Source organism: Brachyhypopomus gauderio, unplaced genomic scaffold (assembly GCF_052324685.1).
Source record: "Brachyhypopomus gauderio isolate BG-103 unplaced genomic scaffold, BGAUD_0.2 sc110, whole genome shotgun sequence".
NCBI lineage: Eukaryota > Metazoa > Chordata > Actinopteri > Gymnotiformes > Hypopomidae > Brachyhypopomus > Brachyhypopomus gauderio.
The window spans coordinates 90,657-234,835 of NW_027506931.1; the positions used below are offsets into that span (position 1 = coordinate 90,657).

General features: G+C 41.8%; 4 protein-coding genes across 22 annotated transcripts in view; all 4 read left to right on the forward strand.

Moving 5' to 3' along the window:
- Positions 1–5,549: 5,549 nt before the first annotated feature.
- Positions 5,550–8,387, forward strand: fxyd2 (FXYD domain containing ion transport regulator 2). The gene is made up of 6 exons (XM_076993350.1): positions 5,550–5,668; positions 6,726–6,761; positions 6,907–6,981; positions 7,418–7,454; positions 7,736–7,792; positions 8,272–8,387. Exons 1-5 carry the CDS (start codon positions 5,659–5,661, stop codon positions 7,758–7,760), a joined length of 183 nt encoding a protein of 60 aa, XP_076849465.1. The 5' UTR covers positions 5,550–5,658; the 3' UTR covers positions 7,761–7,792; positions 8,272–8,387.
- Positions 8,388–9,324: 937 nt separating this feature from the next.
- LOC143497396 (rho GTPase-activating protein 35-like) lies at positions 9,325–25,114 on the forward strand. Of its 2 annotated transcripts, none has more exons than XM_076993299.1 (7): positions 9,325–10,027; positions 13,001–16,951; positions 17,069–17,210; positions 18,184–18,261; positions 18,740–18,871; positions 21,127–21,232; positions 21,400–25,114. In XM_076993299.1, the coding sequence occupies exons 2-7, from the start codon at positions 13,223–13,225 to the stop codon at positions 21,764–21,766; spliced, it is 4,554 nt and encodes a 1,517-aa protein (XP_076849414.1). In that variant the 5' UTR covers positions 9,325–10,027; positions 13,001–13,222; the 3' UTR covers positions 21,767–25,114. The 2 variants fall into 2 exon arrangements, with proteins under 2 accessions (XP_076849414.1, XP_076849415.1); XM_076993300.1 differs by having other exon boundaries at positions 9,325–9,772.
- A 2,570-nt stretch (positions 25,115–27,684) lies between these two features.
- On the forward strand, positions 27,685–86,078 carry LOC143497405 (GTPase IMAP family member 8-like). 10 transcript variants are annotated; one of them, XM_076993325.1, is made up of 12 exons: positions 27,685–27,756; positions 40,274–40,855; positions 55,710–56,402; positions 56,489–57,145; positions 64,289–64,363; positions 67,354–67,428; positions 71,625–71,699; positions 71,885–71,923; positions 72,419–72,493; positions 73,075–73,149; positions 84,766–85,019; positions 85,544–86,078. In XM_076993325.1, the coding sequence occupies exons 1-11, from the start codon at positions 27,753–27,755 to the stop codon at positions 84,999–85,001; spliced, it is 2,586 nt and encodes an 861-aa protein (XP_076849440.1). In that variant the 5' UTR covers positions 27,685–27,752; the 3' UTR covers positions 85,002–85,019; positions 85,544–86,078. The 10 variants fall into 10 exon arrangements, with proteins under 10 accessions (XP_076849440.1, XP_076849443.1, XP_076849438.1 ...); XM_076993328.1 differs by lacking the exon at positions 85,544–86,078 and adding an exon at positions 83,159–83,217 and having other exon boundaries at positions 84,766–84,806; XM_076993323.1 differs by having other exon boundaries at positions 84,766–86,078.
- Positions 86,079–104,833: 18,755 nt separating this feature from the next.
- The window catches only part of LOC143497401 (uncharacterized), a 46,136-nt gene continuing 6,790 nt past the window's right edge, over positions 104,834–144,179 (forward strand). For 2 of the 9 annotated variants that reach the window (XM_076993320.1, XM_076993311.1), the window contains exons 1-17: positions 104,834–104,848; positions 107,009–107,092; positions 122,864–122,926; positions 123,154–123,861; positions 123,945–124,658; positions 124,750–125,454; positions 126,230–126,934; positions 128,546–129,250; positions 131,644–132,261; positions 132,507–132,588; positions 137,915–138,031; positions 140,031–140,111; positions 140,489–140,602; positions 140,864–140,980; positions 142,566–142,646; positions 143,024–143,137; positions 143,399–143,515. In XM_076993320.1, the coding sequence (XP_076849435.1) occupies positions 122,896–122,926; positions 123,154–123,861; positions 123,945–124,658; positions 124,750–125,454; positions 126,230–126,934; positions 128,546–129,250; positions 131,644–132,261; positions 132,507–132,588; positions 137,915–138,031; positions 140,031–140,111; positions 140,489–140,602; positions 140,864–140,980; positions 142,566–142,646; positions 143,024–143,137; positions 143,399–143,515 (5,009 nt within the window). In that variant the 5' untranslated portion in view covers positions 104,834–104,848; positions 107,009–107,092; positions 122,864–122,895. Of the gene's footprint in view, positions 104,849–106,789; positions 106,942–107,008; positions 107,093–107,365; positions 107,461–120,758; positions 121,240–122,863; positions 122,927–123,153; positions 123,862–123,944; positions 124,659–124,749; positions 125,455–126,229; positions 126,935–128,545; positions 129,251–131,643; positions 132,262–132,506; positions 132,589–137,914; positions 138,032–140,030; positions 140,112–140,488; positions 140,603–140,863; positions 140,981–142,565; positions 142,647–143,023; positions 143,138–143,398; positions 143,516–144,179 lie in introns of those variants that run through there. The other 7 variants (XM_076993318.1, XM_076993315.1, XM_076993313.1 and 4 more) reach the window with 7 other exon arrangements.

Here is a 144,179-nt window from a genome sequence, read left to right on the forward strand (position 1 = left end):
ATTTGAGTGTTCCCTTTATTTTTTTGAGCAGTATATATATATATATATATATATATATAATGTATGTGGAAAAAACACTCAGATCACCACAACAACTACCCTCAGCATTGTTGTCCATCTTTCAGTTTTGGTCTTGTCCGGTTGGGCACGCGTATGTCCAGGTACACAGCAGCTGCTGCACACTGCTCTGCTCTCTTGTGTTCACACATTGCCAGTGGGCTGCTACTGTGTTGTCCTGCAAGCATTCAGAACTTCTGGTTCTGTGACTCCCCTTTCGGCTATAATAACACACTGGAGCCTTTCAATGCAAGCGTTTCAACATCAGCCATTACACAAAACATCAGCGGGGGTAATGGGGCAGTACAGGTGTGTGCTGACGCTGAGATATCTGCACAGGCCGAGTGGCGGCGGTACAGCCTGGAGGTTGAGTTCTCCAGAGTGGTCACGGGTTTAGGCCCACTTAATGATGTCTAGATATTGCCTTTATGTCCTTGAGGGACGCAAAGGAGCTTAACCTAATTGTCCAGGTGGACTGTAGAGCTGTAATTAGTGTCTGTAAATCATTCAAAGATAAAGCTTTGGTAAAGTTACATTTTAGTGTGTGCGCGTGTGTGTGATTGTGTGATTATGTAGGTGATTCTGTATTTCAACGGTCACCAACCACCGGGCCGCGGACCGTACCGGTACTGGTCCAAGGGTCATTTGGTACCGGGTATATACACGGTACCATCAAATGACCCTCAGACCATGTAACCGGTCCGTGGCGCAAAAAGGTTGGGGACCGCTGCTGTATTTGAGAGGGACAGTTATATTGAGATGTCAGTAACAAATTCGTGTTACTGACACTCTAATTCACAGAAGCAATGTTATATGTGTGATTAACAACCACTGTAATCTTCAAATTAAAACACTCACCAAAGCAAGTCACTTTCAGGTGCTGCCTCTTGATATAGGGACATGTTCACAGTTGAGGAGGGGTGAGTTTCCCAAAACGTTCTTAGCGCTAAGTACTTCTTCTTAACCTCGTACGTAAGAACGAGGTTACGAAGTACTTAGCGTTTGTTAGTGTTCAGTGTTAGTACAGAGTTTGTTAGTGTTCTTCCTGCCATTCACCAACATCACCAGTAGAGGGCAGCACTTCTTTGTCCCGCTCAGAACAGCTTGGGTGAGGTCAAGTTTTCCCCTCCTGAGGCTTTGAGCAGTTTGCCTGAACATCTTTGGAGCGATCCAAACGTCCTTCTGCATGACCTCTCCAAACTCTTCCTGAGCTTGACAGGTGACAGATGACCCAGATGAAAAATTACCTTTCTCAGAGTCAGGCAGACAACAACGAATAATTAATTTCCCTGTCACTTAAAACCATATGGGATGGGAAAAGTCTAAATACAGATTTGAATTCACCATAAAAATAAAATATAATTACCTATCTTATTTTGGGACGTTTTTAAAATGTATTTTTATATATTGTACATGGTGTTTATTCCTTGAGTTTTTCACTGCACTTTCATATTCTTTTACTGCTGTAAAACACTGAGGATTATCTTGAAATAAACAACAAAAATAGTTTACATTTTTAATAACACTACTTCATACACACACATGTCTTCTTTACACATAACATCTTCAAAATGTCTTAATGGCCGATAGCCACTATTCGTGCTAGCTGGCAGGTTTGATAGACAGTAGAGGAGTCAACAGCAGGTGAGGAGAAACTAAGAGTTTAGACACAGGGACACACTTCCAGTGCTACACAGGCACGTACGGAGGAAGAGAGTGAGAGATGGAGGGAGAGAGAAGGAGGGGGAAAGAGCAGTAAAGTGAGAGAAATTGTACCTGGAATAGTCATGCCAATAAAGAGAAAAGAGAGAGGGAGAGAGAGAGAGAGAGAGAGAGAGAGAGAGAGAGAGAGAGAGAGAGAGCACTGGCTGGAGTGAGAAGTGACATTTGGTGAGATTCCTCCCAATGGTTAGCTGTGTTAAGAATCCCTCACCACAGTACAGTATGTAACTTATTGACTGGCTCATTTATGATCTACCAGTCTGGAGTTTGAGGCTGACCTTGTCTCTGGGGGCTTTGGTAGTCTCTTGGCTGTCTCTCTATTTCCCCAAATAAACAGACCCACTTGGACCACAGTTCTAGAACCTCAGCGTGCTCCCTGGCAGGTTCTAGAATGCACAGGGCAGCTAATATCACAAACGAGCAGGTTTCAGTCTTATTGTGACACGTGCAGTCCATTGTGACACGTGCAGTCCATTGTTCTTGATTTTGTGATGCAGTTTCACTTGTGAGCCGTAAAGCCCCCCGCACACAGCGAGCAACTAGCTGAGCAAACGGTCACGCGTGCCCGTTTGCTCAGCTAGTTGCTCGCCGTGTGCGGACGCTTGAGACAGAATTCTCTGCCTCTTGAGCCTGTGAGACATTTATCTAACGTGTTTGATATTTTCTGGCACGCGTGCCCGAAATCTCACCGTGTGCGCTCGGCTGAGCAATTTGGCTCAGCAACTTTTCGTCACCAGCCAATTGGAAGCTCGCTTGGCGTCACATGACACTTCGGCGTTTACGCCGTTAACGGCCATCACTAAAGCCTGGTTCACACTACACGACTTTTCAGTCGTCAGGTTTTTGTGCCGTTCGCACTACACGACTGGTCGTGCTGTAATCGCGAGTCTTTCAGTTGTTGTGGCGTTCACACTACGACTGATCGGCGACGCGGGCTCACGAATTACACGACTGGGGAATCGCCGACTCATCTGGCTGCCGTCCAAAAACACGAGAACACGAAAACGAAACTCTCCCAGAACCAGCAACACCACGTAGAAGAAAAAAACAATGTACATGTACTCCACATTTTCGTTATTGTTATTTATTTTTTTTTACCGTTTATACACTCCATAGTCCCAAGTTGCCAGAATTATTTCATCTCTCCGTTGCAGTGAACATATAATCAATCGCACTATTTCTCCAGTGCTGTCACAATAACTTAAACACAGTGTTGTAGTAAAGTTGTAAGAAAGGTGATGATTTTGTGTGTTTGCTGGGTTACTGTTTTGAAAGCATTCTTGAAAGTTTTTTACATTCTTCAGAGATATCTTCAGCGGTGCCGCGGTTCTCTCTCCGCGTTCCCATTGGCTGTAGCTAGACGCTGCTGCCGACTCGCAGTGGCCGACTGCTAAGATATCTGCCAGTCGTCTGCGACCAGTCGGCGACGGCTCGGCGAGCGTCTTTCAGCAGTTCACACTACACGACTGAGCGAGCGACGAGTGATCGCCGATTCGCCTCCGACCACAGTTTTTGTCGGCGATCAGTCGGCGACTGAAAAACCAGCCTAAAATCGTGTAGTGTGAACCAGGCTTAATCAAAAGTAAAGAAAGAAGTTGAACAAATAATAACAACCATGAAATTTAAGATAACATGGCTTATTACATCGAATTTGGCGATAGAACAAGAAAATAATCATTTAATCAATTCGGTGTCGTGAAACATGTCTTTATGAAACATAGCAGCATTTTTATTTGGTTGAGACGCCATATACTGACGACACCGAATTAGGGTTGCCTGTCTGACAAAAAACAAGGACACTGTCATACTGACACAGTGGGGGGTGGTGGGTGGCGAGTGTAAATTGTTGACGGAGGGGGGGGGGGGGGGGGGGGTGGCGTAAAATGTTACCGGGGGTGTCAAATGGACACAGCGAGAAAAAAAGACAGATTTAAAGTGTGCAGAAACAGTCTAAATAGTCGTTTGAACTAACCTAGTGAAAACCAGGACATTAAATTAATTTGTTTTTGCCGGGACCGAATATTAAAAAGAAGGAAAACCGGGACAGTCACGTGAAAACCGGGACAGGTGGCAAACCTACACCGAATTGATTAAAGTATTATTATTTTATTCTATCGCCGAATTCGATGCAATAAGCCATGTTAACTATCTTATATCTCATGGTTGTTGTCTCCTCTTGTATCTCATTTATTATCTGTTCAACTTCTTTCTTTACTTTTGATTACTACTTTTGATGTATATTTGATATATATATTTTTGCATGTAGCTGTATTCTATCCAGTTAACTACTTACCAGGGGCTATGCTCTTCTTCAACTCGACTTGGATTTAGCAAAAAACAACACAGAAATTGTATAAATGTATTTATTAGAAAAAAAGTAATAGAAAAAAATGTATTTTACAGTTTTCATAATGAACAAGTTACGGCAGCTCCGCAACTTGTTCTTCTTTTGGTCTACGCTACCGTTAGTACCACGTGACACTGAAGTGTCATGTGACTCCAAGCGAGCTTCCAATTGGCTGGTGACGAAAAGTTGCTGAGCCAAATTGCTCAGCCGAGCGCACACGGTGAGATTTCGGGCACGCGTGCCAGAAAATATCAAACACGTTAGATAAATGTCTCACAGGCTCAAGAGGCAGAGAATTCTGTCTCAAGCATCCGCACACGGCGAGCAACTAGCTGAGCAAACGGGCACGCGTGACCGTTTGCTCAGCTAGTTGCTCGCTGTGTGCGGGGGGCTTTACGTGTGTTTATGTCCTGCCCGAGGGAAGACCATAAAGGTCAAATCAGATTTTTTTTTTTGCTAGAATCCCCATTTTGATCTGACTATATGGTTGCTGCATGGTACGTGATCACTGGCTAGGACTGAAAAAAGGCACTGTGCAGTTTTTTGCTCTTTAGACTTTAGAAATCTGATGTGTCAGACTTGAAAAAAGACCTTTTGTATAAGTTTTCTTAGAGCTGAAGGCTTACCTTGTGAGTGAAGGCAGGATGCACCATTCTGTTAGTTCAGCTACGTCTCTCATTTGTCCTTTTGTATATGTCAGATTAAACCTTAACCACTCACTGACATAGAACGTACCTTTCCTTTCATTTAAAGTCTCTGGTTCATGTTGTGATAAGAATGGGGAAAAAAACATTTAGAGAAGCACAACACTGTCATGTGCTGAATGTCATGTAAACGTTGATCTTATTGTCTGTACAGAGATGGCATTTATTAAAGAACAATGGATGTCAAAGCTTGTGGAATATGTTTTTGTGACAAGTATATTTCTCTGATGTACTGCTCTTTTATTGCTTCAGTGGATGACCTCGTCGACCCAAAGACAAAACACACAGCTCACACTGGTTGGAAGTCACGCTAAAATGTTGTTCCAGTGTCTGTGTTTAGGCTTGCATGGCTGCACTGCTGGTGTGAAGACACTGCGAAGACATTCCAGCTCAGCGGAACCTTTTGGACGAGAGTTTCGATCCGCTCCTAGAATAACGTCTCCAGATCTCCAGAGCTGCTTTAGAAACGAGCCCAGTGCTCCTGCTGCATCATGACGTATGTGACTATTGAACATACTAATGACAGCAATGGGATACTTGCTATGGATTAGCCACCATGTTCTTCACATCATGGGTCAATAAAGACAACAGAACACCCCTACTCAGTCTCCCTCTCTCTCTCTAACTCTCTCTCCTCCCCTCCCTCCCTCTCCCCCCCCCCCCCCCCCCCCTCTCTCTCCTCCCTCTTGGGTACACTCACATGACACTGGCTGTCTCAGTGGCACTCGACCCTTATAACTGTACTGACTGGCATCCTGTTTTGAGTGTGCAATCAAACCCAGTCAGCACGACCAGCTCTAACAGGACCTGAGTTAGACCCCCACAACAATGAGCCAAGGTAGGTCAGAGTGCACTGTGTGTCTTTAATGCATATTCAACAGGCACCTACAAACGAGCATTTGGGTGTAGTTTAAAAATGTTGGAATTGTATATTTCAGTGGTTCTCTTTAGTTCATTTCAAATATACTTCATGGGCTCAGTTGTTACATCCTGTTACTAAGAAATGGCTGACCCAGGGATAATCAGGGCATCATGAACAGATCTTTCACAATCGTCTTATTTGTCTTGATTTGTTTGTGAACCTCTTGATGGGTTAAATGCTGATGATTCTCAGCTGTTAAAGACGTTCGTTCTGAAGCACATACAGCACTATTTAACTTGTAGACAGAAGGGAGAACTCTGACTCAGGTAATCACCAGAGGGGGGTTGGCACACCCCCGCAGTGACCCAGTATAAGAAGGAGAGGGACCATGAGCTCTTTTGTGGAGTTGGAGAACTCTAAAACAAAAAGCACGAGTTCGTCCCAACACAAATGACCCCTGTCAGACAAACAAGGCATCAGTTCCGCTACAGTACATTTGAGTTAATGAGTGATTTCTAATGGCTTCACCCCTGAGCCTTCTGCTGCCCTGTCCTTCTGTTGTGTGATTTGACTGCTTTTGTGATGTGCAGGTGTCCCATGGATATTTGGGTGTATTTTGAAAGTTACATGGTATGCCAATAGAGGGCATTTAAATTGACCGCAGAATTTGAGACGTTGCTAAGTTGGATGACCAATTTTACATTCGGATATTAGTCGTAATCAATGGAATGTTTCTGAAATCATTACGATAGGCTATTTCATGATCAGATATGTAATGTTAAGAAAGGGACCTTAAGCATCATTACTGGACAGATATCTTCCTAATGAAGTTGAATATGCTGAATCAGAAAAGTTCTCTAATTAACACTTATGATGCATCTAATGCAAGTCTTCAAAACGTGTGTTTAATTAGCTGAAACTCTGCAGAAAGGTCCAGATTGGCTGGAGATCTCTGTGAAATAATATACACCTTTCATCGTTAATATTATATTTAGGAAAAACTGGTTTTTGTCTGTTTCATTTGTTTTCGTAGAAACCCCTGCGTACCCTGATGATGACTTCACGTATGGTAAAGCCAGTGACATTACTTTGACTTCCAAACCAAGTCCTGTAAAGCTGGCGGCGGCAATAGACAGCAACACAATTGAATGTCGAAATGATTGTGCTGCCACCTTGTGGCAATTTGTATACGCATAAACTTCTTCTTTATTGAGATTATGAGGTTATCAGAAGAGGAGGACTGATCTTCGCCGCTGTTCTGTTTTGTTTGGGCATTGCAATCATATTCAGTGAGTATAACAAACATTGAATTAAACGTTAGTTTAGATTCAGATCTTTTTAATGGCACGCTATTTTTTCAGATGTCAGTTCACATAGTACGTGCCTTGGGATTACAGCAACAATGACACGTTGCATTAATAGGATAGTTTTGGATAGTTACAGACAGTAGTAAAAGTTAGAAACATACATATTTGTTATTAATTGAGTAGTTATTGAATATTTATTAGTTGACTCATTAGCTGAATCAATGTTTTCTTCATATGAAATCACATAGCATCTTTATAATCCATGTTTCTCTGTCACATTTCTCAAAATAACACAGCCAGCAAGCATTCCCAACATGACTTTATAACACCAGTATTGTATAGGTACTAATGTACAGTAATGTATATTTTACGAGCATTTCCAACAACACACACATACATTTTTTTTTTACTTTCAAAGGTAAAAGGCTTACCTGTGGGAGTAAACGGACAGCAAAGTGAGTGTAAATACACACACACACACACACACACACACACACACTATATATATATATATATATATATATATATATATATATATATATATATATATATATATATATATATATATATATATATATATATATATATATATATTGTATTTGTAGGAAATAGATTTTATTGGATTTGAATTTGTGAAATTGGATGTCTGAATTTTGTGTGAACATAGCATAGCAGAAGAAAGCACACACGTGGACACCCAAAAAAATAACCTGCATTGGTTCTTTATCACACGCAGGCCTGTGAACATAGACGAACTTTAAACTGTGTGGCTGGACAGAGCCACTTAAAACAGGTAATCAGTCTCTGGGGCGGGTGTTTCCGGTTCCTCTCACCTGCTGTCTACAAGCCCAAGAAGGAATTCATCATGTTTTCTCTGAACCCATCAGATGCAAAAGAATATTTGAATACTTTTAATCCTAGAGGTTTTTTCCAACCTCTGAGGTTTTCACATAAATGAATGAAGTGGATAATGTTTATTAGACATAATATATCTGCATTGTCCCCTTGGGATTAAAAAGGTTTTATGTACCTGTCTGTTTGTCTGTCATTCAAGCCAACTTTAACATACCAATCCAAGTCAGAATAAAAAAGAAAAATGTGAGAATGCAAATTTGAACAGTTCAATACTATTATTGTACTATTTCAATACCTTTCTGCTGGATTGACAGAAACATTGACTCATCTGTGACGTACCCGGTGACGCTCAAGACCAGAAACTGACTTTGTGATGTCACTGGCCCAGAACCTAACCATCTGTTTTGCTCTCCATAGGTAACCCGATATGTATCAATCAATCCAATCACCAATAAGGACCGGACCTGTGCCAACTGAAAATGACACCCACCCAGCAATAGTGCTATTAAAATAAACATTGACCAGTAAACGTCCATCGTCTGATTTCATTTAGTCTGCGTGTGTTTGATAGCTGGTATAGGTGATAACAGAACACAGTTCCTATTATAAAATAAATGACTGTCTCAATTCTTTAAAAAAAGAGTACCAGCTTTTTGTAACGATTGGTTGTAACATTACACAAAAAAACAACGCGCTTTGCCACGTAATCAAACACACTGCATAATCGCAGAAAATATTCAGATCAAGACCAAACAGAACACATCGAGTTGAACTAAGTCTCTAGGTGCGTGAATGTCTGTAAAATATTAGGTAACTTTCAATAAAGTCTAGTCTGTCGTAGTCTATTTGCGAAAAATCGTAGACTTCTACATTGGTACACATTTATTTACAAATCTATTCTGCGTCTGGTACCATCATATTTGTCATGTTATTTCTTACGTAAACAGCAACATCATAGCCTTCGCTCCCAAGATTTTATTACATTCAGTGTTCCGTCAATTCGTTCTGAACTTGGGAAAAGGCATTCTCTTTCTCTGGTCCCTCCATCTGGAACATGCTTCAGCGGAATCAGAAGCTGTCCAGTTTGGTTACACTTGGCGAGTTTAAAGTTATACTGAAAGATCTGGAAAATACATTTATAGGCACTTGCACTTGTTTTAAATGAAAGTTTATTTTTTGGCGATACTGCATGTAAATTGTAATGATTTGTATGTATTATTTTTTGTATAACTTTTTTATATTGTTGTTTTTTTAAAACAGGTCTCTCTTGTAAATGAGTCTGTAAGCCTCAAGAGATTATCCTGTCTAAATAAAGGAATAATAATAAAAAAGAACGTCACGGCCACATACTAACAAAATCCCTTTTAAGTTATAATTTTGTCGTAGTCCTTGAAGGTCCATAGTGGAGTATATACGAGTGTGCACGTTAGTAGGTGTGCGTGTTGGTCCATATGCTCGGTGCTGTAGTGCCGTGCACGCGCCGCTGGGCGAGTCTGGGCTGTCTGTGCGACTCCGTTTACTCCACGAATAAAGGGAGAGAGGGGGGAGCTGGGTTCGGGCGGCCGGGCCGCCATTATTGGGAAGCTAGCAAGAAAAAACACGTTCACCCACAAGCAGGACTGCAGTGTAGCACACGTTTGGTAGCGCGTGTTCGTTCCGTTTTTATGGTTGGGTTATTAAGCGGGATATTGAGGCGTGTTGGGCAGTGAAGGCGACACACGCTGGGCACGGTGAGATCGGGCTGGTATATTAGTCCACAACAAAGGACGTTATAACTGGCCAAAGCAACGTGGTAAGGCCGGAGGAAAACTAGAGGATTTTTTCTTCCTTGCGAAAACCATCGTGATAAAATAATCAACGGGCGATTCTTTGTTGGACGTCGGTTCTGAAGGATTTTGCAAGCCGCTGTTTCATCTGGGTACGTTACTCGAAAGCGCGAGCGGCCCGGTTAAACCGAGATTACGCACAGAAACCCGTGGAGCTGCTCTAGAAAACACATCAAGCCATCTCAAGAACCATTAAAAAAGTCATATGTGAAATAGCCGACTTTGTAATTCTTTGGGATCCTATTCTGCGTCCCGTTTGCTTCACTGCGGTACCGAACCGGCTGAAGAGCTTCACGCCGGCCTGGACTGGGAGGAGGTCTGAAGAAGAACGGACAGACGCTAAAATGGTGCGCGACATGTGTATCCTGTCACGTTTCTTTTTATTACGAACGAGTAACAACAACCCGGGGCGTCTAACTTTTAATAGTCGTTATACGGAAGCACATTTAGTTAGTAAGAGGGAGCGGGTTGCTTCCCACTGTAGAAAGATGTACATTGTAGCCAGGCGGCTCGCTGTGGTCTCCGGGCTAACGGCACCGTGGCCGTTACGGAGAGGCTGTGTGTGTGTGTGTGTGTGTGTGTGTGTGTGTGTGTGGCCCGTGGTGACAGGGTGATGTTTTCTCTCCAACACTCTTACACGTCGGTCTCCTTGGACGAAGTTGTAGTCACCGCTTTAGTCTTGTAGTCTTGGGTGATATGTTAACACCGTCCTCTAATGTGAGCACCACTAACTGACTGTTAACCCACCGTCGTTATTGTTCACTTGTCTTATCAGGCAGGATTTCAGTCCTTGGTTATTAGGTTTATAGCGATAAAGTCATTTGTTTCGCCTTTCGTTGATCTTCGTCTCCTTAAACACCTCAAGGCGACAGAAAATCGTTTGTCAATAGCGTTTTATTTAGCGTTTGCCTTTTGCACATTTTTGTGATCAAATGCATCATACATTACCATACATTTATGCTTGTAGCCAATGAACTTTGTGCCTGTCAGTTGAAATGTGTTCCCACAAACAGATGGCTGGCATGTCTCTGTAAAAATAAAAACACCAGTGGTGTTGGGTCACTAGCCTTTGTTACTACTGTGCTTGACCAAGCAAAGCTCACACTGACCGTGTGTACTGTGGTGCAACGGGCGTTTTCATATTGGACATTTATTTCACTGACTGCATGTTTTCATGGGGATCTGTGTATATCTCAGAGACACCAGGATATGGAAAACGTTGCTTTTAAATTTGCCCTTTTCTTATTAGGAAGTGACTTCACTGACAGGTGCGTTAGTAATGAATACAAAGGTAGTCATTCGTGGTTTGTGTAAATTTCATTATATGTGAACATGTAGTTAAGATCACCAACTGACCAGATGCCATAACGAATACTGATGGAATACCTGGATTAAGATAATACATTTGCTCTACACCATGGGCTGGGATTAACTACAGTGTTTTGATTATTCACAAAATGTTCAGTAGCTTACATACTCTGTGTTAGAGTGTGTGTTCTGGTCGTGTTCCAGGAGCACCATGGCATAGCACTGGCCCGGCATTGGTCCCTCTGACGGTGAACTGAACGCGGCCTGTCTGAGCACAGTGGCTCTTACCTGTGAGCTGCCGTCCGGCCGCTACGAGCGTGCGAGGAACCCGGCTCCACTCGCTCTTCTTCCAGTGATGCACTGACGTATAATGTCGACGGTGGAGGAGTGAAATTTGTTAATCTTGCAAAACCTTCCCTTCCAAATTTAACAGCTTCTTTCTGGCATGATTGTCAGCTCAGTCCATGTGCAATCTGCCTGTTCTGTTGCAGTGAGATTCAGGGTTATTTCATAGGTCCTCGTACTACTGTTTATTATTAGTAATAGCAGTCTTTTTATATTACAATTTTGACTGCAGCATCTTGAAGTATACATAATGGATAGCTTTTACTCTGCAGGGACGGTATTCACAATACTTTGGGTGGATATTACCCACATCCATAATAACAAATACACACACCTTGTTTTTATGTTTCATGAAGGCTTCTTTCTGTAATGAAATTTGATTCATTTGCTTCCTACATGGCTTCTGATTGTCTGACCATGTAGTTGGCTAACAGGAAACACTCACTGCATGTCCAAGCTATTTGATATGTCTTCATCCCTCATGTTCAGTTATTGGTCCAGAGAGGACATGTGACGTAAGAGGATTAGGTTGTCCTCACCATCTGTCAAGAGTGCAGTGGATGAGATGATGGAATATAGTAGTTTTAGTTTCATTATGTTAACGTTTCCAGCAGAGAGAGTGAGAGAATGTGTGTGTGTGTGTGTGTGTGTGTGTAAGAGGGGGGGGGTGTGCAACGAGAGACAGAATGAGAAAGTCAAATTCATAGGTATGAAATTCATAGGTATCAAGGCTTAGAATAAAGACAACTATTAAAATTAAATTCTTAATTTCTCCACAGTTATAGTTAAGCTAAATAAAAGGTTAACTAAGGCCAGTTGACAATTTACAGCGTGTCTTTTTAGTATGTTAACAAACCTCATGTTATGCAAAATGGATTTATTCATATTCACATTGGAGACGCTAGGAGAAATCCCTGCAGCTCGTTAAATTGATCAACATTCTGGTGTGTGGACATTTAGTTGGTCAGAGCTACATAAGGTGAGCTGGCCGTGCAGAAATGCAGGCAGAATAGAAAAGTGCAGTATGTTTTGCACTTGGTACTAATGGACATAGCAGTAATTTGGTCTCATATGTCGGAGTAATATTGATTGATGGATATTCAGAAATGGATAGGAGAAAAGGGCCCATAAAGAGTTTGATATTGTCTCATTACTTATTGCTTGTATTTCTGCAGCAGATCTTGCTTGTAGTGTGTGAATCATGAAGCGTTTGTATTTTCTGACTACCCTGATGATTTAATGCTTGTGACTGCTGCTCATATTAACATAGTAAGTGAGCAAGCAAGCTCCCAGTGGGACTATTATTCTTACATCATTGTATTGACTGGAATGATACTGAATCTGCACATCCATCAGTTTTATTATTAATTAGTATAATGCTAAATGGGTAATGTGATCATTGGTTTGTGCAAACATAACCCTTATCAGAGATGCAAAGTGGTTTATTATCTGGAGTGTTTTGCATATAGTGAATATATATCATTTGTTTTAAAGATGTTTAGTGACGAGTAGCAGCTACACATATGAGACATAGTCAGCTTGTGTATTGTTAAACCAAAATTAACTTTTATTCTCTTTCATCTTGTATTAAAGCTTTAAAGTAATTACTTTAAAGTATTAACATAATTCTCTCGCTTGTTCTCTCTCTGTCTCTCTGCCCTTTTCAGGATGGTCATCACTAAAGGCCCCTCAATCCACACTCTGATGCTTTTCTCTCACCTTTACATTCTTCTGCACCGGTTTCTCTATAATATGGGCAAGAAACACACAAGCAAAACTGATCATATGGCGTCACATCAAAAACAAATGTGATCAAACAAAACATAACTGTTCGTAACAAAGAGCCAGTGTGAAGCTTTGTGGCAAGGCAACATGAGTGCCCGCATACGATGATGGCAAAGAAGCAAGATTCACGGGCGACCACCTACAACCTGGTTGTTGTAGGTCTTTCGGGTACTGAAAAGGAGAAAGGCCAGTGTGGCGTTGGCAAGTCTTGCCTTTGTAATCGCTTTGTCCGTCCTAGCGCAGACGACTTTCATCTTGATCACACATCAGTGTTGAGCACCAGCGATTTTGGTGGGCGAGTTGTCAACAATGACCACTTCCTGTTTTGGGGAGAAGTGGAGCGTGTTTTGGAAGATGGCACAGAGAGCAGGATGCATGTGGTCGAGCAGACCGAGTTTATTGATGACCAGACATTCCAGCCACATCGTAGCACAGCTTTGCAGCCTTATATCAAAAGGGCAGCCTCCACAAAACTGGCTTCTGCAGAAAAGCTCATGTATTTTTGTACAGACCAGTTGGGCCTGGAACAGGATTTTGAGCAAAAGCAAATGCCCGAGGGGAAGCTACAGGTAGACGGGTTTCTACTCTGTGTTGATGTCAGTCGAGGGATGAATCGCAACTTTGATGACCAAATGAAGTTTGTCACCAACCTTTATAATCACCTAGGAAAGACAAAAAAACCTGTTGTTCTGGTCCTCACTAAGTGCGATGAAGGTGTTGAGCGTTACATCAAGGACTCTCATACATTTGCAATCACTAAGAAGAACTTGCAGGTTGTTGAAACATCAGCCCGATCTAATGTGAACGTGGACTTAGCTTTCCTTACCTTGCTTCAACTCATTGATAAGGGAAGAGGCAAAGCCAAGATAATACCTTACTTTGAGGCACTGAAGCATCAAAGTCAACTAATTGCTTCTGCGAAGGACCGCTATGAATGGCTGGTGAACCACATAGTAAAGAATCACAATGAGACCTGGCCCAATACCAGCCGGCGCATGCAGACATCACCAGAATACAAGGAATATGTCTTTCTAGAGGGTACAGCCAAGGCCAAAAAGCTTTTCCAGCAGCATATCCATCGTCTGAAGCAGGAACACATCGAAAGACGCCGTAAAGGATACTTAAGTACTCTTCCACTGGCATTGAATTCCTTAGTATCTGAATTGGATGAAATTGAGCATTTGAGCTGGTCTGGGGTGCAGAAGGTGCTTGAATCCAAAAAGGACTTTGACCATTGGTTTGTGGTACTGGAGGATGCACCATGGGAGGACACCCCACATCTCGACAATATGGAAGATGAACGAATACCCTTCGATGTGCTGGACACGACTGCAGCGGAAATCATCTTTGATGCACACCTTGAACATTTGCGTAACGAGAGCAGGCGTGCTGAGATGCGTCATGAGTTCAAGATGAAACTGGCATCATCACCCTTCGTGACCCCTGGTAAGCCATGGGAAGAAGCACGCAGTTTCATTATGAATGAAGACTTCTACCAGTGGCTGGAGGAAACCGAGTACTTGGACATATACAACAGACACCAGAAGGTGATCATTGACAGGGCAAAGGAGGATTTCCAGGAACTTCTGTTGGAGTATTCTGAGCTTTTTTATGAACTTGAAGTGGATGCCAAGCCAAGTAAAGAAAAGATGGGAGCAATTCAGGAAGTACTGGGGGATGAACAGCGTTTTAAGGCATTACAGAAGCTACAGGCAGAGAGAGACGCTTTAGTTCTAAAGCACATCCATTTTGTCTACCACCCAACCAAGGATACTTGTCCTAGCTGCCCACACTGTGTTGACAACAAGATTGAACAAATATTAGCCTTGTGCTTCCCCACACGCTACCCTTCCTTTGGAAAGTCCCACATAAATGAAAGCAAAGCAGACAGGATAAACCTAGTGATCTTGGGTAAAGATGGTTTAGCAAGAGAGTTAGCTAACGAGATTCGGTCGTTGTGTACCAATGATGACCGCTATGTACTTGATGGCAAAATGTATGAGCTAGTACTTCGGCCCATTGAGGGCAACGTGAGGCTTCCTGTCAACTCCTTCCACACAGCCACTTTCGCACCTCATGGGTGCCTGTGTTTGTACAATTCCAAGGAATCTTTGTCTTATGTAATGGAGAGTATTGAGAAGTTGCGAGAGTCCACACTTGGAAGAAGGGAAAACCATATAGCCCAACTTCCTCTGTCTCTGTTGTTGATCACAAAAAGAGGAGTGGGAGCACTGGGAGACATTGGTGGGGAGACTGCTCAAATGCTAATCTCCCAGGGCCAACAGGTAGCTGTAAGACTTCAGTGTCATTTTTTGGAACCTGCCTCCCCTGGCTCAGGCTATGGGCGAAATGTGAATGAAAGACAGATAAACCAGGTCTTAAGGGGTCTGTTGGACTCTAGGAGAAATGTGTTCCATAGCAGTTCCCCACCACCACCCCCTCTGCCTCCAAGCATCAAAGATCTGCAGCAAGATCAGAGTCCAGAGGCAGACTTGCGTGTTGTCATGTGTCTAATGTGTGGAGATTCCTACGACGTGGACCAACTTCTTGCACCGTTCTTGCTGCCTCAGCACTGCAGGCCGACATCTCCCCATTGCAGCGGTACGTCGGTGCTGCTGGAACAGATGGTCAGTGGCCACAGACAGACAATAGAACTGTCTCTGCTGTCCTATCATGCTTCTTTCACCATGCGCAAGAGTCGGCTGGTACATGGGTATATAGGCGTTTACTCTGCTCGTCGTAAGGCCTCATTGGAAACCTTGTGTGCCTTTCTCTGTGAAGTTCCAGACATCGTTCCAGTCCAGCTGCTAGCTGTAGGAGAAACCCAGGCAGAGCTCACGGACTCTGATTATGCACGAGAACTGCTGGTCCAGGGTGAGGAACTGGCCCATGAAATTGAGGGGCGTTTTACCAGTGTAGTCTGTGGACCGGGTGGAGTTGTTGGAGGACATCACAGAATAGACCTTCTACAACCCTTCTTAATGGAAGTGTTGGAGAAGAGGACACTTGTTGAGGCCACTCACCTGTATGATAATAATGCAGAGGCTAGTAGCACAAATGAGAATGTGTATTCACCCCATTGTGGCTCCCCAAGTCCTGTCACGATGCTCTTAGACTCTGAAGAGGACATGGAAGCATCTCCTCCTTACCATGATGGTACTCTCACCTCTCACAGTGGATTTAGACTGCCTGACCTGGATTCAGCTGACACGTTCTCTGTCATCTCTGAACTTAGCACCTTTGAAAATAAGCTGAACCACAAAGCCCCTCTCCAAGTGAGGCCCAGACCAAGTGTCACCTTTGACCTCAGAAAGCACAACTTTAACCCCTATATGGATCCAGTCAGTCATCGGCGTTCTCTTACTTCTAATGTGACCTGGCCTCCTAGTGGGGATGGTGTCTACGATCCTTCGGATTATGCTGAGCCTATGGATGCTGTTACTAAGCCAAGACCCAGCCATGAAGAGAACATCTACTCAGTGCCACACGATAGCACACAGGGTAAGATCATCACAATCCGCAACTCCAACAGGATGCACTCTAATGGAGGCGGCAACGGCTCCGACAGTGAAGGAGATGCCAGCTCTTTGGAGCGTCGGCGTAAGTTCTCTGCGGCAGGAGTGAAACCTCGGCTGTACCGGGATCGCTCAAAGCGTCTGGGCAAGTTCAGCAGTTTCCGAACTAGCTTCTCCATTGGCAGTGACGATGAGATTGGCGTCCTTCCAAAGACAAAGGATGATGAAGTAACAACACTGAAGGGAGAAACACTTATCGAGGAAGTTGATGATCCAAAGAAGAGGAACATTCTGAGGAGCCTTCGTCGACCAGGAAAAGTAAGTTAATTACATGCTATTTTCTTCTTTCTTGTACTGTAACAGGCTTCCACCTTGCGAATATTTTAAGGTTCAGATGTACTAAATCCAAATGTCTGTCTCTACTCTTTGTTGTAGAAAACCAGGCTGAAGCCCCGACACTCCATCTCCAAGCCTCTGGAGGGTTCTTACTTCGGGGTGCCGTTGGTTAGCGTGGTGTCACCTGACCGACCCATCCCACTCTTCATTGACAAATGCATCCGCTACATTGAGGCCACAGGTAATTTTATAGATTATTTCATGCTTTTCCTTCAGGTGAAAAGGAGTCTTCAGTATAAGACATTGGACATGCAAATACACTCTGACTCACATACCTAGATGCCGTGGTAGAGCTCTACGTTTTCAGATCAAGTTTCGCACAAGGCACCTGCTTCCTCACCTGTACATAGAATGACCTCTGACCAAATTAGATCGGCTATAGGACAGTCTATAACTCTGTTATGTGCAGTGTTCAGTGAAAGTATTATGGAGCCAGTATTCTGGACTCTGCAGAGCCTTAATAGGTTTTGTCATTAGTTGGATGGGTTGAATGCTTTAGTTCAGGCAAAACATGAAATTGCACCGAGTTCTTTGTACCCAGGATAAAGGCTGAGGAGCAGAAAATTATTTATCTGGAAATGCCTTTTTTTGTCACATGCTATTTTGTCAAATATGGATCTGAAAGTTTCTGACCTTGACTCACCCATCTCACTGTGTATGGGTGTATTTGAGGTTTTGTCAGGTGCATCACATTTCATAGAAAGCAGAACTTGTCACAGCTTTTAATTTAATTTATTTATTTTATTTTATTTTATTTCTCAGTAGTTTACTCAAAACACTTGATGTCTGGATTTATGATGTTCTTGGGAAGATAAAAGATGTGTTCTTTTCTCATACCAATTACCCAAACATGTACATTTGTTTCACAATAATTTTGTGTAAAGTACACAAGTTGTGTGTTATTAGGTGTTCTGTAAGTACTGAATCACTGTTCATTTGCCCCCCCCACCCCCATCCTCCACATCTTGCAAAATATTGGAACTGCACAAAATTCCTGATTTTGCGTGCAAACGGAAAAAAACAGGGAAGTGAGATTATCAAGAAAAACTACTTAGTGTTTTTTTTGTGGTGTTTAATAGGAACATGTATAACATTCAGACTTTTCTCTTGCCCGTGTAATTGAAGGTTAACCCTCCTCTCTCTGTCTTCCCCAGGTTTGACTACAGAGGGTATATACAGGGTGAGTGGAAACAAGGCGGAGATGGAGAGCATGCAGAGGCAGTTTGAGCAGGGTGAGTTCAGGTTGTCTCTGATGTTTCCACAAGGTGGGATAGTTTGAAATGTTTGAAACTTCAGGAAAATTGTCTCTAATGACTTGTGGCAATTAAAAGAATGCCAGGTTTGTACAGAGCATGCTTTATTTGAACTAAATTATCATTTATCTGACACCTCAGAATGTCTTTTGCTAAACACCCATCCTGTTGTTCCTTCATAAATATGCCTTCTAGAAGTTGAAAAATAATAATGTAGTTTATTAGATTGAAGTTCAGGAGTCTGAAGGGGAATAATTTTAGGAATGAATCTGTAAGTGAGGTACTTGTAGAAAGATGAATTTGATGGAGAAGAACTTTGGATTTCACTTCCTTGATTTCTGAGTGCCTCTCCTCCTTCCCTATCCATTTCCTCTTTTCTTCATCTCTCTCTCTCTCTCTCTCTCTCTCTCTCTCTCTCTCTCTGTTGGTTTGGTCTCTCCATCTTTCTTCTACAAAGACCATGGTCTGGACCTGGTCGAGAAGGATTTCACAGTGAACACAGTAGCAGGAGCTCTGAAGAGCTTTTTCTCCGAGCTGCCGGAGCCCCTGGTTCCCTACAGCGCACAGGTGGAGCTGGTGGAGGCCTTCAGTAAGAGCTTTTGGTTTACATTTAGTACACCAACACACCCCACCCACCCAGACTGCACCTACACACTACACTCAAGGATTGACTCTCTCGCCACACATTGTACGGCAGAGAACTTTAACACAGACAGATAGATATAAGCAGCTTAATAAATTAAATTTTAATCCTGCAGAAGTAAGGTGAAAAGATGTCAAATTCCTTTTATTACCATGTCTACATGCATTGGTAAGTGTGCTTAAGGTGACAGTGTGATTCACTGCAATCCTACAGCTTTGAAATCTTTCTTTCAAGAAGTCTGTTTGCTATGTTGTAATAGATCAGGTTAAGGATCTAGAAACACTGCTTCTGGATCTGTTCAGATCCACTACGGCTCCATATGCAGGTTCTCATTGTTTTGTTATTCCAAGAGCTTTAAGGATTCAGCCCTAACAGTATTCGCTTTTGTACATTTTCTTACTTTTTAATCCAGAAAATGAAACATTTATTTATTGATTCCAGTGTCGTTGTCCAGACTGTGAATCTGAAGGAAATCTGTGGAAAAAAAGACCAGAGGACATTAGAGATAAAATTATAGACATGTACAAGAAAGGAAAAGGCTTCAGAATAATATCCAAGTGTTTGGTTATCCCCGTGAATCAGTTCTGATGAAACAGAAACTTCATCACACCAACCAGGTGCTGTCTAGACAGAGCCGTCCCTCAAAACTCCACATAAGAATGGGGAGTTGGGCAGGGAAGCACAGAGAAGTTACCAGTCACTTTAAACAAGCTGCATTTCTGTGGTGGACGAGTGGAAGTGCACAGGTGAACAGTATCAAGAGCTCTGCATACAGCTCGGGGTTGGCTAGAAAGTGGTCGTCACTCAATGAAAAACACATCAAAGCATATCTGGAGTTTACCAGGAACAAAGTTTCAAAAAGCCAAATTTCTTTGTGTGGTGCAAACCTAACACCATCAAAACAATTCGATTCCCAGACCTGAGGCCATGACTGAGGTGCCCTTGAGCAAGGCACCCAACCCCAACTGCTCCCCAGGCGCCGGGCTAGGGCTGCCCACTGCTCTGGGCACGTGTGCACCACAGCCCCCTAGTAATCGTGTGTGTGTGTGTGTGTGTGTGTGTGTGTGTGTGTGTGTGTGTGTGTGTGTGTGTGTGTTCTAACTGCACAGATGGGTTAAAAGCGGAGGACAAATTTTGATTGCGGTGTAAAAAAAATCACAATTGACAAAAAATATGGCACAACAAACACCACCCCAGTGGTGAAGTATGGGGGTGGAAGGTAGTGGGGGTGGTTTTCCTGAATGGGGACTGGGTATCGTCTTAAAAAAAGACTGAGAGTGCAAATTGCAGAGCTAGACAGTAATACAGCCTTATAGAAAAGTCTAGAAAACTAAAACATTTGGGAGAAACTAAGACTTCATAAAGGTGAATATTTGTCACCATTTGTCACTAATAGTGAATATTTGTAACTATTTCATAATCCAGCCAACCTCAACATCCTGAAGTAGCTCGACAGACTTAAAGCTACGTACAAGAACATTTACTTCAAGAGCATATAGTTGTTGCTTTGAAGCTGGCCATAGCATTCTGTTATTTGTATTCCATGAAAATCTGATGAGGGTTGAGTTCTTGGGACACTTGTATGATTAAGCACTTTTCCAGACACCTTTGGCTTTATCGTACAGTTTTCCATGACCGTGAAACATGCTAACTCAGCATTTATAAACAGGTTTATAATATTTTTTATATTTTTTAGTATGAGCTCGTATTCAGGATCCTCTCTGGCAGCTTTGAGTTTTCATTCACTGCTGGCCAATTGGACACCGAGGTTGATTATTGACATCCTGTTCTTTTAAGTCTAAAAATGCACATAGTACTTTCATTGTAGATTTTCTATCTGCAGGATAATTTGGTGTAGGGAGTAGTGAATGTGTCTGGAAGGCCTCTTGACAGTTTCCTAGAGATGTAATGCCTGTATCTGGGAGAGTTCCAGCTAGCGTTTTCTCTTGACATGCCTGATGTGAGTCATGACGGGCTTTCTGGAGATAGTTCCTGCACTGAATCCGTTGTGTTCACACACAGCTGATAATGCATTGTGAAAGCCTGTCTAGGTCTTCATGGTGAAGCAGCATCACAATGGCAGACCCAGAAATAGCACTAGCAGGAAGTTTACTACCAGGAAACATGGCAAATGAGGGGGCTCAATATCGATGACGATATTTCTCTTTAGTAATCTGGTTCTGCTTGTTCTGGCTCTCCAGTGATCGCCGAGCGGGAGCAGAGGCTGCATACCATGAAGGACATCCTGAGAAGGTTCCCCCGCGAGAACTATGAGGTCTTCAAGCACGTCATGAGCCACTTGAACAAGTACGTGACCCACTGCCTCAGTCCTCCACTCTCCTTATACTGCTATATAACTTTGGTACCAGCTACAAACCCTCTGGGACCACATGGACTTCCACTATCTGCTTCACTTTGAGTACAACAACGCCTCATCTTTCTTTCTTTCTTTTACCCTATCTTTTGTTCCCCAGGGTTAGCCAATGGAACCGAGTGAACCTGATGACCAGCGAGAACCTGTCTATCTGTTTCTGGCCGACTCTGATGCGACCCGACTTCACCACTATGGACGCGCTGACCGCCACGAGAACCTACCAGACAATCATCGAGATGTTCATCCATCAGTGCGCCTTCTTCTTCTACAACCAGGCGCCCGCAGAGTCGCCAACTGGGCCCTTTGGCCTGCCCGGACCCCTGGTGCCATCAGGGCTGCCTCCGTCTCCCACAGCTGCCCCCTCGTGTATGGCCCCGTCCCCGCACTTCAGCCCCCTGCTGCAGTCACCCCCACGTTCGCCTCCCTCAAGCCCCCACACTGTCCCAGCCGAACCACAGACACTGTGACCCAGGGAGGTGTAGGTGTATGCACACACATCCACACTCACTTATACACACATACGAAAAAATACATGTAATACATGTGAATACATGTAAACCTTTACATTTGCATCTTATTGCCGAATGCCTGCACGCGCATTCCCTGTACTTGCGATCATGCTTAATTCTCATATCCCTTACACACACTCGCGTGCGATTATTATAGACACTTAAAAAGCTCTGTCCCTCCCTCCTTTATTCCTGCAAACGCAGTTACACACAAACACGTACGGCTAATGAGGACCGTGTTGCTTGGGGTATTTTGGTACCTTTGTTCAACACTGTAGGAGAGTTGGTGGATTTCAGTCTTACGCACACTTAAAATCGTAGCATGCTATTGAGTAGCTTGAGCACCATAGACCTTTTCGAGTCGTCCTAGCTTTGCGTGTACCTTTTCAAACATTCTCTTTCCCACACACACACGCGCATACACACACACACACACATGCGCACACACACACACACACACACACACACACACACACACACACACACTCTATCTCTCTCCACATCCACTCTGTCCTCTATCTCTGTCGAAGCCGTCCTTCAGCGTGGAGCTGTCACTGTGCAGGAGTGTCTGAACGGAAAGGTTTGCCATCCATCGGTTGTTCCTCTTCTGTCTCGTCTCCGCGGCTTCTCTGGCTCCCTCGCTCCAGTTCTTCTTTGATGGTTTCCTGGTCTACAACTGGTGCTGCTTTTTTGCTCTTTGGACCAGAACAGAATGAAGGAGATGGAGATTCTGGGAGGTGCACTAGGAATTGAAGTCCATCCAAGCACTTAGTTCTTCTGTGAACGTGCCGTCCGATGAAGAACAGCTACTTTGGGAGAGTGTATTTTTCTTTTTTTTGTTTGTTTGTTTAGGTGAATGGAATCACTGTAGCTGCCTCCTCATTTGCAACGTTGTGTGACCCTAATGAACACCGTCCTGCCAGTGTTGGTTTTAATCCACCTAAGCCTTTATTAAAAACATGAAGGATTTTAAAAGATGAAGAAGTCACAGATTAAACGAACACGGTGGTTGGGTTTTGTTCTCGTTATGTACTAAGCGTGAAGTTCATCTTGACAAATGAGGGTGTGACGTTTGTGAAGATATGCTTCCACTGGTCAGTGTGGATGTACGTCCTGAAATCCAGCCACTGGGAGTGCACCTGTTCTTTTTGGGTTTTGTGTTTTTTATTTTTATTTTTCCTTCTTAAGTCTGACACTTCCTAGAACACTGGGATTAATGGGATTAAATTGGTAGAACTTTTCACATCAGATTATGAGGGGATGCACTTTAATGTTTGACTGAAGAAGTGCACTGGCGCTTTTGACTTTTGACATTTAACCTCTGAACTTTTAACCAAGGGCGAACCGAAAACCCTCACACCTTAATGTAGGACATGATTTCTAAAACTCCTGTTAATAGGCCTTTTAGTGGACGCTCTCCATAACTGTTTAAACACACAAGCAGAAATCCATGAAAGTCCCACGCACCATTTCCACTTACTAATCTAAAGCACTTTGATTTTCCTTAATTTTATTTCTTTTGCTCAGATCTGTTTTGTGAAACGTAACACTGAATTCCACATAAACGATGGCCCATGTTGGGGACAGTTTGTGATCTTCGCAGGGCATTAGTGTGTCTTTTGTCCTGGAGTATTCCTCCATGTGCGAGATTACAGCTGAACCCAGTCTGCCTTTAACCTGTGTGATGGTTGTTTCTGTCTTTGTTACACAGACATCATTCCTGCTCCTGAGTCTCGTACACCAGCTCAATTCAGCAGAGTTTCAGCCCATGACATGAAACCATATGTTGTATAAAGATACAGTGACTCATTGTGTGCAGATTGTAAATGACGACTTCATTATTCTCGTAAAACACTTTCTGGAGCAGAGATTTGTATTGTACACATTTTGCTTCTAATGCATCCTCCATCATCCCCCTCACGCCAGCCAAGGTACAGTAGCTGAAGCACCAAAGTAGCACTCAGTGGCCACCTGACCAGAGTCGAACATGAATGTGGACGGCTGAGAAACGTTCCCACGGCTCCCAATACTTGAGACATTGCTCGAACATGCCTTTCTGAACAGAACATCCACTTCCTGGATGAACTATTGAAATGGTTTTGGTTGCGTTCGCTCCTGCAGCTCCCACAGCCAGTCTGAACCGGTTGAGAGCTGCTCTCCAGCTCTAGAACTGCAACGAGCTTCTAGAACCGGCCGAGAATTCTGTGTGCAGTCTGTGTTCATGTTTGTTCCTTCTGTTTTGTGCAGCAGACGCTCTGGTGTTGGGGTCCAGTTCTGAACCCTCATTCCTGTCATGCTGCACTCCAGAAGGGTATTGTGGATGCTACTCCGTTGCCCCCTGTCGACATTCATGAAGCATTTCAATGCAGGAGTGCTTTTCTCTTGTTTTTAATCTTTTTTTAATTATTATTCTTTTTTTAATTATTATAAATAGCATCACTGCTGACCACCTGACCCATGATATGTAAGATCAGGATGTGTTGGGAGTTTTCTTTTTTGTGAACACCGACCCTGAATTCCAGAAGCACTGTAACACAAACATTTGGTGTAATATATTCAGCTGTTTACTGCTGTTGAATTGGTTGAGGTAAAATCTTAATGCTGCAGAGCTTTTTTGAAAACCAGGCCTAGATGTGACTTTTTCTGCTGTAGGTAGAGCGGTCATCTGTTGCCCCCTGGTGGTGATGGCTTGAAGTGCAGATATGAGTCAGGTCTTTCAATTATAAAAAATTACTAATTTTTATCATGGTTACTATTGAAGTCATAAAATATAGTATTTTGGGGTTGTTTAGATAATTTTATTGAGTTTTATTTTGAATTGTTTAGTTGTGTTACTGAATTTTTCTTCTGGTTTTTGTAGCCTCTTTAGAACCGTTTGCCTTTGATTTACTGGGAGAATAGCGCCCCCTGCTGTTAACAGTGAGTTTCAGTTGTGTGACCTTATGTGGAAGGAGAATACTGTGATGTGGGAGGTGTAGACGTTTAGGGTGTGAGCGCTGGCTGTTTGTGTGACTGCATCCGTTTTTCAGCTTCTAGACCCGTTGAGGCCGAATTGAGACGTTATTTTCTAGTGAATTAGAGGAAGTGTTATGGTGGGTGTTCATTTTTCGTCTGAGGGATGTCCTCTTTTGTTTTTTTAAAGTGTGAACTCGGTAACATGCATGACTGAAGACCCTCACAGGGAGAACGCTCTGCCATTTTCAGTATTTCAAAACTCACGAAATTATGAAATACGTGTATAAAAAAAAAAGAAAAAAGTAAATAATGTTAAAGAAGTATGAGCAGGTGTGTCTTGCGCAGAGATGGCAGGGCTCTGCGTGGGCTGGCCTTCCACAATAAATCAGTTCTGTTTAATGAATGGGAAAGTGGTTCCTCTCTTTGTTCTGCATGCTTTGCCTGAGATGTTCAACGCGTCATCGCCGTGTGTGCACCACCGGATTCAGCTGTATAGTGCTACTGTAACACTGCCTTTTGCTCAGTGTCCCAGAAGCCTGGGTTAGAGGTCAGGAACACGCAGGGTTGGGAGGGGAACTGTACAAATGTATTCCCTTACATATTACTGATTACCTGTTAATAAATGTATCTGTAACACAATCCAAATGATTACTAAATTAAAGTAATTAATCTGAGTACTATGTAACTTTTGGATTACTTTTCAAAGCTTAATGTCCAAATAAAGACAAGAAAAAAATGTATTAAGAAGACTTTGGCAAAAAGGATTGATAATTTAAAGTATTTCTTAACATAAATAGTCTTAAACAATATACAATGACTTGAAATGAGTTTAATGATTGTGTGTTCACATGCCAAGACCTTTTTTTATAGAGTACTATTCTTGTAACGATCCAACATCTGAGGGATCAGGAAAAAGACACGACTGCGAGGAAGATGAGACCGGAGAACGCTCAGGGACCTCAGAGAGAGGAGATAAAGACATTGTGCCTAAACACAGACTCGAGACTCGTTTACGAGAACGACGAGGCATGCTGATCAAAACCTCCTTTATTCAGACATTAACAGGACACAAGACTCAAGAATAATGACGCTCACGCCACAAAACAAGAAACAAGATTAACAAAACTAGATCACTGAAACGAAAACAACGAATATACATGGACAAAACTTTACATCACGACAATGACTTGAACAACTAATCCAGATAAACATTTTAGGTAAGAAGAAACTATCACCATGTAGAACACAAGACGTACATAATATGAACTCTTACTTCAACACATCACTACTCGACAGACAAACAAACAAGCACGTTATCAATACATGATCCTATCAAACATCCAGACGTACGACACGATGAAACAAAACTAAGAAACGTCAACGATCATACACACCATCACTGAACACATACATAAAATACTCAAATCACATAAACCAGACAAGACGTTCACAACTATATCAGGAGACAACTCGCTACTTGCATCAGACATACCACGGAGCAGGATTACGGTTTTACCAGGAAGTTATCATACACACCATCAATCACTGAACCTAATACATAAAATACTCAACTCACATAAACCAGACAAGACGTTCACAATTATATCAGGAGACAACTCGCTACTTGCATCAGACATACCACGGAGCAGGATTACGGTTTTACCAGGAAGTTACAAACACACAGAAACTTCTAATGATCAAACCTCTAACGCAATAACCTAAGAAACTAGCACATAAGGACGCAACAAGAATAACCCACAACTACTGAATGAAAGACTGCGTTTAAATACATACCAAAGAAATTGAAACAAGACACAGGTGAAATCAATTACAACCAAAGGGCAGAACAGGGCGTAGAATTAAACATAAAACAAAACAAAGAGACACAGAAAACATGGAAAGGAATGCAAACTGATCAATCAATGAAGGACATGGTATAACCGTGACAATTCTAGAAATATTGAACGAACAGAAGCGATGGGTAATCTCAACACCTGGGGAGTACTTCAGAAAGCAGATTTAGCAGCTAACACTGATCTGTTTGCAGCTCACACAAACTGGTTTCACCAAAGAAACTGAGCACAGATTAATTTCTATGTCAACATTCAGTGTGCACTAATCCTGCTCTGAAGAAAGTTTACTGGATGTAGAGTTAATTGTCTGAACACAAACCAACCTGCAGTGAGAACATTTCTAAAACTGAGATGCTCAAGCGGATGTTACAGTTACTACTATAATGAGTTACTAAATTTGTCTTGGCGTAGACATTTTGACTCTGTTAGCCCTTTGCTGCCTGAATCTGAATGTTAATTTCATATGACAGCGTCACACGAATTTAGATTCACCCTCAGTTCAACTACAAATGCTCTGCATTAGCATTATTTTATGACAGATGTTGATCAGTACATCACTTTAGCACCGTATGTTGGTCTGTTCTGTATAGAAGACTATTTTGATTACTAAACACTTACACACAGCACATTTTAGTTTAGTTCCTTATCTATACATTTATTGACGAAAACCAGATCTCCAAATATTTAAAACAATTTTAACCACACTTAAAAAATATAGGCTATGTGGCTTAAAAGATTTAAACTTGAGACTTGGCAGCTTATGTATTTTTGAATTACTAAGTGACTCATGCATGTGCCATGCATGGTTTCTGTTTTCTCTGACTTCAATAAGGCACTGTGTAATGCTTTCACAACGCCATTCTCTTACATAGTCACTACTGATTATTACTATTATACTATTACTAATGCATATTACTTCTGACAGTACTGTGAGTAGCCTACTACTACTACTTGTCCAGTAAAGCCGATTATGAAAATACATCTTCTTTCATTACTACAACGAAGTTTGTATACGAGGATCTGGCAACCCACTTCCCGATGACGCACTTTTAGTGTCAAACATGTTAACTTTCTTGTCCGACGGGGTCTGTCAAAGTTTCGTTTTGTTTGGTTAATACTATGTTCGCGCTCAAATAATGGGTAAGTTGTTTCTTTATTAACATTTACGGAGTGTAGGCGAGGTCAGTGTTTTCCTATTCTTATCTTTTTTTCTTGTTTACTAATATTAATGCATGCAATTTGTATTTGAACTGAGACGACGCTGAAGTTGGTCACTTATTCGCAGTTTCAGATTCGTTTGGTTACTTATTCGCAGCTCCTTATTCGGCGGCTGAAGTTGGAGTTTAAAAGAGATATATTAAACAAACGAGCATAGGAGCATACATTTAAGAGGTTATTGTTTCCCATACTGATTTTGTGAATGTATAAAAAATATTAAAATACAATGAAAGCATTCCTTTTGTAAAATGGTTTCTATTTCAAGTCGTTCCGATTGTATGCGATTTGTACATGATGATTGAATTCGTCAGCATTTCTAACGTAAGGAAACATATTCTTCGATTTGAAAACTAAAAACACACGTGGTGCCCCCTAATTAATAAATGCCAGACTACGCCACCCCTTAGTGTTTTTACTTAGAGTAAGGGGAACTCTAAAGAAAGTAGATGCACGTCGGTGTGATGCAAAAATACCGTCTTTATTAAAGATAATAGACTGTCAGTTTAGTTTAAATAAAACAAGAAACAATTTCAGAAGTGTTGAAACTACCTGTTTGTGGTTTGGAGACTGAGTGAAGACAGCCAATTGACAATACCACTCGTGAATAATCTCAAAAATTCAGCTAATCCGCAACCCACTGCAAATGTTTCCAAATCACACTCTAAAGTGAGCACAGCACCTGATATGGCTGCCTATATCTCAGTCTCAACATAGCCACATCTGAATAGTACCGTATCAAAATAATCAAGAGACTCAAGTTAAAACAAGGGTACCTCGACCAATAACTAAATGTACAGGTAGTCACACAAGAGTAAGGGTTTTTAAAACAACGGGTCACTTAAATACCCCTGCGCAGCATATCATTAAAAGACCGCTTTAGGATTTGCTATGGTAAGATCTTTTAAATAAAAAAAGAAACACAAAATAAAGAAAACAAAATAGAAAGCAGTAGCAAACAGAGATAACAAAAACCGGTAGAAAACAGCAACTGGCAACCCCTAAAGCTGTGGCCCTTCATATACACAAAACAGAAATAAACATTACGTTCATTCAATAAAACATAAACTGCGTTCAACATTATGAATATGAAAGAAAAAGAAACATACCACATTCATCAGGATTGACCAACTTCACTCATAGACAGGATAGCAGCTTGTCACAGTACACTGGATATACAGAGTGTAATTAAAAAACCATATGAAACCTCTGGTTTAGGGCATACTAAAACACACATTCTCAGGTGTTTATAAAGCTTTAGAGAATGCACAGTGGCTAATTATACCTGGTAGCCCATCATTCGTAGATCAGGAAGAGAAAGAATGGATGTGGCGTGTCACCAACAAACTAAAATAAACAAAGGAGCTTTACTCCGTATGTCTGAGAGGATGCGACTAAAACTCGAACATAATTACAAAACTCAGCATACCTCGTATTCTGTACACACGCCGGCTGTTGCTACATTAATGACCTGCGGCCACTCCGCCTAAACACTCCTATACTCGCGTCCCCACACTAATTAAAACCAAACCATGTTTAGTTGCTTCATCAGTCATCTTGTGCAAAGTCAACTTAATCCTACCTTCGGACTCGCTGTTACAGACACGCTTCCTCTAGACGCCGCCACCTGCATGCGCTTTAGCCACCACGCTCTCCTCTAGGACCCCACAGGTGTCCCTATATGTGCCTACCTGTAAATGGCTCACCCAATGCAGGTGCTACTCTACTCATGACGTCATCCTTCATGTGCGCACCAAAACAAAGAAAGCGTCGCCTTGGCTACGCTGGCTACAATCACCCCCTCCAAATGCATCGGCGACCCGACGATGGCACTCCAAAACGTTAACCCATCATTCTTCTTGTTCAGGCAGCTCTTCATACCTTTCAGTTATAGCTGCCCGAGGGAGTCGGTGGGGGTTAGAGTGTTGGCCGGCGTTCAGTCTTGTCGAACGGCGTAGGGGCATTGGCTCTTGTGAGGCTCCCTCTTCTTCAGGGGTAACGGGGTCATGTGGTCCAGGTCTCTCCTGGAATTCTTCCACTAACAGCATAACATCCCCCTCTTCATTTTCCTCCAGAACTGGGGAGTTGGGCACACCTTCCTCACCTGTCATGAGGACAGTATCTTCTGTATCTTCTGTGCCCCGTTCTTCATTCAGTGCAGCTCGTAGCTCAGACCGGTGCACCTGTCGGATTGGCCCCTCTTCATCAACCGGAGCCACAGAGTAAACCACCCCCGTCCCCACTGGACTTCTAACCACTCTGTACACACAGGGGTTCCAGTGATCTTGGATCTTATTTTGTCCTGCTGGGTGATTCCTCAAATAAACCAGCTGCCCTTCCTTAAACCCAGAGTCATTTATTTGGTCGTTATGGTTTCGATTACGCCTGAGGGCCTGTTCCTCTGTCCTCTGCCTTACATGTTCATGGACAAGCCGTAGACTCTGCTGATGTATCTGAATCCATTCATCCAGCGTCCCCAAGCGGCCCATGATCATTGTGGACACTATGTAAGACCTCTTCTTGTAGACACTGAGGAACAAGCAGCTGGAAATATTCTGGTCCCCCACCTGGGGGGTGGACTGTTCGATATAGTACGCCCTCTCGCTCCACCAGTCGCTCTCGCTGGCGAACGAGGGCTCTACTGGCACTGGACAAAGTTCCACGTTCTATTGCTGTTGGAGATCGTCTTTCATCATAGAACCTCCACACCGGTTCAATAACTGGGTCAGCCTTCTGCAGTAAGCCCAGATCTTGAAATGAGCGTCCAGGGAATGCAACAACTTCACTACACAGGGCCCCAGAACCACTGGGCTGCTCATTCCAGGAGGCTAGCACCAATTGTGGAGGCATGCTTGTTCCAACTGCAAAGCGCTCCACATACTGTCGGGACAAAGCATCGGCATTTTGATTGCTCTTCCCTGGACGATACCTGATAGTAAAATTAAATGATGCCAATTGGGAAGCCCAGCGCTGCTCCACGGCCCCCAACTTAGCAGTCTGCAAGTGACTCAAAGGATTATTGTCAGTAAAAATGGTGAAGTGATTGCCCAGCAGGTACTCTCTAAACTTCTCTGTCACAGCCCACTTGATGGCCAGCAATTCCAGCTTCATAGAACTGTAGTTATTCATGTTTCTCTCAGTGGGCCTCAGCCCTCTACTAGCAAAGGCAATTGGACGCACCTTCCCGTTCTGTTCCTGTGAGAGCACCGCCCCAAGGCCTCCATGGCTAGCATCCACTTCCAGAACGAATGGTTTATTAAAATCAGCATATGCCAGAACTGGGGCAGAAGTAAGTGTCTCTTTTACTAACTGGAAGGCCTGTTCGCAGTCTTCACCCCAAGCTGTAGCTAGAGAGATTTTGGGAGTCTTTCCTTTTCGTCTGGGTCCACTAAGCTCCCTGACAAGATGGTGCAAAGGGGCTGCAAGTTTAGAAAAGCCTTCTACAAAACGTCTGTAATAACGGGCGAAGCCCAGGAAGGAACGAAGTTCAGCAAGATGTAGTGGCCGTTTCCATTCTTTGACCACCTCAAGTTTAGCAGGGTCGGTCGCCACCCCCTCAGCAGAGACCACATGGCCCAAGTACTTCACCTGATGTTGGAAAAAGTTACACTTTGACAGTTTCACTTTCAATTTCTGTTTCTGTAGCCGAGCGAACACTTCTTCCAGCCTTTCCAAATGTTGTTCCACTGTAGCAGAGAAGACCACGACGTCATCAAGATAAAGGAGCACAGACTGATATCGACAGTCCCCAAACATGCGTTCCATGAGACGTTGGAATGTGCCAGGGGCATTACATAACCCAAAAGGCATTCGAATAAATTCAAATAAACCAAAGGGAGTGCAGAAAGCCGTCTTGAATTTATCCTTTTCAGCTACTGTGACTTGGTTATACCCACTGGCCAAATCGAGCGTAGAGAACCATTTTGCTCCTGAAGGAAGAGGAGCAGATCGACAATAGCGAGCGATGTGACCTGGCTCGCCACACCTAAGGCAAATCGGTTGGCCATCTGATGTACGTCTAAAACGACCATTCCTAAAGGAAGGACCTGAGGCATTACCATTAGGCTGACAGAAGCGTTTCGCTAACATATCAAGCTGAGCTTGCTGTCTCAAAACCATCTCCTTTAACTCTGCCAATTCGGGGGTTTGAGCAATAGTAGCCTCACATTGTGGCACAAAACGCACTTCGTGACTACGTGGCAGAGCACGCTGACCCTGATCACGACCTGGCTGACCCTCCTCCAACCACCTAATAGCCTCCCGCCTTACATCTAAAATAGACAGATCCTCATCGTCCCGTACCAATCTTTTGAGCTCTCTACGTAAAGTGTGATCTCTAACGTTCTCACAAAACTGATCCCTTAACACATCCCCGGAATTAAAAATAGCATCACCCTTACTCTGCTTCACTCTGTCCATGAGTTCCATTAGAGCATGAGAAAATTCGAACAATGACTCATTCTCCCTTTGTTTGCGATCAAAGAAACGCTGTTGCCAATGCACATAAGATTTCGTACACCCATACATTTCCTTTAAAATGCGAATAATTTCATCGGGGTTTTCTCGGCTTGCTACCGGTCGATACTTTATTTCGTTACGGGCCTCGCCCTCTAAATGATCATATAAAAACATAGCTTTATCTAAAACAGACATATGCCTGGATCTAATACAACTTCGTGCCTCCTCAGCCCACTCCTCTACCGAAAGGGCTCCTGCAGCTGTCGAACCAGAGAACTTTGGGCACTTTCTTTCTTTAGGCAAATAAAAAGCATGTTCCCGCCGTACGGGTGGGATTTCGTCTCCAACATTTTCCCCAGTACCTCCATTCTGCGCCCCAGAAAGTCTCTCATTTGCAGTTTGGAGCTGTTCCACTTGCTCCCGCAGTCTCTGCAGCTCCCCCTCCATGTCGACTCCTTGCTGACAGCGTCCTCCTATTGGAATGCCAGCTGCTGTTTTCTACCACAACAAATCACTAATACTGCTCAAATCTACTTACTCTTTATTAAATTAAACTGACAGGTCAAAAGCGCTAACTGATGTTAAATCCTGCCGACTACGCCAGATTGTAGCGCCCCCTAATTAATAAATGCCAGACTACGCCACCCCTTAGTGTTTTTACTTAGAGTAAGGGGAACTCTAAAGAAAGTAGATGCACGCCGGTGTGATGCAAAAATACCGTCTTTATTAAAGATATTAAAGAAACAATTTCAGAAGTGTTGAAACTACCTGTTTGTGGTTTGGAGACTGAGTGAAGACAGCCAACTGACAATACCACTCGTGAATAATCTCAAAAATTCAGCCAATCCGCAACCCACTGCAAATGTTTCCAAATCACACTCTAAAGTGAGCACAGCACCCGATATGGCTGCCTATATCTCAGTCTCAACATAGCCACATCTGAATAGTACCGAATCAAAATAATCAAGAGACTCAAGTTAAAACAAGGGTACCTCGACCAATAACTAAATGTACAGGTAGTCACACAAGAGTAAGGGTTTTTAAAACAACGGGTCACTTAAATACCCCTGCGCAGCATATCATTAAAAGACCGCTTTAGGATTTGCTATGGTAAGATCTTTTAAATAAAAAAAGAAACACAAAATAAAGAAAACAAAATAGAAAGCAGTAGCAAACAGAGATAACAAAAACCAGTAGAAAACAGCAACTGGCAACCCCTAAAGCCGTGTCCCTTCATATACACAAAACAGAAATAAACATTACGTTCATTCAATAAAACATTAACTGCGTTCAACATTATGAATATGAAAGAAAAAGAAACATACCACATTCATCAGGATTGACCAACTTCACTCATAGACAGGATAGCAGCTTGTCACAGGACACTGGATATACAGAGTGTAATTAAAAAACCATATGAAACCTCTGGTTTAGGGCATACTAAAACACACATTCTCAGGTGTTTATAAAGCTTTAGAGAATGCACAGTGGCTAATTATACCTGGTAGCCCATCATTCGTAGATCAGGAGGAGAAAGAATGGATGTGGCGTGTCACCAACAGACTAAAATAAACAAAGGAGCTTTACTCCGTATGTCTGAGAGGATGCGACTAAAACTCGAACATAATTACAAAACTCAGCATACCTCGTATTCTGTACACACGCCGGCTGTTGCTACATTAATGACCTGCGGCCACTCCGCCTAAACACTCCTATACTCGCGTCCCCACACTAATTAAAACCAAACCATGTTTAGTTGCTTCATCAGTTATCTTGTGCAAAGTATAACTTAATCCTACCTTCGGACTCGCTGTTACAGACACGCTTCCTCTAGACGCCGCCACCTGCATGCGCTTTAGCCACCACGCTCTCCTCTAGGACCCCACAGGTGTCCCTATATGTGCCTACCTGTAAATGGCTCACCCAATGCAGGTGCTACTCTACTCATGACGTCATCCTTCATGTGCGCACCAAAACAAAGAATGCGTCACCTTGGCTACGCTGGCTACACACAGAAATGCTGATCTAGAACACAAATAATCAGAAGAAGAAATACCAGCACACAACGGCATATTGAGCAGTGGGCATATAGGTGAACGGATTTAAAGGGGCAGTTTCAGAGGCTATTTGAAGGCCTTATTGATGGTGGGCCAGAGAAATAACAAATGCATCATGAAGAACAGGAGAGAGGAACCTGATTTTAGCCTACTTCCCACTTTCCGATGACGCACTTTCAGTGATGAACACGTAAACTTTATTTTCCGTCGGCGTGTCTGTCAGTTTCGTTTTGTTGAGGGATTACTATGTTCGTGCTCAAATAATGGGTAAGTTGTTTATTTATTACATTTACCACATTAACAATGTTTTTTTCGTAGGCTATATTAGAAATAATACAATGATTGAACGAAAGTTTCTTCGCCCACTTAACAAAGTACAAGATCAGTTTTCACATTCGCAGATTGTAGTAAGAGAAGCTCTTGTTTATTATCATCAGAGGGGAGGTGTGAGAAAGAAGGAAATGGGTCCGTGAAACGTCTAATAGTTCGATTTTCAAACTTGTCGAAGCAAAATTGAACAATGAGAAACTGGATGTAAGACCTAATTATTTAATTTTCATTTGGTACAAAAAGTGGCCATCATCATGGGCCAAAAATCTTAATTGTCACGTAAAACGCGCTCTCGGAGAATTCGGCCATTATCAATATCTTCCAGTAATGCCAACGCTGCATCTCCCAATAACTCCAGCGCAACATTTACCGGTAATGCATGTTTATACAGTATAATCCAGGCTAAGTGGAAACACGTTATAATAATAATAATACATTTTATTTAGTATAGCGCTTTTCAGGACACTCAAAGACGCTTTACAGTACAAAATTACAAGCAGCATAATGACTGTACAATACATTACAATATAGAACAACATTATAAGAAACAAAGAGAATTAGTATTAGATAAAACAAATAAGAAAAAGATAAATGTATAGCATCATAAATTAAAAGCGTATCTGAAGAGATGAGTTTTTAAAAGAGAATTAAAAGTGGAAAGATCAAAAGAATCACGGATGTGTTTGGGGAGAGAGTTCCATAGAGTGGGTGCAGACACTGTAAAGGACGAGGCTGAAGTTGGTTAGCCTACTTATTCGCAGTTTGAGATTCGTTTAGTTACTTATTCGCAGCTCCGTATTCGGCGGCTGAAGTTGGTTACTTATTCAAAAAGGGTGTGTTCACGATGCGTGTTTGCTGCGCACTTTGTTTAAAAGAGCTAGATTAAACGTTACATTAAATGAGCGCAGGAGCAAACATTTAAGAGGTTATTGTTTCCCATACTGATTTTGTGAATGTAAAAAATAAAAATATAATGAAAGCATTTCATTTGTAAAATTGTTTCTATTTCAAGTCGTTTCAATTGTATGCAATTTGTACATGATGATTGAATTCGTCAACATGTTGTAACGTGGCTCGCGCCACGGAGCGAGGAGACGGACACAAACGCTGAGGAGAGCGAGATTTATTAAAGGAAATTCCAAAGGCAGGGTTGTAGTCACGGGCATGGGTCATAACGGGAGGGCAGTCCATACCCGAAATGTACAAAGGCATCACACGAACAGGAAAAACAACAAGGCAGGCAAACCAGGGGAGAACAGGCAAAACACACGGAGGACGGGAAACACAAAAGATCGAACTCACGTAGGCAACAAACAGGCATAAACAAAAAGACTGATACGGACATGGGAGACACAGGGACTTTTATACACAGAACTAAACTAGGGACAGGTGATGACAATGACACAGGGGCGTGGTAACAAAGAAGGAATCCATCAAAACCAACGAGCAGGGCGGGACAAACAGGCAGGGAACACGGACATGAGGGAACCCAGAGTGACAGCTACGAGAGGGGGCATTGCCCTACGTGACACATGTCTAACGTAAGGAAACATATTCTTAGATTTGAAAACTAAAAACACAGAAATGCTGTTCTAGAACACAAATAATAGGAAGAAGAAATACCAGCACACAACATGGCATATTGAGCAGTGGACAGATAGGTGAACACATTTAAAGGGGCAGTTTCAGAGGCTTATTGAAGGTCTTATTGATGGTGGACCAGAGAAATAACAAATGCATCATGAAGACAGGTCACTCCCTAAGAGAGGAACCTGATTTTAGCCTGATCCAACATCATTTTATACCTCAAATCTAACTGGAAAGACGGCATATTGAGTAGTTAAGCGCAAAGAGTGCACTGAAATGGTTCAGAGGGGCAATTTCAGAGATCTGCTGTATGCCTATAAGGCGTCGGGCCAGACAAATAACACATACATCATACATAACTAGTTCCTATATGTATGAGCAACTTGATTTTGGCCTGACCCAGAATCATTTTATGCCTCAAATCTAACTGGAAACATGGCATATTGAGTAAAGTGCACAGGTGAAATGGATCAGAGGGCCAAGTTTAGAGGCCTGCTGTATGCCTGTAATGTCTTGGGCCAGGCAAAACTCAATTGCATCATACATAACTAGTTCCTATATGTATGAGGAACCTGTTTTTGACCTGGCCCAGAATCATTTTATGCCTCAAATCTAACTGGAAACACGGCATATTGAGTAAAGCGCACAGGTGAAATGGGTCAGAGGGCCAAGTTCAGAGGCCTGCTGTATGCCTGTAATGTCTTGGGCCAGGCAAACCTCAATTGTATCATACATAATCAGGTCCTATATGTATGAGGAACCTGATTTTGGCCTGGCCCAGAATCATTTTAGCCCTCAAATCTAACTGGACACACGGCATATTGAGTAAATCGCATAGGTGAAATGGTTCACATGTTCAAGTTCAGAGGCCTGCTGTATGCCTGTAATGTCTTGGGCCAGGCAAAACTCAATTGCATCATACATAACTAGTTCCTATATGTATGAGAAACCTGTTTTTAGCCTGGCCCAGAATCATTTTATGCCTCAAATCTAACTGGAAACACGACATATTGAGTAAAGCGCACAGGTGAAATGGGTCAGAGGGCCAAGATCAGAGGCCTGCTGTATGCCTGTAATGTCTTGGGCCAGGCAAAACTCAATTGTATCATACATAACTAGTTCCTTTATGTATGATGAACCTGATTTTGGCCTGGGCCAGAATCATTTTAGCCCTCAAATCTAACTGGCAAAATGGCATATTGACTATTTAAGCACACAGGTGAAATGGTTCATGAGGTGGATTTCAGAGGCTTGCTGTATGCATGTAAGGCATTGGGCCAGGCAAATAACATATGCATCATACATAACACTTTACTATATGTATGAGGAACCTGATTTTGGCCTGGCCCAGAATCATTTTAGCCCTCAAATCTAACTGGAAACACGGCAGGAGGATGGAAAATATATAGAGGTTATGATTAGGTTGGGATCAGGCTGACAATATTCTGGCTACATCACTCTCCTATGACACATGGGTCTCTGAGAAGTGGAGTGCCAGAGCAAATTAACTTTTCATATATTCTATTAATAAAAATAACAACTTGTAGCAAAATGTACCATAGAAATTAAGCTGAGAAGTGATTAACATAATGTGCACAGGAGCAGATCTCAAATTGTACCTGTCCTGGTTAGTTCTGGATGTAGAAACTTAACCTGTACTATATGTAAAGCAGTGGGACCTTTTTACTCTGGGTGTGTTGCCTGTTTCCATTGTTTTCATTGCTGTACTATATGTATTTGATATATTTTTTAATTTTCTTATTTCACCAGTGTGGTATGGGTAGCTGTTGCACTGTGTTCCATGGGGTTAGAGAGAAAACTTTTTAGTGTGTTTCTGTGTACACGCAGTCAGCATTTTCAGCCGGTTGTACCGTTTTGGTCACTAATAAGGAGAATAATCTTTCTCTTTTGTATGTATCAGCATGCACATGACAAGTTTCTGTCGGTGGTACTATCATGGACCTGGGTGTATAGGGGAATCTGAGAGCAGCTGTCAGGAATGTCAATCACACTCGTTACAGCAGCCTGCAGTGGTTTGAAAGTAGCCAGGACAGGGTTTTGGTGTCATTTTCTGTTACTCTGTTATACTCTGGTAGAAGATATTGTTTGATTTGTGTGGTATGTACTTCTGAGGTGAATTATTTTTTTTCTATTGGGTTTATTATTTATTTATTTTCTTAATTAATTCTCCATTTAAAATCCCTCATGGGATGTCGTTGATCTCGTCTGTTGTTGGTGAGTTTTTCCTCTTTGGCGACTTTGGTACCAGGAGTGGGGTATACTCTGATACTCTGTTATTTTGTAATATATGTGGAGCACAGTGTGGTGGTGCTGAAGAGAGGTAGTGCGAGGAATACAGCGGACCAGGACGCAGACCTGAGTCTGAGGGCTTGAGAGGGAACAGACATTCAACTGCAGATTCACAAAGACTGGTGTGGACTGCTTTAAAAGAGAACTTTATCCTTGCTAAGCATTCACAGTGTCATAATGTCTGAATGTCCAGATGATGAGGTACAGTGTGGTATGAATGTAATGGAGGATACAGCAAGGGATATTCATGAACAAATAAGGTAACTGGATAGGAAGCATGATTAAACGATGGAAACTATTGACTCTCTGAATAGAGCACAAGAGCAGTCATATGTTTATGTGCCTAAGGAAAGGCACTTTGCCCCTTTCACTGGGGATTTTGCTAAAGTTGGGTCGTCGGTAGTTGACTTCATAGAGGAAGTGGAGTGGGTGCTACATTCAAGAAATTAGTCTGCAAATGATCAATATGATTTTGCCCTGTCTCTGCTAAGAAACAGGGTTGCCAACTCTCACGCATTGAGCGTGAGACACACGCATTTGACCGTCTTCACACGCTCTCATGCCACACTTCCGATTTCACACGCCGAAAAAAATCTAGTTTATTTACCTCTGATCTACATCTATGATTCAATGAGTTACTAGTTCGCTCTGGCGCCAACCATCAGCGATCGATACATCGCAATATAATACTTAATTTGTGTCCATTTTACGTCCTATGAAATAAAATTGTCATAAGATGGTTGCCCTATTAGCTTGCAGTTAACTACATAGCACAGGACACATAGCTAGAAATTATCCACAAAGGCAGAATACAACCAGCCATGACACCTTGGGAGTACGGGGAAACGAGATGCCCCAGTTACTGTGAGTCGGGCAATTCGGTGGCATAGTGTAGACTCACATAAACTCAGCCCTGGTCAGGGGCAGATATTGGAAGAAGCGGTTGGGGTTTGTCCAGTAATATATACAGATCCGTCATGTTTCAGCCCCTTGTTTGGTAGATACCGGCAATCAAGTAAGCACCATTACATAAGAGTTCCTCCATAGACATTTAGGTGGCAAAGAGGAGAACATGCTAGCAACTTCTGGTTGGCTCAAATTAACTGCCACAAATGGATTAGACATTCCTTATCTGGGCTAGCTAGATTTGGAGGTTGAGACAATGGTATGAAAATCCTAGACAGCGGATTTTTAGTAGTGAAGAACCCCCAGAATTCTCAGACATCAGTGCCTGGCATCATTGGTATGAACATCATCAATCATTGTCATCAGTTAGTTCAAGCTGAGTTTGACAACACATTGGACATGAAAATAGATTCAGACTGGAGGGGTGAATTTGAACAAATGCACACATGTACAGAGAAAAAGGTGGCTAGAATAGCTGGCAAAGACCCTGTACTTATCCCAGCAGCCTCAGCAGCCTCAGGGTTTTGCTGAGAGTTCAGGAACGGAAGGCCAGTGGTTTTTAGGCCAGTGTCTGTCATGTATTTTTCCTCTCCAGTGACTACATTTATAAAAATGTAAAGAACTGTTTGCTTTAAATTTCATGAATGATAAATAGTGCAATATTCTGTCCCATAAACATTTTGAATGAAAATGTATTCATTAAACCTAGTTTCATATTCCTCATTTAATATTATCACAAAAACAGACAATGAACACAAAATATTTAGAGTATCTTCTTGTTTCTTATTTTGCAGGTGACTCACACCATCTCTCAGATCTGAGGACTGTTCTGCTGGGGTACAGAGATGCTGGGAAGAGTTCAGCAGGAAACACCATCCTGGGCAGAGAGGAGTTTGAGTTAAAGACAACTGCTCAGTGTGTGAAGAGACAGGGAGAAGTAGCAGGGAGGAAGATCACTGTGGTTGAAGCTCCAGGATGGTGGAAGAATGAACATATAGAAGATATCTCTAGGATACTGAAATGGGAGATTGTGCTCAGCGTTTGTCTGTGTTTTCTAGTACCTCACTGTCTGTTATTGGTCATGTTATTGGTTTTAAATCACATAAAGCAGTACATTGAGAGTGAAGAAAGTGCTTTCCAGTGGATGGTTGAGAAATGTGGGAACAACCATCATGTTCTCAACAATAATGAAATAAATAATAATTATGGGATCAAAGACCTGCTGAGGAAGTTAAGACTGATGATGAAAAATAAAAACTTAAAACATAAAATGCATAGAAGGAAATGGCAGCAGTTGGAAATGAAAGAGCATTTCAAATCAGAAGAAGGGAATGGACAAGGGTTCGACGATGTACCACATAGCACCACAGACAAAGGTAAGATACTTACAGGTACATCGTTTTTATGTAAATAGTACAAATCACATGTGTGCCTTTCTATATAGGCTTTATAAGAACACCCAACCGAAAATGTTGTTTTGGGTTTTTTTATTCTGGCAGAAACGTAAATACAAAAAAAAGTTTGCAGGTGTTAGGACCTAACTCCCAGCAAGGAGTAAAAAAAAATAAAAAGCACATTAAACCACAACCTATGGCAAAATAAATCTCCATACAAATACTAGCCTAAAATAATATGGTAGCAGCTACTATATGAAACAATTGACAGAAAGAAAAATAAGAATAGCCATTTTGATCCATATCTAAGGAATCTCCCCATGATAAAAAAGATTGCAATTAATTAGCACCTGCTCACATGGTCCACAGGTCGGCAATCTGTACCACAGATGGGTATTTCCTCACAAACAAAAATCTCCCTACACAGTTTACAACACACTTTTAGTGATAAAACAAATACATCAAAGTGATCCAACGGTTTCACACGTGTATCGGATATACTGATTAATAATTATTAATTATGAAACGGGGCACCATCCTGATTGCTCAGGATCCAAGGTTTTGATAACAGGAACAGGTGGAATATTGTTGAATCAGTCTTATTACTGAAGGGTGAATGCTGAATCTGCACAGTGACCTAATACCACAGACCAAAATATGTTTTACTACCACAACCAAATTAATGAATATATGTTAAAATTTATTGAATGGTTAATATAATAATTATAAGCATTACATGTAGGATAATTTGGTTCAGAAGAGTAGCTAATCCTAATAATAAGTAGTATCAAAAGAAAAGCCATAAAACAATTGATTATTATATAACAGTAATGGGTGCGAGGGAGTCAAGGATACGAAGACGAGGTGCATTCAAATAGGCTACGTTTATTTGTATTATCACAGAACTGTAACGTCAGGAAGAGACAGAGAGGGATCCTTATGCAAAAGCACAGTGCTCTTTATTTGGCAGATAGATACAACCAGAGAATGCGAGATGTTAATGCATAAACGGAGTTGATCTAATGCCGTTTGTTGAGAGTGGTCTATCCGGTCCGGGGTCGTAACGGGAAGGCAGAGTCCGTACGGTACCTGAGGGCTAGGCAGAAGACGGGGTCGAGGGAACAGGCAGAGGTCGGTACACAGGAGAAACAGCAGGGTATGATAACGCTCGGTATGCAACATGGTTGGCAATACTTCGCGACGAGGTGTTGTGATGACGGTGTATATGAATGCCTGGAATGTGGGCGTGGTGATGAGGAACAGCTGAGTCCTTAATGGCTATCAGGTGACATTCCTGACAAGAACGCTCATAGCGTGTGGAAACCACATCTAACAAATGCTTAACAGTCAACAGACTTCACATCAACGATGAGCACTGGACGATACAAACACACACACTATATACACTTAGCCTAACAAGCACCGCGTGAAACACATTAGACCCCCCATACTCAAATAGCGGCCCATGGCATTTCTGGCTTGTTTGAAAAGTTTTTTTTTATGATTTTATTTTCAATTGCGCTATCCGCTCTTATTTTAAAATCGATCGCAAGACGAAGCTGGAGATTGCCTCTATGGCAACAATAAAAAGATAGCAGATGCACAAATACGTTCGTGCTGCCTTTATTATTACAGGACATGTTCACAATATCCAAGTCACAAGACATATGTATGTTCATATGTATATGGAACAATAACGTGTTTTCCAGTAAGTCAGGCCGTTCCAAGGTCATATCGGGAGAGCAAAGTCCAGGAGGTACAGGAGGGCTAGACAGGAGGCGAAGTCTGGGGAGGTCTGCATGAGTCAGCATGAGTCAGCAATACTTCGCAACCAGCAAGTGCAGAAAGGGGTGTATATATAGTAGGCAGAAGGGAGGGGCAACAGGAGACAGGTGAGGCTGGTTAGTGAAACGGAGGTATCAGGTGCTATTTCTCACAGTAGCAATCTTTTGGCATCAATCCAACTCTCGATTCCTTCACGAGAAACGCAATTTAACTAACTTTTAGGGGCGTAATCGTAGTACAACTATTTCTGACTATTGGAACTTTACTTAATTAATCTACCAGAATCTGAGGCAATAGTAATTAAACTCAAGTCCTACCTTAACCAATCACAGGATGTTCCAAGACTAGATACACAAAGCACACACAAAGCAAATCTGCTATGTTCAGCTACAAGTAGTAAATTTGTAAAGTAGTTAGTTTGAGGTGTATATGCTGTGGTTCTTGAAGGTGGACCGCGGCCAGATATGTTTTTTTTTTTGGCCGGAGGGGGGTTTGGGCATGAGATTTCTGGTGTGGAGGTTGGGGGGGCCCCGGTTGGTGTCTTTGCTTGGGGCCCCCAAATACCTTGAATCGGCACTGATGACAAGTTGACTAAGCATAAACAGTAACACATGTTTCTCTGAGACAAAGAAAATCCCCAACTCCTAAATAAATTGACACTATCACTTAGCCTAATTTGCCTAGTTTGGTTCCTTGTCAATCTAAACACTGAGCCGTCCTTCATTTATACATTTACATAATAAATGGAACCTAATGCATAGACAGACATGAATCTGAAGTAACACACTGAAGTACATGGGTATAAAAAAAACGTTTGAAATAACAGCACACATTAATTTCTGGGTATACCTAAATCTAAGACAACATATCAAACATTAATATATGATAATATATAATATAAATCTAAATAATATAGATTTAGATAATATATAAATCTAAAAACACAGTACACACTAATACCTGGTCATGCATATGTCTACAATAGCACAGCACATGCATATGAGCACATGATCCACAATAATGCATAGGAGATATAAATTATTATACACTGATCTGTACTTCGACTGGACCCATTAATAAGTAACATTAATTGTAGCAACCCTTGGATCACAAAGAGAGTGTCGACAGGCGCTTAAGCTTCCTTTATTTTTTGCTCATGACAGCATAAACTTCATTCATTTATTTCATCTCATAGCGCCGTGAAAACTGAATAAAATACAAACAATGCATCAACAGTCACTCCATGCAAATCTCAAACACACTAACCATATACAAAGCCATACAAACCAAGACATACCTCGCTGCGCTGACCAAGGACTGCAAGCACGGATTCCCTTACTCCGTCGATAGACACAGGCGTCAATATTTTTTTTTGAAAAAATGCAAACCCACAATACACACTGCATCTAAGCTCAAATAGCTACGTCTCATTACAGCCACCTGTGACTTCTCTACCTTTACAGGTTCTCTGCCCTGTGCAATCCACGGCATTCTCAGCAGGACACATTTAATTATACAAATCCACAACACACACACACACAAACATCCACAGAATATAAATACATCAACACACAAAATCCAAATTAATTAATCCATTGGATTTAAACTCAGTGATTCTATCTAGGTCAGGGTATTGGCTTGGCTGTTATTTTTAAGGACCTTTATAAATGCCTCGCTGTTTCTGTGGCAGCTTTTTCAAGTTTTGAAGTTCTGTCATGTATAGTACATGGAGAAAACCCACTAAGTGCTGAGGTTTATCACCCTCCAAAGTCTCAAGGCTGTTTTATGTTTTTTTTTTCTTCAATAGTTTTGGACTATAATAAAGTATTTGATCTTGGTGATTTCAATATTCATATAGACAATGCTTCTGACAGATATGCAACAGATTTCCTGAACACCATGGATTATTTTAGCTTTGTTCAGCATGTTGGAGGCCTGACTCATAATCGGGATCACACATTGGATTTGGTGTTCACGCTGGGATTGTTTCCTCATTCCTTTTCTATGGAGGACTTATTTGTATCCGAACCACAAGTGTATTATTTTTAGGGTCCCCCTGATTGTGACTGCTGCATGCTCTAAACACCTATGTACGGTCTTGCTTTTTAAATGTTCAGTGTCTGCTTTTTCAGATATGTTTATTGGTTTTATCAGTTGTCTATGTGTACTAATGTAAATGATTTTAAAAGTTTGCTCTTTAAACAAATCATGTTTAACTTTTAGATGAGGTTGCACCAGTGAAAACGGCTAAAATCTGTTGTAAATTCGACTCCATGTGTGATGGGCAGGGTGAGCGAAATAAAATGGAAGCGATCATGCTAAGTCTCAGGGAAAATGGATGGTTTAATAGAAAAGTGCGCAAACCAAAAACCTGTGATGTTGATCCAAGTAAAGGATATAATGACCAGCGGTCGGTCACCTGGTACAAAGACAAGACATATATAGACAAACAAACGACCCTCAGGTGAGACGGATCGCGGGCCCCGCCCACCTGAGGGACGTACACAACAACCACAACTTAGTCAACATTTTATTTGTTTTGAGACTTCATATATGAACATAAAGATAGCCGAACCACTTCCATATCACAGAATTAGTCTTTCCCCTTTTATCAAGTATTTTGTCTGCTTTATTAGCTCATGTCATAGCTCATTCAGTCACATTTGTATTGCGGTCAGTGGTGCTTAGTTATTCTGCAGCTAGTACATGCTATGTTAGAGACAAACTAAAACTAGCACTGGCTGCTGTTGCTGAGCACTGGCTGCGAACAGCTTTTTCAGCTCAGCTTGAATGCAATGAAGTAATGGCAACGCCCTGTTATGAACATCGTAATATTGTAATAGTGTTTATTGAAATATTGAAAATGTGTTTAAAAATCATATCACATAGGATGATATGTGGTGCGGGTCTTTTCCACTCCATGGAGTCTGCACAGCAATCACCTTGCTCTCGAAGTGTCTCCCTTGGTCAGAGTGTAGTCTCTCTGGAGCTCCACATTTCATGAACAACTCTTTTAGCAACATCTTAGCAGTCGTATCCGCTTTCTGGTCACATGTGGGGAAGGTTTGGATAAATTTTGTAAACAAATCTGTTACTACTAATACATTTTCACACCCATCTGACGCTGGCTCTAGGATATTAAAACCCACTGCCACCACCTCTAAGGGTCTTGAAGGCATGAAGGCTATCCTGGGTGGTTGAAACCTGGGCTGTGGCATCTTGATCAGAATACTTTGGTGGCACTTTTTCACCCAATTCTCCACATCCTCTCTGCCTCAACAAACTTAAGTTGTGCTCAATGCCCTGATGACCCATGTCATCATGGACGCTGCGTAGCACTTTCCTTAAACTAGAAGGGAGGAGGAGTTGATAACATTCACCTTGCTTAGCATCGTCCATTACACAATTTAGCACTCCTTAATGTTCTCGAATCTGATCCCAATGTTTTAAGAGAGAAACTAGACCATTCTGCTCTGTTGAGGTTCTTATTGGCCCTCCAGAACTTGCTGAACACACCCACAATGGGATCTTGGCTCTGGAATCACATAGCTTACTTTTAGTGTAACCAGTCAGGATCTCTGTGTTACCATGCATCCTGACATCAAGAAACACTCCAGCTACCCTTGCCCTGACCTTTCTGATCCTACAACATTTAACACCTGCTTCTACCAGGTCCGGCCCTTGGTCAATACCTCTATCCACAATGCTGCAGATGGTCATGCAGTCATGTAAGTCTTCATTGTCGAGGTCAACACCCGGCTCGTCAGCAGCAGTATTATGCTGGCCATGCCAATAAATGATCTAAAAATTTAACACCGCAAGCCCTTGATGAAGCACCTATAATAAGTACAAAGGCCTAAACAGGACCTCAACCTTTTTACAGACTTAGGAACTTCCCACTGCCGAACCGCTGCAACCTTACTTGGGTCTGTCCCTATGCCCTGTGCTTATGCCCACACAACCGGACTTCTTGTTGCAAGAAGCTACACTTCTCTAGTTTGACTTTTAACCCTGTCTCCTGCAGTTGTTGCAGTACAGTCTTCAGCCTTGTCAAATGCTCCTCAAAAGTCTCTGAAAATATCAAAATGTCATCTAAACTAACATAATGAGGAACATCAGGTCACTCATGGTAGCCTGCATTAGCCGCTGAAAGGTTGCTGGCCCATTACAGACACCAAAAGGCATCCTGGAGTTCTCAAACAATCCAAAAGGGGTAGTAAAGGCCGTCTTATGAGTGTCTCTCTCATGCACTGCTACCTGATGGTATCTGCTGGCTAAATGAATTTTGGAGAAGAATTTGGCCCATGCAATGCATCAGAGCTTAAGGGGAAGGTATCACGCTTGGTCTTAGAGTTCAACCGTCTGTAGTCTACACACATACTGTACGTAGACTGCTATCAGGCTTCCTAACCTGCACCACTGGAGAAGCATAAGCACTAGCATTTTCCTGTATTATCCCTTTTTATTAGGATTTGACTGATATGCTCCCTCACTGCGATATAGTGATTAGGTTGACTCGCGGCGTGTGAGGGTGCAAGACCCCGCGCTGTGGAGGAGAACGTACGGGAGAAGGAGATTTTCACCTAGAGAAATTTGAAATATAATCTATCAAGGTGATAAAAGGATACAAGAAACACCAGAGCATCTTCCAATAACAAAACCGAGAGTTTATTTTTAACTGCATCCGAAACTGAGCGGAACTTCAGCAGCGCACCGGTAAGGCAGAGCAACGGCTCTGCGTTTCTAACGGCAACAGAGTAGCAGCGACCGGACAGTTGTTAGCAAGCGCTAACACAACAAAACAACAAAATAACGGTGCCGATACATACAATTGACAACAGACAGACAGACAGTTAAGGACAACATCACCCAAAAATGAAAAAAAAAATGGTTTCCAACGGCCATTCGCTAAGTAGAACTTGCTTCCTCCCTACCTACCAAACCATTGAGACTGTGTCTGTTATCCGTGGCAGGTATAGGAATAACAGGGCCATATGTTTTAAAAATCTAATTAAAATTAAATTAAATAATCAACATGAAATGAGCAGCAATATTAAGCTAAGGCTAGGACTTCTAAACATTAGATCGCTTGCATAAAAAGCTGTGATAGTAAACGAAATAATCTCAGATAACAGACTAAATGCACTCTGTTTAACAGAGACATGGGCTAGAGTAAACGAATATGTGAGTTTTAATGAAGCAGCTCCTCCTGGATACAGTTATGTTCATCAGCCCCGTATCACAGGGCGTGGAGGTGGAGTAGCCACAATATATGACACAGATATAGGTCTTACTGTAAAACTAACCACCTCTATTAACTCATTCGAAGCTTTGATAGGTGAAATAGGCAATAATCTCATAGGCAATAAAACAAAGCTTAAACTAGTGACCATCTATCGACCACCGGGTCCTTACTCAATTTCTTAAGGTGAGTTTCTTAAGAAACTTCTTAATTTGCTGAGTTTCTTTCGGAATTAGTCCTAACAATTGAAAGATTTGTAATTGTGGGTGATTTCAACATTCATTATGAAAATAAATCAGACCCACTGAAAACCGCGTTCGATTCCATCCTAGACTCAGTAGGTATAGCCCAAAATGTGACAGGACCTACTCACCGCTGTAAACACACCTTAGACTTAATACTTACTTACGGATTTAACATAGAACATTTGGCAATCATCCCCCAAAATGATGCCATTTCAGATCATTCCCTACTAATATATGAAATAGCTTTATACGATGTACATCAGATGCGCCATACAAAAACCACGCGCACTATCACTTCCGACACCGCAGCAACATTTATAAACATACTACCAGAGCTACCGAGCACTATGCCACTGCAGCCCAATGAATTAGAACAGGCAACACAACAGTTTTATTCCACACTCAGCAATACCTTAGACCACATATGTCAAAGTCAAGGCCCTGTGGAATTGATTATCTATGGCCCCCTGGATGATATTTAATTACTATTAGAACCGGCCCGCAGGCCACAGCCGCCCGCTGGTGTTTTGCACGCACAAACACTGCATTCCCCACAATGCAACGGTAGCCCGCGAAAATGATGTAATCGCAGTGGCTCCGCCCGTGCGCGAGGACCTCGTGCACTGTCGATTCGTGAGGTTGTGCGCCTCTCCCATAGTTGCCAGGTTCGCGGTTTTCACCGCCTCCAATTTTGTAACTTTGCGCGCGCGCGCCTCAGCGCAATGAACAAAGTCATGTTTGCAGGGTTCATACACATAAACAAGGTGGAATTCAAGCACTTGTACGTCACTTTCAAGGTCCATATTTCCCAGCACGTTAAATTTAATTTAGTTAAATATTTATACATATATTCGAAATGATTCGAAATAATTAGCTTTTATCACATTATTTAATGGTTGTTTATTTTCAAAACGCCCGATCTTAGTCTTCACGTTCTCTCATGTTTCGTCCTGGAATCACAAGAGGCTCGTATTTGTTAACGTAATACAAGAGAACTGTTCAGTCAGACAGCTATTTGTTGTGAAACGAAGTAGTTACAATTTCAAGCATTTTCAAGTACTTTAGCCTAAATTCCAGCACGTTTCAAACCTTTATTACTTTATTCTTTTTATGTACAGGACATGTTTTCTTTGAAGGAAGTTTGTTTTGATCTGTTTGCTTGTTGAAAAATGTTTTCACTTGAAATTACTGACAGATCCATAAGAAAATATTGCTTTATTCATTTAAGCATTAAATATTATACATTGTGTTAGGTCTTGGTTCAATAGGCTATGTGCAATCATTTCAATATGTTTTAATAAACATTGAACCAGTCCGGCCCTTGGCTTGTAGCAAATTTTGTTTTTTGGCCCTCAGTGTATTTGACTTTGACATCCCTGCCTTAGACAGTGTAGCTCCAGTTAAAACAAAATTAATTAGGGAGAAAAAGCTTGCACCATGGTATGATGACCACACTTGTCTTCTAAAACAGGCAGCTCGAGCAGCGGAGCGCAAGTGGAGATCCACCTCACTAGAAGTGTTTAAAATCGCATGGAAAGACGCCGTAGTCAAATATAAACATGCCCTAATAAAAGCTAGAGCCTCATATTATTCGACACTAATAGAAAACAACAAAAATAACCCTAGATTTCTCTTCGTGACTGTATCAAAACTAACAAGAAATATCAATGACACTAGTTCTAATACGGCACTTACACACACTAGTGATGAATTTTTTAAACTTTTTTAGTAATAAAATAGATATTATCCGACTGCAGAGTCATAATAAAACACAGCCTAACCTCCAATCCAACCCCAGTAGTATAGGTATTAGTAACTACGCATCCGAAAATATTACTGAGCTAAATGGCTTCGATCCTATATCGCAAAAAGAGCTCACAACACTAATTCATTCGTCTAAGCCTACATCATGTATATTCGACCCAGTTCCAACCCGTCTATTCAAAGACCTACTCCCAACTATTGCAGGGCCCTTACTTAATATGATTAACAGTTCCCTTAACCTAGGATATGTGCCCAAACAATTAAAATGCGCTGTAATTAGACCCTTGATTAAAAAACAGAATCTCGATCCGCAGATTCTAGCCAACTATAGACCAATGTCTAATCTCTCATTTATCTCTAAAATTCTAGAAAAAGCCGTTTACAATCAGTTAAACCATTATCTCCAATCAAATAGTATCCATGAAAAGTTCCAATCAGGATTTAGACCGAACCACAGCACTGAAACAGCTTTACTCAGGGTAGTGAATGATTTACTGATATCGTCAGATAATTGTCTCATCTCGTTCCTTATACTGTTAGATCTTAGCGCAGCTTTTGATACTGTAGACCAGAACATATTGCTGGATCGACTAGAAAACACAGTAAAGGAGTTGCACTCTCCTGGTTTAGATCATATCTGACCGACCGCTTCCAATGTGTAAGTGTTAATAATAAAACATCTAAATCTGTTCAGGTTAAATATGGTGTCCCACAAGGGACAGTCCCAGGACCACTTCTATTTACACTTTACATGTTACCCTTAGGCGAGATTATGCATAAGCACGACATCAGTTTCCACTCCTATGCAGACGACACCCAACTATATTTATCGGCTAAACCCAAAGATTTAGGTGTAAACAGTAAAATCGAGAAGTGTGTAGAAGAGATAAAACATTGGATGGCGTGTAACTTTCTAGTAGAGGTGGGCGATACTGGGAATTGTGGTATCGATCCGATACCAAGTAAATACAGGGCCAGTATCGCAGATATCGATACCGATACCGATACATTTTAATAGATCATAGATCCAAAAGATCTAGGATACAATTTCACCAAACATTGTATGTGACAACAAAATACTTTATTATCACAATCAATATTTTTGTTTTGTAACAAAACAAAGTTTGCCTTAACATTAGGAAAATAAATCTTTTTTTGAATCAATGAACGATCAATTTATATAGCGCCTTTCAAGATAGCCAAGGTCGCTTTACAATTTTAACACAGGTACAAGTCTTACACCACCAATCACACACCGGCTGGAAGTGGCAGCCAACTGCACACAGCGTACTCTCTACTCGACGCCACAGCCCCCTTGAGGACTGAATGGGGTGCAGAAAGTGAAGAGAGGACAGACCCTAGTGACAGAGCACCATCCACCACTGGGCATACAAGCACACACCCATTCATGCACAGACACCTGCTTTTCTAGTGAACAGAGACACACAGTTACACATTCAGGGAGAATTAGTCAGGGAATGCCAAATTACCTAACTTCCATGTTTTTGGACTGTGGGAGGAAACCAGAGACACCTGAGGAAACCCACGCAGACACGGGGAGAAAATGGAAATTCCACTCAGATAGGGACTTGAACCCAAGACCCCAGTGCTAACCACCAAGCCACCGTGTTGCCCAAACAAGTAGAATACACAAAAAATACAAAAATGAATAAAAATGATCTCCTCTCTAGGAATTTTCTTCCTTTCATTGCAATAGTTTTTTCTACAAGAGTTTACAAGAGTAAAAAAATGACTGAAAATCATTAATCTATTTTTTTTTACCTCTGTATATTTAAAGTCTCTATAAATTTCATACTTGTATGGCTGTGTAAATATTCATTGAAGTTAAATTGTTCATAATATTTTTTCTAGTCCACCTCTCATATCTTTCAAACCTTATGTAATTTTGTTGCACTATGCGCACTTGTCTGTTGCTTTAATTCTATAAAATTCCCTGTTGTGGGATAATTAAAGCTTAATCTAATGTTATCTTAGATAACACTTTTACAAATGTATTAGGTTATTATCTCAATGTCTTAATTATATATATTATATATACACAGTGATCCCTCGCCACTTCACGCTTCAGCTTGGCGGCTTCACTCTTTCACGGGTTTTTATAAGATAATAATTTGAAAAATAATTTGTCGATCTTCACTTTTTCGCCAGTTTTTTTTGCGTCATTCGATCGGTGGAAAAAATATATATTTTATGAATTTTTACATGAAAAAAATCCCAAAATGTATATAAATATATTACAAATATTAATTCTAACAATAAAGGAATGTTATAAATAATAAAATAGTACGAATTACGGTAAATATTGCATAAACGTGATAAACGAGGGATTTCTGTAGGCTACTTTTCTTCCTCTCGGACATTTCAATACTCCTGTGGCGTCTCTCTATGGCGTCAATATAGGACCTAATGTTTTGAGAATCAAAAAACAGAATCCATAACCAAGAAATTACGTTTTGTAATTGAGAAAAAAGCTGGTTTGTAAACACAATATTTATGTTTTCAATAGTCTATTTTGAGTTTAATATTCTTGAAGAATCCATTTTCGTTTTCGTTGCGCCTTTTCTCGTTCGCGCTTTCCTAGGTCTCGCTCTCGCCTCCAGAAGTTTCTCGCTTTTGACTTTTGGACCTGTTTTTACGGGTGGGCGGGATTTACACAGTCATTGGCTGATGGAGTTAAGCCCCGCCCACCCATGCCATTCTACACACACGATTACAATATACAACAGGGTAGTCGTAACTCCACAACAATCTACTTCAGTCTATCTACTGTGGGTTACTAAAATAGATAATCGTTAAAAATAGCTGATATGAGAAAACATAAACACACATCTTGCCTGTGTTTGCCGGTGTTGTGCCGAATTCCGACTCAAACTAAGAATTACGAGAACAGTAACACACATGATATACCGAAGTTCACCTCCGACTACGTGACCTCGCCATATTACTTTGTTCCACGTCGTTACAGACAACCGTGCATCTTATATATCTTAATGACAACCTGACTTATTTAATTTTTAATAAAATAAAATATAAAATAGACAATTATTACCTAAATATATCTTATTATGTAGCTAGGACAAACCTAGAGTGCTCAGTGAAATAAGTTATAATCACAGTACTCCCGTTAATTGGGGTGGGTTCGGGTACTGTGATTATAACTTATTTCACTGTCATTAAGATATATAAGATGCACGGTTGTCTGTAACGACGTGGAACAAAGTAATATGGCGAGGTCACGTAGTCGGAGGTGAACTTCGGTGTGTGCTACCTGCATGACTGTTTGTCTGGCGCCGCTGAGCCACGTGACGATGCAACAACAAAAGACGAGAGGGGGGCGGGTCGCTGCTCCGTGCTGTGTGACACAGCGCTGCTCTTACAGACAGAGGAGACTTTGATGAATCCGCGTGCACAGCAGTCAGTGCATGCGGGAGAGAAAAAAAGCTAGAGTATCGATCTTTTTACACGAGTATTGTTCAATATCAATACCAGCATTGGTATCGATATTATCGATATTTGGATCGATCCGCCCACCTCTACTTTCTAGCACTAAATCCAGATAAAACAGAGCTAATAATAGTTGGGTCTAGGGCAGCGAGAGACAAGATACGTAATGTAGCATTGAATCTACATTCCTTTACTATAACCCCCAGCGCAGAGGTAAAGAACTTAGGTGTCACAATAGACCCAGATCTCTCGTTCGATACACATATTAATAATATAACTAGGGTAGCGTTCTTTCACTTACGCAACATTGCTAAAATTAGAAATATATTAAATACTAGTGATGCGGAAAAGCTAATCCATGCATTCATATCCTCTCGCCTAGATTATTGTAATAGTCTGGTAAATCGATAAACAAACTCCAGCTGGTTCAGAACGCAGCAGTGCGAGTTTTAACGAAAACTAAAAACTTTGATCACATTAGTCCCGTACTATCGTCATTACATTGGCTGCCAGTTAGATTCCGTATTGACTATAAAATACTTTTATTAACATATAAAACACTGCATGGCTTAGCTCCAGAGTATCTTAGTGAACTTATTGATCATTACAACCCAGCACGTTCACTTCGTTCACAGGACGCAGGTTTATTAACTGTTCCTAGGATCAAAAAGATCACAGCAGGTGGAAGAGCCTTTTCTTTTAAAGCTCCACAACTGTGGAATAATCTTCCTGCCTTTATTCGGGACTCAGACACAGTCTCAATGTTTAAAACTCAACTAAAGACTTATCTGTTTAGTTTGGCCTTTGAATAATCTGTTACATATTTACCACATCACATATCTTTCTTCTCCGAGGTTCACTTGGGGAGTAACACTGCAGTTGGAGCCTACAATTCCAGTATCATCGCTCCGACACGGAATGAAAACCTGGCGTTCATCATAAGACATTTATATTGACAATATCAACACCCAGAACTTTCATTCTAGTTACCTTATACTTAGCCTGATTGTGTGATTTATTTGTAACTTGTGTATTCATCTGTATAATTTGTTTTTGTGTCATTTGTGTGTTAACGGGCCGCCCAATGGAGAATGGGTTCCCTTTTGAGTCTTGGTCCTCCCAAGGTTTCTTCCTATTCCCCACCATCTAGGGAGTTTTTCCTTGCCACTGTCGCCTTTGGCTTGCTCATTAGGGATTTGGACCCATGGTATTGTTAACCTTGTAAATCCTGTAAAGCGCTTTGTGACAACATATGTTGTGAAAAGCGCTATACAAATACACAAATATACAAATACAAATCTCTATACAAAGAGAATCTTTGTTTTGCACCACTCCAATGGTGCCGCTGTCCCTTCAGACTGGAACACAACCATTGTATGGTGATGTTTAAGTGTCACCAGAACCTGAACCTGAACCTGAAACCATTATTTCTTGACAAAAATACTGAAATTCAGTCAGGTATCCAAAAATACAAGTTAAAATCCAGCTTCAGGTTGAAATTCAAGTTCAGGTTGAAATTTGGTTCAGGAATGCATCCGGGGAACTTAGGAAGAGCAAACAAACCCAGAGCTAATCAAACTGCATCTGGCCAATCACAAAACATCTCAGAGGTCATTGGGAGGCATGTCTTTCTGCCAAATTTCCATAAGAGAGCGGCCCGTTTGGCATGTAAGCAGCATGTAAGCAGGAAGAAGTTGCCTCTGTGCCACCCAGAAATGGCACCTTGTGGTAGATGCCACATAATTGTGGCACTTAGTGTGGCCAGTGCTACTTGACTGTGGCCTCTGCTGTCCAGAAAATGCCCCCTGCCTCTGCTGACAGGCATCTAAAGACTCTTTTGGGTGACTGAGTATTGGCCACTCGCTTAAATCATCCAAATGAGCACAGAATTGCCATTTGTTGAAGGTAGTTCATAATCAAAATTACACCAGCAATAATGGTGTCTGTGCTTCGAGTTAGAATTTGCATATGCGCAAATTCTACTAATAAAATGTAAAAATGCAGTAAGACTACTATTTTATACACACACACACACACACACAATGTAGTATTTACATGGAAATTATAATAACAATAAAGTGCTATATTTAGAGAGTGAATTTGTGAGATATTGAGACTACAGCATGTGTACAGTCACAGGAAATATAAGACCTGTTTCTAAAGGCACACTAGACCTGCAGCCTCAGTTCTGTTCTCTCCTGAATTTGCATAATAAGAAATGGGCAATAGCTCTGTGATTGCTGGCGAGAAGGGGGAGTAAATGTTTTTTTTAAAACATGTTTTGCATGAGTCATATTCTGTTTTTAGGTGGTAACATTTTTTATTACTCTTTCAGTGAAATCGCAAAAACAAAACATGAGGATTGTTCTGCTGGGCAATAAAAATGCTGGGAAGAGTTCAGCAGGAAACACCATCCTGGGCAGAGAGAAGTTTGAGTTAAAGAGAACTGTTCAGTGTGTGAAGAGACAGGGAGAAGTAGCAGGGAGGAAGATCACTGTGGTTGAAGCTCCAGGATGGTGGATGAATGACACTGTAGAGGAGAGCAGTAAGATACTGAAACAGGAGATTGTGCTCAGTGTGTCTCCAGGACCCCATGTTCTACTGCTGGTGTTACGTGTGGGAACAACTTTTGAAGTACATGAGAGAAGAGTTGTAGAGGGACACATGCAACTTCTCACTGAGAGAGTCTGGAGTCACACTATAGTTCTGTTCACACATGGGGACGGTCTGACAGACACACCCATAGAGCAGCACATTGAGAGTGAAGGGAGTACCCTCCAGTGGCTGGTTGAGAAATGTGGGAACAGGTATCATGTTCTCAACAATAAGAACAGGGGTGATGACACTCAGGTCACAGAGCTGCTGGAGAAGATAGAGGAGATGGTGGCAGCAAACAATGGCTGTCATTTTCAAATTAAGACAAATATTACATGGACGGTGAAAGAATCGAGGAGTGTGAGCAAAAAGAGAGCAAATAGCAGGATGATGAAGGTGCAGAAACAAAGAGAGTACATCAGATCTAAAATGGGTCAGTATGCTATACAGTTTGGACTATAGATCTCTTAATACATCTCTATTAATATTATTTAAAGTATCTTCTTTCTTATTTTGCAGGTGACACACACCATCTCTCAGATCTGAGGATTGTTCTGCTGGGGTACAGATGTGCTGGGAAGAGTTCAGCAGGAAACACCATCCTGGGCAGAGAGAAGTTTGAGTTAAAGAGAACTGCTCAGTGTGTGAAGAGACAGGGAGAAGTAGCAGGGAGCAAGATCACTGTGGTTGAAGCTCCAGGATGGTCGATAAATGCTCCTGTAGAGCAGACCAGTGAGATACTGAAACAGGAGATTGTGCTCAGTGTGTCTCTGTGTCCGCCAGGACCCCATGTTCTGCTGCTGGTCTTACGTGTGGACACAACATTTAAAGAGCAACAGAGCAGAGTATTAGAGGGACACATGAAACTTCTCACTGAGAGAGTCTGGAGTCACACTATAGTTCTGTTCACACATGGGGACTATCTGGGGGAGACACCCATAGAGCAGTACATTGAGACTGAAGACATTTCCCTGCGGTGGCTGGTTGAGAAATGTGGGAACAGGTATCATGTTCTCAACAATATGAACAGGGGTGATGACACTCAGGTCACAGAGCTGCTGGAGAAGATAGAGGAGATGGTGGCAGCAAACAGTGGCAGCCATTTTGAAATGGACAGAAAGATTCTGCAGGAGGTGGAAGAGAAAAAGAAACAGAGAGAGTACATCCAATTAAGTGGTAAGATAACTGTTTTTAAAATGTTAAAGTATAAACCACATACAGTGGTGTGAAATTTTTTTGCCCCCTTCCTAATTTCCTGATTTTGTCCATGTGTGTCACACTTAAATGTTCCGGAACATAAAACCAATTTAAATATTAGTCAAAGACAACACAGGTAAACACAAAATGCTATTTTTAAATGAAGGTGTTTATTATTAAGGGAGAAAAAAAATCCAAACCTACATGGCCCTTTGTGAAAAAGTGATTGATCCCTAAACCTAATAGCTGGTTGGGCCACCCTTAGCAGCAACAACTGCAACCAAGCATTTGCAATAACTTGCAATGAGTCTTTTTTGGCCCACTCATCTTTGCAGAATTGCAAAATTTTTTTTTACATTTTTTTAATAAATGTGCCATATTTGTCAATTGTGAATTTACACCCCAATCGAAATTTGTCCTCCGCATTTACTCATCTGTGCAATTAGAACACACACACACACACACACTAGTGATTACTAGGGGGCTGTGGAGCACACATGCCCAGAGCGGTGGGCAGCCCTAGCCCGGCACCCGGGGGACAGTAGGGGTTAAGTGCCTTGCTCAAGGGCACCTCAGTCATGGCCTCAGGCCTGGGGATCGAACCCATGACCCTCTGGTCACAAGACCAGTTCCCTACTACAGGACCATGACTGCCCTTTTTAAGGTGATGCCACAGCATCTCAATCGGATTGAGATCAGGCCACTCCTAAATCTTCATTTTGTTTTTCCTTCAGCCATTCAGAGGTGGACTTGCTGGTGTGTTTTGGATCATTGTCCTGCTGCAGAACTCAAGTTCGTTTCAGTTTAAGGTAGTGCTGGGCGGTATACCGGTTCGCACCGAAAACTGGTGTTTATTTTTGTTATCATAAGAATTTTTCATAAACCAGCCACACCGGTTTAAATAACCTTCACGTGTTCGGAACACAGCACGATTGTTAATTGTTTCTCAAGGGACGCTTTTTATTGCTGCACCGCTAAGCACACACGCAACAGAGCGCAAATCTAGCTTGCTGAAAACAAGGGGCGTTCTGAACCACAAATTCTACCAGACACTGAAGTAAAAGATGATGCCCCAAAGGAACTTTTGCCAAAGAAGGGAGCTGTGTCTGTTGTCAGGAAGTACCGTATTTTCTCGACTATACAGCACACCTCAATATAAGCTGCACCTACAATGTATAAAAAAAATGGAAAATGTTTTATAAGCAAAAAAAGCAGCTAAAAGCCGCTAAGCTACAAGCTAAAAGACGCATACATCTACTGAACTGAATACATTTAACTGAACTGATCAGTTTCTGAACGGTGCCTGTAGCATTTCATGTGCAACAGAATTGGCTTTCAGCCGGTGTTGTGGCAAATTCCGACTCCCCTCGTTTATCCGAGCATAAAGACGCTATAGATGATATTGTTGATTTATGTTTCTATGCATAAATAAGAGCTTGGCTTTAATTATCCATCACAGCAAACGGCACGGCATTATCTATGTCCAAAGACACAGTGGCTCAAGGGTGTTAATTATTTTCAATAAAATACACATTGACTATACCGAAGTTCACTCTGACCACATGACTTCGCAGTATTACAGCAGTATTATGTCTAAATATCTTGTTAGACAAAACTAGAGTGCTCAATGAACTAAGTTATAATCACGGTAACTCCCGAATATCATCTGTAGCGTCTTTGTGTGTGCAAACGAGGGGACTCGGAATTTGGCACAACACGTTCGTTTGGAAAAAAATTCTCTGTCTGCAAATAATGTGACGCGTCAAGTATAAACGCCTCCGCCGCTCGAGCAAGGTGTGCGTAGTCGCGCTCTACGGTCACTCGAGAAAGTTTAATGGTCCAGTGAAGGTAATTTATAAACCAGGACATTTCCTCACTTAAAAAAACAGGACAGGATGTGAAATAAGGACATACGGACGTTTGGTCACTCTATCGTACTAGGAATACATTTAGCAGCTAAGTTATCATTACTGACCTGCACACAGACACACACACACTCACTCACACACACCCCAACATGTTTTGCGTTGAGGTGGTAACAAAGGGTGGAAGTGTTCCTGTGATAAGCAAACTCATTCCAAATAACATTATTTTTGTTTGTACTTCCATCTGGAAGTTTCTTATATTTAAATGTCCCATCCACCAGCGTAGCCTCTTCAGTCATCTCCATCATGCTCATCTTATTGTGCGTCCATATAATCTTTATGCCTGGAACTCGTGCACTGAGAAACATTCCACGGTGCAAAAGTGTCTCATGCGTTGAATGCGTTAATTTTTTTAGTTTGTTATTTTTCCTGTAATTAATTAATCGAAATTAATGCGTTAAAGTCCCACCACTAATATTTATACAAATACACATATGGTCGAAATGATTTGAAATAATTCGCTATTTATCACATTAGATCGGGTCAAATCTGACCGATTTACAACTTAAACCACTCATAAATATTGTGTTTTACATCTGATTGCTGCAAGCAGCCCCGTCGACAGGGGGGGACAACCGGGTCTGTTGTCCCGGGCCCCAGGGCCAGGGGGGCCCCCTCAAAGAGCCCAGCAATTAATTTTTTATTTAAAGTCTATAATTTTTAAATAATCTTGAAATCTTTCATTAATATAAAATTCTGTACTCAAAATAAATTCAATGGCTAAAATATATGTTTTTTAACCTATTTGCATATTTTCCATTAAGTGCATACACCCCCGCATCCCACTGGAAAATGGTTTGATCCAGCACTGACCGTAACTGGCTGGTACCCGCACAACAGCGGGAAATACAGTGGTGGATAGTTAAAGTAAATACAGAAATCTGGAGCGCAGAAAAGAAAGGAAAACATTTACCTGACGAATTTTAATGTTGCATTGTGTTCCAGGTTTGAAAAGTGCTGGAATTTAGGCTAAAGTACTTGAAAATGCTTGAAAGTAACTACTTTGTTTCACAACAAATAGCTGTCTGACTGAACAGTTCTCGTGAAGACGTTAAGATTGGGCGTTTACTGCGATTACGTCATTTTCGCGCGAACCCTCGCACCGCTCGCGACGCGTCACGTATATAACCAGTCAGCTGTCAGAAACAGCTTTGATGTGTGGCTATATTGTCAAATGACGAAATTCAAATGACGTGCGCCGGGGGTGGGGGGGGGGGGGGGGGGGGTGGGGGGTGGGCACATTAGACTTTCTTGTCCCGGGCCCTAGCAAGACTGTCAACGGGCCTGGCTGCAAGGCCTTATGCCATCCTCCACACTATGCACTGGAACATATAAAAGTGATGATCATCTTTTTCATTGAATTTTAAGTGTTTTAAACCAACGTTTTACATCTGTGTTGTTGCCCGGTCAAGCGTGACCATCACAGGAAGTGAATGGGTATTCAGAATATATTCATCTATCAGAACATATACAGTGGGGGGGCATCAGAAAATTTCAGGGTGGCGAACGCAAGTTGTTGAGCGGGGGGGGGGGGGGGGGGGGGTCTTTGGCGAACGTAAGTTGTTGAGCAGGGAGTGGCGTGTAACGATTTTTGAGCGGGCGAGGAGGCGCCATATAGCGTTTGTTGTAAAAATAAATGGGTCTTATTATTTACATTGAGGGGGCGGGACACCTCAACCCCTTTCGCCCCCCCGCAACCCCCCCCCCCCCCCCCCCCCCCCCCCGTGGCGCTGGCCTCCGGATACATTAATAAATATACATAAAATGTATATACATTTAAGGTGTTGGTGCAGGGTAGGGAGGCTATTTAAGTACCTGATGGCTCTGCAGTATGTGCTGTTGAGAAAACGTGATGTTTTAGATGTTATGGCTCTCAAATTCCAGACAGTGATAATTGCATGGTAAAACTGCAACATTCCCTCACTGGCCACCCCAAACTTCTTCAGCTGACGCAAGAGGAAGAGTCTCTGGTGTGCTTTTTTGATGATACAATTAAGATTTCCGTCCCATTTCAGGGAAGATTCTATTGTTGTGCCTAGAAAGTTAAAACTTCCACACTGTTTATGTACAGGGGCTGGGATGCCCTCTTTTGTCTGCGGAAGTCTACTACTAGCTCCTTAGTCTTAGCTACATTTACCTCTAGATTATGGATGTGACACCATTGCATAAGTGCTTGTACCTCGTTTCTATATGCAGAATCATCCTCATCCGGAATTAGACCTACTACTGTAGTATCATCCGCAAATTTTATCATTTTAACAAACTCAGTGTGTGATTTACAATCATTTGTGTACTGAGAATATAAAAGAGGTGATAGCACACATCCCTGAGGGGAACCAGTGCTTATGATTCTGACATTTGAAGTGTTATTATAGATTTTGACCACTTGTGATCTCTGTGTTAAAAAGTCAAGAATCCAATTATAAAGTGAATTATGAATTCCCATCTGTTGCAGCTTATAAAATAGCTGGGCAAGATTGTATTAAAAGCAAAACTATAATCTATAAAAAGAAACCTTAGCATAGTTGCCTGGGACCTCAAGGTGCTGCAGGATGGAGTGTAAGCATAAGGACACAGCATCGTCGACCGACCTATTTGCCCTGTATGCAAACTGACCAGGGTCCAGGCTGGTCATTTTGGATAGGCAATCACATACTAGCCGCTCAAAGATCTTCATCACCACAGATGTTAGGGCTACAGGTCTGTAATAATTCAGGCATCTGATAATGGGTTTCTTGGGCACCGAAATAACAATAGCAGATTTAAAACAAGCAGGGACCCTGTTCTCCCTCAGTGACCACTTAAAAATGTAAGTAAAAACAGAGGCTAATTCATTAGCACAGAACTTTATGGTGGCAGATGATACAAGATCAGGTCCTGCAGCCTTCTTACTATTTTGCCTTTGCAACAAGAGTCTGACCTCATGTTCTTCAATAATAAAGGGGGTTTAGGGGGGTTGCTTATTGTTTGTCCAGCGATAACATCTTGCTCCTTATCAAAACGACACCTTCATTTAAAAATAGCATTTTGTGTTTACCTGTGTTGTCTTTGATTTGATGGTCCAAAACATTTAAGTGTGACAAACATGGAAAAAATCAGGAAGGGGGTAAAAATCTTTTCACGCCACTGTATCTACAGCAGGGTACCCGCAGGTCCTTAAAAAGTCTTAAAATGTCTCAAATTTAGTTTTCCATATTCAAGGCCTAAAAATGTCTTAAAATGTCTGGAATTTTATGAGGGGAGGCATTAAATTATTATAAGTGTGTGTTGTTTGGTTGTTCTGGCGCGATGTGAACTTTGCTGAATCTAGTGCTAGGACCATGCAGAAAATAACCGCTCCAGGGTCCTAGTGCTAGATTCCTAGCGTTGGAGTATACGGCCTCAACAACGTCAAAAATTTTCGTTCGCCACCCCCCCCCGGTCAACAATTCTCGTTCGCCATATATATATATATATAGTTTTTTTTTTTTTTTCTGACAAGCCCTGTGCCTTTATCTAACCTAATGGTAAGTTTTAATTTTAGTGTCACATGTTTACTAGAAGGTTGTTCTATAGTTGGGGGAGTTTAAATTGAAAGGCTCTGCCTGTAACGGTGGTAAACCCGAGGATAGAGGCGGATCCATACACAGGTGTAATACATGTTGATTTTAATATAAATATAAGCAAAAAGCAGACCCCGTAGGGAAGGCAGGCAGCAGCACAAAAGGGCTAGGCAAACGGGAGAATAATCAATCAGGGCAGAGCAAGGATCAGTAACCAGGATATCAGACAGAGTACACAGAAACACGGCTTAGTACGCAACACAGGGAGGCAATACTTTGCACTGGAGAGTTGTGAGAAGAGTCCTTATGTAGGGTGTGGTGAGTAGCTGATCAGGGTCAGGTGTGCAGGTCAGTATTCCGGTGATGGCGCCCTCTGGCGGTCACGGGTGCGATTGCCATTCCTGACACTGCCCCTAGTGTCAAAACTCATAGATTTGAAACATACAGGACCCATTGGCTTTATTGTGCATAACAGGATGGCTGTGACAGGCAGGGTGAGTGAAACAACAAGGAAGCGATCACGCCAAGTCTCAGGGAAAAAGGATGGTTTAATAGAAAAGTGCGCAAACCAAAAACCTGTGACTCGATCCAAATGAAGGATATAATGACCAGCGGTCAACTGGTACAAAGACAAGACATATAGACAAACAAACGACCCTCAGGTGAGATTGATCGCGGGCTCAGCTCACCTGAGGGACGAACACAACACAACAACAACAGGACAGCTCCCGCTGTGGACGGAGGCGACCAGTAGGGGGCAGCTGTACCGTGACAATGGCAGTGTAGGTTTTTGTGTACTGTAGCGCCCCTGACCGGTTAATTTGGATCATGACATATTTAAGCATACACCCTTGGGATTAAAAATGTCAATGTTGTTTTTTTTTATATAATTACAGATATTTACCTACAGATCCTAATGGTTATGCTCATATCAATTTGAGATGATTGGATCAAATTCCTAGAACTAGTGTGACCGGTGTGTTTCTGCGTTGTGTAAAAATTATTCCGCCACATGCAATCTTTGTAGGCGATCTTCTTTTATTGGATCAGCCACTGTTGATACATAACAAGTGCATTGAACAATGCTGACAAACTCACTCCAGCACTCTAAAAGCATAATAGAAGAAAAGTGAGTGAAGCACAAATAACAGATTTGTAAAACATTTCCCCATCACCACCATAACTGAAATAAAATGGGTGGATAACAAATAGTGACATACCTCTCCCACGATATTACAATGAAAAGGGGAGAGTTAAGATGGGTGGTCGCTATTTATACTTGGGGGGGAAACACCACAAAAGAAGAAAACAGAAAGGGGAGGAGTCTGGATCCCACATATTCACAACTAGATAAACAGATAAACAAATACAGTACATTTTGTGTAATTATACATAGGTGACAGACCAACCTGATTACACTAGTTTAAAAAAAAGTGTTGCTTTTTTACAATAAAGGATTGTAAAAAAAATTGCATTTTTCAATAGTACAATGGCAAGTTGTAATGGCAAGATGTTATTTGGTATGCAAGGGATGAATATCTATGAGCGTGGATTCAAATGGTTATTTTTCTTTTCCATTTTGTAAAAAAGACACAAATTCATTGATTGAATTAGAAATGGGAGCTGCTGAATTTGAAAACTCATTGTCTTTGCAGTGAGAGAGAAATCCAGATCTGAATCCACTCTCGCACCTATGAAGCATGCACACAGTAGAGATCTCCCCCCAGACTGTAAGTTAATCCATTTTACTGTTTGTTGGTGCTGACTTTACACAAATCTCCTGTCTTCATAATGGGTTAGCCCATGCTTATAACTGTGTATAATGCATTTTACAGCTGTTGGTTATTTCCTATTTCTTAAGTCATGTAAACCATTATAACGTATGTAACTCAGAGGGAGCAGGGGGCCGACAATTGCAGAGAGAAATCAATTCTATTTAATATACATGAGCTCTCGGAGGAGCGAACGAGAGCCATACAACTGATTGACAGACCAGACTTATGAACACAACGGGGCATAATTAATGAATGGCGAACAACATGAAAAATACCAATATTTCAATTACAACAGATCAAAACCCAAGTTACTACGAAACTTAACCAAACTACCAAAAAGACACCAAATCTAGAGAAATACAAAAACACATGAAGACAACTCAAACACAGTAGACAAGAAACTGCTAAATGCTAAATACACTTCCACCAAATCAGTTAAAGAAAAATCAACAAAACAAACAAAAGCGGGCATCTAAATACTAAACCAAATAAACCTTAATTAATTACCGGTGAAACTAATGACATGAAACAAGGGACTGAACAAGAGCGTGGAAACTACATAAGAATGCACATGGAAAGGAAAACAAAACCAACAGGGCCATGATTGATGTGGGGGGAGGGGTCACACGTTACAACCATGTGAACCATTTTGTAAAAAAAACAATTTCCTGATTCCTAGTTTGTATTGCTTCTGACCAGTTTGGCGCAGATGATAATTTTTTATATGGTTCTCTGCTGACAAAATGAGTAGTTAGTTTGTCAGTCAGTTAAGAGGAGCTGCTAACTGTTCTTTACTTCCAGCTGAACCAAAAGTGTTCTTTTCTGTGGGTGTAAAACTGCTTTGGACACACCTACTTCTTTGATACTGTTACCAGAGATCTAGCCCTATACTAGTGTTGCTTCAGGGTAACAAACCGTTTCCTCTTAATATCACCTGCACAAAAGAACAGAGCCCAATCAAAAGGTCTTTATGAAAAGGGAGGGCTAAATTGCAATCAGTCATTGACTTATATTTGGTCAGCTGACTTTTATGGGTTTTTTTTTTTCAAACACCTTTCCTGTACGTGAGGCTTGTGTGGCAGCCGTATTTGTGGTGTTAGAAAATTGGTAATAAAAAGCATAAATTTGAAGGTTTTTGTCAATGAAAAAAATATGTTCATAATCTGAGGTAAGTTCTGATTACATATTTGTCAGTGTATAATGTTTTTAGCAACATATATTGTAAATTGATAAAATAGGTATGTTGCTTCAAAGCAACAACATGCAACAATGGAACAAATGAAAATCCACAGCACTGGAACAGCACTGGACCAAATCGGTTGCCTGGATGCATCTTTATAGAGGACAGAGTAATGAAGAAGAAAGGAACAGATGTCTGAAGAAAGAAACAAAATGATGGTGTCTACCTGAGACACCATCTCATTGTACGTCATTGCACTATATCACACAAAAATAAAGTCCAAGAAGATGTACTGACGTTCTTCCTTATGATGGATGTCATAGCATGGCTGCTCTACTGAAGAGTAGAGGGCAGTCATGGCCTGGTGGTAGGGAACTGGTCTTGAGACCGGAGGGTCGTGGGTTCGATTACCAGATCTGAGGCCATGACTGAGGTGCCCCTGAGCAAGGCCCTTAACCCTCAATTGCTCACTTGTATAAAAATGAAATAAAAAAATGTAAGTTGCTCTGGATAAGGGCGTCTGCCAAATGCCATAAATGTAAATGAAGAGACTGCACTGGCTCTGGCCTCCCAAAGAAGGAACATCTAAGCTTATTGGATATCAAAACAGAGGTGGCAAACTTTCTCTTCAAACAACAAAATGTCTACAGCAAGACAGGAAGACCTTCACTGTGTCGAGGCTGGCATTGAAGAGAAATTGAGAAAAGGTCCCATTACCCCCATACCAACAGCCCCTGTCTATCTAGAGAACATAGTCCATTGGCCTGTTTATTATAAACAGCGGAACATGCAAGTTCCGTGGATGAAAGGGAATCATTAAGGTTCAGTGCACCAAGTGTGGAATGTTTCTGTGTTTCACGGCCAACAAAAAATCCTTTTTTTCCTTTCATACACAGTGAAGTTCTACAGTCAGAATTTTATTGACACCAGCTAATGAAGTCGGATTGCACTTTATGTTGTTCATAAGCTGTTTAGAATTGCATCAACAGCAGAATTTGTGTTTTTCAGTATTCAAAAGTTTAGGTTATATACTATATGAATTGAATTGCAAAATGCATGTAATGTTTTTATATCATTCATTTGTTGCACAGTGTTGCTTCTAGGTAACGTACCTACACTGAAAATAAAATAAATTACCTGGTTATGAGGTTAGTGTAAATGTTTTTATGGTTTTATCTTCCTAATAATATGTTTCATGCATTGTCACTTTTAATAATTAATACAAACATGATGTTTTCATAAAAAAGTTAAATTTCTAATTATTACCATTGTAGCACATTGTTGCGTCAAAGCAACGTACCCCAAAGTACCCCCCTAAAAAAAATCACCAAAATAATGTTGAACGTTACAGTGGACCATAATAAGTTCATAAGAGTGACCAAATATTTTTTATTAACGATTTTATAATGCATGCAGTATGGAGAGTAGCTTGGGTGTAAAACCAGAGCATTTAGGGCATTTTTTTAAATATATGTCCTCAGACATAAGGGCTTTACTTAGAAGTCACATGACGCAAGTAGGCGCAATCAATTCAACTTAGTTTATTAGAACTGGTCACTTCTAGTCTAAAATGTTCTCAGTCATACATGCTCTTGTCCTGAATCTTAATCGTCTTAATTATTGACAACCTTCCTAGAATAGCAACAGTGGGATGAATATCTATGAACGTGGATTTTTCCTTTACCATTTTGTAAAAAAATACACAAATTCATTGACTGAATTAGAAATCAGAGCTGCTGAATTTGAAATCTCATTATCTTTGCAGTGAGAGAGAAATCCAGTTCTGAATCCACTCTCGCACCTATGAAGCATGCACACAGTAGAGATCTCCCCCCAGACTGTAAGTTATACAACTAATAAATGTATGTAATGTTTTTATATCATTCATTTGTTGCACAGGTAACGTACCTACACTGAAAATAAAATAAATTACCTGGTTATGGGGTTAGTGTAAATGTTTTTATGGTTTTATCTTCCTAATAATATGTTTCATGCATTGTCACTTTTAATAATTAATACAAACATGATGTTTTCATAAAACAGTTACATTTCTAATAAGATAAGATAAGATAGCCTTTTATTATCCCACATGGGGAAATTGTGGTGTTACAGCAGCTTAGAGAGCATACAAAAAAAGAGTTAGAAAAAAATAACTCTCTTTTGCAGTTTAAAGAATATTGCACAAGTTCCGATAAATTATAATGGGTTACGAAAAAAAGAAAATTGTATACATTATTTAGTCAAGTCAACTTTTATTTATGAAGCACATTTAAAAGCCACAAGGGCCAGCCAAAGTGCTGTACAATGCACTCATACATATATGAATAAGAATTAAAATAAGAATATTAAAAATAGAATGCACTCATACATATGAATAAGAATTAAGATAAGAATATCAAAAATACAAATACAAAAACACACAATTTTCTAAGTCTTAAATAATTATATCAAATAAAAAATAAAAATTAAGATTATATAAAATTAACCTGAGCATTTCATTTCTGTTGGTTTACCTTATGAGCACTGGAATGCTTGAGAATACATAAATGTTTTTAACTTGGACTTAAAAACATCTACTGAGGATGACGTGCTGATAGAGACAGGCAAATTATTCCACAGTTTGGGTGCCGCAACTGAGAAGGCTCTGTCACCTTTCGTCTTGAGTCTGGAATATGGTACGACCAAGTGTAGTTGATTAACTGATCGTAGAGTTCTCTGTCTTCTGTTTATGTTTTGGGGCAGTGCTGGTTGTATAGTCTGACAGCAGAAGGAAGAAACGAGCTGTCACGTAGGGCAACGCCCCCTCTCGTAGCTGTCACTCTGGGTTCCCTCATGTCTGTGTTCCCTGCCTGTTTGTCCCGCCCTGCTCGTTTATTTTGATGATTCCTCGTTTGTTACCACGCCCCTGTGTCATTGTCATCACCTGTCCCTAGTTTAGTTCAGTGTATATATAGTCCTTGTATTGCCCTTGTCTGTATCGGTCTTTTTGTTCCAACCTGTTCGTTTGTTTATGCCTGTGATTTGTCTGATCTTGTTCATCGTGAGTACTGCCGTGTTTGCGCCTTGTTGTTTCCCGTGCCCGTTACCATGTCTGTTCGTGTTTCGTATCCTGATTGCCTGCCCGGTTTGACCCATGCCTGTTACATCGACGCTGCTTTTGGAATTTCCTGTAATAAATCTCGCTCTCCTCAGCGTTTGTGTCCGCCTACCTGTTCTGCCCCACGCAGATCATTACACGAGCTAATTATTACCACTGTAGCACATTGTTGCCTCAAAGCAACGTACCCCCCCTAAAAAAAATCACCACCCACTCTACAACACTGTAATGAGACACAGGAGTACTTTCAGTGAGAGACTCATAAATCCAAAATGCACTACAGAGCGCCACAGAAGATCATTTTTACCTGTGGCCATTAAACTATACAACTCCTCTTTAAAAGCATAATGCTCAATATTCATCTGTGTAATGTTTACTACTAGTATTACCTTCAAATGTGCAATACTATTATTATTACAAGATTATACAATATTATTATTACTTTTCAAATGTGCAATACCCTCTCAATAACAACAATTGCATCTGACACTTCACACTTTATTTTTATTTCTACTGACACTTTATTTTTATTTCTATTGACACGTTATTTTATTTATTTCTATTTCTTCTCCTAAACTCTGTTTGATTTGTTATTTAATTATGTAAATATTTTTGGTATTTTTTATATAGTGTACTTTTATTAATAGGAGCAGCCGTAACAATTGCAATTTCCCCCAGGGGATTAATAAAGTATTTCTGATTCTGATTCAAAATAATGTTGATTATGTTACAGTGGACCATAATAAGTTCATAAGAGTGACCAAATATTTTTTATCAACGATTTTATAATGCATGCAGTATGGAGAGTAGCTTGGGTGTTAAACCAGAGCATTTAGGGCATTTTTTTAAATATATTGTGACGCGGGAGGCGGCAGACGGACGAGACACAGAATCCTTATTTAAATCCAACGTCACGTTTATTATTATGTATATAGCGCTTGTTTAGCGCACAGAAAACATGCACACACAACGTGCAGACTCAAACATTAGACAACGACGAGCACAAGACACTGCGCGAACGCACATTAAATAGACAGACCACATCAACCCCACGTGATGACGAGACGAGCCACAGGTGAGATGGATAATGACAAGACGCACCCACACCCACGGAGGTACACAGACGCAGACGAATAGACGCAGACAACGTTAACACACGCCCCAAAGGAAGGGTTCGGGGACCGTAGCGTGACAGACGCCCCCACCAAGGGCACTACCCGTCCCGGGGTGCCAACAGGACTGAGTGCCCCGAACCCACGTCGATGGGCGGATCTGAAGCACCCAGTCCTGCGTCTGGGAGATGACCGCCCTCGGCGGAGAGTCCGCCACGCACAGTCTAGAACACCCTCCTTGGGAAGACGGGGGAAAACACGTTAGACACATTTAACGGGACATTCACAAACACACACACAGGTACACTTACACATAGTGGCACGAAAGGGAAAAACGGGTTAGGCACACAAATGGGAAGACTTACGAACACTGGCATACACAAACATGAAACAGGCGCCAGACTACGCGCCAGGAGTAGAGCGACAAGGGGAGAGAGATCGGGAGCTGCCGGTGCTGCAGCGGACGGTCCTCCTCCGGTCCTTGCTGCGGACCCTCCGCTGGGTGCAGCGCGACCGGCGGACTTGCCGGGTGCAGCGCGACCGGCGGACTTGCCGGGTGCTGCGCGACCGGCGGACATGCCGGGTGCTGCGTGACCGGCGGACGTGCCGGGTGCTGTGCGACCGGCGGACGTGCCGGGTGCTGCGCGACCGGTAGACGCCCCGAGCGGACTGCCTGGGAGATCCCCTGCGGTCTCCATCTCCTCCTCCTCTTCTCCTTGGTCCCACTCCATGGACTGCTCCGGGCTGCCACCCCGGGAGCAGTCCATCCTCTCTCCTCCGGAACGATCGGAGGATGGGACCGTCTCTGGTGTCCACCTCCCCTTTACAGTCCCAGCGGAACACTCAGAGGGAGGCGGACTGCCTTCCTCCTCCGACTCGAACTCCTCCACCTCCTCGTCGTAGCCCACGGCTGGTGCGGAGCAGTCTGACGGAGGGTATTCGTCGACGGCTCGTCGTTCTGTGACGCGGGAGGCGGCAGACGGACGAGACACAGAATCCTTCTTTAAATCCAACGTCACGTTTATTATTACGTATATAGCGCTTGTTTAGCGCACAGAAAACATGCACACACAACGTGCAGACTCAAACATTAGACAACGACGAGCACAAGACACTGCGCGAACGCACATTAAATAGACAGACCACATCAACCCCACGTGATGACGAGACGAGCCACAGGTGAGACGGATAATGACAAGACGCACCCACACCCACGGAGGTACACAGACGCAGACGAATAGACGCAGACAACGTTAACACATGCCCCAAAGGAAGGGTTCGGGGACCGTAGCGTGACATATATGTCCTCAGACATAAGGGCTTTACTTAGAAGTCACATGACGTAAGTAGGGGCAACTTACTTAGTTTATTACTGTTCACTTCTAGTCTAAAATGTTCAGTCATACATGCTCTTGTTCTTAATCTTAATCTTCTTAATTATTATGTTGACAACCTTCCTAGAATAGCAACAGTGGGATAAATATCTATGAACGTGGATTTTTCCTTTACCATTTTGTAAAAAAAATACACAAATTCATTGACTGAATTAGAAAGAGCAAGAAAAATTCAGAGCTGCTGAATTTTCTATATATATATAATAATAATAACAATAATTATTATTATTTTTTTTTTCCCCTGCCCTTCTGTCTTTTCCCTTTTTATTCTTTCTCTCCCCCTTTTCTTGGTCCACCTAACCCCAATAATTGTCATTTGAACTGTACATAAAAACAAAGGTGTACTCCAAAGATGGGGGGGTGGAGGTGGGCCATTTAATAAAAAAATAAAAAATAAAGAGCTGCTGAATTTGAAATCTCATTATCTTTGCAGTGAGAGAAAAATCCAGTTCTGAATCCACTCTCGCACCTATGAAGCATGCACACAGTAGAGATCTCCCCCCAGACTGTAAGTTAATCCATTTTACTGTTTGTTGGTGCTGACTTTACACAAATCTCCTGCCTTCATAATGGGTTAGCCCATGCCTATAACTGTGTATAATGCATTTTACAGCAGATAGTTATTTCCTATTTCTTAAGTCATGTAAACCATGTGAACCATTTTGTAAAAGTGAATCCTTTCTGATTTTGCAGTGAGTGAGAATGCACAGAGTACGACCATATTAACGAGAAGTACGTTTTTTCTTTACATTTTTGCTCCATCAATGTTTTGTCCTACTGATTATTGTACTCATTCTACTTCTTTGTTCTGGAATTCAGAACTCGACTGACTACTGTTTCCTTACACTTCTGTTTTTGAATCTATAATATCATTTTGACCTTAAGGGTTTTTTAGCAGTTCTTTAGCACTTTCGTTCTACTCATTGAGAGGTACTGCCAGCATTTCCTGTTGTGCACTCAGTGTCCTCTTTTTATAAGCTATTTAGTTTTACTCCTCCTGTGATTTAATCTTATTCTTTTGACTTAGCTTTTTAATTGTCTGCCTGTTATGGTTGTTTCTCTGTTTTTTGACTTTGTGATGTTGTATGACTATTCTCTGAATGTCCCCTGTGTACAAATTGTTTTGCTGTTAAGGATTCAATAATTCATTTTAGATTTTCATTTTGTACAAAAGAATGAAATTAGTTGTGTAATCGTCAACTAGTCATTAACTAATGATCTTTGCAGTGCGCATGGCATTCAATTTTTTTTTCACTCCTGCACCTATGAAGCATGCACAAAGTAGAGATCTCCCCCCAGACTGTAAGTTAAACCATTTTACTGTTTGTTGGTGCTGACTTTACACAAATCTCCTGCCTTCATAATGGGTTAGCCCATGCCTATAACTGTGTATAATGCATTTTACAGCAGATAGTTATTTCCTATTTCTTAAGTCATGTAAACCATGTGAACCATTTTGTAAAAGTAACAATTTGCCGATATCTAGTTTGTAAAACTGCTTTGGACACACCTACTTCTTTGATACTGTGACCAAAGATTTAAACACAGTAACTTGGGTGTTAAACCAATGCATGTAGGGCATTTTTTAAAATATGTCCTCAGATTTAAGGGTTTTACTTAGAAGTCACATGACGTAAGTAGGCACAATCAGTTCAACTTAGAGTATTAGAACTGTTCACTTCTAGTCTAAAATGTTTCATTATATATGCTCTTGTTCTGAATCTTAATCGTCTTAATTTCTATGTTGACAACCTTCCTAGAACAGCAACAGTAGAATGAATATCTATGAACGTGGATTTTTCCTTTACCACTTTGTAAAAAAGACAAATTCATTGACTGAATTAGAAATCAGAGCAGCTGAATTTGAAAACTCATCTTTGCAGTGAGAGAGAAATCCAGATCTGAATCCACTCTCGCACCTATGAAGCATGCTCACAGTAGGGATCTCCCCCCTGACTGTAAGTTAATCCATTTTACTGTTTGTTGGTGCTGACTTTACACAAATCTCCTGTCTTCATAATGGGTTATCCCATGCCTATAACTGTGTATAGTATATTTTACAGCTGTTGTTTATTTTCTATTTCTTAAGTCATGTAAACCATGTGAACCATTTTGTAAAAGTAACAATTTCCTGATATCTAGTTTGTATTGCTTCTGACCAGTTTGGTGCAGATGATTATTTTTTTATATGGTTCTCTGCTGACAAAGTGAGTAGTTAGTTTGTCAGTCAGTTAAGAGGAGCTGCTAACTGTTCTTTACTTCCAGCTGAACCAAAAGTGTTCTTTTCTGTGGGTGGCGAGCCTGGTTTATACTTGACGCTTCACGAGCGGCAGGAGGGTCCGCGCGGCAAAAATGACGTAATCGCAATGGCTCCACCCGTGCGCGAGGGCCTCGCGCGCTGTCGATTTGCGAGGTTGTGCACCTCTCGAATTTTGTAACTTTGCGCAATGAACAAAGTCATGTTTGCAGGGTTCATACACCTTTATAAGCAGGGCCGGTCTCTGGGGGGGTGCTGAGGGGGCCATTGCCCCCCAAATTATGTCTTTGCCCCCCCTCCCCCTTTTTAAATTATCTCTGAACCAATCACAAAAATGCATTTTGTTTTACAGCGCGAAGATATTTCCTTGCTTATTCCTGATTGGCTCTTTGAGTCATATAAAAATCAGCAGACCGCCCCAAACAGTTCAGTTCCGTAGTATATGTTCTGTTAGTGTGAGTGAAAGGTATACTGGTAAACACTCTTCTGAGTTTAAACTGACTTCCACATGGTAATATTTGCTTAACTGTGGTTTTTCGTTGCTTTAATGTTACTTATCTCTTACATAGCGTTAGGCTAACTTGGTTCTCCTAAACCTCCGCGAACGGCACAAGCGTTTATACTTGCCGCGTCACATTCTTTGCAGTGTTGTCCGAAACTATATGTGGTAGTCAGTGATGGCTTAGTTACCTTGAAAAAGTAATCCGATTACTGATTACTCCTTTTAAAAGTAATTTAGTTACGTTACTGATTACTTGATTTTAAAAGTAACTACGTTAGATTACAACTTACTTTAGTAGTATTCAGCAGCAAATTAAATTTTTCCAATACTCACTTTATTGGAAGTGCATTTTTAACAGTAACAATGTATTGAATCAAGTTCCGTAACTGAGGCAGAAAATACAAAAATCCCGAGGAGATAACTGGGTTGATAACGCAACCCTGGCGCGCACAGGCACCGTCCCCCCAGTGTCCAGAGTTGCCAGGTTCGCGGTTTTCACGCCAAATTGGGCTTGTTTGAAAATCCTGCCGTGGGTAAAAATTCTGGGGTTGCGTGGTGCGGTTTGGGCTACTTTTGAGTTGGGCTACCGCGGGAGTTTCAAGTCAACACTAAGAATCGATCGCGACATAATACTTAATTAAAAAACTCCCCCGTCGACAACTTACACTAGTCAACCCCCCCGGTCAACAACTTTAGGGTTTGGGCTAGTTTAGGCTTCTGAAGGGCGGGCTTTACACTGACTTTGTGCGGGATATTTTTGTAGGACCTGGCAACCCTGCCAGTGTCACTTAAGCTACACCTCGAGGGGCCAAGTGTCCGTTAGGGAATTCGCCGTGAGGAGTAGTAGTCGCTACAGTATCTCCTGACATTACGTTTGTGTAGCTGCACGGTATTATTTGTACATTTATTTGTAAACGTAATACAATCGAACTGTTCAGTCGGACAGCTATTTGTTGTGAAATGAAATACCATTACAATTTCAAGCTTTTTAAAGTAGGCTACGTTAGTCAAAATTCCAGCACTTTTAAAACCTGAAACACAAGTCAACATTAAAATCCATCAGGTAAATGTTCCTTCCCCTGTTTTGAGGGGTGTTTCTTTATACTACCACATATCGTTATGGAGAACACTACAAAGAATGTGACGCGCCAAGTATAAAAGCCTCCACCGTTTGCGCGAGGTGTGCGGAGTGGAGCGCTACGGTCACTCGTGAAAGTATAAACAAGGCTTATAACTGCTTTGGACACATCTACTTCTTTGATACTGTTGCCAAACTGCAGTAAAGTTGGTTTCACATTCGCATACTGAATTCGTTCTTCAATAGCTTTAAGACAGTTATAGCCAAAGTGCCTATTTTTGCACTTTTTTTTTCTAATTTCTGGCAACATAAACAACAATCTACAACTCTGTTTACGTCAGGAATATGCGTATTTTAATTGTAGATAACATGTTATTTCAAATGTACTGCTGTCACCTCTGCAACGTCTAAGGCAGGGGTGTCAAACTCATTTTCACCACAGGCCACATCAGCGTAATCGTTCCCCACAGAGGGCCATATGTAACTTATAAATGTACCTACTCCTTAATGTTAACAGGGTTGCCAACTCTCATGCATTGAGCGTGAGACACATTTGACTGTCTTCACACGTTCTCATGCCACACATCTGATTTCTCACGCCAAAAAAAAAAACTAGTTTATTTACCTCTTTTGCTCTGGCGCCAACCACTGGAGATCAATCAATCCCCCCCCCCCCTGTCAAGCATGTCTATAGGTTATGAAACCCACATTACTCCATTAATCAATGATCAAACTATCCAAGTGAAAAAAGAAAAATAACATCAAAGATATCACATTTACTTTGTTCAAAACTTGAAATAAACGCTCCCCCTTAAGAGACATTGACGCGTGGACGATTTTAACAAAACCAGCCACAACAAAACCAGCTTTTACTGCCTCATTGTTTGTGGTTGTGAACACATTGTGTAGCGATCGCCAAAGTAGCGATTCTTTGGCAATTTGTTGTTTTCTTGATGCCTAATTTTGGCATACTTAGCTCTGTTTGTTCGCAAAATGCCGACGTAGACTGTACTTTTTGACATCCGCCACGGATGCCGTCATGTCGCAGGTAACATAATTGTGGGTAATCTAGTTTTTGTTCACTGCACGTATTTTGCTTTTTTTTTTTTTTGGACAATTTGACTTTTTAAGCTCTCGTGGGCCACATTAAATGACGCGGCGGGCCACATTTGGCCCGCGGGCCTTGAGTTTGACACCTGTGGTTTAAGGCACCATCTACAAATTACCTTAACACGGTTAAAACGGACGCAAGTGGCGGTCTTAAAAGTTCCAGAGCACTGTGCACTGTTTTTTTTTCTATAATTTCTATAGCTTTTAAATGGTCCATCAGAAGACCACCTAACAAGTTGTTTTACATAAAGTGCATCCTAAACACGAACCTACAACTCAGATATGGGTATTTTAATCCGTGTATCATTCGTTCATTTGATATTCAACTGAAAATCAAAATCGGAAAATCAAAAAAACAATTCATTATTTTGTTTTTCGTTTTGAATATAAAAACAAAAAAACAAACCAGGCTTGTATTTTTCAGTTTTTTATTTGATGATCCAAACAAAACTAGCTAAATTAAAAATCGGATTCAGAGCCGAACTTGATTTTGATTTTTTAACTCGACCCATTTGTGTGCCCCGGAAGTTGTTCTTCGTGGTTTTCGTTTGACTGCGGTAAAGTTGGTTTCACGTTTGCATATTCGGAATTCTTTCTTCAATAATAAGTGCCCAAATGTGCAAATTCTCATTTCTGGCAAACAAAATAAATACCTACAACTTTGTTTACGCCAGGAATATACATATTTAAGTTGTATACAACATTTTATTTAAAATGTACTATTGTGACCGCTACAACGTCTAAGGCATCGTCTACAAATTACATTAACACGGTTAACACGGATGCAAGTGGCGGTAGTAAAGGCCCCAGAGCACTGCACACTCTGGGTTTTTTTTTTTCTTCAATAATTTCAATATCTTTTCAATGGTCCTTCATAAGAGCACCAAACAAGTTGTATTACACAAAGTGCATCCTAAATAACAATCTGCAACTTTTATATAGTTGTTATTTAGGATGCACTTTGTGTAATACAACTTGTAATACAACGGGCAGTCATGGTCTGATTGTAGGGAACTGGTCTTGTGACCGGAGGGTCATGGGTTCAATTCCCAGGCTTGAGGCCATGACTGAGGTGCCCTTGAGCAAGGCACCTAACCCCAACTGCTCTCCAGGCGCTGGGCTGGGGCTGCCCACCACTCTGGGCACATGTGATCCACAGCCCCCTAGTAATCACTAGTGTGTGTGTGTGTGTGTGTTCTAACTGCACAGATGGGTAAAAAGTGGAGGACAAATTTCGATTGCGGTGAAAAAAAAAATCACAATTGACAAAATATGGCACATTTACATTTATATGGGTATTTCTGCCTTGCACCAATTTGTGGTAGTCAGTTTTTGTCTAATTATGTCAATAGCTTTTAAACGGTGCATCATACGATCATAAAACAAGCTCTTATATATTAAGCGCAATCCTAAGCAACAACCTATAAGTCAGATATGGGTATTTCTATTTCTATCTCTTACCTAATAGTGGTGGTGAGTTTTTATCTTTTAATTTCAATAGCTTTTAAACGGTCCATCAGAACAGCACCAAACAATTGTTGTATTACATTAAACCCATGATGACCAGCAACCTACAACTCAGATATGGGTATTTCTACCTCTTACCTAATAGTGGTGGTGAGTTTTTATCTAATTATTTAAATAGATTTTCACAATATTCTTATATTATGAATAGCACCTGTAAATACCCATGTCCGAGATGTAGGTTGTTGTTTAGGATGCACTTTGTTTAATACAACTTCTTAGGTGGTCTTCTGATGGACCATTTAAAAGCTATTGAAATAACAAGACATCAACTGAGTACAACAAATTGGTGCAAGGTACAAATACCCATGTAAGAGTTGTAGGTTGTTGTTTAGGATGCACTTAATATATAACTACTTGTTCTTCCCCATGACTGTGTAGCATACAGAACTAGACTGAGAGACCAGTTTTAGTTCATTAGCTATTTAATATTGTCTTCAATATTGAACCTTTTCACAATATTCAACTTTTCTTAAATATATAAGTATACGTGCAATGAATGAGTATAATATACAAGTTTCACCTTTTGAATGAAATTACTGAAATAAATAATATATCAATATCTGTGTAACGTGGTGGGAGTCAGGGTTGGACACAATCGCGATAAAGAGCTGGCACCTACTTTAACGGAGCTAGTCTCCTCTAAGTGAACCGCGCGCATACGGAGAGTGCGCGACTTACGGAGAAGCCTCTCGCTGCAGCCTGCAGGAAGGCGGAGTTGGACATCCAACCCCGCCCACATCCAACTCCACCTTCTTCTCAAGTCCGAAGCCACGCCCATGTTACGTTTGCTCTCAGTAAACAGAACTGCCAGAACTATTTACGTGTGTTTTATAAGTGTTTTAAGTGCAGAAGTGCATTTTCAAGTACTTTAGCCTAAATTCCAGCACTTTTCAAATCTGAAACACAATACAACATTAAAATTGGTCAGGTAAATGTTCCTTCCCCTGTGTTTGAGGGGTGTTTCTTTATACTACCACATATCGTTTCAGGAGGACACTGCAAAGAATGTGACGCGCGCTACGGTCACTCACGAAAGTATAACTAGCTTTAGCCTATAGGGGAGAAACGGAAAGGCATCGCTAAAAGGAGAGCTCTTATGTGATTTAGGAATGTGGATCTTGTGTTTAAAAATGTCTTTTATAGAATTATTTGTTCAATTAATTGGTTCAACGCAGACAGATTTCTTCATAACTTATAATTAGTAGGCTTGAAAGTTACCGGATCGAGGCAGACAGTTCCCGGAACGCACCCTTCAAAATGAAAGAGTTCCCTTCTCTATCACCAACATTATCAGTAAACAGTAAACATTACCATTTTAACTGTGTACTTATAGTAGCAGAGTTGCCAACTCTCACGCATTGAGTGTGAGACACATGCATTTGACCGTCTTCACACGCTCTCACACCACACATCCGATTTCTCACGCCGAAAAAAATCTAGTTTATTTACCTCTGATCTACATCTATGATTCAATGAGTTACTAGTTCGCTCTGGCGCCAACCACCGGCGATCGATCTATCGCGATATAATACTTTATTTGTGTCCATTTTACATCCTCCCGTCAACATTTTACGTTCGCCACCCAATAAATAAAAATAATGAATAACATACGTGGAACGATACACAAAGTAAACGAGGTATTTGTAAATTAAGTGCAACGACGTGTCTCTTGAACACTTGTGAGTTATTATGCGTATTTTCAAATGCCACACAGTTATTCTCGAATGAAGAAGTAGTGGGTTGGCGCACGACATCGCATTAGAGGGTGGAGTTGGATGTGGGCTAATATATATATATATACTAATACCTATACATACATAAGCATACATATAAACTATACATACATATAGGTATAAAGGTGTGTGTGTGTGTGTGTGTGTATGTGTGTGTGTGTGTGTGTGTGTGTTTGAGAGAGAGACAAAAAAGAAGCCAAATATCAGTTTGTATGAGCATGTGTTAGTCACTGAGATATGGATGGGTATGGCTAGGGAAGTGTCATTGTGAATGCTATAGGAAGGCCTGCTTGCGCCTGTATGTGTGTGTGCCTGGTTAATAGACACAGAGAGATCTAGGTAGCCAGAGCAATGTTTACTTAGGGCACAGAGATGGGAGGGGGAATGTGGGTGAGAGTGTGAGAGACACCGAGTGTGTGTGAAGTTTCAGCCTGCGTGTGTTTGAGAGGGAGAAGGTGACAGAGGCACTTTACATGCATTTTTATGCATTGTATATAATATTGCACTGTAGAGCCATACAATAACCGATTTGGATGAAACTTGGCAAATTTGTTCAAGATGAGATTGTGAATGGGCTTTTGCATTTTGGTCAGAATTGGATAAAATATGAAAGAGCTTCAAGAATATGAATATTATATGTATCGATGCTGTCCATTAAAAAATACTTAGCTTACCTAAAATCCAAAATCTTCAGATTGTTTTTTGATTTCACACTCTGTAGAGTATTATAAGACTTTGCTTGACATGATAGTATGAAAATCCTAGGAGCAATATGAAAAGTGATGATTTCAAACAATTATTAACTGTAAATAAACTGTGCATTTTTTAATAGGACATGTAATGGGAAAGTTGTTTGCACTACTGCAAGGAATCAAAAGAGTCCAATGGCATGTTCCCAAGTGGAATTATGTAGGGGATATACTTGCTTTTTTTGCAATAGCACCCACCAGTGGCCAATCGACACTAGAGTTGCAACGGTATGAGATTTTCACGGTATGATAACCGTCTCAGACAATACCGCGGTATCACGGTTATCACGGTATCACAGTTTGTTTGTATATTATTAAAAGATACACTGACCCTTAAAGAAATTACAACAAGTTTTTTTTGTTCAATTAACTATTTATTGTAGAAACCTGGAACAATTGTATACAAAATGTCTCCTTTAAATAAAAAAAAAGCTGTACACATGTTTATATAAATACTGCAAAATTTGAGAAACCTAAATCATGGATTTCAGTATAATTATTTAAGTTTAAATAATTTAATATCTGATAAACTGAGCCTGGGTCAGTGTCTGATCAACAACTGTTGTAAACGTCCGTTGTACTGCCAAGTTGGAATATAACCAGATACTGCAGAAAGAGAGGATTTATTTCTGACATGACCCTCACAATAGAGATTTCTATTTTAAGGCTTTCACACTGAGTCTGGTTTTAACATATGAAAAACAGGCACGTTAGAATTTGAAAATGAACGCATGTAAATTAATGGCGTCTTTCACATCCAGTGAAAGCAAGGACCATAAAAGCTAGGTTTATACTTTCACTAGTGACCGTAGCGCGCGACTCCGCACAGTTCTTTTGTATTACGTTAACAAATACGAGCCTCTTGTAATTCCAGGACTAAACATGAGAGAACGTGAAGACGTTGAGATTGGGCGTAAACAACCATTAAATAATGTGATGAAAAAGCGAATTATTTCGAGTATATGTATAAATATTTAACTTAATTAAGTTTAAGGTGCTGGGAAAGTGACGTACAAGTGCTTTAATTCCACCTTATAAAGATGTATGAACCCTGCAAACATGACATTGTTCATTGCGCTGAGGCGCGGCGCGCGCAAAGTTACAAAATTCAGAGGTGCACGACCTCGCGAATCGACAGCGCGTGAGACCCTCGCGCACGGGCGGAGCCACCGCGATTACGTCATTTTCGCCGCTGATTTTAGTTTAGCTTTTTTTTTGTTAAAAAAATTAAGTCTGATGCACTTTCTGCCATTCTCACCGCTGTGTGCTGAGTAGCTGAACCGGAGCGGAGTTGCGCATGCGCGGGTCAGTTTCTCCGCTGGCTTGCTTTTTACCGGTAATAAGCAAACGCACACGGTATGGTAACCGTGCATTTTAATACCGTGGTATACCGTGAAACCGGTTACCGCTGCAACCTTAATCGACACCCAGATGGAGTATGTCATAGGGGGCGTGCACTTGCCCACACCCCAGAGGTTTCGTGCAGATTGACCAAAGTTCAGCCTGTCAAACCCGTACTGATCACTGATTGGCCGATTACATCAGCCATTTTGGAAGTATGACATGTCTACTTTAGGACCTGGTTCCCAGAGGCCCATAGATGATGTCTGTCAAGTTTCATGTGGATTGGCCAATCTGAGTGCATGGGGCAAATTTTTGCATGTTATAGCGCCCCCTAGCAGGTGAGGTATGGCAACCTCTGCGAGCTGCCCCAGACCCTCAGGGGGAAGCTGTCTGTGAAGTGTCATCTCATTGCATGCAAGTTTTCTTCAGTTAGAGCTCCATAAGCGCAAAATTTACAATTGAGTTTACGCCCCCTCATTTGATTGGCTTATACTGACTAGGTATTGAGGAAATTAGCATTTTTGCTGGATACCTTTTAAAGTTCAGACTCTTCTGAATGTTTGGATACCACATGTGCATGTGTGTAAAAAATCCAGGGACTAGTTTGCGCTCAAAGATGTGCGCGATTTTGCACATTATGCAAATTAACTCGAAATCTAAGTGGGCGGAGCTAAATGGTTATTGAGGCTTTTTTGTTTGGCTTGAGCCAAGGAATCCACGAGAAGTGGAATTTCGTTTCTAGGACCTACGGTGTAGGAGATATGGACCAAAACGCAAAATGCTGTGCTATAGCGCCACCATCAGGCCAATGTGGATCATTGTCTGGGTTTCCCTCGCCAAGTTTGGTGTTTCTGGGCCTTACGGTCTAGGCTGCAATATGCATTTTACAGCCTGAAAAATAATAATAATAAGAAGAAAAACTCGAGCAATTACAATAGGGTTCCCACACTATGTGTGTGAACCCTAATAACACCGGACCACTAGATACACAAGGGAACACCACTGTTGGTTGGTTTCACGTTCGCGTATTCAGAATTCGGTGCCTTAGACGTTGCAGCGGTGACAGCAGTTATTTTAAATAACATGTTATCTACAATTTAAAATACGCCTATTCCCGATGTAAAATACGCCTATTCCTGAGTTGTAGGTGGTTGTTTATGTTGCCAGAAATTAGAATTGGCATATTTTGGCACTTTTTCTATAACTGTCTTAAAACTATTGAAGAACGAACGTGAAACCAACTTTACCGCAGTATTTGACGCAACGTGCACGAAATCTCTGCATGCGTCTGTCTGACCACCTTCAAATAAATCTTTAATTAAACTAGTATGTGGTTCCAGTCCGGTCATGTTGTCTATACCAATATAGACTATGTTCCAATGTCTAGGCTACAATCAGAGTAGAACAACACTGCAGTGCACTCCCGCACAAGCGAATCCCACGAAGAATACACAAACCAGTAACTCCCGGCGCACTGGTTTGTGTGGGTCAAGTTAAAAAATCAAAATCAAGTTCGGCTCCGAATCCGTTTTTTTATTTTGCTATTTTTGTTTGGATTATCAAATAAAAAACTGAAAAATACAAGCCTGATTTGTTTTTTTGTTTTTATATTCAAAACGAAAAACAAAATAATGAAGTTTTTTTGATTTTCCGATTTTGATTTTCAGTTGAATAAATGAACGAATGATACACGGATTGTATTTCTACCTCTTACCTATTTGTGGTGGTGAGTTTTTGTCTTATAATTTCAATAGCTTTTAAACGGTACATCATTAGACCATAAAACAACTTGTTATATATTAAGGGCATCTTAAGCAAAAACCTACAACTCATGTATGGGTATTTCTACCTCTTACCTATTTGTGGTGGTGAATTTTAATTTAAGAATTTCAATAGCTTTTAAACGGTGCATCATAAGACCACCAGTCAAGTTGTATTACATAAAGTGCATTCTAAACAACAACCTACAACTCAAATATGGATATTTCTACCTCTTACCTATTTGTGGTGGTGAGTTTTAATCTTATAATTTCAATAGCTTTTAAACGGTCCATCATAAGACCATATTTGCATATTCGGAATTCTTTCTTCAATAATTTTAAGACAGTATCAGCAAAAGTGCCAAATTGTGCAAATTCTAATTTCTGGCAAACAAAACAAATATGTACAACTTTGTTTACGCCAGGAATAGACATATTTTAAGCTGTAGACAACATTTTATTTAAAATGTACTATTGTGACCGCTACAACGTCTAAGGCACCGTCTACAAATTACATTAACACGGTTAACACGGATGCAAGTGGCGGTAGTAAAGGCCCCAGAGCACTGCGCAGTTTTAATATAAGAATTTCAATAGCTTTTAAACGGTGCATCATAAGACCATAAAACAAGTCCTTATTAAGGGCATCCTAAACAACAACCTACAACGCTTCTATGTGTATTTCTACCTCTTGTCTATTTGTGGTGGTGAAATTATAAGATAAAAACTCACCACCACAAATAGGTAAGAGATAACATTTGTAGAACATTTGGTGCATCATAAAGAGGAAGGTGCGACAAAGAAGGCCCAAGACGATTGAACAGTTAGATGCCTGTATTAGACATGAATGGGAGAGCATTCCTATATCTAAACTTGAGATACTGGTCTCCTCTGTCCCCAGACGTCTGTTGAGTGTTGTAAGAAGGCGGGGATGCCACACAGTGGTAAAAATGGCCTTGTCCCAACTTTTTTGGTATTTGTTGATGCCATGAAATTTTGAAACAACATATTTTTCCCTTAAAATGATACATTCTCTCAGTTTAAACTTTTGATCTGTGATTTGTGTTCTATTCTTAATAAAATATTAGATGTTGGCACCTCCACATCATTACATTCAGTTTTTATTCACAATTTGTTTAGTGTCCCAACTTTTTTGGAATCCGGTTTGTATTATTGGTATTTTTCTTATTGGGTACAGTGGAGACTGCATGTTGGGGCAAATACAAGATAAACAGGCGAAGTTCTTACTGAGGCTTAGACACATATACTGTAAGGGAATGAACAAAATGTCAATTAATATTGAGGATCACAAACAATAAATCAAAAAATTCCCTCACAAAAAGTAACATGGAATAACAAACAGATGAGGTGCTTGGAACATGTACCTATGCTGAAAAAGAAACCAAACATAAAAGTGCACTAAGTGTAACAAGTGCACTAAGGTATGTTATTTTAGGCAATGCAACATACAGTGGCACATATACATTCATATTACTTGCTTTCTATGTCCACAGTGAGTAAGGAAGATGGATTTGATGCTTTTTCTGCAAGAAGCTCTGGTTATGGGTCCCAGAAATCAATGATGTCATCAATGATGTCATTAAGCAGTTGTGAGAGTGGCTCTGTGGAATCTATTGCTGAGTCAACTAGTTCAGGATCCAGAAAGAAGAAACCGCTTCTGAGAACAAACCTGACCACAGTTCCTGAGTCTGGGGAAAGCTTGCCGTATAAAAAAAACAGGCAAACATGATTCAAAAGAAGAAAACAGGTGATATTTGGAAGTTAGTTTACTTCTTTAGTTTTGCCGAACCTGAAAGTTCGAGACCAGAGAAAGAGACTTTAGAATTTTCATTTATTCCAGGAACCATAGTCCACTTCTTTATATTTAGCTTTAAGGATTCTTAGATTTTATTTCCAAATATTTACCTTTTATTTTTTATTTTAAAGAAGAAGGAAGCTCACTCAGTCCCATTGTCTGCAGTAAAATCAGCCACTTACAATATTGCAAAACAGCTTGCCACCTTGCCACAGTTGCTAGGTGTAGCAGCTGGGGAACGGAGCTAGCATGTTTGCCAATGGATCGCTTTTTACTTTTCTGTTTGTTTGGCAATCCATAACCTTCTTCTTGTAGCTATTCATTGTGTTTCTTTCCAAAATCTTATAAGAATTATTGTCAGTAAGAAATTTGGTGATTTTGGTGTAGTAATCAGCTCTGTTGTGAACATTCACTGTTGGGAGCATTCACAAAATACATCAACTTCGTAGACAGAAACCTCCTCAATTTCATTACAGAGGATATCAAAGGAAAGAAATTGCCTTTCCTGGACTGTGCTATGCTGTAGAAGAACATGGAACAACCAACTTTGAATGAAGGGAAGATTTACAGCACCAATTATCAGTCACCCGCAAAGCAGTCTTGAGATCCATTCCTGGGCATTTTAACCCCCTTTTCAAAAAAGAAGTTCAGTTGCTTTCAGCTCTACCACTCAAAGAGATTAATGAGAATCTACAAACATTTTATTCCATTTCACTACGTTTCTGTTTTTTGCTTTGATTTCCTGTTGTATTCCTTTGTAAATCTTCTTTTTAAAAAGTGCTTTTTCTGTGTTCCTTATTAGTGTCTTGTATTTAAACTGTGTTTGGTCTATTGTCTTGCGGGTAATTGTTTGTGTTACAGCCCTGTTGTCCCGTGTTCACGAGTTTGTTTATTTGATTAGTAGTTTGTTCTTTGTATTATCATGTCTGACTCTCTATCTAATCTGACCCTGGTCTGCCTATACAACTCTGAGTTTGTATTACCCTTTAATAAATCACGCTCTTCTCAGCATTTGCATCCGCCTCATCAAACTAAGAACTGCACAACACAAACAGAAAAAAATTACGTTTGTGACTGAAATCTGTGTGTGTGTGTGTGTGTGTAACAAAATGAGGCCTTCTGCAGACAAATCTAGAATTTTTTTTCCAGATTTGTGTTTGTTGCAAGATCACTGACATTTCATTCAAAGTTAATGCATTTCCCTCCAGTTAGCTTATGAGAATCAAAATAATTAAACCACTTAGACACAAAAGTATACCAAAGATAGAAAAAGACAAATTACGTTGTTCAAATTAAATCAAATTAATTGTTCGTAGTGTAAAAGCACTGTGCAGTGGATAAAACTTGTTATATACAAGGATAAGAGTCAAATATAAACCCCACCTTAATTGTAGTGCCTTGCATTTACACTTTGTCATTTACAAGGGGGGAACCATTTTTCACAGGGCTCTGGTTAAATCTGTTCCCCCTGTGTTCTTAGTGTAAAAGCACTGTGCAGTGGATGAAACATGCTCTGTGAAATAAAAAATACCACCTGCTCAAGTGATTTAAATATTGCGTGAAGCCAAATGGGATAACATTTGTCGTGTAATATATTTTTATTTGTATATTTAGCAAAAGTCCTTTTAGGCTGTAGAACATCCAGGACACAGCAAACAACAAATACGTCTGTTAAAAAACAACCTTTAAAGTGTGAACAATACACGTCTGTTTATGTTTCAATAAATAATTTAAATAGTTTAAAAAAACGCATTATATCTTGCTAGCATGCAAGTGAACTAAAACATGCAAGAGGCTGAAAAAGTAGCGTAAACAATTAAACATCGGAGTAATTTTTGTACATTTAATCCTCTGCTAAAACACCTGAGCTTTACAGCACAGTTAGTCACAAACGCACAAAGTTAACTTTAGCTAGAGAGAAAACCTCCGCGAATGCGGGAAAACCAAAACAAAAACCCCGAAGGGAAAAACAGCTCAACGGTACGGAGGAATCTCGACGTAACCAAACCTGGTAAGTAAACAACAGAAAACAAGAGGATAATAATCAACGCGTCAATACAATGAAAGAACGGAGGAAAACCAAAAACACACGGAGAACAGCTCAACGTGTCTAAAAGTAAATGAGAGACGAGGGAGGGGATGTGAAGCTTAAGCCTGGTTCACACTACAAGATTTTAGGCTGGTTTTTCAGTCGCCGACTGATCGCCGACAAAAACTGTGGTCGGAGGCAAATCGGCGATCACTCGTCGCTCGCTCAGTCATGTAGTGTGAACTGCTGAAAGACGCTGAAAGACGCTCGCCGAGCCGTCGCCGACTGGCCGCAGACGACTGGCCGCAGACGACTGGCAGATATCTAGCATGTTTAGTATCTAGCAGTCGGCGACTGAGAGTCGGCAGCAGCGTCTAGCTACAGCCAATGGGAACGCGGAGAGAAAACTTTCAAGAATGCTTTCAAAACAGTAACCACACAAAATCCTCACCTTCCTTACAACTTTACTACAACACTGTTTAAGTTATTGTAACAGCACTGGAGAAATAATGCGATTGATTATATCTATCACTGCAACGGAGAGATGAAATAATTCTGGCAACTTGGGACTATGGAGTATTTAAACGGTAAAAAAAATAATAATAACGAAAATGTGGAGTACATGTACATTGTTTTTTCTTCTACGTGGTGTTGCTGGTTCTGGGAGAGTTTCGTTTTCGTGTTCTCGCGTTTTTGGACGGCAGCCAGATGAGTCGGCAATTCCCCAGTCGTGTAATCATGGACGTAATTTTGATTTCAAAAGTGGGGGGGACATGGATTCATCGCTATTTAAATATTTGGTTTTAACCGTAAAAACTGGGGGGGACCAAAGCCGGCTTTTGAAAAAGTGGGGGGGACATGTCCCCCCCGTCCCCCCCCAAAATTACGTCCGTGCGTGTAATTCGTGAGCCCGCGTCGCCGATCAGTCATGTAGTGTGAAAGCCACAACAACTGAAAGACTCGTGATTACAGCATGACCAGTCGTGTAGTGCGAACGGCACAAAAACCTGATGACTGAAAATTCATGTAGTGTGAACCAGGCTTTAGGTACAAGACCTAGAACTTCTACCTGGGATACTTGTCGGTCTGTCAACCAGAACACTGGCAGACAAACCAACATAGAAAACAAGGAAAAGAGAAACAGCAAAGAAGAAGAAAGATAAAGAGAGAGAGACTGAGAACACTCAGGGAGAAAAAAACTAGAGAGCAGGCGAAATGAAACGCAGAGAGAGAAACAACAGCGAGAGACCAATGGCTTGGGCTGTGAGCGTAAAGACAACAAACAGCTTCAGCAATGGGCTGCTGAAGTTGCTCACATTAAGTAGGCTGCAAACACCTGTAGCCATCGCGTCTGATTGCCCCCAGGTCTAGCTCGCGGGCTCCTCCTAGTGGCGACCGGAGGAACGCGCCTGGGTCCAACCCTGACAAAAATAAGACTACTAGAAACACTGTGCAACCCTGTAATTAAGTGTAATGACAATATCAACACTGCTGGATCCTCGGTGCAAGATGATGGCATTCTTAAGCTGCTCAAAAGCCAATGATGCAGTGGAAAGACTAAAATTGTGCTAAGCAGAAATGAGAAACACTACCAACACAAATGGAATATGCCCAAGCTGGACCTTCAACTATCTGCTCCCAGTTCAGGTATGTCATGATTGTTTATTTGTATTTTAATGTTATTGCAAATCATTGCATGTGATTACAATGAATTAGTAATGCAGATGCATTTTATTTTTTTCCTCAGATGACAGCAGCTGGACATGGAAGTCAAGGAAAGCAATAAGGCCAAGTCAAATGTCACCACTGATGCCATTATTGAATGAATGTTCAACTTATATAGCACCTTTCTAGATACTCAAGGTCGTGTTGGGAATTATATTTTATCCCTTTATATTTTTTTTACATTACAGTATTAATCAAGCAGCTTATCATAATCCTTATATAATAAAGTATTAATCAAATTTCTTATATTAATCACTTTGTTTTGCTTACATTATATTATTAATCAAATTGCTTATTATCAAGAATGACTGGGAAAGTGCTTGTATACTCATTTCCAGACTCTAAGTGCCTGTCGTTTTCTAAAAACAGGGTGTGTAAGAGGAGCCTCTGTAAGTCAAATAGGTAAAGTCAGCAAGCGAAGACCTCGTTTCCAAAGTAGGAGAGAAACAGCTATAGGTTTAACGTATGGAACTGCAGCTCCTATGTTTAGCAGAAAAAGGAACACATAAAATGGGGAGAGGAGCAGACAGGTTCAGAGCTGCACATGGGGTGACACGAATAGGCTTTGTGAGCTCTCCAGAGATCTCTGTAAATATGTTTACTTTTAATAAAAGGTTAAAGACAAGATTCTCTTGCAATCAATGAACATGCTGCGCTAAGGTGAAAGAAGATCAAAAGCACAAGTCACTTTACAATTTTAACACAGGTACAACTCTTACACTACCATTCACACACCGGCGAGAAGCAGCCGTTATTGTAATAACTTTTGTTGAGGAGAAACATAGAGTCCCCTGGTGGGACTCTCCAAGGTAGAAGGTTTAGAATAATTTAGAGTAGTAAGTTTTAGAATAATATTTTACTGTATCTAACAGTGTTTCTTAGGCTGAGCTGTGTTGTGTGTTTTGTTTTGTGCTATAACATGCAATATGTGCATGCATGGACACGCAAAACATTTCTGGAAGATATTTCAGCCCTTGTGTTCTGAGATATTTAAGGCACGCTTGAACATGTCATAAGTTTGCTTTGATTTGTCATGGAAAATAATATGATTCTCATGTGTATAGCTGGTTAGTTTTGTAAAACATGTTTAATATTGCTTTATTTACTTTTAAAATAATGTCAGTTATTTAAAGGTTTACAGATTTATGTTAAATAAATTAATTAGAATATCTTCTATGATGTGTGGCTAAACTACCAAGTGACTTATCTCACAGGTTCCTGGATGACAAATGTGTGATTGTTTATTATTTGTTTTGCATAGAAATACTTAAAGAACAATTAAGAATTCTAAGATTTCTAGATTTCTAAGGAATGGACAGGTTAAGTAGCATGCCATCATTTTCTTGGATGGAACTTATGGTTCCATCTGGGCCATCAGAGCCACCACATCCAGACAAAGTTTTGTGTTCAGTATACCTGGTTTAGGCAAAATTATATCAGTAAAGTCTAATGTGACAGAAACCGCCCAGAAATAAAATCAGAGGGAGACCCAAGCTCTCAGTCAGAAACAGGTGAGTAACAAAGAAATAACCAACCAAAACATACAGGCAGAGCTCTTTTTTTCTACCAAGGTAGAACAATCTAAATTAGCAAGCCAATTATGTGAACAGACCAAAGGGATCAGAGGCTAAATAAGAGGTAAACCAAGACACCCAGACAAATTAGTACATATATCCAAAACAAATCAAAAGGAAGACATGGAGATGTAACAAATAGGCAGGTGTTATTGGATACAGCCAAGTCTGATCAGTAATAAAAAAAAGGGGGAGTGGGGGGGGGGGGGGGGTTGAACATGGGAGTAGATGTTGATTAGAGTATTGGGATGGAGGGACAGGATTGCAGGAGGATTCTGGGAGATGTTGTCTGGTACAGAGCAAGCAAGGGTGGCGCAATTGTTACAGTTCTGGAATTCAGAATTCGACTGACTGCTGTTTCCTTACACTTTTGTTTTTGAATCTATAATATCATTTTGACCTTAAGAGTTTTTTTAGCAGTTTGTTAGCACTTTCGTTCTACTCATTGAGAGGTACTGCCAGCATTTCCTGTTGTGCACTCAACTCAGTGTCCTCTTTTTATAAGCTATTTAGTTTTACTCCTCCTGTGATTTAATCTTATTCTTTTGTTTTTTAAATATCTGCCTGTTATGGTTGTTTCTCTGATTTTTTATTTTGGAATGTTGTATGTTCTCTGAACGTCCCCTGTGTACTGAATATTTTGCTGTTAAGGATTCAATAATTCATTTTAGATTTTCTTTTTGTACAAAAGACTTAAGCCCTTTGTCCTGCCATCCCAGTTGTCTCTTTCCTTGGTGGGTATCCAGTCTTGCCACTGTTTGAATACAGCCAATGCATCTGCGACAAGTTGCTTCGCGTTTTCCACCTGGTGCTCATATCCATTTTTATTGGCTAGGGCCACAGGGGTTCCACGAGTTTGTTCGCAAGCCGATTCTGCCTCCTCAATGGCGAAGGTCAACTCCCCTTCAGCGTACCTCAACCAGAGACTGGACTGCATGCTTGTTCTGACCTTTTCTAGTCTAATTTTGCAGTCTTCTGTGATCTTTGAAAGGTCTGCTTGTTCTTTGGGGTTCAGCTTCACCTCTCCTTCCTCTTCGTCAACCTCCACTAGCCGACCAAGCTCATACTCATCGTTTGCATCGTTGACTTTCCTGGAGAGTGAGCAGAGTTCCCTGTATTCCTTTTGTATCTCTGGTTTCGTTAGGTGCTCGATTCCTCTTGTGAGGTAGTTGGCCTGTTTTGTGAAGGCCATCTTTGCTGAAGTCCTCTCCGTCTTCAGCTGTTTGATGGACTTTCCAATGGCTTCTTCCGCCATACTTGGAGTTGCTTTTTTTTGCGTAGACAAGGTTGACTGGAGGCCGTTGATCCTTTGTCTCTGTTGCCACGCTGGTTATCAACTGTCAAGTTACTAGGTGTTTTGATTTTCTCTCAGTTATGCTCCAACTTGAAAGAGCCCAGTCACGCAAGGAACAACTCGAAGGCATTTACCCCTTTTTGTATTTTATTGAAGTTCTTTAGATTGTTTCGTTTGATTGACGAAGGGTATCAGCCAGGCAGATAGTTAGCCAGACAGTTAGCCAATTAGTTAGCCAAACAGTTAGCTAGTCAGACAGTTGGTTAGCCGAACAGTTAGTTAGCCGAACAGTTAGCCAATTAGGTTGATAACCAGTAGCATTTTACCAGTGAACTGAAGGATTTTCTTGTTTTCTTTTGTTTGTCATCTCCCAAGTTTCTTTAGGACCAAACTTTAGCTCCTTTGTCCTCTACAGCATGAATTAATCTGAGAGAAAAGATGGCCGCTTTTCAGGAAATCCCTCAGATCCGACAGGAAGTTAATGGTTGTTGCAATACTTGTCTGCCCCCTGCAGGTCCGGATGAGAACTAGTTGATGTTTGTTTTGATAGTGGAGTAAGATATTTGGCTGTTCTGATGTTTTTGTAAGTTGGCGTGACACTGCCCAGGCTCCAGCTCATAGGCTCTGCCGAACTCTTACCCCTGGAGCAGTCCATAGCGCTCCCCTCGGAGTGGTCGAGGGGAGCGCTCACCGCCGGGCTGTTTCTCCCCTTCACGGTCCTCGCGGAGTATTCCGAGGGGGCCGAACTACCCTCATCCTCTGTATACAGTTCGCTGTCCGTGCACTCGGAGACACCCGAGCACACGGACGGAGGATAGTTGTCTTCTTTGCCCTCACCGTAGTATTCGGTGGGGGCGGAGTATACAGAGGGAGGATAGCCGTCGCCCACCTCGACTTCACTGTGGTCTTCAGTGGGGGCAGGGCCTACGGAGGGAGGATAGTCATCTTCCTCCTCCTCCTCCTCGTCTTCATCCCCACCGTAATCCGCGGGGAAGGAACACACAGAGGGAGCCAAGTCTTCTTCCTTTTCGTCGCCTTCCTCCTCCTCCTCCTCATCGCCCTCCCCGTAACCCAATGTGGGAGCGGAACAGACAGATGGAGCCGAGTCTTCTTCCCCTTCCTCCTCTTCCGATCCCTCGTCCCCGAACTCGCTCTCCGGAGTCTTGGCGGTAGAGCAGAGCTCAAGGACACCTAACCGGATCGGTGAGAGTTCCCGGGAAGGAGAGGGGTGTCTCTCCCGCCACATTCGCTCCACGGTTTCGCGGAAGCAGTCTGCTAACTCCGCGGAAGAGGCTTCCCGAGCCCGAAGCAGCATGACCCTGCATAATGGGTCCTGCTCCATCAGTTCGGGGGTTACGGTGGCCGCGCGGCGTTGGGCAGGAGAAGAGGCATGGTGGCGCCGGCTGGGTCTCTGGCCCCTCTTGGCTCGGGTGGCGTATCCTGGCATTGTCTCTTGAAGGCTCGTCGTTCTGTAACGTGCTGGCGCAGGCAACAGACGAGACAGGGATCCTTGCTTTGCTTCCAGATGTTACGTTTATTATACTTAACATACAGCGCAGACAGCGCACATTAAACACATTACCCATGAACATGTAGGACTCAAACAACGATGAGCCACAGGTGAGACGGATAATCACAAGACATAACCGCACCCACAGAGATACACAGACGCAGACGAGTATACATAGACAACGTAAACACACGCCCCAAAGGGAGAGTTCGGGGACCGTAACTCACTGCAAATATCATTAGTTAATGACTAGTTGACGATTACACAACTAATTTAACACTGGAGCTCCTGAGATCTCAAGGTCCTGAGGACATCACCCCTCCTTCTCCTGCCCAATTAGCAGGACCATACATATGTTAATTTCAGAGCAAGACAGGAGCAGAAAGACAGGCAGGAGCTCTGTGGCAGGAGTTTCGGCGTTATGTGTGAAGCGCCACATATTGACATTATTATTTAGAGCGGTGAACTATTATCATTAGCGTGGTATTGGCGTTATGTATGAAGCAAGCGTCCCAGATTTTCTTGTGTATGCACTTCAATAGCGCCACACATTTACATGGCTGAACCATTATCACAGGTCCATATTGTTCCCGTGAAACACATTATCATTAGCGTGGTATTGGCGTTATGTATGAAGCAAGCGTCCCAGATTTTCTTGTGTATGCACTTCAATAGCAGCAACAAAGTAATAAAGGTATAGTAAAGTAATATTTATTTTTACATTTATTTATTTTTACTCATACAGCATAGTAACATAATATTTTTTTTGCAGTGTTTATGCTTGTGTTTGACTGATATTTCGTTCGTGTAAATAAGATATTTCGTTCGTGTAAATAACTTAGCGTCATTTATTTATTTTTACTCATACAGCATAGTAATAATATTTTTTTGCAGTGTTTATGCTTGTGTTTCACTGATATTTCGTTCGTGTAAATAAGATATTTCGTTCGTGTAAATAACTTAGCGTCATTTATTTATTTTTACTCATACAGCATAGTAATATAATATTTTTTTGCAGTGTTTATGCTTGTGTTTCACTGATATTTCATTCGTGTAAATAAGATATTTCGTTCGTGTAAATAACTTAGCATCATTTATTTATTTTTACTCATACAGCATAGTAACATAATATTTTATTGCAGTGTTTATGCTTGTGTTTGACTGATATTCACGGATTGCCGTGAACCATTATCACGGGTCCATCACCTTTTATTGTTCCCGTGTATGCATGGGATTAGCCCGGTTTCGGCGTTATGTGTGATAACCTATTATAATAAAGTATAATTAGTATGCGCTGTTGTGGGTGTGTTCTTCAGAGTCATGATAAAAGCTGAAACCCAAAGGCAGGCGGCTTACATTTTCACTACTATCCTGTGTGGAGATGACGCAAAACACCATGGCAAGACAGAGAACGTTCACCGCTAAAGAAGTTGCGGCTTTGCTGACCAACGAGGACTGCTGTGAGTCCGATGCGGGAGAGGAACCCTCCTGTTTTTTGACCAGTGATTCATCCGATGAAGAAAGAAGCAGTACATCGGATGAGGTACAACAGAGCCCTCCAAGGAAGAGACGGACACAGGCTGACACCACACCTGCACCAACCGTACGGGCAAAAGATGGAACTGTTTGGGAGAAGGTTGGCATCGCATGCTCTCGTGTCAGCAGCTGTTCGCCTAATTCAACATTCGTTGAGCCGTCTGGGCCTACAGAGCATGCAAAGGTATAGTAACTTCATATTTCTTTCCAATGTTTCTGCTTGTGTTTGAATGATATTTAGTATGTGTAATTTACCTAGCGTCATTTGTTTACTTTTACTAATACAGCGTAGGATCACAAGCAGACTGCAGAGTTTTCTGTGTTTGCTCGACATGGAGATGCTGCGAATCATCACAGACTGCACTGTCCATGAAGCCCACAGAACAGACAGCAGCTGGAGTTTGTCGGTCAGCGAGTTGATGGCGTTCGTAGCAATCCTATTTCTACGAGCAGTCCTCTGTCCAGTTGGAGCGATGTCGGACTGTTGGTCGGCAATGTTCGCTGTGCCTTCGATCCAGGAGACAATGGCACGGGACCGCTACCAAGAAATCATGCGGTACTTGCGCTTTGATAATAAGGACACCCGTGCGGAGCGTGCAAAGAGCGACAGATTTGCTGCGATCTCGGACATCTGGCAGCGATTTGTGAACAACTGCATTTTGTGCTATACGCCAGGCAAGGAACTGACAGTCGACGAGCAGCTGTTTCCTACCAAGGTTCGCTGTCCATTCACCCAGTACATTGCCTCAAAGCCGGACAAGTTTGGAATAAAGTTTTGGGTTGCTTCTGAGTTGAACACAAAGTACATGTGCAACGCCATTCCATACCTTGGAAAGGACCCCGATCGTCCCAAGGGGGAAAGAGTGTCCGAGAATGTGGTGATGAAGCTTATGAAGCCATACCTGGGCAAGGGCAGAACTGTAGCCACAGACAATTTTTTCACATTTATTTCCCTGGCTAAGAAGCTGCTGGAATGCAACACGACTCTGCTTGGGACGATGAACAAGATTCGCCGAGAAGTTCCTTTGGAAGCCAAGGGACGTGAGAAGTTGTCAACGGAGGTGTACAGATCCGATGATGCGCTTCTGAAGGTGTATGCCTCCAAGCCCAACAAAACAGTTTGCGTTCTGAGCACTATGCACACGCACGTGGAGATTGCCGATGACCGCAAAAGGAAGCCAAACACCGTGACGGACTACAACTGGACGAAGGTATGCATGTGTTGGCATTGATAAATCAATTTATCATACATGAATGAATTTACTCAAAATATAATGTACTTCTTTGTATTTGTTCTTTGCAGTGCGCCGTTGACATCATGGACCAGAAGGCGCGTGCATACACAGTGCGTGCAGGAACACGCCGGTGGCCCATTGCAGTGTTTTATAACATACTTGACCTGGCAGCGATGAACGCGCATGTTTTGTACACGGCATGTACGGGGTCCACAGAAAGTAGGAGAGTTTTTATGTGTGCTCTTGCTGAGGAACTCCGTCTCCGTTTCCTACAGGAAAAGGAGTTGAAGAGAACGCCACGTCCTCTGCCTGCTCCTGAAAAGAAGACTACGTGTCAGGTGCAGACAAACTGCAACCGGAACCACAGCATAACCCAGTGTGCTGCATGCGGCAAGTACACCTGTCGCAAGTGTAGGGCAGAGTGTCCCTGGCTGTGTGGCAACTGTGTACCTAAGTACCTAAAACTGTGTACATGAAGGTACGTCGATAAGTATATATATATATATATATATATATATATATATATATATATATATATATATATACACACACTATTATTTGAACATAACCAAAAATCTCTTCTCTTTCTGTTCCACAGTTGCACATCATGAAACCCGGTGTCACGGTCTGCCCCGCATCTCCTGCCATTTCATGTCTGTTTCCGTGTTAGTCCTCTGTTTATTTCGCGTGGTGGTTGCTGGTTAATTTTCTCATGGTTGCTGGAATTGGAATCCCGTTCTGTTATGACCCATGCCTATGATATTGACTATGATTCTGGTTTGCCCTTCTCTATCGCTCATTGCTCTCTTCAGCGCTTGTGTCCGTATTCTGCCTCTGCGGATGAAGGTATGCATATGTGTTGGAATCAGAATCAATTTATACATGAATGAATTCGTTCTAAATATAACATGTACTTCTTTGTTCTTTGCAGTGCGCCGTTGACAGACATCATGAAGGTGCGTGCATACACAGTGCGCGCAGGAACACGCCGGTGGCCCATTGACCTTGGCAGCGATGAACGATGAACATGCCGCAAATGTAAGAAAGAGGGTCCCTGGCTGGTACACATGAATGAATTCGTTCAAAATATAAAATGTACTTCTGTGTTCTTTGCAGTGCGCCGTTGACAGACATCATGAAGGTGCGTGCATACACAGTGCGCGCAGGAACACGCCAGTAGCCCGTTGCATGCGGCGAGTACACCCTGGCTGTGTAGCAACTGTTGGCTAAAACTACATGAAGGTACGTTGATAAGTAGGCCTACATACGTAACATATGTGGTGTTACGTATTTTTGTCTTCTGAAAGATTTTATTCAAAATGTAAGGTGTACTTTGAATTGTTCTCCACAGCATCAACGCGTGTGTTGCATGCGGCAAGTGCATCTGGCGAGTACACCCTCAACTTCAAGACACCCTCAACTTTCTTGACATTTCACTTCAAGAAACCCGGAATAGACATCCATGTTTGATCAAAATAAAGTTGTTTTACAGCACATGAATTTGTTCTTCCTGTCTTTTCCTCTCCTTTTCCAGTCTGCTGTTTAGATCACAACATTTATCAGCCATATATATAATTGCGCCATACAATTTCTTAGCTTTTCAAACGCGAATTCAAACGCGGAAACAGAAAGTGTAACAAATATTATATAGTATAGTAAATATACAAAGAGCTTCAAACAATATACAAAGAAATTCAAACAATTTTATTATTTTTATTGTTTGACGGGACTCATTTGAGAAACTGGTGTCTCTATGTGCGCTTGAATTGTACCTTTTGAAACCTTTTGTTGTAGGATCGGTAACATATACAGTCTGCTTGTAACCAAGTTTTTTGTGAAATTGTATCACGTTTGGTGCTTTGGCAGTCAGTCGTATGAGCTTGGGGGTGAGACGCTTCCACCGCATTACCAAGACAATGGGTGTTAATCCCTTCACAGCAGGGGAGTGGGCTACATGGACCTTACTAAGCCTTGTGAAAATTTTCGCAGCCGTCGGGTACCTAGTGTTAAGGAAGATGAAGAACAACCTTGAGGCAAAAAAGGCTGAATACCTAATCTTGCAGAGAACTGCAGAGGAGGAAAGGCATGGAACAACTCTTCAGGCCCAGTCAGCACAGCAGGTAGTCCAGCAGCCTATCCTGAAAATAAAACCCACCAGCCTACCCAGATTCCATGGCTCAAAAAGAGAGTTCTATCAATGGAAAAAGGACTGGGAGAGTCTGCAGAAGATGCAGCTCCTCGACAGTGTTGATGACAAAATCCGCGGAGACCTACGGCTCTCCACCTACAAAACTGCTGAGGACATGTTCAAGGTCCTGGAAAACCGGTTCGGCAATAAAACCACCATCGCCCTGGAGATCATCGAGGACCTGGAGAAGATCCCACTTCTGAAATCCTACCAGCCCAGGAAGATGATTGAATTGATCCAGTCTGTTGAAAAGGCATTGAACGACCTCACAGAGCGAGGCAGTGAGGAGGAAGAGATGGAGGTCACCAACAGTGCCCCCACTGCCTGGTTAGGAAGGCTCACACCCGGAGGGAGGGAGTCTTCCCAGCAGGCTCCGCCTAGAGGAGAGAGAGAGTGTGGGCGGAGTCATCCTGCGGAGCGCCCCTTGGGGGCTTCTGGAGAAACCCGGCAGGCTGCACCTGACGCGTCCGCCATCCGCGCTGCACCTGGCGCGTCCGCCAGCCACGCTGCACCCGGTGGAGAGTTTGCGGCGAAAGCGGGAGGAGGACCGCCCACCGCAGCGCCTGCAGCTCCCGCAGCTTCTGTGTTCTCCCCACTGGCAGCCCTCCTCCTGGCGCGGAGCCTGGCGCCATCTACATGTTTGTTTGTACCTGTGTTCGTGAATGTTCCCGTATGTTTGCCTAACCCCCTTTTCCCTTTCGGTCTGTGTGTTTGTGAATGTACCAGTGTGTCTGTCTGTCTTCCCAGGGAGGGTGTTCTAGGGTGTTCGTAGCGGACTCTCCACCGAGGGTGGTCATCTCCCAAACGCAGGGCTGAGCGCTTCGGATCCGCCCATCAACGTGGGTTCGGGGCACTTCGTCCTGTTGGCACCCCGGGATGGGTAGTGCCCTTGGTGGGGGCGTCTATCACGTTACGGTCCCCGAACCCTCCCTTTGGGGCGTGTGTTTACGTCGTCTACGTATACTCGTCTGCGTCTGTGTATCTCCGTGGGTGCGGTTATGTCTTGTGGTCATCACGTGGGGTTTATGTGGTCTGTCTATTTAATGTGCGTTCGTCGTTGTTTGAGTCCTACATGTTCGTGGTTAACATGTTTAATGTGCGCTGTCTGCGCTGTATGTTAAGTATAATAAACGTAACGTCTGGAAGCAAAGCAAGGATCCCTGTCTCGTGTGTTGCCTGCGCCAGCGCGTTACAAATATAAATGTTTTTTTGTCATAATCATGTCTTATGATTATTTGACCGGAGTTTTACTTTTAAATTGTAAGTATATTTAAATTAGTTATAATGCAAATAAAATACAAACTAAACCAAAATTTATACTAATTATCATTTTGATCTGTACATTGGTAATATATCACCCATATTTTTTTTGTTCCAGGAAACTCATGTCATGTTCTGCCTCTCTGGGCTTGTTGTGTGTCTGTGTCATGTCATTGTTGATCTATATCTGAACATAGTTGCGTGTGAACCTAGTTTTGCACTATTGTGCGTAAATATCTTGATCTGCTGATGCTCTTGATGAGCTGATGTTGTCTGAGTTACTGTCGGCAAATGTAGGCACATATAAAGCAAAAGAAATTGTGCTAAATGTTGCTGGGGACTGTCCCTGTCAGGCCAAAATGTCCCCACCAGTTCTTCAGAAAGTTACGCCTATATGCTGTGTACGCTACCTGTAAAAATAAAAGTTATGAAAAGTGGCACAGGAATGTGTTGACATCAGGAGACATGTCTAGGTGTGTGTTGACTTTTTTTTTTACACATTTTAAGTAGGGGTACCAATAATTATGGAGTGTGCTGTATATGGATTGGACCATAGACATAATATACACAGACGCCTCATTACGGGCTGGAGCGTAATCCAGCGTAGCTGCCATATTGAATGGGTCTCCTTACTGAGGGCTCACCAGACCTAACGCACAGAGAGCAATTATACCGGTATTTTGTGCAGCCTACGGTTGCTATAATCGGCGCAGTATCAAAATCAGACCGCATGGGATTACCTTTCACAAGTAAGATTGAACAATAATTTAGGTTATTTTACCATTTATAATATTCTGCCATAATATTGTGTCAATTCTAGTAGAGAAAATACATCACTTGTTTACAATATATTATAGACCTCTTCAGACACCTATGCATATGTTTTTATAGCCTACCTGTGGAAGAAACATGATTATACAGTTATTACCATACTTACATTTCATAGCCTGTGAGGAAAAATGGTTATACAGTTTCCATACATACCCTCAGAAGATGTGTCTTTGATGACTGAGTGTCCTCATTAAATATCTCTGTAATCTAAGTGTGCAAATGTTTGTGATTTTTTTAGGAGGCTGGAATAACAGTCCCACTGCAGGGCAGTTCCAGGGCATTTTCCATCGTCTGATGGTGCGCTGTGGTGTCTCACCAAGTGCGTCGGGCAACGTGGCAGCACAAGATGAGACTGTATCACTATCGGCTGCAGACATGCACTCTGCTTTAATGGTAGAAGAAGAGCTCCCGTCCCCATCTGCAAACATTTCTGCAGTCATATGTGACCACAGTTACCTGCCCACCTGCTTTGGTGGTCTTGTGGACAATGCCCTGGTCTACATTTCAGGGTTTGTTGTCCGAAAAATTCTGAAAAAACTTTCTTGTGAGGTGTGCCATGCAAGTCTTGTCAAAGCTGCTGTACCCTCATCCTTTGACCAGAGCTACCACCGGCCTCAACTTAAAAACAATGGTGGTCTGATGAACCCCTCAGATGGAACAGTGAAGGTGGTTAGAGCAGCAGAGCGTGTGATACGCCAAAAATCAACAGGTGTCAGTGTGTCCTTTGTCATCCAGGGGTGGGTTTCCCGAACGTTTCATACGAGGTTACGAAGTACTTAGCGCTACGAACGTTTCGGGAAACCCACCCCAGATTTGTTTTTACTCTGGGAGCACATTGCAGAAACCCAATTCAGAATCGAGAACCATAATTTTATGCTCCTGTCATTTGTTCTCTGTATTTCACAATTTAAGGCTACACCACATCGCAAAATTAACTACCCTGGAGATACAGAGTGCCAGCACACGCAAGAAATTGTGCAAAACAGTTATTTTTCAAGGGTTTTAGATCCTCAGCCCCATAAATGTGTATATAATACGTGTGTGTGTGTGTGTGTGAAATAGTTTCAAATGAACATTAAAAATTTATTCACTAAAATATAAAATGAAAGAATGAATTTACAGTTGTGATCAAATTTATTCAACCCCCAATGCTGCGAAGGGTTTTATGGAATTCAGTGCACATTTGTAATTGTGTTCATAATGAAATCTTACAAGGACTTGTTAAAGAACTAAATGCAACTAAGATAGCATCAATTTTTTTTGTCATAAAGTATTAAATGGCCTTTTTGTGATTTCTTCATTGACACAATTATTCAACCCCTTTACGACTACCACTCCTAAGAACAGAGGTTCATTCCAGTGTTTTCCATCAGGTATTGAAAACATCTGTGGATGTCAACGAGCAGCAATCAAGCATGATAAGCACCAATTAGGCAGATTTAAAAGGACTGTGATACTCAGCTCCTTCTAGACATCTACTGGTGTGTTTCCAAGCATGGTGAAGGCAAGAGAATGGTCCCAGAAGACAAGAGAAGAGGTTATTGCGCTTCACAAGAATGGCAATGGATATAAAAAGATTGCGAAGTTGTTAAATATTCCAAGAGACACTATCGGAAGTATCATTCGCAAGTTCAAGTTAAAGGGCACAGTGGAAACGTTACCTGGTCGTGGCAGAAAGAAGATCCTGACCGCGACTGCTGTGCGCTACCTGAAGCGTAATGTGGAGAAAAATCCCCGCGTGACTGCTAAGGAACTGAAAAAAGACCTGTCAGATGTGGGCACTGAAGTTTCAGCTCAGACAATAAGGCGCGCACTGCATAACGAAGACCTCCATGCCAGAACGCCCAGACGCACCCCCTTGCTGACTCCAAAGAACAAGAAAAGTCGACTGCAGTATGCCAAAAGTCATGTGGACAAGCCACAAAGGTTTTGGAACAGTGTACTGTGGTCAGATGAAACTAAATTAGAACTGTTTGGGACAATGGACCAGCGCTATGTTTGGAGAAGGAAGAACCAGGCTTATGAACAAAAGAACACCTTGCCTACTGTGAAGCATGGCGGGGGGTCAATTATGCTTTGGGGCTGTTTTGCTTCTAATGGTACAGGAAAGCTTCAACGTGTGCAGGGTACCATGAATTCCCTTCAGTACCAGGAGATCTTGGAGGAAAATGTGATGGTCAGTCACAAACCTGCGGCTTGGGAGACGTTGGACCTTCCAACAGGACAATGATCCGAAGCACACATCCAAGTCCACTAGAGCATGGTTGAACATGAAAGGCTGGAACATTCTAGAGTGGCCATCGCAATCACCAGACTTAAATCCAATTGAGAACCTCTGGTGGGACCTAAAGAAGGCAGTTGCAGTGCGCAAGCCTAAGAATGTGACTGAACTGGAGGCTTTTGCCCATGAAGAATGGGCTAAGATACCCATAGGTCGCTGCAAGACACTTGTGTCAAGCTATGCTTCACGCTTGAAAGCTGTCATAACTGGAAAAGGATGTTGTACTAAGTACTAAAAAATAATGTCACTAGGGGGTTGAATAAAACTGATAATGATGTGAGCACAGTAAAGACATTTGTGGTTATTCCATCATAAATATTATGTTATGTTTGTCTAATTTATAAGTGCCTCTTTGATATAATTGTAAATAAGATGACTGAAATGATCAAAATCAATGTCAAACTGGCCAAAACACTTTATTTCAGTGGGGGTTGAATAAATTTGATCACAACTGTATTTATACACTCATTACTATGCCATATCATATGTCTATCTTTGTTAAAGAGCATACTATTTCAGCAGTATTTCAGCATGAAAGCAGAGGTGGGACCAAGTCAGTGTTTTGCAAGTCTCAAGTAAGTCCAAGTCTTTATACCTCAAGTCCCGAGTCAAGTCTCAAGCAAAGACACTCAAGTCAAGTCAAGTCTCGAGTCAAGACAGGCAATAATCAAGTCAAGTCCCAAGTCTGAAACTTGGAATTTCAAGTCCTTTCGAGTCTTTTTTTTTTTTTTTTACCAATGTTGCAGGTATATTTTTAATGTAAATAATAGACATGCGTTCTTTTTAAAATCTGTATTCTCCTCAAATCTTGATAAAACATGTGCAACTGAAAACACGAAGTATAAAAAAAAATTAAAATTACACCTCTTTATTGCACAATTCAATTTGTTAAACTTAGCTGCAAAAATATTCATACTTTAAACTACAATTTTCCAGAAATAAATATTCTGTGAAAAAGTCATAAGTAGAACTCCATGTTCAAATAAAAAGTGCTGATATTTTCACAGTACAATACAAAGAACCATAACAGCATTTTCCCTCTCTTCTCTTATCTGGTTTCTTGGAGAACATGTGTGAGTGACACAAGACAAACAAATATAAGAACTGAACAATTAACAGGAATCTGCAACTTTAGACATTTCAGTAAACTATTCTGCATTGCATTTGCTGGCCAAAAGTATGTATGTCATTTGTGCACGATGAATGATGTCCCCATAGCTGAAAACTCGCTCCACTTTTGTCAATATATTTTTTTCTCGACGTAGATGTCTTCAAATACACAATCCATGCTGGGATAGAACTGGATATTATGATGGTGACAGAGAGAGGCTCTCTTCCCCGAGTTCAGATACAGAACCCAGGGATGCCAACTCTCACGCATTGAGCGTGAGACACACGCATTTGACCGTCTTCACACGCTCTCACGCCACACATCCGAATATCTCACGCCGGAAAAAAATCTAGTTTATTTACCTCTGATCCACATCTATGATTCAATGAGTTACTAGTTCGCTCTGGCACCAACCACTGGCGATCGATCGATCGCGATATAATACTTAATTTGTGTCCATTTTACACCCCGCCCGGTAAAAATTTACGTTCGCCAACCCCCCATTTGATTGGTTGTGCTGCAGCCCATGCACACACACACGTACAGAGTGTGGAAAAGCAGAGGACTGGTCTGCGTCAGAAGGACGGAAATGAAATTAATGGGGCGCACTTTATAAATATTAATATGCGTTTTAAAATTTAGATTTGGGGTAAAAAAAAAATCAAGTCTTTGCAAGTAAACAGGTTCAAGTCCAATTCAAGTCCCAAGTTATTGGTGTAAAAGTCCAAGTCAAGTCTAAGTCTCTGAATATTTTTTCAAGTCAAGTCAAAAGTCTTAATATTAATGACTCGAGTCTGACTCGAGTCCAAGTCATGTGACTCGAGTCCCCACCTCTGCATGAAAGCATGTATTTAATGTGTATGTAATGTGTAACAGCATCCTGTGTCATAACTACATCTCTGCTGTTTGTAACAAACCAAACTGTGTGAAAATCGGGTAAAAATTTGCAGAGTTGTGATTATTATAGTTATATTATACTCCTTTCTCAGTACAAATAAATGTACTTGGAGCGCAGGAGAGACCCATCCAATATGGAGGCCGCCTGTTACGTTGGCGCCAATAGGCGGTGTCAGTCCATGAGGCGTCTATGTATATTATTATTATGTCTATGGATTGGACGACGTGATTTCACATGATCAGATCTTTTTTAAGGAGGAGTTCTTTGGGCCTGTATTACATTCCCGTGTCTCCAGGAACACTTAAACAGGTAAGGACAAGCCCTTCTTTGTACTTCCTTATTTTGTTTATTTACAATAAATACAAGATTGTGAAATTTTTTTTATTTTTGTTTTGTTTTTATAGCTAGAAGTGTTTTAAAATTTTCCAAACTACTAGTTTTCGTTTGTTTTTTAGTTCTGTAACAAAAATATAATATTGGACAGTAGTTACGGTGGTGCAAGCTTTACGCTCCATAGTAGCGAGGTGGTAAGGTCACTTTCCAAATTGTTTGGGGACAATGTATACAAACTACATTTCTCCAAGCAATTATGAAGCTCACTTGTATGAAATTAAAGTATGGACCTCCGATGTCTTTGCCAAAAACGCTATTTCCATGTTCTCGTTTTATCGGCTTAAACTACCGAGTGAAATATTGTAATGTTTATTTATGAGTTTCGATTATTCTGACTCGCATTACATTAACTGTGATCGTTACTTTTACATCTGTTGTAGGAGAATGCTATGCATTGTGGTACCTTATCTCGATACAGTGGAGCTCAGTCCATTAGTGAGAGGAATAATGGCTCTTTGGAGGGTACTGTGTCTCTTGGCTCCGTCCATTTAAAAGACGTTCAAAAATGGCTCTTCGATCTCTTTTATTCCGGCAGCAGGAGGCGCTACTATAAGACAGCCTTAATATCAATGATGAACAATTAGGCAAATTTTGCAACCTTCCCTTAAATGTTGGCCTAATTCATACAACACTTATAAGAGAAACATTTTTTTTAAAAGTATTATTAAACTAAATAATAATAGTATGCCTATATTAAATAGTATATTAAAATAAAATTAAAATTAAAAAGTATATTTTAACTATAGTTATATCTGTTGTATAACTTGTAGTCAAACAGGGCCTACATTTCAATAATAAATACATTTAAATGGCTCTCTGAGGTGCGACTCGGTCCCTTTCGTTCATTATAAGAGCCGACAGTCAGCTAGCCAGCTCTAAATTACTATATCAGAATATCGTTTGACAATTACGTCGAATTAGTTTATAGTAGGTTACGCTACAGTGGTAGACAGTTAACGAAGGCACTGTAAATTCAAAAGATTTATTATAGATTATGTTTCTCAGTTAATGAATGAATGTTCAATTTATATAGCGCCTTTCAAGATACCCAAGGTCGCTTGGTTAAACGTGTTAATTCTCATGGTATCCACGCCATCAGCGTAATTTAAACCCCTGCGAGTGAGTGTGTCATGCACAATCGGCACCTGTGTCTACCTTGAGTGTCATGCGCAATCGGCACCTGGCCCTCAGGAGCGGCACCTACTACCGCCAATGTCACCACTCACCAGACACCTGAAAGCCATTTGTAATGCTAGACAAAAGTGCTTGGATTCGTGGAAATGAAGACACGCTATAACTTTTGATTGTTTGTTATGCTAGGTACCAGTAAAGTATGAGGTTAGACATTATAAAAGTAGCTTTGTATTGATTTAAATTATTAGCCTACAATGAGCTATTTTGCTTAGCCTGTAACCAGTTGTGGTTAAAATGAACAAGAACATTGAGAAAGACCTGGTGAAAGCTATAGCATCAGCTACAGTTGTGAACAAATTTATTCAACCCCCACTGAAATAAAGTGTTTTGGCCAGTTTGACATTGATTTTGATCATTTCAGTCATTTTATTTACAATTATATCAAAGAGGCACTTATAAATTAGACAAATATAACATAATATTTATGATGAAATAACCACAAATGTCTTTTCTGTGCTCACATCATTATCAGTTTTATTCAACCCCCTAGTGACATTATTTTTAGTACAACATCCAGTTATGACATCTTTCAGGCGTGAAACATAGCTTGACACAAGTGTCTTGCAATGACCTATGGGTATCTCAGCCCATTCTTCATGGGCAAAAGCCTCCAGTTCAGTCACATTCTTAGGCTTGCGTGCTGCAACTGCCTTCTTTAGGTCCCACCAGAGGTTCTCAATTGGATTTAAGTCTGGTGATTGCGATGGCCACTCTAGAATGTTCCAGCCTTTCATCTTCAACCATGCTCTAGTGGACCTGGATGTGTGCTTCGGATCATTGTCCTGTTGGAAGGTCCAACGTCTCCCAAGCCGCAGGTTTGTGATTGACTCCATCACATTGGTGCCCACATCTGACAGGTCTTTTTTCATTTCATTTCCTTAGCAGTCAAGCGGGGATTTTTCTCCACATTACGCTTCAGGTAGTGCACAGCCGTCACGGTCAGGATCTTCTTTCTGCCACGACCAGGTAGAGTTTCCACTGTGCCCTTTAACTTGAACTTGCGAATGATACTTCCGATAGTGTCTCTTGGAATATTTATAATAATAATAATAATAATAATAATCTTTATTTGTATAGCACCTTACATACATACATGCAACTCAAAGTGCTTTACAGAATAAATAAAAGGAAACATTAAAAGGAAGCAAATCAATTAATCAATCAAATTTTATTTATATAGCGCTTTTTACAACAGTTTGTAACGCAGCTCGCGTTGCGGAGCGAGGAGATGGACACAAACGCTGAGGAGAGCGAGATTTATTAAAGGGAGTACTAAAACCATGGTCGAATGGACAGGCGTGGGTCAAACCAGGAGGGCAGCCAGAACATGAAAGGTACACGGGCATGTTAAGACAAGGAACTTAAACACGACGGGGAAAACACGGAACAGGCAGAGATAAACGGAAAACACAGAGCAAACTCACGAGTAGGTTCGATACAGAGAACAGGAATGAACAAAACAACCGATAACCAGACTAGGGAGAATACAGGGATTATATGGACATAGAACTAACAAGACACAGGTGAGGGCGATGAGAACAAGGCGTGGCAGACAGACAGAAACCGGGGTGACAGACAAGCAGGGTGGGGCTAACAGGCACAGAACAACAGAACCACGAGGAACAGAGACATTGGAATGACAGCGGGGAGAGGGGGGCGTAGCCCTACATGACACAGTTGTTGTCACAAAGCAGCTTTAAGCCTGGTGTATACTCGACGCGCCGCAAGCGGCGCGAGGGTCCGCGCGGCGAAAATGACGTAATCGCTGTGGCTCCGCCCGTGCACCTCTCGAATTTTGTAACTTCGCGCGCGCACCGCGCTTCAGCGCGATGGACAAAGTCATGTTTGCCGGGTTCATACACCTATACAAGGTGGAATTAAAGCACTTGTACGTCACTATAAAGGTCCATTTCAATATTTCCCAGCACGTTAAACTTAATTAAGTTAAATATTTATACATATACTCGAAATGAATCGAAATAATTCGCTTTTTTTATCACATTAGTTTATGGTTGTTTATTTTCAAAACGCCCAATCTTAACGTCTTCACGTTCTCTCATGTTTTGCCCTGGAATTACAAGAGGCTCGTATTTGTTAACGTATCGTTTTGGACAACACTGCAAAGCCATATTTACGTTTGATGCCTGATGTGTATATATACGGTCTCTGGTCAGGTAAAAATGTTCTTTCCCCGGTTTTGCAAGGGTTTTTTATTCTCCACTGCCACCTATCGTTTCGGAGAACACTGCAGCGACGCTCGCGACGTTCGCGAAAGTATAAACGCCTACACCGCTCGCGCAGGGTTGCGCGAGGTGGGCGGAGTCGCGCGCTACGGTCGCTCGCGAAAGTATAAACCAGGCTTTACAAGTGCCGAGTCCTAGCCCCCAGTGAGCAAGCCAAGGGCGACAGTGGCAAGGAAAAACTCCCTAGTTTTTTTTTGCATGAGGAAGAAACCTTGAGAGGAACCAAGATCCATCCTCCTCTGGCCGACACCGGTCACCATGACAACAACAACAATTTAGACAAAGAAATAAAGAAAAGGAAAAGATGTAATAATGTCCATCTTGGTGTAGGCTTATCCGGTCAGGCAGTAGGTGGCTGGCACAGGATGGATCGCTTGTCTCTCCTCATCTCATTTTTCCACAAGCAGGCGGGCAGCCATGTGGAGAAAATAAAACAGGGAGAATTAGCGCTGTCCTGTATGACAGATGAAATTATAAACATTTCTGGAGTGTGGCAGCAACTCCGGCATTAAGTTAAATTATTACAGCCTAGCTAAAAAAGGCAGAACCAGAAGGTAACATAGGCTTGGGGGCATTCTGAGACAATGGCATCCGTCCACTGCACTGTCAACAAACTTGAGTGACCACGAGCAGTGACAGGATGACAGCACGAGCACCCCAGTCTACCATAAAACCCTTCGTCTATGAACCCCTGGATCTGTACCTTTATCTAAGGGGGATATTAATTATCAAACGCTAGACTAAATAAGTGGGTTTTCAACCTAGATTTAAAGATTGTGACTGTGTCAGAGTCCCGGACACATTTAGGAAGATTATTCCAAAGCTGGGGGGCCTTATAAGAAAAGGCTCTTCCCCCTGCTGTTACCTTGTTAATTTGTGGAACTAATAACAGACCAGCACCCTGTGATCTTAGTTGACGTGGGGGTTCATAGTAGGAAATAAGTTCCTGGAGGTATTCAGGAGCAAGCCCGTGTAGTGCTTTATATGCTAATAATAGAATTTTAAAATCAATACGAAATTTAACTGGGAGCCAATGCAGGGCTGATAGGACTGGTCTAATATGCTGAAATTTTCTAGTTCTGGTCAGAACTCTAGCTGCGGCATTTTGAACTATTTGAAGTTTATTTAGATTCCTATTTGAACATCCTGACAGTAGTGAATTGCAGTAGTCTAGTCTAGAGCTAACAAAGGCGTGCACCAATTTTTCTGCATCATCCTGTGATAATGCATTTCTTAATTTGGCAATGTTGCGGAGATGTAGAAAAGCTATCCTAGTAGTATTATCTATATATTTATCAAATGATAGGTCGGAGTCGAGTATGACGCCTAGGTTTTTGGCTACTGTGCCAGGTGTAATGGGATAGTCTGCAAGATTAAGCATTAAATTTGGAATTTTCTGTCTTGCGGCCTTAGGGCCCAGAAGGAGAACTTCTGTTTTGTCCTCATTTAATTGTAGGAAGTTTAGAGACATCCAGCATTTAATATCTCTTACACAGGCCTCAATTTTTCCTAAACTGAGTTTGTCATCGGGTTTGGCTGATATGTAAAGTTGAGTGTCATCCGCATAGCAGTGAAAATTGACACCATGTTTGTTTATAACTGTGCCCAATGGTAGCATATATAATGTAAATAATAGTGGTCCTAAGATGGAGCCTTGCGGGACCCCATATTTAACCATTGTACGTTTGGATGAAATATTATTGAGCTCTACAAACTGATAGCGATTTTGTCATGTGTTCCTGTCTCCCCCCTTTTTCAGTCTTGACTTTTGTTTTGTTCTCTGTGTTTGCGTGTCTTTTATTTTGACATTTCCTAGTTGTCTCTGGTTTCACACCCCTGCCATGTTCCCTGCCCCTCGTTATCACCATCAGGTGTGTCTTGTTGTGTCCCTTGTTTGGTTGATGTATTTAAGTCCTGTGTTTGGTCCTGGTGGTTGTGGGTTATTGAATGTTGTAAGTTGTATGTCATCAGCAGTAAGTTGTGAGAGATATGTTCTGGTTGTAAGTTCTGGTTTGTTGTTTATGATTTTTTGTTGTACATGCTCTTAGTGTTTAGCCGTTCTTGTCACCTCAGGTCTTTGTAATAGTATGTGTTTTTGTGTTAGTTCCTTTGATTAAAACTCCAAATCTGCATATGCGTCCCACCTGCTCAGCTCAGTTTGTTACAGAATAACCCACCGTCATCATGGACGCAGCAGACACTGGAGTTCGGCCAGTGCCTACCCTACCTCCTCCTAAGGATGTGGAGGAGTATGTATCGCAACTGGACTATTTGCAATCCTGTCTCGCCCTGGATACTACGGGTAGGCCTCTTGCACTACCCTCATTAACTCACTGCCCGGACATGTTTGATGGGGAAGGGACTTCGGTTGATGGCTTTGTCCTACAGAGCAAGGCCTACGTCCAGTTTTTAACATGCCCTCAGCTACCAGACATGGTTCTTGTGCTGTTTTTGAGGACGAGACTAGTGGGTAAGGCGCTGGAGTGGGCGAACATCATCCTTACACACAGGGCCGAGGAAGCCTGGACAGTGGAGGGCTTTTTTAAGCTTCTACAGACCAGGTTCTCAGATGTTGCCTCCCGATCTTTCTGCAAGTCTGAGATGGACAGCGATAACACACGCCCTCCTGGTGGAGTCTACACCACCAGTATGGCGAACTGTCCCAAGACTTTTTTGGGGGGGTGCTGGGAGCCTGTGCGTCAGGTCCTCACGTCTCCTCAGTCCAACCCCACTGACGATGAGGGGATGAGGGGACTGAGGAGTGGCGCAGGGGCAATCCTGTCTTCCCCAGACCAGCGGCCACGGCGCCTCCAGACCCGCAGCCAGCGGCCACGGCGCCTCCAGACCCGCAGCCAGCGGCCACGGCGCCTCCAGACCCGCAGCCAGCGGCCACGGCACCCGCGCCGGAGGCCCAGGAGAGGCCTGCACCCGCGCCGGAGGCCCAGGAGAGGCCTGCACCCGCGCCGGAGGCCCAGGAGAGGCCTGCACCCGCGCCACCTGTTCCCGCGACCCAGAAGGGGTCACTGCCGCCTGTTCCCGCGACCCGGATGGGGTCACTGCCGCCTGTTCCCGCGACCCGGAAGGGGTCACTGCCGCCTGTTCCCGCGACCCGGAAGGGGTCACTGCCGCCTGTTCCCGCGACCCGGATGGGGTCACTGCCGCCTGTTCCCGCGACCCGGATGGGGTCACTGCCGCCTGTTCCCGCGACCCGGATGGGGTCACCGCCGCCTGTTCTCGCAACCCGGATGGGGTCACTGCCGCCTGTTCCCGCGACCCGGATGGGGTCACCGCCGCCTGTTCTCGCAACCCGGATGGGGTCACCGCCGCCTGTTGTTCCCGGGGCCCGCCTGGGGCCTGCCGACGTTCCCGGGGCCCGCCTGGGGGCTACTTCTGTTTCTTGTGCCCTCACAGGGCCCACAGTGACTGTTCCGCCCACCTGTGGGCCCGATGTTGACATTGCTTTTGCTTTCCCTGGTTTTGGTTCTCCTTCTGTGCCTGTATCCCCGTTTGTGCCCTGTTCTGTGCCTGGTTTTGTTTTGTTCCCTGTCTCTGTGCGTGATGCTGTCGTTGTTCATGTCCCCATGCCCGTTTCTGTCTCTGGTGTTGTTGTTTCTGTCCCTGTGCCCGTGTCTGTTCCTAGAGTTGTCACCCATTTCGTTCCTGTCCCTGTGTCTGTAGTCTGGAGTATATTTGCCTCTGTCTCTGCCTCGTTCCCTGTTCCCCGTTCTGATCCTGCTTCCCCGGTGTCTGTTGCTCGCCCTAGCCCTGTCCAGTCTCCCGAGGTCCCGTTTGCCTGTCCCCCTCAGCCTGTTTCTGTTCCTGTGTTTGTGTCCCCTGGCCCTTTGTCCTCTGTGCCTTCTTTTACCCCTAGGTCCTCTGTTTCTGGTGTGTTCTCCTCAGTGCCTTCGCCCCTGTTCCTTGCGTGTCTGTCGTCTCCTGCTCTCGGTTTGGTTCCTCCTGTCTGTGCTTGATGTTGGGGTTTTTTTTTGGTTTGTGTGACACCCTCAAACTGTTGTCACATTTGTGGTACGTGGTTTATTTGGATATTTTATTTTATTGAGAAATTGTTATGGACTTCTGCTAGCAAAATTTGGGTCCTCTGGCTGCTGTTATGACAGACAGGGGCGGAGCTGGGGCCTTGGGTGAGCTGGTAGCTGCAGCGATTAGCTCCGCCTCTCAGAGCTGAGAGGCATCTGCAGTTATCAGATACAATTCCTGTGTCCCATCCGTTTTTATCCTGTTTCAGGTTACACAGTAATCTGTCTACACCGACCCTACGCCTGGGCATGTAACAGATTCTTGGGGGCTCGTCCGGGATCAGCGCCTCCTGGTGGTGGATAGCTGATCTAGTGATTTTGGATGTTCGGGACCAGAAGGACGCCAGGGCTGTCAGAGGGCTACAGTGAGGCCGTGCAGAGGCAGAGAGTGGGCTGTGAAGAGGTACTGAACTGAGGGAAGAGAGGACTGAGTGTTGTTGAAACAATAATGGAGGGAAAGCTTTCCAGGGCAGATGGTGAGAGGAAAAGCCTGGTGTGGGAAATCAGGAAAAGCCTCCTCACCTTGTCAGCAGGCGAACTTTTCCAGATTGTTAAAGCCATCAGTCCTATACCAGAGAGAGACGTTTCAGAACTTGATGCTACTGACCTCGAAGGTTGTTTTGAGTATGTGAATTCCTTCATGTATAGTAAGTCTTTACTTGACTTGGAGGACAGCGGTATGAGTTCATTGTTGGTTCTGAGGGATATGGTGAGGGAAAGCATTGAATCCGGCCATACTACATCTCAACTGGTTAACCCCGAGGTTGATGTTGCATCGCACAACACTAGTGTAGTAATTCCCTCAGTTAGCTCAGCCCCCAATTGCATGAACAGCATGGCACAGTTTAGCCCACCCCACATTGTTACCAGCACTCATGACACTGTAGACATGAGCTTACAGAAGATGTTATCAGACTACGAGGAGCTAGGTAGAAGGCTTCATCAGTGTATCAATGAAAAATCCACCCCACCTGAGCACGCTCAGTCAATGGCATCCACCAGTCAAATTCCACACATTAAGACCCAATATGGAAATGCTACTCATACCACACATGAGGATAGGGTCTCCCTAAGGGACCTCTCTTACTTACATAGAAGAGAATTCAAAATACAGGGGGGTCAAATTGGTGATCAGGGGTCAGACATCACTTACAATAACATATGCAAACAGATTGAAGAAGGTGTCCGAGAGGGTTTTAGTGAGGCTGAAATCTTCCGAAGTGTGTTGAGAGTCGTGAAACCGGGAAACTTCAAGGACATGCTGATGAACAAGGAAGATATGACAATAGCAGAGCTGAAGATGTTCCTCCAGTCACATTTAGGAGAGAAAAATAGTACTGAACTACTCCAAGAACTGATGTGCACAAAACAGAGTGAATCAGAGACACCCCAGCAGTTCCTTTACAGAGTAATAGGGCTGAAGCAAAGGGTTCTTTTTGCATCAAAACAAGCCAATGCAGACATAAGGTATGACTCTGAAACAGTTCAAGGGGTCTTTCTACATACTGTCCATCAGGGGTTGGGCCATAAATATAACGACATTCGCAGAGAGCTGAAGCCACTGCTGTCACACAATTCAGTCACTGATCAGGCCATCTTGAGGCAGATAACAAAGATCACTAGCGATGAGAATGAGAGGCAGCGCAGATTAGGGGCGACTCCCCGCTTCAGACAGCCGGCAGTGAACAGTGCTCAACTTGAAGGGGAAGGTCTAACAGACTGCGTCTACTCCCAAGACGTTCTCGGGGTTAAAGGAAAGAAGGATGCACTGAAGGAGCTAACTGCCAAAATAGACGCCCTAACCAGTATTGTGGACTCAATGCGGCAGTCCACCCGGAACAACTCTGAACACACTTATAAGTATGGTGAAAAAAAACCACCTATGACTAAAAGGGAGAAAACGTTTAAATGTCCAAAATGTGTTGAACAAGGCATGGCTCGGTGCACACACTGCTTCATCTGCGGGGAAGAGGGGCACAGAGCCATCGGCTGTACAAAAAAAACAGAGTGTCAGGGAAACGGGGGCCGGTCATTGGAGAGGGGCCACCAATGATCGGCTCAAAAGAGTCCCATCACATCAGGGAGAGACAGAATAATACTAGGGTTCGGCCATGCCCAGGGGAAACCAACTCGAAGCATGAACAGAAGGACCACTCCCCACCTACATCTGAGCCATCAGTCATCAAAAACGAACCGGTTGTGAAGCTTATTGGGAAAAAGGCAATTATACAGTGCAACCTGAATGGGATTGCAGTAGCTGCCTTGCTGGACACGGGAGCCCAGGTGAGCATGATTGACCGGGACTGGAAAAACAAATATTTACCTGGTCATGATCCCCGGCCACTCACTGATCTTCTGGAGCGTGATGGAAAATTGGAGGTGTATGCGGTTAATGGTGAACTTATCCCATTTGAGGGCTGGATAGCTGTTAATGTCAACCTCCCTGGCACAGAGAACCCAAGTTTGTCCATAAGTGTGCCCTTCTTAGTGAGTCACTTACCACTGGAGAGGCCATTATTGGGGTTTAATGTACTAGAAGAGCTAATTCAAGGCCAGTCCGAGTACCTGATACCAACACTGGTCAGCTTACTTAGTGGTGCAGTTTCAATTCCAAGTAGTGATGCAAGGGCTCTAGTAAGTTTCGTGCAGACTAAAAAGCCTGTCACTCCACCTGAATATCTGAGGGTTGGTCACCAGGACTTGGTTGTGCCAGCAGGGCAAACGACTTGGCTAAAGTGCAGCATCCCATCAAGCCTATACTCCACCGATGCCTTAGTGTTGTTTGAACCTGATGAGGACAATGAGCAACTAGACCCGCTGGATGTAGGAGAGGGTCTTTTGAAGATCCAAAACCCGAAAAACCCATACGTAGCAGTACCAGTGGGCAATCACACCAAGCATGACATCACCTTACCACGAAAATCAGTGATCGGTGTAGTTCAGCTAATTGACAAAATTATTCAAACTGATTCGACTAAAGAGCAAGTGCCCAACGAGAGAGACAGGGGTGAGTTAGTCACATCCACTGGGGGAGCTCCAACAACTCAGCTGTGGGATCCACCAGTTGATCTAAACCATCTCGAACCCGAGCAGCAAGAGGAAGTCAGGAAGATGTTACGTGAGGAGTCGGAAGCTTTTGCAAGGGGTGAATCTGACATAGGTTGTATTCCAAATCTACAAATGTCCATAAATCTTAAAGATAGCATTCCAGTGCAGCGAGCATATTCAGCAGTACCGAAACCCCTCTTCAGGGAAGTAAAGGAGTATATTCAGGATCTTCTAGCCAAGGGGTGGATAGTAAAATCAAAGTCACCATACTCCGCTCCCATCGTTTGTGTCCGGAAAAAGGACGGGACACTGCGCCTCTGTGTCGACTATCGGCTCCTCAACCAGAAGACTGTCGCAGACAGGCACCCACTGCCTCGTATTGGAGATCTCCTCAACACACTCGGGGGTTATGCATGGTTCAGTATTCTGGACCAAGGAAAGGCATACCACCAGGGGTTCATCGCGGAGGGTTCAAGGCACTACACCGCATTCATTACACCCTGGGGCCTTTATGAATGGGTCCGGATCCCCTTTGGGCTATCTAATGCCCCAGCAGCATTCCAACGAAGTATGGAGGAGATGTTAGACACTCTCAGAGATGAGTGTTGCATCCCTTACCTCGATGATGTCCTCTGTTATGCCAAATCCTTTGAAGAGCATTTGGATGGGGTCCGAAAAGTCCTGAGGGCACTCCAGCGTCATGGAGTAAAGCTCAGACCAGAAAAGTGTGATCTTTTCCGTCGAGAGGTTAGGTATGTCGGTCGCCTGGTGTCTGCGGAGGGGGTAAAGATAGACCCCAGGGATTTGGATGCTGTCTTATGTCTAAAGAACAAGACACCACAGACAGTCGGCGATGTAAGGAAACTCCTAGGGTTTCTCAGCTATTACCGGTCCTATATACAGGACTTTTCCCGGATAGCCAGGCCCCTTTACCAACTGCTAAAAGGGAGGGCAGAGGCAGCACAAGTCCATTCAGCCACAAGGAAAGCCAGGGGCCCCCAGCTGGCCTCCAGGACCCCCATCGAGTGGACAGGAGAGCACACAGGCGTACTAGAATGTCTCATTGGCATGCTGGTATCACCCCCAGTGCTGGCTTATCCTGACTTCAGTCTGCCATTTACCCTGCATACAGATGCCTCAGAGGAAGGCCTAGGGGCGGTCCTGTACCAGCGTCAAGGTGGAAAGATGAGGGTCATAGGGTACGGGTCAAGAACATTGACACCAGCAGAAAAAAACTATAACATGCACAGTGGCAAACTGGAGTTCTTGGCGCTGAAGTGGGCTGTGTGTGAAAAGTTTCGGGATTACTTGTTCTATGCTACCCATTTCACGGTGTATACGGATAATAATCCTTTGACTTATGTAATGAGCACTGCCAAACTCAATGCAGTGGGCCACCGCTGGGTGGGGGAACTGGCAGACTTTCGGTTTGAGGTGAAATACAGACCTGGGAAGGCAAACAGTGACGCAGACACACTGTCACGCATCCCTCTTGATATTGACAGTTATATGCAGGAATGTACAGAGGAGTTGTCTTCAGATGTGCTGCATGCGACTTGGCAAGGAAGTAAAGCAGCTGAGCAAAAGGATGTGGCATGGATTGCAGCTCTGGTCATGTCTTCCACAGGAGCCCATCCGTCATTGGGCATGACTCGGCCACCAATCAGTCATGATGAGCTCGTGAAAGCACAGAGGGAAGATGACTTAATCGGGCATGTGATAACACTGAAGGAGACAAACACCATCCTCACAAGGGACTTAAGGAATGGAGTGAGTGGGGCGACCAGAAAACTCCTGCATGAGTGGAGGAGGCTACATCTGGAGGATGACATTCTCTATAGGCGGACAAGGGAGCGAAGACAACTTGTACTCCCTGCCAAGTACAGACAGGTCGTGATGAAACACCTCCATGACGATATGGCCCATGTCGGCACTGAGCGAGTTCTTCACCTAGTGAGAGAGAGATTTTACTGGCCATACATGAAGAAAGATGTTGAGGCCTATGTCACTCGGCGGTGTCCATGTATTGCACAGAAAAAGCCAGTTACCCATGTACGTGCCCCGCTGGGTAGCATCACCTCAAGTTCACCCCTTGAACTTGTATGTATTGATTACATGCATCTAGAGAGCAGTCGGTGAGGGTACGAGTATATCTTGGTGGTGGTGGACCACTTTACGAGATTTGCTCAGGCCTATGCGACAAAAAACAAATCTGGTCGGACGGCAGCGGAACGGATTTTTAATGATTTCATCCCTCGTTTCGGATACCCCTCCAAGCTACACCATGACCAAGGCAGAGAGTTTGAGAATGAGCTTTTTAAAACACTGCAACGACTGTCGGGGATAGGCCACTCCAGAACATCCCCATACCACCCCCAGAGCAACCCTGTTGAAAGGTTTAACCGAACCCTACTACAGATGCTGCGCACTCTGGAAGAGAAGGAAAAGGAACGATGGAAAGACCACCTGCCTCAAGTGATTCATGCATACAACTGTACCCGGCACGAGTCCACCGGATACTCCCCTTACTTTTTAATGTATGGTCGCCACCCTCGGTTACCTGTCGACTTGCTGTTTAGACTTACTGGGGAGGAAGATTCAGACACACACGAGGGATATGCAAAGCAATGGTCACACAAAATGACTGAAGCATACAAGATTGCAGAGGAGAACAGCAAGCAGTCCAGCGCTCGGGGAAAATCCTACTATGACCGGAAGACAAAGGGGATAGTCCTACAGCCTGGGGACCGAGTGCTAGTGAGAAACCTTGGTGAGCGGGGAAGTCCGGGTAAACTGCGATCATACTGGGAAAGAGCCATATATGTGGTAAAAGAACAGGTAGCCAGTAATCCAGTTTATGTGGTCGCTCCTGAGACAGGTGACCATCGGAGGACAAGGACCCTGCATCGCAATCTGTTGCTGTTGGTGAATGACTTACCTATCTTTGCACCCCCAGATCATGCCAAATCATCATCTAAAGCCAAACCAAGACAGAGACCAAATTTAACCAGTAGGAACTTAAGAGAACATGTCCCCTCCAGAGATACAACTGATTCGGAGCAAGAAGAAAGCCCAGGAGGTTACTGGTTGAGGATGCCTGTTAGGGAAGAGGTAAGAAGGAAAGATGCCTATTGTGAAAGGCCTACCCAAGCTCAGAGGGACCCGACCTCAGAAGGTGAATGGTCCACCTACGGGCTGGACAGAGGTGTGAGGCAGGGACAGGGTGAACTCCTGTCGGACACAAGTGGACCAACCCAGTGGTCCGAAAATGCGTCACTGAATGACCCAGCTGAACCTGAGGTACTCGGTGAAGATGAAACAGAATCAGGACTGGAGGGAGTGTGTCCATTACCCTTTGCCACCAACACACATACTGAATGTAGACGGTCAGCGAGAGAGAGGAGGCCAAAGCAGATCTTGACATATGAAACATTAGGACAACCTTCCCTACAGGTCCACCCTAGGGTGAATGTCATTGGGGCATGCACTAGACCACACAACCCACTAGGAAATGCACTGAATCATACCTCACCAACATTTTTGGTGGCGACTCACACACAACCCCTCCTTGCACCACCACTCTGGGCTACCACGCCTACACAACACTTTTATATGCCACATACATATGTACCCTACAGTTACACTACCCCTGTTCACTAAAAGATGAGAACATGGGAGGAATAAGAAACATGATTGCTGTTATCATTTTATTTTGTCATTTTATTTTTGTCCGGGAGAGTGTGACACCCTCAAACTGTTGTCACATTTGTGGTACGTGGTTTATTTGGATATTTTATTTTATTGAGAAATTGTTATGGACTTCTGCTAGCAAAATTTGGGTCCTCTGGCTGCTGTTATGACAGACAGGGGCGGAGCTGGGGCCTTGGGTGAGCTGGTAGCTGCAGCGATTAGCTCCGCCTCTCAGAGCTGAGAGGCATCTGCAGTTATCAGATACAATTCCTGTGTCCCATCCGTTTTTATCCTGTTTCAGGTTACACAGTAATCTGTCTACACCGACCCTACGCCTGGGCGTGTAACATTTGGTTTCCGTTGCGCACCTCGGAGCGGCGCGCCTTGGAGGGGGGTTCTGTCATGTGTTACTGTCTCCCCCCTTGTCAGTCTTGACTTTTGTTTTGTTCTCTGTGTTTGCGTGTCTTTTATTTTGACATAGTCTGCAAGATTAAGCATTAAATTTGGAATTTTCTGTCTTGCGGCCTTAGGGCCCAGAAGGAGAACTTCTGTTTTGTCCTCATTTAATTGTAGGAAGTTTAGAGACATCCAGCATTTAATATCTCTTACACAGGCCTCAATTTTTCCTAAACTGAGTTTGTCATCGGGTTTGGCTGATATGTAAAGTTAAGTGTCATCCGCATAGCAGTGAAAATTGACACCATGTTTGTTTATAACTGTGCCCAATGGTAGCATATATAATGTAAATAATAGTGGTCCTAAGATGGAGCCTTGCGGGACCCCATATTTAACCATTGTACGTTTGGATGAAATATTATTGAGCTCTACAAACTGATAGCGATTTTGTCATGTGTTCCTGTCTCCCCCCTTTTTAGTTTTGACTTTTGTTTTGTTCTCTGTGTTTGCGTGTCTTTTATTTTGACATTTCCTAGTTGTCTCTGGTTTCACACCCCTGCCATGTTCCCTGCCCCTCGTTATCACCTTCAGGTGTGTCTTGTTGTGTCCCTTGTTTGGTTGATGTATTTAAGTCCTGTGTTTGGTCCTGGTGGTTGTGGGTTATTGAATGTTGTAAGTTGTGAGAGATGTTCTGGTTTGTTGTTTATGATTTTTTGTTGTACATGCTCTTTGTGTTTAGCCGTTCTTGTCACCTCAGGTCTTTGTAATAGTATGTTTTTTTGTGTTAGTTCCTTTGATTAAAACTCCAAATCTGCATATGTGTCCCACCTGCTTAGCTTTGTTTGTTACAGATTTGTTAAGTAAGACTGAAACCATGAAAGGGCTGTGCCTGAGACTCCAACCCAGCGTTCTAACCTTTTAGCAAGATCCTATGATCAATTGTGTCGAAAGCTGCACTAAGATCAAGAAGCACTAACAGTGATACATAGCCTTGATCTGATGCAAGGAGGAGATCATTTGTTACTTTAACTAATGCTGTTTCAGTACTGTGATGGGGCCTAAAACCAGATTGGAACTGATATCATCTCTTTAACAGATAGCCTTTACTTTCTGTTTGCATTCAGCTGGTAATCTGTTGCCTGCATCTGGTCTTGGTCCTCACTTCTTTGAAAAGTCATGAGTCACCTGTGCAGCCCTCTTCAGCATGTATTTCTTTGATAGCAGTCTTCAGCTTGTCTGCATTGTTAGGTCTGGTGTCTCTCATCTTCCTCTTGACGATACCCCATAGATTCTCTCTGGTGTTTAGGTCAGGCAAGTTTGCTGGTCAACTACAGTGATATTGTGGTTATTAAACCAGGTATTGGTACTTCTGGCAGTGTGGACAGATGCCAAGTCCTGCTGGAAAATGAAATGTCCATCTCCAAAAGCTCGTCAGCAGAGGGAAGCATGAAATGCTCCAAAATGTCCTGGTAGACAGCTGCACTGACTTTGGTCTTGATACAACACAGTGGACCTACACCAGCAGATGACATGGCTTCCCAAACCATCACTGATTGTGGAAACTTCACACTAGACCTCACGCAGCTTGGATTGTATGCCTCTGCACTCTTCCTCCAGACTCTGGGATCTTGATTTCCAAATGAAATGCAAAATTTACTTGGACTGAGCAACAGTCCACTTCTTTTTCTCCTTGGCCCAGGTAAGATGCTTCTGGCGTTTTCTCTTGGTCATGAGTATCCTGACACAAGGAACGAGACTGGATGTCCTGGATATATCTGTGTGTGGTGGCTCTTGAAGCACTGACACCACATCTCCACAAAATGTTTGAATTAACTTTTCTTTACAATCCTTTCAAGGCTGCGATTTTCCATAATCATCAACATTAACAGAAATAACCACTTGAAATAGATTGCTCTGTTTGTCATGAATCTATATATGTGTTTGACTTCTACTGAAATAAATTAACTTCACACAAGTTCACACAAGACCAGATCCATGTGATCGTTGTGTTCAGCTCAACAAGTGTACATGACTGACTCCAGCTGGCCCAGATCAAAGCACTATAAGCAGACTAGCAGTGTCACAAACAAATAGGTGTTAGCATAAGGTCATCAAATGAACACTTGCTACAATCATTTTTCCCATCATGCTTCTTTTAGACAGTCATAAGAGGTTACAACGGTGAGTTAGAATAAAATGGTGCTAATTCCAACAGACATAATTGATAATTGTAACGCATTACTCCGCCCCCCTGTCGTTCACTTACATCTTTTTGTCTGTTTTAGTATTTTTCTTTCGCTGCCTAGTTCCAACCCTTTGTGTTATGTGTTTGACATGTACCTTGTTGCCTCCTAAACTATCTTGTTATTTAAATCCTTAGTTTGTAGACGGCCCTTGTCGATCATTGTTTCGTGCTCTCCACATTCCCAGGTTGTTTTGAGTTTCCTATGTCCTCACCCCTTGTTTACTGTAGGTTTATTCTAGTCTTCGTTTCTATCTTTATTATCAGTCTTCTCTATCTCCTAGTGTTATTATACGTTCCATTGTCATAGTTGTTTGTTGGCATTAAGTATGTGCTTGCCTCGGGGTTAGTTTATTGCATTCGTGAGTTAGGTTTCTTTTTTAGCGCATTTAGTGGTTTGCAGCTTTGTTGTGTTTAGTTGTTCCCCATGTTTAATTAAGATCCTTTGCTTGGGTGTATTGCTTTATTTCTGAATTATATGGTTAATACTCTGTTTTTCTTATCGGAACCATCACCTGTTTTTCCAAGTCCTCTTGTTCCCTCCCTGTTCTCTCCCACTCGTGTATTACCAGAGTATACTGAATCCCATAATGTTATGTGGTCTATCTAAATGCCTCGTTGATCTTGTCACCACGTTAAGAGTTTGTTACTGTTTTACCTTTGTATTGTTATATGCCCAAGTTTTATGGTGAGTTTTGTCTATTGAATTCCAGTGTCACGTGGTCCGTCCAAAATGCCTCGTCTGTCTCGTCACCGTGTTAAGAGTTTGTTCATTGGTCATTTGTCTGTGTGTCCTGAATTAAATACAGAGTCTACTGTAAATACAACCCTGGTCTCAATGCAATTGTGTCCTACTTCACCTGTGTTAGCACCTGAATCGTTACAATAATCCCAAATGGGGTCTCATACAGTCTCATAAACATTGTGGGTGCGGTTGTTCTATAACAGGAAAAAGTCACGTTATGCCCAAGAGTAAAATGTTGAAGTGAGGGTACTGCCCTCTGATCCCCTTTCAGTACTTGTGTGTTGACATTCCATCAGTGAAGGAAGGATCAAATGTGTTTTTACCTTTTCATTCCAGATAGGAGATAAGAGAAGGAGACAAGTTGAAACATGGCCACCGGTGACATCCCCCACTGCACAGGTGAGTTAGCAGGTCAAGTTCCAACTGTAATTGAGTTTTTACATTTCACAAGGTACAATACACCAAGTACTGTCTCACTCACTGCGTTTCTGTGAGCCTCTGAAGAATATTTCATTTAGCATGAAATTTGTATACTACGAGTTGCATTATTAACCTCAATGTAACATTTCTTTGATAAATATAATATTTAGACTGTTATGTAACAATGTATGACTTTTATTTTGAAGCAGTGTCTGAGTGCTCTTCCTATGAACTGAGGGCTGTTCTAGTGGGAAATGTGGAGTCTGGGAAGAGTTCAGCAGGAAACACCATCCTGGGCAGAGAGGAGTTTGAGTTAAAGACAACTGCTCAGTGTGTGAAGAGACAGGGAGAAATAGCCGGGAGGAAGATCACTGTGGTTAACACACCAGAATGGAGAAAAACAAAGATTGGTATTTATGAACCCAGGCCACTCAAACAGGAAATGGTTCTTGGTGTGTCTCTGTGTCCACCAGGACCACACGCTGTACTAGTGGTGGTTAATTTGAACAAGAAATTCCAAAATGAGGACATGAATGAACTAATGAAGAATCTAGAGCTGCTCACCAACAGAGTGTGGAGACACATGATAGTTCTGTTCACCTATGGAGAGTATTTACAAGACACACCCATTGAGCAGTACATTGAGAGTGAAGACAGCGCCCTCCAGTGGCTGGTTGAGAAATGTGGGAACAGGTATCATGTTCTCAACAATGAGAACAGGGGTGATGACACTCAGGTCACAGAGCTGCTGGAGAAGATAGAGGAGATGGTGGCAGCAAACAGAGGCTGCCATTTTGAAATGGACAGAAAGATTCCACAGGAGGTGGAAGAGAAGAAGAGAGTATTAGAAGAGAGAGGAAAACAGAGGATGATGAAGGTACAGAAACAGAGAGAGGACATCAGAATTTTAATAAGTGAGTAAGCAATATTTTCTGTGTATTTCAGAGCTCATTTGTTTAGTTAGATGTAAAATCAGTATTTGTTTTTTGCACTGCAGGTGAATCACACCATCTCTCAGATCTGAGGATTGTTCTGCTGGGGAACAGAGGTGCTGGGAAGAGTTCAGCAGGAAACACCATCCTGGGCAGAGAGGAGTTTGAGTTAAAGACAACTGCTCAGTGTGTGAAGAGACAGGGAGAAGTAGCAGGGAGGAAGATCACTGTGGTTGAAGCTCCAGGATGGTGGTCAGGGAGACATGGAAGATGGTTTGACCTTACCCCTGAACTAATCAAGCAGGAGATTGTCCTTAGCATGTCACAGTGTCAGCCAGGACCTCATTGTGTGATGTTAGTTGTAGAACTCACTGCATCATTCAGTGCGGAGTGGCAGAAAGCTATGGAGGGAAATCTATGGATTCTGAGTGAGAAACTATTGAGTCACACTATAGTTCTATTCACATGTGGAGACTATCTGATAGACACACCCATAGAGCAGCACATTGAGGGTGAAGACAGCGCCCTCCAGTGGCTGGTTGAGAAATGTGGGAACAGGTATCATGTTCTCAACAATAAGAACAGAGGTGATGACACTCAGGTCACAGAGTTGCTGAAGAAGATAGAGGAGATGGTGGCAGCAAACAGTGGCTGCCATTTTGAAATGGACAGAAAGATTCTACAGGAGGTGGAAGAGAAAAAGAGACGATTAGAAGAGAGAGGAAGAGAGAGGATGATAAGGGCACAGAAACAGAGAGAGGACATCAGAATTTTAATAAGTGAGTAAGCAATGTTTTCTGATTAAAAGTATTTCAGAGGTCATTTGTTTACAGTTGGATGTGAAATCAGTCTTTGTTTGTTGCACTGCAGGTGACACATACTATCTCTCAGATCTGAGGATTGTCCTGTTGGGGAACAGAGGTGCTGGGAAGAGTTCATCAGGAAACACCATCCTGGGCAGAGAGGAGTTTGAGTTAAAGAGAACTGCTCAGTGTGTGAAGAGACAGGGAGAAGTAGCAGGGAGGAAGATCACTGTGGTTGAAGCTCCAGGATGGTGTATTACTATACCTTTGGAAGAGAGCACAGAGTTTCATAAACAGGAGGTTATGCTCAGTGTGTCTCTGTGTTTTCCAGGACCCCACTGTATACTACTTATCCTACCTGCCGTGTTTTCTTTAAATAAAATTCCTAAAGATGTATTTCAAGCATTAGCAAATACACTTGGTAAGAGAGTCTGGAGTCACACTATAGTTCTGTTCACACATGGGGACTATCTGATAGACACACCCATAGAACAGTACATTGAGAGTGAAGACAGCGCCCTCCAGTGGCTGGTTGAGAAATGTGGGAACAGGTATCATGTTCTCAACAATAAGAACAGGGGTGATGACACTCAGGTCACAGAGCTGCTGGAGAAGATAGAGGAGATGGTGGCAGCAAACAGTGGCTGCAATTTTGAAATGGACAGAAAGATTCTACAGAAGGTGGAAGAGAAAAAGAGACGATTAGAAGAGAGAGGAAGAGAGAGGATGATGAAGGCACAGAAACCAAGAGAGGACATCAAATTAAAAATGGGTATAGCACCTTTTTGTGTTTCTATTTATAGAAAAACATAAAATATCTAATGTGATAATTATTCTAATATCTTTATTTGTATAGAACCTTTATACATACTTAAATTTAAATTATATAAATTGTCTGTAAAGTAAGTAATGTTAATGAACAATTTAAGTTTTTAAAGTAAATATAAATAGAAGAAAACAAGCATAAGAGGCAGGGGACAAGAAAGTCGTCAACAGAGCCAGTGCATGATAACACTTGCAATTTTGAATAATAAACAGCCTGTCAGAATGTCACTATGTCACGGTGGGTCGGACAAGACGCCACCAGAGGGCACGCACGAGCACATCCTCTCAGCCACTCATGCCCACTCCCACACAGCGCACACCCTCTCATTCCAGGTCACGCCCCTTATCACAATCACCCCATTACTGACACCTGTCCCTCATTAGTATTGGGCCTAATAAAAGTCCACAGGTCGTGCTGTCCAGTACTGTGCATTCAACCTTCACCTTGCAACGTGGGAAGTAGCCTGCTCTGCACTGAAGCTGCTGATCATCTGTGGATCACCTCTCTCATTTTGTACACCTGAGTATACTTTTGTGTTTGTCCTGCCAAGTGGCCTGAGTGCTTGTGTTCTTTTAAGATGGATAATAAAGCCTTTTGGTTACAGCCTCTGTCCCCGCATCACAGAATGTGCAGCCTGTAGCAGCTGGAGCTGAAGAGCTGTCGCCCCTGGAAATCTTGTTTTTATTCTGTTAACTGACAAATAAACATATGTATTTTGCAGGTGACCCACACCATCTCTCAGATCTGAAGATTGTTCTGCTGGGGAACAGACATGCTGGGAAGAGTTCAGCAGGAAACACCATCCTGGGCAGAGAGGAGTTTGAGTTAAAGACAACTGCTCAGTGTGTGAAGAGACAGGGAGTGGTAGCAGGCAGGAAGATCACTGTGGTTGAAGCTCCAGGATGGTGGATGAATGAACCTGTAGAGGAGAGCAGTGAGATACTGAAACAGGAGATTGTGCTCAGTGTGTCTCTGTGTCCTCCAGGACCCCATGTTCTACTGCTGGTGTTGCGTGTGGACACACCCTTTAAAGATTATGAGAGAAGAGTTCTAGAGGGACACATGAAACCTCTGACTGACAGATTCTGGCGATACACTATAGTTCTGTTCTCTCATGGGGACTATCTGGGAGACACACCCATTGAGCAGCACATTGAGAGTGAAGACAGCGCCCTCCAGTGGATGGTTGAGAAATGTGGGAACAGGTATCATGTTCTCAACAATAAGAACAGGGGTGATAACACTCAGGTCACAGAGCTGCTGGAGAAGATAGAGGAGATGGTGGCAGCAAACAGTGGCTGCCATTTTGAAATGGACAGAAAGATTCTAGAGATTGTCAAAGAGAAAAAGAGACGATTAGAAGAGAGAGGAAGAGCGAGGATGATGAAGGTACAGAAACGCAAAGAGGACATCGGATCTAAAATTTGTAAGAATCCTATATTTACCATGAAATGCCAATCACACATTTATAAGCTTTGTTGGAAAATAAATAAACCTTCATTAATAAATTACATATTCTATGAAATATGTAGACTACATACAGTTGATGAAATCATTATTTGATCTTTTGTTGATTTAAGTTTGTTCACTGACCAAGATATGAACAGTCTATAATTTCAAGTCTATAATTTTTAATTCATTAAGATTTTGAGGCTGTCACTTGGCAACTCAGACCATCAACTCTCTCCATACATTTTCTATGGGATTAAGGTCTGGAGACTGTTTAAGCCACCATGACCTTAATGTGTTTCTGGGCCACTCCTTTGTTGCCTTGGCTGTATGTTTTGGGTCATAGTCGTGCTGGAAGACCCAGCCACAACCCATTTAATGTCCTGGTGGAGGGAAGGAGGTCGTCATTCAGGATTTTACGGTAAATGGCTCCATCCAGTCTCCCACTGATGTGGTGAAGTAATCTTGTGCCCTTAGCAGAGAAACACCCCCCAAACATAATATTTCCACCTCCATGCTTGACAGTGAGGACGGAGTTATTTGGGCATAGTCAGCATTTCTCTTCCTCCAAATACGGCGAGTTGAGTTAATACCAAAGGGCTCATTTTTTTTGTCTCATCTGACCACAACACCCTCTCCCAACCACTCTCAAAATCCTCCAGGTGTTCACTGGCAAACATCAGATGGGCCTGCACATGTGTCTTCTTTAGCAGGGGAACCATTTGGGCACAACAGGATTTTAAAATGACTGTCAACAGTCAACGATAAAAGACTGTCAACAAGAAAACCATTGGTAACACATTATGCAGTAATGGGTTAAAACCCATTACTTCATAATGTGTTACCAATGGTTTTCTTGGTGACTGTGGTGCCAGCTGCCTTAAGATCATTAACAAGTTTCCCCCATGTAGTTTTAGGCAGATTTTTCACCTTCCTCGTGATCAAGGATACCCCACCAGGGGAGATTCTGTATGGAGCCCCAGATTAAGATCGATTGACAGTCATTTTGTATATCTTCCATTTTCTTACAGTGGCACCAACAGTTGTCTCCTTCTCACCCAGCGTTTTATGGTTTTGTAGCTCATTCCAGCCTTGTGTAGGTCTATAATCTTCTCCCTGATGATCTTTAGAAAGATCTTTGCTGTTGCCCATGTTGGAGAGATTAGAGTCTGATTTAATTAATAATTATTGATTCTGTGGACAGGTGTCTTTTATACAGGTGACAATTTAAGACAGGAGTCTTTAATGCAGGTAACGAGTTGATTAGGAGTGTCTAACTGGTTTGTAGGAGCCAGAACTCATATATATATATATAAAATGTATATTTTATACAATAAATTTTTTATTCTTTCACTGTTAATATACACCCACCCTTTAAATGATAGACTGTTCATATCTTTGTCAGTGGGCAAACTTACAAAATCAGCAAGGGAGCAAATAATTCGTTCCTCAACTGTAATAGCTGTTCTATAATTTTGATAGGGACATTATTATACACACCTCTTATTAAAAATATTTGAATTGTTTAAAATATTGACAATGAAAACAAATAGCTATACATTTTATTTGATTGGTGCATTTTTTGCAGCTTATCCACACTATCTCTCAGATCTGAGGATTGTTCTGATGGGGTACAGAGGTGCTGGGAAGAGTTCAGCAGGAAACACCATCCTGGGCAAAAAGGAGTTTGAGTTAAAGAGAACTGCTCAGTGTGTGAAGAGACAGGGAGACGTAGCAGGGAGGAAGATCTCTGTAGTTGAAGCTCCAGGATGGTGGATAAATGCACCTGTAGAGCAGAGCAGTGAGATACTGAAACAGGAGATTGTGCTCAGTGTGTCTCTGTGTCCTCCAGGACCCCATGTTCTACTGATGGTCTTACGTGTGGATGGCCTGTTAAAAAAGAAAATGAAAAATGTGTTAGAGGGACACATGAAACTTCTCACTGAGAGAGTCTGGAGTCACACTATAGTTCTGTTCACATATGGGGACTATCTGATAGACACACCCATAGAGCAGCACATTGAGAGTGAAGACAGCGCCCTCCAGTGGCTGGTTGAGAAATGTGGGAATAGGTATCATGTTATCAACAATAAGAACAGGGGTGATGACACTCAGGTCACAGAGCTGCTGGAGAAGATAGAGGAGATGGTGGCAGCAAACAGTGGCTGCCATTTTGAAATGGACAGAAAGAATCTACAGGAGGTGGAAGAGAAGAAGAGAGTATTAGAAGAGAGAGGAAGAGAGAGGATGATGAAGGTACAGAAATGCAAAGAGGACATCAGATCCAAAATGTGTAAGAATCCTATATTTACCCTGAAATGCCAATCACACATAACATGTCACATAGCTTTCTTTTTAAGATGTGAGCTTTGTTGGAAAATAAATAAACCTTCATTAATACATTACATATTCTATGAAATATGTAGACTACATACAGTTGCACAAATAATTATATGATCCCTTGTTGATTTTGTAAGTTTGTTCACTGGTCAAGATATGAACAGTCTATAACAGGGGTGCCCACAAGTTTTCAGCTTGCGAGCTACTTATAAGATGACCAAGTCAGAAAGATCTACCAGGGGGTGGGGGGTTGTGAGGTAGCGAACGAAATTTGTTGAGCCGGGTGGGGGGGGGGGGCGTAATGCAGATTGGCTACCATGAATATCAATCAAAATACAACCGTCAGTGCAGATGGGCGATTCATCCACTACTTTTTAATGTCACGCGATTTACGCACATTCCTTCGCGATCGACCGACACTTCCTTCGATCGCGATCGACGTAATGAGCACCCCTGGTCTATAATTTTTTAATTCATTAAGATTTTGAGGCTGTCACTTGGCAATTCAGACCATCAACTCTCTCCATACATTTTCTATAAGACTGAGGTCTGGAGACTGTCTAAGCCACCATGACCTTAATGTGTTTTTGAGCCACTCCTTTGTTGCCTTGGCTGTATGTTTTGGGTCATAGTCGTGCTGGAAGACCCAGCCACGACCCATTTTTTGTGTCTTGGTGGAGGGAAGGAGGTTGTCATTCAGGATTTTATGGTACATGGCTCCATCCAGTCTCCCACTGATGTGGTGAAATAGTCCTGTGCCCATAGCAAAGAAACACCCCATAAACATAATGTTTCCACCTCCATGCTTGACAGTGGGGACGGAGTTATTTGGGTCATAGTCAGTATTTGTCTTTCTCCAAATACGGCAAGTTGAGTTAATACCAAAGAGCTCATTTTTTTGTCTCATCTGACCACAGCACCTTCAGTGTATTACACCATTTAGTGTAAATTGTCAGCGGAAGGGGAGGTGTAAATGGACACAAATTAAGTATTATATCGTGATCGATCGCCAAGTATAAACGCCTCTGCCGCTCGTGCAGGTTTGCGAGAGTTGTGCGGAGTCACACAATATATTCCATATATTCAGACTTTCATTCCATATATTCAGACTTCATTCCATATTCTCAGGTTTCATTACATATATTCAGACTTTCATTCCATATATTCACACTTCATTCCATATTCTCAGGTTTCATTCCATATATTCAGACTTAGCAGTCATTCTATATATATATTTATTTCCTGAACGACTTGCCATAGTCCACAGACTCAATTAATTATTAATTAAATCAGACTCTAATCTCTCCAACATGGGCAAGAGCAAAGATCTTTCTAAAGATCATCAGGGAGAAGATTATAGACCTACACAAGGCTGGAATGAGCTACAAAACCATAAAACGCTGGGTGAGAAGGAGACAACTGTTGGTGCCACTGTAAGAAAATGGAAGATATACAAAATGACTGTCAATCGATCTTAATCTGGGGCTCCATACAGAATCTCCCCTGGTGGGGTATCCTTGATCACGAGGAAGGTGAAAAATCTGCCTAAAACTACATGGGGGAAACTTGTTAATGATCTTAAGGCAGCTGGCACCACAGTCACCAAGAAAACCATTGGTAACACATTATGAAGTAATGGGTTAAATTAAACCCCTTTAAATGATAGACTGTTCATGTCTATGTCAGTGGGAAAACTTACAAAATCAACAAGGTGTCACGGTGAGGACCCCGGCCCCTCCCTTTTGGGCGTGTGTTAACGTTGTCCACGTGCATCGTCTGCGTCGGTGGATTTCCGTGGTTATGGCTATGTCGTGTGATAATCTGTCTCACCTGTGACTCGTCTCGTAATCACGTGGGGCTAATGTGGTTTGTCTATTTAATGTGCGCTCGCGCAGTGTCCTCTGCTCGTCGTTGTCTAATGTGTACACGTCTCTGTGTGGAAGTCAGTGTTACTCGTGCGCTATTGTGCAATACCTGTCAATAATTGTGTGTGTCTGTGACGTCTGCTGTATTCGGAGGTTTTGTGTCTCGTCCTTCACTACGCTCCCATCGTCACACAAGGGAGCAAATAATTACCCTTAATTAATAATAATTAATAATTATAATTAACCTTGTAAATCCTGTAAAGCACTTTGTGACAACATGTGTTGTGAAAAGCGCTATACAAATATATTTGATTTGATTTGATTTGAATTATTTCCTCAACTGTCATAGGTGTTCTATATTTTTTTGTTTGGGACATTATATTTAGTACACACACCACTTATTAAAATATTTCAATTGTTTTAAATATTGACAATGAAAACAAATAGCTATACATTTTATTTGATTGGTGCTTTTTTGTAGCTTATCCACACTATCTCTCAGATCTGAGGATTGTTCTGCTGGGACACAGAGGTGCTGGGAAGAGTTCAGCAGGAAACACCATCCTGGGCAGAGAGGAGTTTGAGTTAAAGAGAACTGCTCAGTGTGTGAAGAGACAGGGAGAAGTAGCAGGGAGGAAGATCACTGTGGTTGAAGCTCCAGGATGGTGGAGGAATAAACCTCTAGAGGAGAGCAGTGAGAAATTGAAACAGGAGATTGTGTCTCTGTGTCCTCCAGAACCCTATGTTCTACTGCTGGTCTTAGAGCTGGGAAGAACCTTTAAAGACCATGACAGAAGAGTAGTAAAGGGACACATGGAACTTCTCACTGAGAGAGTCTGGACTCACACTATAGTTCTGTTCACATATGGGGACTGTCTGGGAGACACACCCATAGAGCAGCACATTGAGAGTGACAGCGCCCTCCAGTGGCTGGTTGAGAAATGTGGGAACAGGTATCATGTTCTCAACAATAAGAACAGGGGTGATGACACTCAGATCACAGAGCTACTGGAGAAGATGGAGGAGATGGTGGCAGTGAACAATGGAGAAAAGAAGAAAGCTGAAGAATCACTTGGCAAGACCTCCAAATCATATACAGGTCAGTTTATTTGTAGAACGTATTTCTAGAAAATATTCTGTGTCCAGTCAAATATATTTGAACATTTTTCTTCTGCCACAAAGACTCTCACTAAATGTGTGATACTCTTGTGATTTAGCTCAAAATTCAAAGTAATGTCATCAAGCTTACCTCCATTAAAAAAACAAGCACAAATTAAATCTGTTCAAGATTCATTTCAGTAGAGAATTGGTTTGCTTTAAATTGTCATTTGTTGTTTTCACCAGCAGTATCAAAAGGTTGCTTCAAGTTTCTTACACCAGCAAGTGAAAGTTCAGTAAATCACACCCTGCACATGACTGAAAAAAGGTAAACTGAATTCTACCATGATTGTACTATATTTAATATATAATCTATAAGGCTAAAATGCAGAATGTCAGTTTTATTTGAGTGCTTTTATATCCAGTGAAGCAGCCCTTTATACACCAGTTATCCCCACCACCAGAAGCCCAAATTTGTGATAAAACCAAAAATATCAAATTTTCCAATTGTATTTAATTTTATTGAGCATCCCTTTTGAGTACTAAATTTGGTTGAAGGGAAAACCAGAAAGAATAAAATTGTGTTGATCAATCTATTTAAATACTTAGGTGCCATGCACACTATTGAACACAACCAGTTTTTACTTCTTTGGTGGAAACTTCCTTTGTGTGTTTTTAGTTGCGCTTCCACCTGCTGGTCTGCACAGTATATACAGTGCAATGGGATGGATTGCTATGCATTATCTCACTCTTGTTTATTACATTAAAATTATTTATAACTGATGTAAAAATATTTTTTTATTTTAAAAATAAAACTTTATTTAATATTCTAGTACCCCACACTCATGTCAATATGGTATCCTTCTACAATGATAGTTATGACCTGAACCTGATTTGTTAAGCATGGTGTAATAGAACAGCAAGAGTGATCCTGCACCTTTTAAAAGGGGAGACTGCAAGCATTAGAGCTCTTATATCAGCCTCTTCTCTTAATCCATCTAATGTTCTGTCTAATTTTGTCATCTGCTGTTTTGAATTAGTTTGAGCTTGTGTCTCTTTGTCAACAGAAGTTATTGGTCACATGAATTTGTCAGACTAACTAATGTTAGTTGTTATAGTTCTTGAAATCCTGAAGAATTGCATTTAGATTAAATATGATAAAATAAGCAACATTGTGCAATTGTTTTATGTTTGATGTCCAGATAATGCAGCTATGGATCTTTTTATGGTGTTAAATTAGGGACAAATGTTTTGTTCATTTGAAAATGAGATCTGAAACTGAAAGTTACAGTGTTGAGCCTGAACATCGAAAAATACCACAATCGATTCAAAATAAAAATAAGTGAAGCAAATGTTTTTTCAGTTTAAATACAATTTTGATTCAATTCTGTATTTATTTTGAATCAATTATTTTTTTTCAAGTTTCAGGTTGCTGTATATTTTGATATTTGAGGTTTAATGTATTTCAGATTTCAGACTCTTTTTTTTCCAGATTCAGATCTTATTTTTTTGAGTTTCGGATCTTTTTTTCACTTTCACATTTTTTTTTCAAGTTTCGAAGCTGTTTTTTTCAGTTTCAGATCTTCTTTTCAGTTCAGACTTTTGGCCCCGATCTAACGTGAGGGGCGTGGTATTAACAGATAGGGGCGTGGCCAAACGAGTGACAGCACAGCAAATCATTCCTGAGAGCCTTCCACAATGTTGCCTGATCAAAAAATGACAGGCTTTTACACTTTATATTGAAATAAATGCAGCACTGAAAGAGTCCTGTTAAGCGAGACTGGAAAGGATTTATGTTAATAGCTTAGATACACTGTGATGATTGCAGACTAACGTTTCCAGCTTTGCACCCAGCACTTCGCGCTTGTCACTGTTTTGAACGCAGCGCGGTGACTCCATACGCCTGCCTCTGCTGACAGACATCTAAAGACTCTTGGGTGACTCTGCGTATCGGCCACTCGTTTAAAATCATCCCGACGAGCTCCGAATCACCATTTGTTGAAATGAAGATGGTTCATAACTTTTGTTTGAAAATTATGTTGAGTGAAATACTAGCCGACATCCAGCTAGACAGCTCCATATTACTAGTTCAGAATACTGTTTAGCGATAACGTCGAATTAAGATTATAGGAGGGTACGTGAATCTATAGTGGTAGACTGTTAACGACAGCACTAAATTTAAAGGGTTTATTATTATAGATGTATGGTTATCAGTGAATGTTCCTACACGCCATCAGCGTCATTTAAACCTCTGCGAGCGAGTGGCATCGCATTTAGTATCTGTGCAATTTTTAGTATACTTCGCTTTGTATTGGTTTCTATTGTTAGTCTAGATTGCCAGCCGAGCGGCTCCCGACATAATCGTTAAACAGCATCCTAAACTCGTAGTTTGGAGCTCAAATCAAATCAAATCAAAGTTTATTTGTATAGCGCTTTTCACAACACATGTTGTCACAAAGCGCTTTACAGGATTTAAAAGGTTAACAATACTATGGGTCCAGAACCCTAATGAGCAAGCCAAAGGCGACAGTGGCGAGAAAAACTCCCTATGATGGTGGGGAATAGGAAGAAACCTCGGGAGAACCAAGACTCAAAAGGGAACCTATCCTCCATTGGGCGGCCCGTTAACACACAAATTACACAAAATACAGACAAATACACAAGTCACACACAAATCACACAATCAGACTAAGTAAAGGTAAAAATGAAAGTTCTGGGTTTTGATATTGTCACTGTAAATGTCTGTTGATGAACGCCAGGCTTTCATTCCATGTCGGAGCAGCGATGCTGGTATTGTAGGCTCCGACTGCAATATACTCTCAAGGTGAACCTCGGAGAAAAGATACGAGATATAGTAACTATGTAACAGATTAATCAAAGGCCAAACTAAACAGATGAGTCTTTAATCGAGTTTTAAACATTGAGACTGTGTCTGAGTCCCGAATAGAGGCAGGAAGATTATTCCACAATTGTGGAGCTTTAAAAGAAAAGGCTTTTCCACCTGCTGTGATCCTTTTGATCCTAGGAACAGTTAATAACCCTGCGTCCTGCGAGCGAAGTGAACGCACTGGGTTATATTGTTCAATAAGTTCACTAAGATAGTCTGGAGCTAAGCCATGCAGCGTTTTATATGTTAATAAAAGTATTTTATAGTCAATACGGAATCTAATTGGCAGCCAGTGTAATGACGATAGTACGGGACTAATGTGATCAATTTTTTTAGTTTTTGTTAAAACTCGTGCTGCTGCGTTCTGAACCAGCTGGAGTTTGTTTATCGATTTACCAGAGCATCCAGCTAGGAGACTGTTGCAATAATCTAAACGAGAGGATATGAATGCATGGATTAGTTTTTCTGCATCAGCTGAAAAACTAACCGAGCTGTCGGTTAGCTCCGAATCGTTCACCCAACATAAATTAACAAACAAAAAATATAAACCATCTTCATTTCCACGAATCCTACAAATGCGATGCCACTCGCTCGCAGTGGTTTAAACGACGCTGATGGCGTGATGAACGTTCACTGATGAATAATCTGTAATAAATCTTTATTGTTTATGTTGTGACGTGGGGGTAAAGTGTTATTAATGGGAGGACACACTTGCTGAGAAGAGCATTTTATATAAGGGGTTTCACATTTAACATTAACTTAACTACGTTAATATAATAGAAGACACACGGACTTCAGCACAGCACGCACGGTCACAGATAGACTTCTTCTCCCGTCCCCACCAGCCAGGTCACATACACGTCAAGTCAAATCGTACCGTTTGCCCTCTAAGCCCAACGTGAAATCATTTTGTTGTGCAGTAAAATGTCTCAGCACCAAACTACTAAGCATTTTTAGCCGATGGTCACCTGATAAACTAGTCGCTCTAGCCCAAATAAATGATAGATAACGTGAGGACGACCACATACAAATAATTAAGGTAGAGTTTGCAAATCTATGTGTTAAGCTGAACGTTTTCTGTTGTATAGGTTTTGTTAGGCAACATAAATTAACACATTCGTTTGTGAAAGAAGAAACGGGAAGTTCCCCATTACCTGTGAAAAATGCCCATCTGCATTCGTGTAATGACAACAGTCAGTAGCCTATAACTCCTTCTCCTACTTTTTGGTCTTTTTACTGTCTTAATTGTAGGCCTATATTGATTTAATAATTGCAAAATATATGCAACAAGGCCCGCAGACAGTGGAGGATAAACAGAAGTTAACTGAAGGACTTAATGACTGTATATAGTTAATATTGGATATGGATTTTATCAGTTGGCGGTGTGACTTTTTCCATTGAAAACTCACGTTTAGAGAATGTTACTAATAAAAGTCAAATTTCATTCAACATGCGCTTGTAACTTTTAAATAATGAATTGTTCCACGTGCGCTAAAAAGTGCCCCCCCCCCCCCCCCCCAGCACTTGCCCCCCAAAATGTCTGTGCACTCCACTGCCCATGCACACACCACATACTCTCATACAGAACACATACTCTTTAACGATAATGTCGAATTTAGATTAGTGGTAGACATTCACTGATAACATTCACTGATAACCATACATCTATAATAATAAACCCTTTAAATTTAGTGCTGTCGTTAACAGTCTACCACTGTAGATTCACGTACCCTCCTATAATCTTAATTCGACGTTATCGCTAAACAGTATTCTGAATTAGTAATATAGAGCTGTCTAGCTGGATGTCGGCTAGTATTTCACTCAACATAATTTTCAAACAAAAGTTATGAACCATCTTCATTTCAACAAATGGTGATTCGGAGCTCGTCGGGATGATTTTAAACGAGTGGCCGATACGCAGAGTCACCCAAGAGTCTTTAGATGTCTGTCAGCAGAGGCAGGCGTATGGAGTCACTGCGCTGCGTTCAAAACAGTGACGAGCGCGAAGTGCTGGGTGCAAAGCTGGAAACATTAGTCTGCAATCATCACAGTGTATCTAAGCTATTAACATAAATCCTTTCCAGTCTCGCTTAACAGGACTCTTTCAGTGCTGCATTTATTTCAATATAAAGTGTAAAAGCCTGTCATTTTTTGATCAGGCAACATTGTGGAAGGCTCTCAGGAATGATTTGCTGTGCTGTCACTCGTTTGGCCACGCCCCTATCTGTTAATACCACGCCCCTCACGTTAGATCGGGGCCAAAAGTCTGAACTGAAAAGAAGATCTGAAACTGAAAAAAACAGCTTCGAAACATGAAAAAAAAATGTGAAAGTGAAAAAAAAGATCCGAAACTCAAAAAAATAAGATCTGAATCTGAAAAAAAAAGTCTGAAATCTGAAATACATTAAACCTCAAATATCAAAATATACAGCAACCTGAAACTTGAAAAAAAATAATTGATTCAAAATAAATACAGAATTGAATCAAAATTGTATTTAAACTGAAAAAACATTTGCTTCACTTATTTTTATTTTGAATCGATTGTGGTATTTTTCGATGTTCAGGCTCAACACTGTAACTTTCAGTTTCAGATCTCATTTTCAAATGAACAAAACATTTGTCCCTAATTTAACACCATATCTTTTCACATCATCTAGTGCTTGTTTGATAAGTTGTAGGAGCAGTACTATCCAAGAGAAAACCTCCCAGAACAATTATTTTATTTAAGTAACATTACAAATACTAATGATGAACTGTAACATTTCAGGTGTGTGGTAAGGAGAGATCCTTCACCTGATCCCAGTGAAATATCCATAGCAGAGTCTGACTGGTCCTTGGATGAGCCACAAAAATTCTGTGAAACACCATCACAGGATGATAACATGTGGGTTTTCAAAGTCCTCAATATTTGCATTGTAACAAACATTAACAAACAACAGCTCCCCCCATCTGAAATACATTAACAACAGCATTAATAATTTTTTAAAGGATATGTGGATTACGACCATGTTTAGAAACATCAGAAAAAGATGAGGGTGAATGTGTGTAGGAATGTATGTTGAGGTGAATGTACATGTGTGTGTAGGTGTATATATGTGAGGGTCTACATATGAGGGTGAGTTTGGGGGTGTATGTGTGTATACGTATGTGTTTAAGGATGGGTGTAGGTGTATACATGGGAAGGGTGTATATAAGGGGTAGTGTGCAGGTATGTAGGGGGGTATATATGGGGGTGAATGTAAGCAAGAGTGTATGTGTGGGGCCGGTTGGTTTTGGGTCTGGAGCTTATTGTGCCCGGTCCTCTCCCGGCTGCTCCCCTGTGATTACTGCTCTACTCCAGAGGAGGGGTGCCTTGGGGTTCCGGGGCCTGGATTGGTGCTCCGGCGTGGGGGCGGTTGTGGTCCGGGGCGGCGCGGGACTCCTCGGCGGGAGGGGGGCCCTGCCGGGTGGGGGGTGGTTCCCGGGGGCGCGTGGCGCTGGGGCTTTGCTACCGGCCCATGGTGGGGGGGGGGGCCTCTGTTTCCTCTGGTTCCCCTGGACCTACACTCCTTGGCTGGGGGGGCGCTGTCCGGGGTCTCCCTTTCCCGCCCATGCTGGGGCGGGCGTGCGGGGGTCACTGGGAAGTGCTGCCCTGGGGCTCCACAGCTCCTGGGGGGGCCGTGGGCGGGTGGGATTCCCAGGTCTTTCTCTGCCTCTGGTCTTTGGGGGAATGTTGTCCCAGCTTTCTACCCTCGCTGGTAAGTACATTCTGTACATTTATCCTATGTTGCACTTTTGTGTTGCACATAAACACACATTCACACATACACATACATCACAGTCATTTGTGCTGTATGTCTTGGGTACACTTACATAAACACACATTCACACATACATATACATCAGTCATTTGTGCTGTATGTCTTGGGTACACTTTCTGCTCTACTTTGCAGTGGTCATTTGAGCTGGTTGTTGTGTTTTTTTTAATATCTTTTTTTATATATGCGTGTGTATATATATGTATATATTTGTATATATGTATGTATATGTTTTTTTTTCTTCCCCGCCCTTCTGTCTTTTCCCTTTTTCTCTCTCTCCCTTCTTTTCTTTCTATATTCTATCCTCTCATGGTCCACCTAACCCCAATAATTGTCATCACTTTATTATACAGAATTATTATTTGATTTATTATTTGATATTAAAACAAAGTTGTCCTCCAAAGATGGGGGGGGTGGAGGTGGGCCCCCCAAAAAAAAAAGAAACATCAGAAAAACATTTCACCTTTTCAGCCTTGATAGTTTGATAGTAATACATGTACCACGTATCCCAAAAAATATCAAAGACACTTGCAACTTGTTTTTCCTGTTTGTGTTCAGCTCTCCTACACTCTCATGTTAGAGTGACGTCATTCAGCCAGGCTTCAGACTTTTGTTTAGAGCACATTACCTTAAATGGGGCAACCAAATCCAAATTATTATTATCCCAGGCTATGGTAATTCCAGAATATATATTATCCTGAGAATTTTGTGGCGTGCCTCTGTGGGGAGCTTGAGGTTTTAGTTGGAGTAACTGAAATAAGCAATAATGGGCAAGCTTGTTAGAAGTCAAGACAACCCTATGATAACTGCTGAGAAATCAATGTCATACTTTAGGTTTAGTCTAGGGACTCTTCACCTGTCATGAGCTACCAATCCATGATGACTGACAGGTCAGAAAAACATCACGTAGGCTTAAGTGGAACACCAGTCTTTAAATATCAAGGGTAAGATTGGTAATGTGTTGAGGTATACTTTATCCCCTGTGATTAGAGCAAGATGTGACTGAATACACAATTATGTCAGTTGTGTTTCTTGATTGTTACCAAGACCGTATCATGGAAATAATTCTAAAATGTTTGATTTTAGATTTGCATTGGAGCGAGAGCCATCACCTGTTCCCAGTGTAATGTCCATGAAGACTGACAAGTCAATGGAGGAACCTTTGAGGTGATCTTCAAATGCATGTATCTGAGTGAAATATAACACGTCAAGAACAAAAATGAATAGTACTTAACACTAATCCAGCCAAAAAATCTGAAAACTCATTAATGACATCCTTGTTATATTTAGGTGGTTGAAGCATCATGGCACACAATTCTGGCTGAGACCAATTAAATTTGAAAACACTAAATTCAAAGCGGGAATAAAAGTCCAGGGATTGTTGATGATCAAGACATTTCTTAAAAACAGTTGGAACTTCACCTCTGTATCCATTCATTCTTGAAGTGTTAAAATATGAAAAATGACTGAATAAACAATTATGTTTTTAATTTATTGTCACAGAGATCAGATCATGGAAATAATTTTAAAATGTTCAATTTTAGATTTACATTGGAGCGAGAGTCATCACCTGTTCCCAGTGTAATGTCCATGAAGACTGAGAAGTCAATGGATGAACCTGTTATCTTCAGAGGATCACATTCTTATGACCATCAGAGGTGCTCTTAAATGCCTTTTTCTGACTATAACACTATAACTATGACCCTTTAAGAACAAAAATGAATAAAAAAGTATGAAACAACAAATATGCATAGTGCTTAAATCTGAAGAGGGTATGAAATTATAGGTATAATGGTCAAATATTTTTGTTTGGTTAGTCAGATAATGTTGCTGACCATTTGTCAAATGCATATAAAAATATTTTAAATATAACAACAATTTTATAATATTATAAATACTAATGAACTGTAACATTTCAGGTGTGTGGTAGGGAAGGATCCTTCACCTGATCCCAGTGAAACATCCATAGACAAGTCGGACTTGTCCATGGATGAGCCACAACAGTTCTGTGAAGCACAATCACAGGATGATACCAGGTGGGTTTTCAAAGTCCTCAATATTAGCATGGTGGGAATGTTTTTATGCAAATAATTATTAATTATTAAATACACTAACCAAACAAGGGACTCAACAAGACACACCAGAAAGCAATAACGAGGGGCGGAGAACAAGGCAGGGGAGTGAAGACAGAGACAACTAGGAATTTCAAAATAAAAGACACAAACACAGAGAACAAAACAGAAGACATGACTGACAGGAGGGAAGTGGGACCATGTGACAATTAGCTTTACAATTCATATCTGTGGTTAATTTTTAACAAAAAGTTGTTAGAGTTCCTGAAATATTCATAAGAATTACATTTAGATTAACCCTCCTATTATGTGCATCCTTGTAAAACAGCCGTACTGTTTAGGGTCACTTTAACCCTGGTGCATGTTTAATTGTTCAAAAGATGTCTGAAACCAAAAAAATCCTAACAAACAGTGTGAATATTTAATTACTAACTACATTACTAATTATTCTATCAATATTTAGTGCAATGGTAAGTACATTCTGTACATTTATCCTATGTTGCACTTTTGTGTTGCACATAAACACACATTCACACATACACATACATCACAGTCATTTGTGCTGTATGTCTTGGGTACACTTTCTGCTCTACTTTGCAGTGGTCATTTGAGCTGGTTGTTGTGTTTTTTTTTATATCTTTTTTTATATATGCGTGTGTATATATATGTATATATTTGTATATATGTATGTATATGTTTTTTTTCTTCCCCGCCCTTCTGTCTTTTCCCTTTTTCTCTCTCTCCCTTCTTTTCTTTCTATATTCTATCCTCTCATGGTCCACCTAACCCCAATAATTGTCATCACTTTATTATACAGAATTATTATTTGATTTATTATTTGATATTAAAACAAAGTTGTCCTCCAAAGATGGGGGGGTGGAGGTGGGCCCCAAAAAAAAAAAAGAAACATCAGAAAAACATTTCACCTTTTCAGCCTTGATAGTTTGATAGTAATACATGTACCACGTATCCCAAAAAATATCAAAGACACTTGCAACTTGTTTTTCCTGTTTGTGTTCAGCTCTCCTACACTCTCATGTTAGAGTGACGTTATTCAGCCAGACTTCAGACTTTTGTTTAGAGCACATTACCTTAAATGGGGCAACCAAATCCAAATTATTATTATCCCAGGCTATGGTAATTCCAGAATATATATTATCCTGAGAATTTTGTGGCGTGCCTCTGTGGGGAGCTTGAGGTTTTAGTTGGAGTAACTGAAATAAGCAATAATGGGCAAGCTTGTTAGAAGTCAAGACAACCCTATGATAACTGCTGAGAAATCAATGTCATACTTTAGGTTTAGTCTAGGGACTCTTCACCTGTCATGAGCTACCAATCCATGATGACTGACAGGTCAGAAAAACATCACGTAGGCTTAAGTGGAACACCAGTCTTTAAATATCAAGGGTAAGATTGGTAATGTGTTGAGGTATACTTTATCCCCTGTGATTAGAGCAAGATGTGACTGAATACACAATTATGTCAGTTGTGTTTCTTGATTGTTACCAAGACCGTATCATGGAAATAATTCTAAAATGTTTGATTTTAGATTTGCATTGGAGCGAGAGCCATCACCTGTTCCCAGTGTAATGTCCATGAAGACTGACAAGTCAATGGAGGAACCTTTGAGGTGATCTTCAAATGCATGTATCTGAGTGAAATATAACACGTCAAGAACAAAAATGAATAGTACTTAACACTAATCCAGCCAAAAAATCTGAAAACTCATTAATGACATCCTTGTTATATTTAGGTGGTTGAAGCATCATGGCACACAATTCTGGCTGAGACCAATTAAATTTGAAAACACTAAATTCAAAGCTGGAATAAAAGTCCAGGGATTGTTGATGATCAAGACATTTCTTAAAAACAGTTGGAACTTCACCTCTGTATCCATTCATTCTTGAAGTGTTAAAATATGAAAAATGACTGAATAAACAATTATGTTTTTAATTTATTGTCACAGAGATCAGATCATGGAAATAATTTTAAAATGTTCAATTTTAGATTTACATTGGAGCGAGAGTCATCACCTGTTCCCAGTGTAATGTCCATGAAGACTGAGAAGTCAATGGATGAACCTGTTATCTTCAGAGGATCACATTCTTATGACCATCAGAGGTGCTCTTAAATGCCTTTTTCTGACTATAACACTATAACTATGACCCTTTAAGAACAAAAATGAATAAAAAAGTATGAAACAACAAATATGCATAGTGCTTAAATCTGAAGAGGGTATGAAATTATAGGTATAATGGTCAAATATTTTTGTTTGGTTAGTCAGATAATGTTGCTGACCATTTGTCAAATGCATATAAAAATATTTTAAATATAACAACAATTTTATAATATTATAAATACTAATGAACTGTAACATTTCAGGTGTGTGGTAGGGAAGGATCCTTCACCTGATCCCAGTGAAATATCCATAGACAAGTCGGACTTGTCCATGGATGAGCCACAACCGTTCTGTGAAGCACAATCACAGGATGATACCAGGTGGGTTTTCAAAGTCCTCAATATTAGCATGGTGGGAATGTTTTTATGCAAATAATTATTAATTATTAAATACACTAACCAAACAAGGGACTCAACAAGACACACCAGAAAGCAATAACGAGGGGCGGAGAACAAGGCAGGGGAGTGAAGACAGAGACAACTAGGAATTTCAAAATAAAAGACACAAACACAGAGAACAAAACAGAAGACATGACTGACAGGAGGGAAGTGGGACCATGTGACAATTAGCTTTACAATTCATATCTGTGGTTAATTTTTAACAAAAAGTTGTTAGAGTTCCTGAAATATTCATAAGAATTACATTTAGATTAACCCTCCTATTATGTGCATCCTTGTAAAACAGCCGTACTGTTTAGGGTCACTTTAACCCTGGTGCATGTTTAATTGTTCAAAAGATGTCTGAAACCAAAAAAATCCTAACAAACAGTGTGAATATTTAATTACTAACTACATTACTAATTATTCTATCAATATTTAGTGCAATGGTAAGTACATTCTGTACATTTATCCTATGTTGCACTTTTGTGTTGCACATAAACACACATTCACACATACACATACATCACAGTCATTTGTGCTGTATGTCTTGGGTACACTTTCTGCTCTACTTTGCAGTGGTCATTTGAGCTGGTTGTTGTGTTTT

Coding starts and splice junctions, on each gene's coding strand:
- LOC143497405 (XM_076993323.1), top strand. Junction 71,700..71,884: donor TAGAGATCTCCCCCCAGACT/GTAAGTTAATCC, acceptor CTGATTTTGCAG/TGAGTGAGAATGCACAGAGT. Junction 71,924..72,418: donor TACGACCATATTAACGAGAA/GTACGTTTTTTC, acceptor TGATCTTTGCAG/TGCGCATGGCATTCAATTTT.
- LOC143497396 (XM_076993299.1), top strand. CDS start 13,223: ATGATGGCAAAGAAGCAAGATTCACGGGCGACCACCTACAACCTGGTT. Junction 17,211..18,183: donor CCGCTACATTGAGGCCACAG/GTAATTTTATAG, acceptor TGTCTTCCCCAG/GTTTGACTACAGAGGGTATA. Junction 21,233..21,399: donor GTCATGAGCCACTTGAACAA/GTACGTGACCCA, acceptor TTTGTTCCCCAG/GGTTAGCCAATGGAACCGAG.
- fxyd2 (XM_076993350.1), top strand. Junction 6,762..6,906: donor TGATGATGACTTCACGTATG/GTAAAGCCAGTG, acceptor TTCTTTATTGAG/ATTATGAGGTTATCAGAAGA. Junction 6,982..7,417: donor GGGCATTGCAATCATATTCA/GTGAGTATAACA, acceptor TTACTTTCAAAG/GTAAAAGGCTTACCTGTGGG.